Source organism: Neofelis nebulosa, chromosome 3 (genome assembly GCF_028018385.1).
Source record: "Neofelis nebulosa isolate mNeoNeb1 chromosome 3, mNeoNeb1.pri, whole genome shotgun sequence".
Lineage (NCBI taxonomy): Eukaryota > Metazoa > Chordata > Mammalia > Carnivora > Felidae > Neofelis > Neofelis nebulosa.
The window spans coordinates 7,836,656-7,980,834 of NC_080784.1; the positions used below are offsets into that span (position 1 = coordinate 7,836,656).

The 144,179-nt window shown below is 42.7% G+C and overlaps 3 protein-coding genes and 3 long non-coding RNA genes across 12 annotated transcripts; 5 read left to right on the forward strand and 1 right to left on the reverse strand.

The window, feature by feature from the left end:
• Positions 1-8,348: 8,348 nt before the first annotated feature.
• On the reverse strand, positions 8,349-40,240 carry LOC131506355 (zinc finger protein 705A-like). Of its 7 annotated transcripts, XM_058719897.1 has the most exons (9): positions 32,614-33,297; positions 32,275-32,345; positions 16,105-16,279; positions 14,253-14,289; positions 13,584-13,669; positions 11,639-11,765; positions 10,821-10,916; positions 10,273-10,355; positions 8,349-9,831 (listed from the first exon to the last, which is right to left on the reverse strand). In XM_058719897.1, exons 5-9 carry the CDS (start codon positions 13,593-13,595, stop codon positions 9,184-9,186), a joined length of 966 nt encoding a protein of 321 aa, XP_058575880.1. In that variant the 5' UTR covers positions 13,596-13,669; positions 14,253-14,289; positions 16,105-16,279; positions 32,275-32,345; positions 32,614-33,297; the 3' UTR covers positions 8,349-9,183. The 7 variants fall into 7 exon arrangements, with proteins under 7 accessions (XP_058575880.1, XP_058575876.1, XP_058575878.1 ...); XM_058719893.1 differs by lacking the exons at positions 14,253-14,289; positions 16,105-16,279 and adding an exon at positions 40,014-40,240 and having other exon boundaries at positions 32,614-32,895; XM_058719895.1 differs by lacking the exons at positions 14,253-14,289; positions 16,105-16,279 and adding an exon at positions 37,936-39,132 and having other exon boundaries at positions 32,614-32,895.
• On the forward strand, positions 9,760-13,869 carry LOC131506357 (uncharacterized). The gene is made up of 3 exons (XR_009258890.1): positions 9,760-9,852; positions 10,719-13,242; positions 13,284-13,869. It is a non-coding gene; the product is annotated as an uncharacterized LOC131506357 (long non-coding RNA).
• Positions 13,901-20,614, forward strand: LOC131506356 (uncharacterized). The gene is made up of 2 exons (XR_009258889.1): positions 13,901-15,998; positions 18,964-20,614. It is a non-coding gene; the product is annotated as an uncharacterized LOC131506356 (long non-coding RNA).
• Positions 40,241-57,112: 16,872 nt separating the features above from the next.
• Positions 57,113-57,783, forward strand: DEFB108B (defensin beta 108B). The gene is made up of 2 exons (XM_058719739.1): positions 57,113-57,197; positions 57,620-57,783. The coding sequence occupies exons 1-2, from the start codon at positions 57,113-57,115 to the stop codon at positions 57,781-57,783; spliced, it is 249 nt and encodes an 82-aa protein (XP_058575722.1).
• Positions 57,784-105,237: 47,454 nt separating this feature from the next.
• On the forward strand, positions 105,238-112,451 carry LOC131506052 (beta-defensin 130B-like). Its single transcript, XM_058719689.1, has 2 exons — positions 105,238-105,295; positions 112,270-112,451. Exons 1-2 carry the CDS (start codon positions 105,238-105,240, stop codon positions 112,449-112,451), a joined length of 240 nt encoding a protein of 79 aa, XP_058575672.1.
• A 15,710-nt stretch (positions 112,452-128,161) lies between these two features.
• On the forward strand, positions 128,162-136,755 carry LOC131506358 (uncharacterized). The gene is made up of 3 exons (XR_009258891.1): positions 128,162-128,321; positions 130,499-130,926; positions 134,890-136,755. It is a non-coding gene; the product is annotated as an uncharacterized LOC131506358 (long non-coding RNA).
• The last annotated feature ends 7,424 nt before the right edge of the window (positions 136,756-144,179 follow it).

Here is a 144,179-nt window from a genome sequence, read left to right on the forward strand (position 1 = left end):
TGGCAGGTTTCTTACAATGCAAACATGGTCTCGTCTCATAATAATTGTATTTCTAGATATTTATCCATCTGGACTGAAAACTTATACCCACACCATAACAGCACACCAATATTTATAGCAACTTTATCATGATGGCCCCAAACTGGAAGGAGCCGACACGTCCTTCAGTGGGTGAATATATAACCAAAACGTACAACCGTGAAATGGAATAGTATCCAGTGATGAAAAAACAATGAAGTATGAAGCCACATGAAGACATGGATGAAGGTTACATGCATATTTCTCAGTAGAAGAAGCCAGTCTGAAAAGGACACATACTGTATTATCTCTATGATCTTGGAGAAGATGCAAAACTATAGAAATGCTAAATAGATGAGTAGATTCCCGGGATCTGTGAAAGGAGAAGATTGAATAAGTGAAACATTCTAAATGACTCTTTAATGGTGGTTACCTGCCCCTATGCATTTGTCAAATCCCTTAAGATTTTACAGCAAAAATGGTGAATCTTAATGAGTTTAAATTTGAAAATAATCCTTTGGGAACTAGCTTAATCCCAAAATGGAATAAGAATGTTACAGAATGAATTTGCTAAAAAGTATGAAACAAAGAAACTGTAGGTGGAGGAAGGATGGGGCTGGCCTAAGTAACTTGGAATGAGTGGAATCTGTAAGACCAAAACCAAAAGGAATTGTTACATAAACAGTGTACTCAACTTGATAAAGTTCTTTCCCAGGGAGGTACTAGTTAACAATTCTGAAACCACTATACACATGAACTGGAATTTAACAATTAAAAAAGGATGGCGGATAGCAGGGGCCAGGTACCTCACTTTTAGGGTAGGAAGTTAGAGATAAGCATGGAAAGGAGGTTAGAATAATCCATGTTGGATACATCACTATGAACTAGTGCTTAGCTTAGCACAGATATAGATGACTTTCATAAACAATATTTATAGTTGGGTGTATATTCGTAGGTTAGCGCGTGCACACACACAGTTCCTTGCACTGTCCACTGAGAGGGTCAAGAAGCAATGGCACTCCGTAGCAACAAGCACATTTAGCTCTAGAACCTGGGTTTAATACTGGTCTCCAATAGGATGAACCAGGGCTCCTCAGAGAAATGGCTGATATTAGGACTGGGCAGGAAATGTACAGACAATCCTGAAGAACCTTGAGTTTCTAAAAAGGAAGTTAGTTAATAAAACAAAAAATAAAGATGAGGTTAAGCCAAAGGAAAACAAGAGCCGAATTAAAGATCTCCTAATGCCAAAGTTGAAATACTTTGGACAACAAAATAAAGTAGAATTGAATTCTGATTCAAAGTATAAAATCTGTAGATATGAATTGATGTGTATACATGAATGGGAAAGAATAGATAGTACTCATACCAAGAGCAAAAAAGTAACTGATTTATAACTTTGTTCTTCAAGGAGGTGGAACATAACTCCCCACTCCTTAAATGTGGGCTGTATACAGTGACTTCCTTCCAAAGAGTATGAATAGTAAGGATGGGAAAACAAGTAAATTCACAGTGGAGAAATCTGACAGCACTATTAAGTCATTTTGAAAGCATAGAGCCTTGATAAAGAAGTAATGAAAATGGCTATTTACCTCTGTTATCTTCCTCTCAATACCAAAAACCACAGACATTCTAATCATGGGGGGAAAAAATCAGATAAACCTGAATGGTAGTTCTAAAGACTGTCAAAGTCATCAAAAACCAAAATCTAAGAAAATGTCATAGCCAAGAGGATCCTAAGGAGACATGATGAATAAATATGATGTGGTATACTAGATGGGAGTCTGAACAGTAAAGATAAACCTACAGAAGTCGGAATGACGTATCGACTTTAGTTGGTGACATATTAATTCATAAATTGAGTCAAAAATGGCATAGTGGTACAAGATGATAAGAGAGGGAACTGGGTCTTAGGTATATGGGAAATATCTTTATATTTTTGCAAATTTTCTGTAAATTTATTCTGAATACAATCTATCCCAAAATTAAAAGTTTATTAAAAACTCCATTATAATTTTCTAACACTTACTTACATATTTGATTATTCCTACTATTAATAACTCGTAATTGACAGTGTACTAGTCATATTATCTATGTTTTTAATTTGGAAGAATTTTGACATAGATGGGTAAATAGAACTAATATATGATTGTGTATTGCATATGTTTTTTTGTGTGTGTGTGTGTGTGTGTGTGTGGTTCTGGTATAGTTGAGTTTATGTGTCTTACTCTCTAAAAATAGCTTTTCTAAGAGGGTCAGCATTCAGATTTTAAAATTCTCTGTCATATCTTGTCTCAACATTTCCAAAGGCTGATTTCAAGCACTTCTAATGGTGATTTGATTCATTGTAATTGGCTTCCTTACTCCAAAGGATTCTTGTTCTTCTGTGTTTCCAAGCACACTTTTAGCACAGTCAAATCTATCCAACTAAGAGAAACTTGTTAAGGTTTGTAAGAGTGTAAACAGAATGTAGCACCATGAAGATCTGATAGCTTTTCGTAGTGCTTACCCAAACAGGAGAGTTTTAAAAACATTTCATCTGAGTTTCGTAGATGGTGGTTTGCAGAGTAACAAAAAGTAAAAATGTCAGACTATTTTGTAAAAGCTTTCAGATGCTGTTATTTTTAGGGGGGAAAGAAATACCTCATAGTGTTATTGGAGGCCCAACCCTAGAAATGGTTGTAACTATAGTTGGCCTTACAAGCTACTATTAAGTTGTTATAGCTAACGTAGTTAATGATCACAAAAGATTTGCCTGTTATGTTTAACAAAATTCAAATGGAATTTCTAATGAGGAAATCACAGTAGGCCTCAAATACTGTTAAGAACATATGAAGCACGGGCACCTGGGTGACTCAGTCAGTTGAGTGTCCGACTTCAGCTCAGGTCATGATCTCAAAGTGCGTGGGTTGGAGCCCCGCCTCAGGCTCTGTGCTGCCAGCTCAGAGCCTGGAGCCTGCTTCCGATTCTGCCCCTCCTCCACTCACACTGTCTCTCTCTCTCTCTCTCTCTCTCTCTCTCTCTCTCTCAAAAATAAACATTAAAAAGATATTTAAAAAAAGGACACAGGAAGCAAAATGCATTTCATGCTTTTCCATTCTGCAACAGGAGTCATTCATTATGAACAATATACTAGATTATAAGGTATGTTCGCATAATCATAAAATATCAACAGTCAAAATAGTTTATTGACTTTACTGATATGAAAGAAAAGCTGGAAATGATCTTATTATGAAGAAGTTAATGAAAGATGATTTTGATATAAAAGCGTACCTGGCATGAGCCATGACAACAGAGCAACTCTGGCAAGTGTATGCAAGGGTGGAAGCTGTTACCACCCTGTCTCCCTACACCCCATGGTTATGGGAGATCTGTGCTCTGCTCAGCTCATTATTTGTATGCAAAATTTATTCTGTGCATTTAAGTAGGGTAGTCTTTTTAAATAGTGTACAAACAAAAGGTCCCCATTTTTTGTGTGTGAAATTGGTGAGCAGGTGGGATGTTCTCATGGGTTTGAAGACTACTTGACAAACACACAAGATGGGGGATCAAGCCAAATGCAGTCAGGGTGCTTCCTTCACAGATTAATGGCATCGATCAAATTAGTGACATGTATCAAATGTGTATGTTCAGAATACCATACTACAGTGATTAGTTGCATAGAAATTTATAATTAGCATAATGTGTTGCTTTAGCATGGTATTAGCATGGTATTTTGAACAATGTGGAGACATTGAAGAAAGCTTTCCAAGGAAACATCTCAATTTTTAAAAATATATATTCATGGAGTTCTTCTAGACCAGCCATGTTTGTAAATGCGTTACATGATTTAACTCATTCTGTTCTCAAAAGAGCCTATGAAATATTATCCACAATTAGTAAATGGTTAAATGATTTACTCAAAGCCCCACAGCTCCTAAATGGTAGACGTGGTCTTCAGACAATGTCTGGTTCTAAATCTGTTCCTGTAACCTCTGCCTTGTACTGCTGCTTCTCAAGCTAAGATCTGGATATAACACCCACCAGACTCTGAAGTCAGAAATAATTCTGTGTTCATCTCTGCATCCTGAGCTCTCAGACCAGTGCCTGGTATGTTTCATGTACACGGTTTTGATGAATAAATGAACACTCAAGGAGAATTCTCCAGAGAAGTGATACACTGAAATAAAACCTGTACTAGAGACATGAAAGCCAAGTATTGTGAAAGGTCTCAGGGTCCAGGACCTAACTTGGGCTGATAGAATTAAGACCGGTTTTATGAAGTGACATGTGAGCAGTGTTTGAAACGTATTAACCACAAGAATATTTGTGTAATGTGGAAAACAGCCTTGCCAAAGCTCTGAGTCTTGAATTGAGTTCTCCTGCTGGGTGTTAGTAAAATATACCAGGAGAAAACAATGTTAAGTTCCTCTGGGAGTTTGTATTCTACTTTTGGAAATGGAGGTAACTAAAGTATGGAGTAGGTTTAGGGTTCTACTAAATTTTTGTCCTGGGAAAACAAAAAACAAAAATCCAAAACTGCGGCAGCAGGGTATTTCCCATAATTCTTTCTTATAGGCCATAGATTAAGCTTTCCGCAGAGAAATGCATGCTAATAACTTTTTATGTTGTAGTGTGTCTAGAAAATAAAGGTAGGGGTATTTAAATATGTTATACCATGATGATGTGTGTTGTCTCTAAACACAAGGCAGTTAGTTGGGGTCTTCAGGAAGTAATAAAATGAAACTGAATCCTTGAGGATAAATTGTTGGTTATTCGGAATTTGGACACAACAGATAGCATTCCTTCTACATATTTACCTAATGTTAGTAAGATTTTTTAGAGAGTAGAGGTAAGTTAAAATCTTCAAATGCCAGGGGAAACAGAACTGGACTAGGAAAACAAAAATTGCAAAATTAAGTTGGAGAATGAGCTATTGATAGTTCAAATAATTGGGGGGATGCTTCATGAAGAACAAAAGCTATTTGATTTCAGTAAAACAGCAGTGTGATGTTCTAACTTGCCCACCTACTTTGCCACACTCCCCAGCTTTGTGGCAGCCGTGAGTGGCCCACGTTCCCGAAGCAGCCTTCTGGTGCCAGGGCAACGCAAACGTCGTTCTCAGGGAATCGTAGTTGTGCGTTTGGACCCGTCTGGGGGCTCCAGGAGGGACGGGCTCTCCTTTTGCGACGGCCTTAGAACTTTCTGGGGGCTGAAGGGCCCTCCTGGCTGGCAATGTCAAGAGCATCTCAATGAAATCTACTAGCTGCACTTGCAGGGATTGAGCACAGGGGCGGGAGGCAGGCAGACCAGGGAGCCCCTGAGGGAGGACGCTGGGAGATAAGCCTGCCGAGCGCCGAGGCATCTGAAGGCCACGCTGATGCCTGCGGTTGGACACGTGCTGGGAAAACGTGTGAGGGCACCACGCGAGTCCACCGTCAACACTGGAGCAGGTGCAGGGAAGGGTGGGACAGGGCCGACGTCCTGCCCAAGCCCTGGAGGAGAGCGCCTACAGAGTCAGTCTGCCGTGACTGGCGCTGCACCGGGGTGTTTTGGCTGCAGTTGTTGAAGGAGATCGGTCTCAAGTCACGAGGTGACCCCTGAGCTGACGGAACAGACTTCAGGGCCACACATGCCGAACAGCCGTTACAAAGAGTTGAGAAAATCACTGAACAAGCATAGTAACAACAGACCCTGGGACGGTAGGAGAATCTGATTTCTGAGGACAGCTTCTAATATTAAAAATATCCAGTATTCAGCATAAAATTATGAGTCATGTGAAGAAATCAGAAGGTATACCCCACCCTCGGGAAAAGAAGATCGGACAGATGCGGTCTCTGAGGAAGCATAGACCGTGCACGTGCTGGACAGAAGCTTCAGAACAGGTGTCTCCGTGAGGCTCAAAGGATTGAAGGAAACCAGAACGTCATTTCACCAAGTTGGGAGTTTCAATAACGAGACAGAAGTTATAGGACGGAATCAAATAGAAGTTCTGGAGCTGAAGAGCACAATTCCGAAGAGTACAATGACAAAAGGCTCCAACCCTGGATTTGAGCAGGCAAAAGAAATAACCAGTGAACACGAAGAAAAATCAGTTGAAATTATCACCTCATTTATAAATGAGCCAAAGATGGTCTCCGTATTTTTTATTTCTTTGCAGCAGACCAGGCCCATGAGCTTAAAAACCCACCAGTGCCAAACTCGCATTTTTACACCCAATTGTTGTAAACAGCTCGGATTAGCAGATTTTTAACCATTCAGAGCCTGCGTGCTGTGCATACTGACATTGCACCTGCTAGCCACTAGCCATAAAGGTAAACCGTGGACCGTCCAATCCTCTCAGCGCTGCTAGCCCCCGTAGATGTGACCCGGGGACTCCCTGTGTGCGAATGAGACTTCATCTGGACGCGAAGATGGCTCTTCCCCCACCCCGCCCAGAGCTCTGTTGCCAGCTTCCCCTTCTGGGTGGTGGCCCCACACGGTTTTCCTCTGGAATGAGTCAACTTGTGAGGGACTTCCCCTTACAGCAAGTTGTCAACGTGCCACCCAGACAAAGCTAGTTGTGTCACTCCATCACCTTGCAGTCATGGATTTTCCTTTATCTGCCCTGAAGTCCCTTGATCTCAGTACCGCGGCCCAGCACACTTCCATCCATAGGTCGGTGGAGATAAAGCCCCTCGGAACATGAGATCCTCTCAGAAGGGGGTGTGTGCATCAATCTTAGGGGTCCCAACTCTAGCACAGGCCCCACCCCCAGGAGGCACCAGGACGGATCCCTTCCTTCCTGGAGACACGCTGGGGCAGAGGGTGTGTGATTCCCAGCCAAGCCACCAGAAATGGTCTCAAATTTAGTTGGGGCTCAGGATTATAACTAAAATCAACTGTAGCATGGGGATAAGGTACATATTGTTATAAACAGATGAAATATAATACAACCTGTTTATATTTTTAAGAATGGTTATGAAATCTTTCAATATAAAAATAGGGCAGAGGGGTAAATTCACATCTCTGCTTATGCAATGTTCCTGGCAAATACAAAGTACCTATTACCTGTAATAACAACTTGGTGTATGTAGAACCGAGTTCTTAGTCTTTTCAGTAAGTCTGAAGATGAAAGCAGTAAGGTTAATTCTGCCTTAGAACTGATGAGTCACAGAAAGGTTCAGTAACAAGATCTCACTGGCTGTGACAGTGGAAATTAAAACCCATGAGGTTTGTCTCCAGGGTCTGAATTTCTAATCACTAATTTGTCCCCTTCATACCTCCCTGTGTCCCTGCCTGATCACAGACCTGCCTCTCCAGCCTGGGTGCCAAGATGTTGGACATTGACTGCTTATTGTCCTCGCACATGACTCACCCTGGCTGCAGGGTAAAATCACTGGTGGATAATTTTTAAAAATGATCTGGGGTGCCCAGGTGGCTCCACTGGTTGGGCGTCTGACTTTGGCTCAAGTCACGATCTCATGGTTTGTGAGTTTGAGCCCCGCATCAGGTTCTATTCTGACAGCCCGGAGCCTGGAGCCTGGAGCCTGCTTTGGATTCTGTGTCTCCCTCCCTCTCTCTCTGCTCTTCCCCTGCTCATGCTGCCTCTCTCCCTGTCTCTCAAAAAAAATTTTTTTAACGATCAGTTCCACCCAGAGATGTGCTCATTTAATTGGTCCCAGGCTAAGATTTTAGGATTGTGGCAGCTTGGGAAGAGAACATCCCCCCTTGAGGTTTAGGTCCAGTATTAGGGTTTGTTGAAGGGCAGAGCATTTCCAGGGCCTGGGACCAAAGCTGGGGAGACGGCCCCTGTGAGAACTTTCATTTTGTTTGGAGAAGAGTACGTTACATGTATGCCAAAGTCTTCTGTGATGTCTGACAGGTTGGGGGATTTTATGGTACTAGTTTTCTTTGCAGGACTGTTTGGGGGTACACGGCCAAAGCTCTGGAGCGCAGGTAGGCACATAACTCAGGACTCACTTGAGCAGATGTTAGGTATGGGTGTGGGTTGAACTCCTACCCCCAAAGAAGCTTTGTGGAAAAACTCCAAGGAATGTCATTGGTCTGGAAAGACCACTGCCTGTTTCCCTGGCCCCATGTGGTCACCTAGGGGCACAGGCAGGAGACAACCCTGCAGCTTACACTAATGTCCAGTAGGGTCCTGCCGGGCCAGGCCGAGTGTCCCTACTGTGTGCCACCAGAGGCAGCTGACGGTGACACGTTGGAAAGAGTGGACCTGATCTGTGTGAAAAAAACTGCTGGAGAAAGGGGGAGACATGGAGTCCTGCTGAGTCTCACCCACGTACCGAGGAGCGCAGGCTCGAGCCCCTGTTTACAACCGCGCAGAGAAAACTAGAACTTCACCAACATTAGATCTTTCAACAACAGGGTTTATTGTTTAAATATTTACAAGTAATAATCTATTGAAAAAATTTAATTTCTTACAAACTTCTGCATTCAGTATTCCGGATCACCTTACTATTCTGCACTTACATGCCACATTTTCCCCATGAATATTTTCTCAAAATCCTGAACTATTTGCTAAATTCTACGTCAAAAGTCTCTTTTAGAGGTTTTTGTCCCCCGACTTATTTTTCTGATGTGAAATCTAGCTGAAGTTACCTCCGCTTTGGTTTCACGACTGATGTCTCCTCAGGGTAAGAACTTTAACGTTGGCTAAGAAGGGAGTGACCACTGGATTCTCCTCTGCTGGTGACACTGCTCTGTAGGGTCTGTGTCCTCACATGCGCCACGGGGCTTCTCTGTGAGCCAAAGGGTTCCTGTAAGTCTTCACCGCGGTGTGACTTTTGGTGTTCCTCAAGAGCGTTCCTCCTCTTCCATCTGGGGCGAGCGTCTACTCAGACCTCATGAGCTTTCTTGGGCGCAGGCCTGGTGCCCGCTGAGCGGCGTGCACGGTGATTACCGACCTCGGGCTTCTCCCGTGCGGAGGTGCCGAGGCTGAGAGCCGTGGCTGCAAACCTGTCCCTTCCTCGCATTTACAGGGTGAGTGCGCTCGTGTCGCCTGTGGTCGGAGCACTGACCGAAGGTCTTGCCGCGTGGACGGCACACGGTGGATTTCTCCCAGAGAAGTTTGCGTGAGTCCGACGAATGAGACCGAACGACGTGCGAGTCCTGTGGCGCGTTTCAGTGTTAACTGCTGTGGTGGACGTGGCGCCCGCCTTCGTGACAGTCGTGCCACGCGGGTCATGTGAGGTCAGGACATTTGCCGAAGGCATTCCTAATTTTCTCTCCGTTGTGGGTGCCCTCGTGTCGTCTCAGGGCGGAACACTGACTGAAGGCTTTCCCACAGAGGTGGCACTCGTACGGTTTCTCCCCAGTGTGCGTTCTCTCGTGCCGTCTGAGGGCAGAGCATTTACTGAAGGCTTTCCCACACAGGTGGCATTCGTACGGTTGCTCCCCCGTGTGTGTTCTCTCGTGCTGTCTGAGGTTGGAGGACTGGCTGAAGGCTTTCCCACACAGGTGACACTCGTACGGTTTCTCTCCAGTGTGAGTCAGATTGTGTTTTCTAAGGTCAGAGCTTTGAATGAAGGCATTCCCACAGAGACGGCATTCGTAGGGCTTCTCTCCGGTGTGCGTCATCTCGTGTCTCCTCAGGCTGGAGCAATTGCTAAAGGCTTTCCCACACAGATGGCACTCACATGATCTACCTCTAGTGTGAAGGTGCTTGTGTTGATTAAGGTACGACTCACTAGCGGATTTTTGACACTGTTTACTGACACAGGGGGTCTTTTCTGTGGGAGTCAACAGACGCCGAGTCACCATGAAGCTGCGAGTGAAATCTTCTTCCAAGTCACTGCATTCAAAGGGATCCTCTGGTGAAGGAGACTTCTGCTTTGGGGAAAGAGGTGGAAGGTTGGTAAAGCTTTGCCTGTGTCCATACGTTCCCTTCTCTATAGGAATAGAAATCGTTCAGTGATGGTCTCCAATCAAAATTCAGTATTACTTGCATACACATGATAGGTTATTCCCCTGCATACATGAAGATTTTCCCTTTTGTAGCATCCCAACCGCAGAGCTTATTACCTGATTTTAGAGACCTTAACATGTTTCAAAGACTAGGCATATGATCAGTGTTTATGAACTTTTGATCAATGTTTAAAAACTTTTTCTTAAAGATCTCAGGTTTTGGATTTGAGCTCAGATTCATTAAACCTTTTGCTCAAAAACAAAAGGCTTAATCCCAATTTAATGTAAATTAGGCTATTGTGCTCAATTACTAACATCCTATTTCCAGGTCTTTGAGTGAGCTGGGTGACTACCCCTGGAACTCACCTCTGGTGTGACCGTAGATGTGTCCTTGCTGCTGATACGCTGTGGGGCTATCATGTCTTGTTCTTTAAGGGCACTTTCCCCACCTAAAACAATTGAAAAAAACACAAATATTTCGAATGGCATTAGGGGAATGAAAATGTTGAAAAGCACCAAGACCCATGGGATTAGGATGGGGGCAAATAAATCAAGGGATGGAATACTCCAGGAATACTAAGTAATTGGCAAGTGAAGATTTCAAATTGAATTATAAAAAAATTCTAAGGGAGAGAAGTTGGGTAGGCAGTGTGAGTTACTGCGTGAAAATTTAACTGTGATAAGTACATGAATATGCTCTCCCTAAAGCCAAAAAAAGACAGTGGCAGGAGGAAACATGAACCGTGCCTGTCACATGAGAGGAATAATGGTAACTGAAGAATTCTGCCCCAGTGTCCTTCCTCGCATTTTAGGAAGCATCCCTCACTGGACAAGACCTTCAGCCGGCATTTCCAGGAACATGCTCCCTACTGAGTAGGCACATCGCCTACTAAGCACAGGTCCCTGCGGCTCACCTGGACCCTGGCTTTGGAGAGATCCGCTTCCTTCAGCCCACAGCTCTTCTCCCTGCTCCAGCTGGAAAATCACATCTGACTGGCAATGTTGGTACCCTGGTCATTGAAAAAAGGTACATGGATTTTGAATTCTGTGCTGATAAAAGTCCTCTCCTTCCCCGAAGCTAGTAATTATCAAGTCCAGGACAGGCTACTGAGGAAGGACAAGGACAACACTGAAGTTCACCCCAGGCACAACTTGGATAGAAAAGAACACTGACATCCAGACAGTGTGTTCACAACAGTGAAGACCTCTGGATGCTGATGTCTGTGCCCAAAGCTCAAAGAACGCCAGTCAGTCAGTCTGCATTACACACTGAATATCTCCAGAGTGGGTTGAATATTATTTTCAAACAGACACCAATAAACATAAGCTCTACAAGAATAACCAAGTTCTATTGTTTTCATTAGTCTGCTTTCAACTCTTGCCACAGTGACTAGAGCAGAATAATTATTTAGAAAATGTTTAATCAGCTTATTTCTACATTCAGAAATACTGAGTTCCCAGTTTTCTTTGTGTTAGAGACTGAGTAGCAACAAAGACATTAAATTGTGGCTAAGATTACATTCTAGTGGGGTGACAAACTAGATGGAGCAAAATACAAAGAAATAACTTATTTTTCAAGGAAGGTCTATGAAAGATTCAGGGAAGAGTGTGGAGTGGGTATGTCGAAGCTATTCCAGATCCCTGTGGACGGACGGACTGACTACCTCCCGACCCACCCATCTGTATACGTATACATACGTACAGATACACACATACGTACTGGCAGACTCACCCAGGGAGACCAGATGACGTATGTTTTCCAGCATCACATCTCTGAACAGCTTTCGCTGGGATGCATCCAGTAGGGCCCACTCTTCCTGGGTGAAGTCTACAGCTACATCTTCAAATGTCACTGATTCCTGAAACATCATGGATATTCCGGTTTAGACCGAGCACTCCCAACAGGCATCCAGAGTAGGAGGGTTGAACTGACAGCTCTGAGGAAGGGGGTGGAGGCGCCGGGTGTGTCGAAAGATCAAACTGAACGTGGGGTTCCGTCAGCTCATTCTCACTACCGAATTGGCAGCTGCCTTTCAGATTCATCACAGAGATACATCCAGTCTGAAGCAATAAAACTTCTTTATAAGGGGGTATCACGTGAAGTGTGACATAATATTACCTGGAACTTTAAAAAAAACAACAACAACTGGTATTTCTAGGGGCTCCTGGCTGGCTCAGTCAGTAAAGCAGGTGACTCTTGACCTCTGGATTGTGAGTTCAAGCCCCACACTGGGTGTGAAGCCTACTTACAAAAGTAAATACATAAAATAAAGACAAAGTCTAAAATAAAAACTGGTAATGATGGTTTCTGATATGTGATTATAAAACTGGCACTTGAAAATTAATAACTAAAACTCACTTTCTGGTAATTTCAAGTAACTTGACCAACTCACTGTAAGGCAAACAATAACCGTGACTTGTCTCTTTAAACCATGACGCCATTCCCATAGGTAAACATTTAATAAACTGTTACAAGTACTGGAAGATCTGATAAACTAATGTATGGAAGTTCTTCCTATCTAAGTAAACGTGTATTAAATGTAAGCCATTTGCCTGTTACTCCTTACATTGTCCCAAGAACCTTGAAACCGTCTCTAGCATTCTTCAAAAATGAACAGGTTTCATAAATAACTTGGTAAAAATAGTGTCGTCTCGCTCATCTCTATGGGACGCAGATATTCATAATAAAGGACAAGGTCAGAAGGCTCAGCAGCAAAGCCAGGGACCTCTGAGACGGCTGTGCTGGGGGACAGTCCTGGCCTGACCGGTTCTGTGCCATGAGGACTCCCAATCCCAATCTTCTCTGGGACCTCAGACACCAGTTATCACCGTCTCCTATCTGGTCCTTCTGCTAAAGGATAACAGAAGTCTCTTGACTGGTTTTGGTTTATTTAATTCTTAAAAAGTTTCTGCAGGATCTTAAATTGTACTCTACTCCCTTGTCCTGAGTATATAGCCACAGTTATGGAAATAATACTCTCTATACACTAATTGCAGCTAAGAAATATTTTCTTAAAAGGTTAATTAATTACAGTAAGGCAAAATGTGTGACTGGGAACATGAATGATAGTGAAAAGTTAGTTCTCTTTTTAAGAAGTTTCCAAAAGTACAAATACACTCTATCAAAACTTTAAAACTGGACAGAATGAGTGACTCTTCATGCCTTTTCTGGCCTAAACTTTTCTCGTGCTCCTTTCACACCCAAAGACCCCAACCAGGACCTGTAACACTGGACTGTCAGAACCCACCTCCCTACTGGACTACAGTGTTGCCCTCCTGGCTCATCTCTTCATCACAACCCTTTACAAAGGACCATTATAGCCAACAGCGTGATTAGTGAGTGAATCATTTCCCGGTAAGGATATGAACTAAGTTAGAGAAAGGAATCCTTTCCCGGTAAGGATATGGACTAAGTTAGAGAAAGAAAACTTCTTTCTTCTTTTCTGTAAATACATAAGCTTAATGGAGGCGAGAGTAAACTAGTGTGAGGTGGAAAGGTTATTAGTTACTGAGGAGTTCCTGACCCATTAGAACCATCCCAGAGTCCTGGGGAAATTTCACTGGAGCTCGAATCCCTGAATACTTCCTGACTGCACCTGGAATATCTGTGCCAATGGGAAAATCCCGCCCGTCAGATGGCACAAGGGTATAAGAGGAAAGAGTTGATCCCCACTCACCAGTGGCTGCATTGTCAATAACCCAGGTGCAGGTGTCTTTCTCTGGGTCCTCGCTCACTGGCAGTCCAAGCACTAAGCAGGCAAAGCTGAGGACGGAGAAAGAAGCCATGAGATGCAGTCCTGCACATAATGTCCAGTCTAAACTGTCATGAAGCCCTAAACCTTCACCTGGATGTGACACTCCCCACCCAGCCCCACCAACCTGCAGCGCACTCTACAAGAAATGCAGAGGACTCGCCTCCTCTCCCGTGGTCTAAAGTTAAGAAGACTGACTACAGTTGCTAAAAAAACAAAAAAAACCAAAAAAAAAAAACAAACATACAAATATAGATGTCTCAGGATAAGACCACCGAAAGTATTGAGTGTATATGGCAATCGGCCCACGGCATCCAGAGTTCTTCAGTTCCCTCTGTGACTCCAGAGCGTGGGGATCCTGGACTTTGGCCACACGTCGAGTCTGATTTCCATCTGGAGGTAAATACTCGACTTTCTCAGATTTCCTTATTCTCCTACACAAGCAGTGGTTGTCCAGCATCCATGGCAACCTTCTGGAGCCACACTGCCTTTCTGCTCTCCCTCAACTCCACCTCTGCGATCTGCCCCTCCCAGATGTGGATGTCAAAAAACTAAGTTTGTTTTATGATAGGATTACTCAATTCAAGGACTTACTCCATTTGGAGAGATCAATGGCACTCATTCTGCTCCCCTGCATCAGAAAGGAGGAGTATAGGAGTCAGAGCGTTCCTGTTATGTACTGTCCCAACCCTCCAGGTCAAGGACACTTAGGTAACTTGGAATGGCTGGGGTTCAGGAGGATATCTAGCTACTCTTTGATTATTTTAGCTAAGTGGTAGCACAAGGCCTTGAAATCCGATTCTGTATGAATCTTCATTAGCTGCACTATCCTGCATCACACACACCACATACACGTATACGTACATGCACATTTACATATATACACAAATGTGTGTGAAAGACAGAGAAAGCCATTTATAAACTGTAAATTCTCCCCTAAAATACCAATAATAATTAAATGTATTTCATGGGAAAATGACGACAATGTGTCATAAGCAAAAATAGGATAACTCACCCATTTGTACCTGAGGTCCAGAAAAAGAGGGAAAAAAAGGAAATTTGTATCAAATGTGACTCTGGATATTTACATGATCCACTTATTTAATCCTCACAATAAACTGGTGATTTTAATTGATTTACTAATTTAACAAAAAACCCGAAGAGAAGAGGTTCAAAACACTTTCTGTATTTTAATCTTGTTCTGCCTGTCTCCCATGCTCAATCCTTAAGAATCACACCCCATGCCTGGGTTTAACCTGGAAAATCATGTCAGTTCTGACTTAATGAGAAGCCCTCCGCTGTTACTACAACGTCCTCTTCCTACTTTTTCAAGAAACACACCCCACACTCAGGTCTGTGTGCGCGGGAACCGACAGCAGGTGACTTCCGTGCACCTGCCTTTTCTGTGGCCAAATGTGACTCACGTGGCAAAGAAGCCGATCCCTGCCTAACACCAGCACCACCACTCCTAGGGCTTTTCCAACGTGTCTGGCATCTCTACCTTGGAGAAGTGAATCATTCTTCCACACTCCATAAATACTTCAAATCTGCAGGCTCTTCAATCTACACGTTCTCCCCTTTCAAAAGACATGATTCTTCCCTACTACAATACTGTGTTAGTTTGCTCAGGCTGCTGTAACACAGTACCACCAACCGAGGGGCTTAAACAACAGAAGTGTATTTTCTCATGAATCTGGCCGCTGCACGAGACCAAGGCCTCCCCACCCAGTGTGCTCACAGCTGTTCTCTCCCTGTGTCTCCACACTCTTGCTTGCCACACATCGGTGACATCAGTCCCTCTTCCTGCAAAGACACCAGTCAAACGGACTCTGAGCCCACCCCACTGACCTCATTTTCCCTTAGTTACCACTTGTGAGGCCCAATCTCCAAATACATTCTTAGGGTTGGGACTTCAACATTTGACTTTTGGGAACACAAAATTCAACCTATAACAGAGATGAATTTACATACAGTGACATTCTGCCTCAGTTTTCCCCACAAGTCCTACATTCATGTCCACTGGTTATTTTTTTCTATCAAATTGAAGTCCTGTTGCCTCTAAGTCCAGTGTGTCCAACTGAATTCCTTTCTCCTGTTTTGTTCAGAACTATATTATGAACTCTCCTTTCCCCAAAACATGTCCATCTCTCCACAATCACCTATCTCCTCATTGACGCTCATTATCTCTCTCGTAACTTGAAGCAAAAATCTCCTCTGGACGGATTTTCTCTCCAGCCCCTGGCCTTCCATCCTCCCTTCAGAGCCGAACCGGAAGTGCTGGTGTCCCTCACTCACGTCGTCCCCTCCCTCCGACTTACAAAGACCACCAATGATTACTTTGTAAGTACACGTTGTTAATATCACTGTCTCCATAAATAAATCCTTAGGTGGAAATGAGGAGGAGTTAAACCCTGACCTCCTTTTCCGAACATCTTGCTGCCGTTACCCGACACTTTAAGTCTCCTCTACAATCGGTCCTTCTCCCATGTCCTCTGCAAAGAATTCCTCAATCCTGTCAGAATGTCTCGAGACTTCACGTGAGCTCCTGCTCTCCTTTTATACCATGTCCTGGTAGGCTCACGCATTTCTTCAACTGCTCCACATTTTTTCTGTTGCTGTCCCTAAATTGAAAGTAACCAATTTCTTGTCTGGATTCCATTTCTGAATGATCACCTCTGCCTGCAAACGTACATACACCTAAAATGAAATATTTCCCAGGACAGTAACTCCACCGCTCGAAACATCAAATGTATTCCTCCTCTGTCTGAATCTTAGCTAATGGCTCCATCTGAGTGTTGGTATTGTAAATGCCTTCATCCATCCGACGAACACACTGCTATTATTTCTAAACTGGCCACTGGTGTCATTCTTCATTTCCACCTCCATCCACGAACGTCCTGCCCCATACTCCTCCTCCTCCAGTTTCAGTCTGCATCTCAATTATACAGAGACACTTTCACTAAACTCCAACCAGAGTAAGCCTCTCCCTTGCCCTCCGCCTTGACTTAAACAGAACTACTGCCCTTTCAGGTCCCTCATGAAATTTGTTGTTATATATTTACTTACTTATGCTGTCCTCTCGATGGTCTAAATGCGGAAAAACGCACCTATGAATGGTAGAGTTAGGCAAGTCCCCTCTGATCGTTACATCTGAATTATGAAAACAGAGAAATTCTATGCCCACAGTAAGGAAACCTCCCCCCAAATGCCTGTGGTCAGATAAACCATCATTTTCTGATTATAAATTCCTCTCTGAAATACAGGAGTCAGTCTTTTCTGGTATAAATTCTCTCCAATACTTCCCCAGACCCAAACAGATGGAAAAGCTAACAAAGCCAACTCTTTGAGGATGCAGCCACCACACAAAGACCCTCAGAGTTTCTTTCTAGTTCTAGACAGATCACTCTTTCGATGGTGATCCGTCTTTATAAGCAGTTGACAATGTCATCAGTAACGTAAACCAAAAGACATACCCTGGCCAGTCTGGATGACAGTCAATATAAATCTAATTGAGGCATGCCTTTTTTTTCTAATTAGGTAAATCATATAGATGCAGTTAAGGAAAAAAAGATGATGCTTTTTTTTGTTTCTAACAATACTTTTTAGACTCATGTTAGGTTCACTGCAAACTGAGCATAAGATACAGACAGTTCCCATATACCTCCTGTCCCCACAAAAGAACGGCCTTCCCCACTATCAATATACCACCAGAGTGCTACATTTGTCACAATTCATGAACCTACAGTGATACATCATTATCACCCAAAGTCCTTAGTTTTATACTAGCGTTCACGCTTGGTGTTGTAAATTCTACTGGTTTTGAAAAACATACAATGACATGTATCCACTGTTACAGTATCATCAGAAGATTTTCACTGGCCTAAAAATCCTGTACTCTGCCTATTCATCCCTGCCCACCACCCAATCCCTGGCCACCAATGATTGTTTTACTGTCTTCATAGTTTTACCTTTTCCAGAATGTCATATAGTTGGGATCATACAGTATGTCTTTTTCAGATTGGTTTCTTTTACTTAGTAACAGGCATTTAAACCTCCTCCATTTTCACTGGCTTAAAAGCTCATTTCTTTTTACCACTGAATAATTTCTACAGTTTGGCTATACTACGGTTATCCATCACCTACTGAAGGAAGGAACTTGGTTCCTTCCAAGTTTTGGCAATTACAAATAAAGCTGTTCTAAAACAACCACGTGTAGGTTTTTGTGTGGACCTACATATTCCAACTCATTTGGATAAACAAGAAACATGACTGCTGGATCACATGGTAAGAGTCTGTTTAGTTTTGTAAAAAAAAAAAACCTCCCACTATCTTCCAAAGCAGCTGTACCAGTTTGCATTCCTACCAGCAATGAAGGAGAGTTCCTGTTGCTGTGTATCTTTACCAGCATTTGGTGGTGTTGGTATTTTGGATTTTTCCCCTAGAATTCTAATGCCATGCAGTGGTACTCTCATTTTTATTTAATTTGTATTTCCCTAATGACATGATGTTGAACATACTTTCATATGCTTATTTTCTATCTTCTTTGGTGAGATGGCTGTTCAGATCTTTTGATCCCCCCCCCCTTTTTTAACGTTTATTTATTTTGAGAGAGAGAGAGAGAGACAGAGAGCAACTGGGGGGGAGGGTCAGAGAGAGAGACACAGAATCTGAAGCAGCTCCAGGATCTGAGCTGTCAGCATAGAGCCTGATATGGGACTCAAACTCAAGAGCCGCGAGAGCATGAACTGAGCTGAAATTGGATGCTTAACCGACTGAGCCACCCCACTTTTGCCAGTTTTTGAATGGAGTTGGTCATTTTCTTATTGTTGAGTTTTAGGAATATCTTATATTATGGTTAAGTCCTTTATCAGATATGTGTTTTGCAAATATTTTCTCCCAGTTTGTGGCTCTGTCTTCTCATTTTCTTCAGTATTGAAGCAGAAGTATTTAATCAAGTTCAACTTATCAGTTCTTTCATGGATCATGCCTTTGATGTTGTAGCCAAAATGTCATTGCCAAACTCAAGGTCACCTTGATTTTTTTCCTTTGGGAGTTGTATAGTCTTGTGTTTTATATTTAGATGTTATATATTTTGAGATAATTTTTTAGGAGTATAATGTCTGTGTCTAGATTTTTTTTTTTTTTTGGTATATGAATTTCAATTATTACCTGCCCTCTCACTGTTGAAAATGCTTTTTTTCTCCATTATATTTCTTTGTCAAATATCAGTTGACTGTATTTGTGTGGGTATACTTCTGGGCTCCCTGTTGTGTTTCACTGATATAGTTGTCTGTTTCACCAACAGATTATATAGTTTAATTCGTCATCCTTCTAAAGGTCTCAAAAGCAATCTTCATCCATCTTGTGGATTTGGGTTGTTACAGGCAACACTGGAGAGAAGCTAATGCGAGAGCTGTATGCTGCTCTTTATTTTCAAGAGGACTCGTCATGTGACATCTCTCAGGCTGTGAGCATCCTGGTGACTCCAGATAAATGAAACATTTGAGCTTAAAATATATATTTGGCTACCGAGTGTATATATTTTACTGTCAGGAAATAGAAAAACAAATCAGCATAGGTCTCTTCATCAGATTTAGTTGATTGATGCCTAACAACTGTAAAACCCTACAAGCTTCAAAGTATTAAGGCTTTCTAGAATAAATAACGTAGCTTCATTACTTATTTTACTATAAATAGGATGTGCTTTGTTTTTGAAAATAAGTTTCAAAGAAGTAGGACATATCTTAAGATACACGGAAATCTCGAGATCCAAAAGAACAGATTGTTTTTGAAGAAAAATCATTCAGTATACATTTTAAATACAAGCATTTGATTTAGAAAAAATTGTCATTTTCATCCTTGTCATCAGTATCACTGGCATTATCATCACCATCAAAAGCTAGTGTCCTAAGGCCAAAAGAACGTCGAACCAGGTCCTGCTGGAGCCAAACTGTTCAGAGGTCAAGGGCCAAGGCTCTGGTCTCAGCCCGCTGGGGCCCCAGCCAGGCTCCCCCACATGCTGGGTGATGGTTAAATTGAGATGGCCTTTACTCCCTCCTAGGACTATTGAGAGGTAAAAATGGGTTAATGAGTGTAACGTTTTCACACTGAGTCACTGCTGTAATTACTTGTATCGGGAGCAGCAAAGGCCAGCTGCAGCTAAGTAGGCAGGAGTACGTGGCGCGGAGGGTTTTGGATCCAAATGTGAACCACTCTCCACAGCTCCCTGAGCCCATGTTTTTACATCTGGCGTCTCCCACGTGTATTTGTCTTTTTTCATGGTCTTCCAGATAGACTGATCTTCTATAGACATAGAGCCCAGTAAATAACAGCAAACTGTTAACACAGAGGAAGCAGTAAAGAAACAAGCTACCTTATATTCCACAAAGTGCTGACAATGCCATGATAGCACTTTCTGAGCACAATTAAAAAAAATTAAATAGCCACAGTGCAGCAGTGAGGAAGACAATAGCCCAACATGAGCACCAAACTTATGGGGCTCCTGACTTAACACCAGTCACAGTCTTCCCTTTGGTCTGGGGTGGACACTGGGAGTCTGCATTTTGACAAGTACACCAGGGATCCTGATGTAGGAGTAGAACCCTGAAAATGTGACACAGTGGCCAATAAGCTAAAGACAGATTCTTAATACGGATTCAGGTCACCATAAGACACGGCCAGATTCATCACTCACTCATCCCTGGTTGAACTGAAATCATCTGCCTCACAGGCACTTGTCTCATTCATGGGCCACAGGCCAGCTGGCTTTACTGTCTCACCCGTGCACAGCCCTTTTACTAGAACTTCCTTCCCATCCCCCACTTGGCATTCTTGAACTTCCCCTTTAAGAATCTGATTACATATCATACCCCTTTGGGAGATGGGATCCCCTTCCCTGAACATTCAGTCTAATGTTGGTGCCAAACCTCCCCATTATCCCAGGAGGGCATTTAGGACACCTCCCTGCAACTGCCACCTTGACTGTCTTCTTCTCAGAGCTGTGTGAGCTGAAGACAGCAAAAACACTTGGCTTGGCTCATTATTGTCCCCGGGTCCCCATAAACTGTTTGGGATATGGAGAGAGATGATGCATGTTAAAAGTAGTGAGAGAACAATTCATATAAACAAAGCCTTCTGTTTTAGATCTATCAACACAGGACTAAACCTTAGTGCTTTGGCGGCACTATTCTCGCCTTCCGCCCTTCTACCAGAAACAACACTTTTAGCCTTCAAACGAAACGCAAAGGGATGGGACTAATTTATGGACGACGAAAGCTCCACTCCAGAGCGCAGGCTCAGGATCCTGGGGTTTTACGTCCCAGTGGGATAACCCCCCTCTGCGCTGATGGCAAGTCCTCTTTGGGGAATTTGTGGGGGTTTTTTCCTCCTCTAATTCACAGCTTGGTTTGCAAACTGACTTCAGTATCAACCTCCACAAGAAATAGCTGAAGAGACTTAAGGTCGAAGGTCTTCCTGGGATCCACAGGGCTGGCCCAGGGCTGGTGTCCAACTGGTCCTCAGAAAGTGGCTGGGAGATGGGGGGAGGTATCTCACTTAGGCACCGGCTGATGAATTATCTGCCGTCCATGTCTGTAGACAGTCCTGCCAGACTGCAGTATTAAACTGGAGACCCCCATATCCGTAGTCTGTGCAGGTGCCTGTGTGCATATGATGAGGCAGTTCTATCTGGGACAGCTGTAGAGCGAATGCTGGGTAAACAGCAGATTCTCCTAAGTGTTTTACCATGGAAATTCTTGGGCTTTGTTTTTAGATACAGAAAGATTTAAGTAAAATATTATTATATAGCGATGACTTTTCATCCAGAAAGCATTTGCTACGGACAAGTACATATAAATGCTTGAACATTCTCTAGAGAGCTCAATAAAAATACAACTTTTAAATTTGGTTTCGTAAAATTGTTTTAAAACATACATCAGCATTTATACTTTTCTTTTGTGCCTGTTATTTCTGTGAAAAGCAAATTTCCTTGATCAAATTAAGTAGATGTGAATTTTGTTCTTGCTATTATCTTATTTTCAATAAATAAAAATCACTGCGCCAATACTGCTGTTACGATAATACCTTAGGAGTTCAAAAATCTATTGTCTTAAGAAAATACAGAAAATGATGGAGTAAAATGGTGGAGGAGTGGGGAGGCCCTAAGCACACATCCTCCCTGGAACACAGCTAGATAAATATCAAATCATTCTGAACACCCAAGAAATCAATCATAACTCTCAGAGAACAAACCTGCACATCTAAAAACCAGAAAAATGACCCATGGAAGGAAGGAACTGCATAGAATTCGTGGGAGAAAAGAGCTGCAGGTGCTCCCCAGGGAAAGAAGCCCTGGTCTCAGTGGGAGTAGGGAGAGGAGGGAGAGGGAGAGAAAAAGAGGGGGGGGGCGTGTAAGAGGGAAAACATGCAAGGGACTGCTCAAGAAAATTTCTCCCCAAAACCTCAGACAAGGAAAAAGGACAGGGTTACAACACCACCAGTTTTCCAGAAACAGTGGAGCACACATTCCTAAGTTTCGGAGGTCTGTGACATTTCCAGATTCGCACCTGGGGAGCTGAGCAGTGGGACAGCAGAGCTGAGCCCCAACAGCAGGAGGCCTGAGGATCCCCAGGATCACATGGGGAGAAGCGGTTTGGCTGCTTGGAGTGCATCTGGGAGAGGTGATTCGGCCTCTCAATGGACACAGGACCCAGCAGGCAACATCCAAAACAAAGAAGCCAGGAGAGGTATGCAAACCCGGGCGCCAGCTGTGTGTTGTGATTTACAATAAATTTTGATCCACTGCATGATCCCGCGGCTGTCTTCTGTGACAAACTGGCACCACCAGCCGCAAGTCATCGTGACTGTCCCCAGAAGATCAGTGCAGGTCTGTGCTGTGGGGGGTCTCTGAAGTATGGGGTTTTGAAACACACCCGCACCTGATTTAAAACACAGCAGCGCTGCACTATTTGGCAGGTGGACAGGTTGGACACGGGGTGAAGGTGGGGATATGACAGAAACCAGGGACACAGGTGGCATCGCTGCGCGTCTGTGAGGGCTTACTGAAGAGGGGTGGTGTACACTTCCTGCTCCTGAGTTGAGAGAACAAGAGAATGGGGAGAAACCATTTTCTCCCGCACCCACCAGCTTGATCCATCTTGGTGAGCTAAACAGCGCCATCAAGTGGAGGACGGAGCTGCTACACCAAGTCCTGCCCCCACCCAGCACCCTGAAGACACATCTCCAGGAGAGCAATTGAACCTGAAAATCAGAGCAGCAGGCCCCTTCCCCAGAAGACCAGCAGAAACACCTAGCCCACACCAAGTCTACGAATCAGACTGGCGCAAAGCTTCAGCTCTAGAGGAAAAAAGATCTAGCATCCTTTGGGGTTTTTCTGTTTGTTTCTTTTTGTTTTTGTCTTTCTTTTTATTTTTTGATACAAAAAGAGCATTCTAATCTTATTTTTTATCATTTTTAAATTGTTTTATTTTGGATATATTTTTATTAGTTTTTCTTTTCTTTCTTCCTACCTTTTTCCTATCAAGATTCTTGTAACAAGCAGATCAGAACACACCTAGGATCTAACTTCATGTATTTTTTAGATTTTTTTTGTCTTCAATTTTTACTCTTTGTTTTATTTTGCTTTATTTTTCTTTCTCTCCAAAATGACAAGACAAGGAATTCACCTCAAAAGAAAGAACAGGAAGAAAGGACAGCCAGATATTTTAATCAATGCATATATAAGTAAATTGTCTGAACTAGAATTTAAAACAACAATTATAAGGATATTAGCTGTGCTTGAAAAAAGCATAGAAGACACTAGAGAATACCTTACTGCAGAGATAAAAGAACTAAAATCTAGTCATGCCAAAACTAAAAATGCTGTAACTGAGATGCAATCCCAAATGGAGGCCATAAAAATGAGCATAGACAAAGCAGAGGAGCAAATCAGTGATACAGAAGATAAAATTATGGAAAATAATGAAGCTGAAAAGAAGAGGGTAAAAAAGGTCATGGACCACAAAGGCAGATTTTGGGAACTGAGTGACTCATTAAAAATGTATTCGCGGGGCGCCTGGGTGGCGCAGTCGGTTAAGCGTCCGACTTCAGCCAGGTCACGATCTCGCGGTCCGTGAGTTCGAGCCCCGCGTCAGGCTCTGGGCTGATGGCTCAGAGCCTGGAGCCTGTTTCCGATTCTGTGTCTCTCTCTCTGCCCCTCCCCCGTTCATGCTCTGTCTCTCTCTGTCCCAAAAATAAATAAAAAACGTTGAAAAAAAAAAAATTAAAAAAAAAAAAAATGTATTCGCATCATAAGAGTCCCAGAAGATGAAGAGAGAGAAAGAAAGGTAGGAAGTTTCTTTGAACAAATTATAGCTGAAAACTTCCATAATCTGGGGAAGGACACAGATATCAAAATCCAAAAAGCACTGAGAACTCCCATTAGATTCAACAAAAGCCAATCGTCACCAAGTCATAAAAGTCAAGTCAAAAATCACAAACACAAAGATAAGAATCATGAAAGCAGCAAGGGAAAAAAAAAGTCCTTAGCCTACAAGGGAAGACAGATCAGATTTGCAGCATATCTGTCCACAAAAACATGGCAGGCCAGAAAGGAGTGGAAGGAAATGTTCAATGTACTGAATGGGGCAAATATGCAACCAAGAATTCTTTATTTGGTTAGGCTGTCATTCAAAATAGGAGGAGAGATAAAGAGTTTCCCAAACAAAAACTAAAGGAGTATGTGACCACTAAACTAGCCCTGCAAGAAATTTTAAAGGGAACTCTTTGGAGGGAAAAAGAAGGAAAAAAAAAAAAAAAAAAAAAAAAAAGACCAAAGCAACAAAGACTACAAAGGACCAGAGAACATCACCAGAAACACCAACTCTACAGGTAACACAATGGCACTAAATTCATACATTTCAGTAATCACTCTGAATGTAAATCAACTAAGTGCTCCCATCAAAAGACATAGGGTAGCAGAATGGGTAAAAAAAAAACAAACAAAAATAAGATCCCATCTTTATGCTGCCTACAAGAGACTAAAGACACCTGAAGATTGAAAGTGAGGGGATGGAGAACCATTTATCATGTTAATGGACATCAAAAGAAAGCCAGAGTAGCCATACTTCTTTTTTTTTTTAATTTTTTTTTTTTAACGTTTTATTTATTTTTGAGACAGAGAGAGACAGAGCATGAACAGGGGAGGGTCAGAGAGAGAGGGAGACACAGAATCTGAAACAGGCTCCAGGCTCTGAGCTGTCAGCACAGAGCCCGACGCGGGGCTCAAACCCACGGACCACGAGATCATGACCTGAGCCGAAGTTGGCCGCCCAACCGACTGAGCCACCCAGGCGCCCCGGAGTAGCCATACTTCTATTAGACAAACTAGATTTTAAAACAAAGACTGTAACAAGAAATGAAGAAAGGCATTGTATTATTATTAAGGAGTCTATCCATCAAGAAGATCTAACAGTTTGAGTGTTTAGGCCCCCAAATTGAGAGCACCCTAATATATAAATCAATTACTAACAAATATAAAGAAACTCATTGACAAAAAAAAATTAAAAAAATAAATTAAAAAAATTAAAAAAAAAAGAAACTCATTGACAATAATATAATAATAGAAGGAGACTTTAACACCCCACGTATGGCAATGGACAAATCTAAGCAGAAAATCAACAAAAAAACAATAGCTTTGAATGACACACTGGACCAGAAGGACTTAACAGATACATTCAAATCATTTCATCCTAAAGCAGAATACACCTTCTTTTCTCGTGCACATGGAACATGTTCACATGAAACATACTGGGTCACAAATCAGCCTTCAACAAGTACAAAAAGATCACAATCAAAGTATGCATATTTTCAGATCACAATGCTATGAAACTTGAAGTCAAACACAAGAAAAAATTTGGAAAGCCCTCAAATACATGGAGGTTAATAAAGAACATCCTACTAAAGAAAAAATGGGTTAACCAGGAAATTAAAGAAGAAATAAAAGAAAATACAAGGAAGCATGTGAAAATGAAAAGACAAGGGTCCAAAACCTTTGGGATGCAGCAAAAGGCAGTCCTAAGTGGGAAGTATATTGCAATTCAGGCCTATTTCAAGAAAAAAGGATCCAAATACACAACATAACCTTACATCTAAAGGACCTAGAAGAGGAAGAGCAAATAAAACCTAAAGCCATTAGAAGAAGGATAATAATAAAGATTAGAGCAGAAATAAACAATATAGGGAAAAAAACAAAAAAACAGAACACATCAATGAAACTAAATGCTGGTTCTTTGAAAGAATAAACAAAACTGAACCCCTTAGCCAGACTTATCAAAAAGAGAGAGGACCCAAATGAAAGAGGAGTGATCACAACCAACACCAGGGAGATACAAATAATCATGAGAATACTATAAAAAATTATATGCCAACTTGGCAATCTGGAAGAAATGGACAAATTCCTAGAAACTCACAAACTACCAAATTGAAACCGGAAGAAATAGAAAATTTGAACAGACCCATAACCAGCAAAGAAATTGAATCAGTAATCAAAAATCTTCCAACCACCAAGAGTCCTGGGCCAGACAGACGGCTTCCCAGGAGAATTCTACCAGACAATTTAAAGAATAGTTATACCTATTCTCAAACTGTTCCAAAAAACAGAAATAGAAGAAAACTTCCAAACTTAGTCTACAAAGCCAACATTACCTTGATTATAAAACCAAAGACCCCACTAAAAAGGAGAATTACAGGCCAATATCCCTGATGAACATGGATGCAAAATTCCTCAACAAGGTACTAGCAAAATAAATTCAACAGTATACTAATAGAATTATTCACCCATTGATCCCATTATCAATGGGATTTATTCTTGAGCTACAGGGCTGGTTCAATATTTGCAAATCAATCAACACGATATACTACATTTAAAAAAAAAAAAAGAACCATATGATCCTGTCAATGGATGCAGAAAAAGAATGGACAAAATATAGCATCAATTCTTGATAAAAACGCTCAACAGAGCAGGGACAGATGGAACATACCTGAATGTCATAAAGGCCATTTATGAATGACCCACTGCTAATATCATCCTCAGTGGGGAGAAAGTGAGAGAGCCTTTCCCCTATGCTGTGGAACAAGACAAGGATATCCACTCTCACCATTACTATTTAACATACTACTGGAAGTCTCAGCCTCAGCAATCAGACACCAAACCAAAAAAAACTGCATCTAAATCGGCAAGGAAGAAGTCAAGCTTTCACTATTTGCAGGCGACATGATACTCTATAGAGAAAACCCAAAACACTCCACCAAAAATTGCTAGAACTAATACATGAATTCAGCAAAGTCACAGGATATAAAATCAATGTTGTAAATATAAAATCTGTTGTATTTCTATACATCAATAATGAAGTAGCAGAAAAATAAATCAAGGAATTGATCCCATTTGCAACTGCACCAAAACCAGTAAGATACCTGGGAATAAACCTAATTAAAGAGGGAAAGATCCATACTCTGAAAACTGTAGAACACTCATGAAAGAAACTGAATAGGACACAAGTAAATGGAAAACCATTCCATGCTCACGGATTAGAAGAACAAACAGTGTCAAAATGTCCCCCCTATCCAAAGCAATCTACACATTTAATGCTAGCCCTATCAAAATACCACCAGAAGTTTTTGCAGAGATAGAACAAACAGTCCTAAAATTTGTATGGAACGACCAAAGACCCTGAATAGCAAAAGCAATCCTGAAAAAGAAAAACAAAACTGGAGGCATCACGATTTCAGATTTCAAGCTGTATTACAAAGCTGCAGTCATCAAAGTATTATGGTACTGGCACAACAACAGATATATAGATCAATGGAACAGAATAGAAAATCCAGAAATGGACCCACAACTGTACAGTCAACTCATCTTCGACAAAGCAGGAAAGAATATCCAATAGAAAAAAGCCTCTTCAACAAATGGTGTTGGGAAAACTGGATGGCAACATGCAGAACAATGAAACTGGACCAATTTCTTACACCACACACAAAAATAAATTCAAAATGGATGATAGATCTAAATGTGAGACAGGAAACTATCAAAATCCTAGAGGAGAACGCATGCAGCAAGTTCTCTGACCTGGGCCAGAGCAACTTCTTACTAGACACGTCACCAAAGGTAAGGGAAACAAAAGCAAAAATGGACTATTGGGACTTCATCAAGATAAAAACCTGCACAGCAAAGGAAACAATCAAAAAAACTAAAAAGCAGTCTACAGAATGGAAGAAGACATTTGCAAATGACACATCTGATAAAGGGTTAGTATCCAAAAATCTATAAAGAACTTACCAAATTCAACACCCAAAAAACAAGCCAGTAAATGGGAAGAAGACATATGAATAGATGCTTTTCTAAAGAAGACATCCAGATGGCTAACAGACACATGAAAAGATGTTCAACATCAGTTATCATCAGGGAAGTACAAATCAAAACCATGATTGGATACCCCCTCCCACCTGTCAGAAGAACCAACAAGTGTCGTTGGTGAGGATGTGGAGAAAGGGGAACCTTCGTGCACTGTTGGTGGGAATGCAAACTGGTGCAGCCACTCTGGAGAATAGTACTGAGGTTCCCTAACAAACTAAAAATAGAACTACCCTATGATCCAGCAATTGCACTCTTAGGTATTTACCCCAAGGATACAAAAATATGGATTCGAAAGGGTATATGCACCCCATTGGTTATAGCAGCACTACTGATAATAGCCAAAGTATGGAAAGGGCCCAAAGGTCCATTGACTGATGAATGGATAAAGACGAGGTGGTACATATATGCCATGGACTTTAACTCAGGCATCAAAAAGAATGAAATCTTGCCATTTGCAATGACGTGGGTGGAACTAGAACATATTATGGTAAGGGAAATAAGTCAATCAGTGAAAGACAAATACCGTATGATTTTGCTCATATGTGGAATTTAAGAAACAAAACACAGAACATATGTGGGGGGCTGGAGAAGAGAGAGAAACAAACCATAACAGACACCTAATGAGAGAGAACAAACAGATGGGTATTAAGCAGGGTGCTTGTGCTGAGCACTGGGTGTTACAGGTAAGTAATGAATCACTGAATTCTCCTGAAACCAATGTTGCACTATAAGTCAACTAAAGTTTAAATTAAAAAAAAAAATCAAGAACTGCCCTTACATATTCCAGATAATTCAAGTCACTTGGATCACTCTGTTGGATTACTAGATCAATTCTTCCTCATGTATACACTTTTCTAAATAAAATTTCTGGGGCAACTGACCTTTATTTGCCGTCTTGGGAAGCTTATCAGTAAGTAAATCTTAACTGGAGCTTTAATACACACCAGGCAAGAATCTGTGAACTTTAAATGTGCTGAATCAAACTCAAAAAATATTAAAGTGTTATGTTTCACATCATTATGAGGGAACTATGGCACAGGTGTGACAAAGCACATGGCAGAAACATGGTAATAAAAAAGGGTGCTGAATGTACCCTTAGGGAGTCTCACAGAATCAGCAGCTTTGGACTTAAATGACAGCCAGGTCCCCGTACTATTCCTACTTCATAGATGAAGTAAATGGATGCAAAGAGAAGCCAGCTTATCCAAGAAATGTCAACTATCCACTCAACTCATCACTTCCAGGCACATACTTCCAAGCTGCACTGGAAAGGCTTTGAGGTAGTCGAGTGCCCACTCAACTCTCTTTTCACTTTTGGCACTTTTATTACATTTCCCTTTGACAGCTCGTCCTTTTGAAATTCCTGGAGTTTGGAGTATATAAAAAGCCCCCTTCTGCTCTGACATGGTGCTGGAGCTCATCTTTCCTTTGAGATTAGGTAATGACATTGTCTGGGTTTAGGATATATTCTTCCTATTGTTGAGAGAAATAACTTGTAACTAAGTCCAGAAATAGATGGATTTGTCTTCCTTAGACCAGTCCATCCAGTAACCTCGCTTTTCTGAATTTAAAATGACCATAGTGTTGACTTACAGTTAAAATAGAAGTTTGATTTGGACTACCATCCACCCATCCCCAAACACCTTCTTTACGCATTAGGGAAATTTTAAGCTATGGAACATAGATATGTCCAAAGCAGCTTACATCCTTCACACCTAGTGACTGAAAGTTAAAATAACTTCTCGTAGAATGTCGTTAAGAGTTGAAGAGGCTGGACCACTTAAGCTTTGGATTTCTGCCCTGGGGCGTCAGCCTTGGCAGCATCCCAGAACTCCACCAAGATTTAACCAATGCCGGATCTATTTAACCCTCAAAGAGGAATGATACTAATACTGCAGAAAGAAAGTCATTCACAACCACGGTTTTCCCTTGGGTCCTGATTGTGTGGAATCATGGAACTTCGTTCATTCACCGTCACCGAGCTCCAACTACAGCAGCACTCAAGACCCTTGCAGCTCCTCCCTTTTCAAACAAATAGAACGATTGTGACAGTGTGACAGTTGTGACAGGGCTGGTTTCGTAAGGGAGTGGGCTCATGTTTCTGGACTCTATTCTTCCCAACTACAAAAAGCTAGGTCCATTCAAGAGGTCACTGGGTCAGAGGTAAGAGGAGCTACCCTACCTGGCTTCCTTAAAACATAAGCCACAGCATCCTAGTGAGATTGTTCTTCTCAAGTCCACCATTATACTCCTACCCTGGGGCAACAAAGGAGAGTTACTAATTTTCTTTTCTATATTCCTTCAATGCCTCTGGTAGTTATGCTTGATCTGGCATGGACTGGCTCCTAAGAGTTGCTTATAAAATATTCAGAGGTTTGGAAACTGGATGGAAAGCCTTTGTTAGCTTGAATTTTACCATGGTATACAAGGAAACCAGCAAATGGTATAAATCAGTGCTTTGTCTGTTTCAGAGAGTCAGTTAACTACTACTCTCCAGAGGCCACTGACCTGTATGTTTCCCTTTCCAACAAGACCACAGAATGTGGCTTCTTGCCTCCAAGGGCATCATCTTGAGAGAATACTACTTTCCTCCATCATGTGCCATATAAAATCTTGCATATTTTACTTAAAATTGGTAACATTACTTTAAAAGTAACATGCTTTTTACCATTCCTAAAACACATACTTTTTAAAAAGTGTTTAATACGAAAAATAAACATTTCAAAATCTTCAAAATTTCTATAACCCCCAAACCCACGTCCCCAAAGATAATCATGGTTAGCGCTGTGGTCCCTAGCCCAGACTCCATTCCAGGACCACTGATTCTCTTAAACTCAGTGATATCTTCTAGCCCTGCTCTGTACGAAGTCTATGGACAAGTCATGGAAGATCTAAGAAGCTAGCTGCCCAAATACATCATCAATATTGATCACATATTAGGTGACGGGTATTTACTTATAATCTTGCCATTTATTCAGACCCTATAAGTTTGCCATTATTATCTTCACTTTTCCTCTTAGAAAGCCAGCTTGCAGAGGATTCACAGGACCTGACAAAAACCATACAGCATATAATTTACTCAACTATTTGCTCATATTTATCTGGCTCAAAAGCCTATTGCCTGACCACAGTTTATGAGTTATGTCCTCACAGTTTCAAATGTCTCAGAAAAACAGCAACCCCAGATGGATAACCACTTGCAGGAAGAGAAAGGATAAAAAGGGCATATGGTTTGTAAGTAAGGGTGGTGAGAAATGGGACCGAGTCCTTTTGTGGCATCACTTCCACCCTTCGGGATAAGGTTGGGCTGGAACTAAAGGGGACCAGAGTAGCGCAGAACTTCCTCCGGAAAAGCCTTGGCATCCTCCCTTCTGACATGGGGCATGGACTTCCAGGAGCTTGAAGATTTGGGGTCTGGGCCTGAGGCCAACACAGATGTGTGAAGTAGAGGGCAAGGCTTCAGTGGTGGGAGGAATATTTGGCTCCAGCGGCTGCAGTGAATCCATCCTTTCTAGTTGAAACAATACTTGGCTTGTGAGACCATTCGCTCTCCTCCTACTGAGTTTCTAAAGCTTCTGAAGATACAGACTACTGCCTGTAGGAATCCATCTGCTGAGAAGTTCACCAGTTTTAGGTGGTAGAACCCATCAACCTCAGAGAGGGCCATCATGAGCCCCTTTCCTGACACTCAAGGAAATGTCCCCTACTCCCACGAAATGCAGAGCATTCAGCCTGGACGAGGTCACCACCTACCTGTCATGAAGACAGGAACAGGGTCCAGGCCAAAGTTGTGTTGGAAGAATAGTGAAGAGAAGTCACTTTCCTCAAAGATCCATGACTTGGACTTGGACATTTTAGAGTTGTGCAGTTCTAGACTTGTCAGGAATTGGGGAAGTTTGGTGACTGGGAGTTTCCTCAAGTATGCGACACGCAACTAGAGTTTAGTTCGGATTCTGTCTCCCCCTCTCTCTCTGTTCCTCCCCCACTTGCACACTGTCGGTCTCTCTCTCGAAAATAAATAAAGATTAAAAGAAAAAAGTGGAATGATTGATGTTCAGGGCTCTTGGACAGTATCAAAGCTCCACTGACCCATCATATATACAGCCTCTGGAGAGCCCAAGATGGGTTTTGTGTAAGAACTGCCATCCCAGCTGCCATCCACATAAAGCGGATCCCCTCAAGCATTTTCCCAGAGTCCATACATACCCTGTAAGGTGTCACATACAAGTCTCCATAGTGCAGAATGCTCCACTAGCATCTTCCAAAGCTTACCAACTCTGTAGAGGAAGAAAACTGGCATTCATCTCCAAGACTGACAAGAGCCCCAGTTTCACCCCGGTCCCTTACTGTCCTTCTCCATGGCTACGAGGCCAGAAAGTGGTTGGATATCCTGTTCCAACTGTGCCCCAAGCTTTTATTCCAATATTTTCCCTTTTAGGGCACTTGGACTGAGACTCTATACACTTCTGAGTACCTCTCTTGAGCTTCAAGGTACCTGCCCTTCAGAACAGTGGGAACACCCCTCCCCTGCACACTGGTCCACACCTGGAAATCTGAATCTCTTCTGTAATGCACAGAGATGAGAATGTCTTCAGCATCACACAGATAGGCAATGCCAAGGTGATTACCAAGCTTTGCTCTCTGCCCGTTGTATACATGTACTATGATGAAGAAATTGAATCTTTTGCCTTCTGGGGTAAGTTGAGGGGTCTGAGGAACTGGAGAAGTGTTTAAATTTCTGGGGAGGTGACAGCTGGATTCTGGGTACTGTATCCTCTTGTTTTCCTATGAGTCACCCAGTGGAGAGGACAGAGCTTTGATTCAGATCTGAAAGAGAAACTCTGTATTAACGCAAGCATCTGATAACTGGAGAAAGGTAGCCAATATCCAGGACACTTCACAATGCCCAAAAGATTCTCTATAAATACGGTTTACCAACTGAGTTATCCATAGCATATGCGAGAGTCCAAGGAGAGAGAAGGAAGATCTCAGGAAACTAGTAACGCACTGGCCGTGGGATTATGTTAGATTTTGCCTTCAAGACAAATTTAGATTGAAATGTAAAATTATGTTCTACCTTTAGAATTTTTATTCAAAGGAAATCTAGGGATATCCAGGGAATCCCTACACATATGAACAGGAAAGTCCTATGAGTAGGAAGGAAAATTTTACCTACGTATCACTGTGCTTTGTCTGTGTTTCCAAGTGGTAGGCATCAAAGGGGGACATGAATGAATGAGAACCATGAATAAAAAGCAGCTCAGTAGCTCATTATTTCTTATATTATGAAAACTCCCAACTAGGTCCCACAAACTTTCCAAATGTCCTGTGTTAAACAGTCATTATTTTGAGCCAGGAAGAGGTCCTCCTATAGCACAACCGCGACATTTATTTTTCTGCAAACTACCACCATGAATTCATTGGGTTTAAGAATTCAACTTCATAAAAATGACATGAAAAAAGTAACCAACACAGTAGCTATTAAAAAGAAAGAGGCAGGAGTAAAAAAGTAATTGAATATTAATATTCAAAGAATCCTGTGGCTTGGAGCAAAACATCTTTAGAAGCTATCCAATAATTTTAGTAATGGATAGACAACAAATCATTAGAAACCTTAAAAATAGGACTTCAAAGCAGAATTAGGATGAAAGAGATTACAAGACAAGGGAAGAAGGAAATGACTTGGCAAAACTCCAAAACTTTCAAAAATAAAATTAAAAAATCATTTAAAAGAGACTACATTGAGGGGCGCCTGGGTGGCTCAGTCAGTTAAGCGGCCGACTTCGGCTCAGGTCATGATTTCACGGTCTGTGAGTTCGAGCCCCGCGTCGGGCTCTGTGCTGACCGCTCAGAGCCTGGAGCCTGTTTCAGATTCTGTGTCTCCCTCTTTCTCTGACCCTCCCCCATTCATGCTCTGTCTCTGTCTCAAAAATAAATAAACGTTAAAAAAAATTAAAAAAATAAAATAAAATAAAAAATAAAACAGACTACATTGGGAGAGAAGAGAAAGGAACAGACACACTGCTGAAAAGTCACTCATTAATGTCATAGACAGGCTTAAAATGAGCAAAAGGTAAAAGGATTAAGTAAAAAATCACTGAAAGCTGTGAAATACAAGCCCACAACCTAGAAAACCCATGTTAGTGGTAAAGATAACAAATGAAATAATATGACAAAAAATAATTTTATGAATTATTTCAATAAAGAAGTATTAAAACATACAAAAAAGCAATTCGTGTGTGAAAATGCACTGTTTGGAAAAACATATATACAGCAATACAAAAGTGCCCCCGTCCCCATAGAGTCTGTAATTCATAGACGAAGAATGATTTGAGGATCATAGTAAAAACTCAAGTGAGGTATAAAAGGACGTTCACTGAACAAAATGGGGAACCAACTGTGACCTTTAACCTTATAACCAAGTAAATTCTTCCTCAACTATCATAAGAGATGGATTTAAGAAAGATTCGTGGACGGGAACAGCTGGGTGGCTCAGTCGGTTAAGCCTCCAACTCCGGATTTCGGCTCAGGTCATGATCTCGCAGTTCACAAGTTCAAGCCCCGGGTCAGGCTCTGTGCTGACAGCTCAGAGCCTGGAGCCTGCTTCGGATTCTGTGTCTCCCTCTCTGCCCTTCCCCTGCTCACACTCTGTCTCTCTCTGTCTCTCAAAAATGAATATAAATAAACAAACAAACAAACAAATAAACAAATAAATAAAATAGCTATATAAGCCAACTTTAGAACCAATAAAACCTATTTAGCAGTTCCAAGTTATCCATTCATTCACACAACACTATACTAACCAACTTCCCACCCAACCGGGAATAGTGACACGTCTTTGGTGACTTCAGGATGGTGATTACAGTTCAGCCCCTCCCTCGAGATCTCTTAAAGGGTCACTGGGAAGAAGGCCTTCTGCATCCTCAATATCACCTATTTTTTAGAGCACTGCTAACTAACCATTAAGACTTCCCAGTCCTTCCCAGGCTATCTGAACATAGCTGCTTAGGTCTGGGGTGCAACATTTGTTTTCTCCATTCCAAAACCAGGTTCTCCAACAGATGTGTCAAAAAAAATGACTGGTATCTATTCCCATTGACCTGTGTTTCTTTTTCTTTCCGAAGTGCAGTCTGAAAAAATGATATTATTAAGTGAGCTCCCTCAAATCCCAAGATCAGTGATGGGCCAAGCTATTCCAGGTGCTGGGGAGACGGCAGGTTACAGGTTAACCAAGAGAGTCTTGCCTTCTTGCCTCTAACCTTCTAGCAATACACAGATTGGAAAGCAAAGGCACAGAGTACAGGAAAATAGCTTTACATATGAAGAAGTATAAAACTAGAACAACTGTATCTTTCAAATTAATACTGTAAATGGAAAAACCTATCAGCTCATTTGATCACAAATCAAAATCCAACCTTTCATAATTTTTAACATCCAGTACATCCAAAGCTGTTCAGAAAAGGTGAAAATAGAATGAAATTTGTAATTATTCTAGAATTTCATATATGAAAGCATCACACTCCCAAAGAGAAGATCTCCCTTTCCAGTGCACAACGGTCCCTGAATACAAAGGGCTTGTGACAAGGATGGAGGAAAACCTCGCATTAAAAAAAAAAGGAACCTGCAATGTCCCTATACATATATAAACATACCAATGGAACAAACTAAAGCAATAATCACAGAAAATTTTATCTTAAATATTTAATTAATTAAAGATTAAATAAATGATATAAGCACCTACCTCAAGAAAAGAAATAAAATGAAAAAACTACTTGAGGAAACCCAAAAAAGGGAATAGGGAGAAGCAGAAATTACTTATAAGCCAAAAAAGTCCAGTAAAAACATAAGATGTAGAACAAGAAGTTCGGTGGAACTTGCTGTGCTGAAGGAAATGCTCTGTTATCTACATTATCCACACAGCAGCAATCAGATCCATGTCATTAAAGGGCACCTAAAATCTGGGGCGCCTGGGGGGACTCAGTCACGTAAGCATCCAACTCTGGCTCAGGTCATGACCTCACGGTTCGCGGGTTGGAGCCCCGCATTGGGGTCTGTGCTGACAGCTCAGAGCCTGGAGCCTGCTTCGGATTCTGTGTTTCCCTCTCTCTCTGCCCTTCCTTCACTCATGCTCTCAAAAGTAAATAAACTTTTGAAAAAATTTTAAAACTTAAAAAAAAAAAAAAACACCTGAAATCTGGCTAGCATTACTGAGGGTCTTAAGTTTAGTTACTTTAATTGTAATTAATCTAAATTTAATAAGCACATGTCACTAGTGGTTACTTTATTGGATAGCACAGCTCTAAAACCTTGGAGTAGGCAGTCAAAATAATGAAACAGATTAAAGAAAAAATGGAAAAGGGACACATATAGTCAAAAACAGGACATGAGAATGGGGACTGATTACTGCTAACAGTAAAATTCAGATTTAAGATGCTGCTTTGATACAACAAATGTCTAAAGACAGATACGATACAGGAGGGAACCAGACACCCTGGGATTCTATGGACACAAACTCCCTGGGGGAAATCTGGGCTTGAAGATAAGATGAAAATCTGCAAATATATTATGATGCAGCAAACATAAACTATGTTACTAGGGTGGAGGAGGAGAGTGTTAGGGGGCTTTCAAGAACATGTTACAAATTTATTAATTTATAATTAAAATGGGAAGCCAGCCTTATACTTTATCTTTTGGCTAATGGGAAAATAAATAAAATATTAATACAGAGCACAATGCAGTAAATACTTTCACTGCCATCTCATTCACAACTGAATTATACATTTAAGTGGAATCTCTATGTCTGCAGAGAAAATCTTTTGGCTGAAAATTTCTGCCTCTCACAATGAAATAATTCCAGTAGACAGCACAGTAAATATGCAACTGTATCTCAGGTCATTTTGGTCATTTCTCAAAAATACCTGGCAATCATGTTAGGTCTTGCATGTAAATTCCAACTCCCATGCAAAATAAATGCTATTTCAAAATTTAGCTATGAGAGATGAATTTCCATAGACTTGTCCTTCCTCTTTCATTCATCAGATGGTTGGTAACTTATTTCACAAATAAGGTAGGTAATTTTGGAGGTAGATGCTTTCAACTCTTCATCTTATTTTATTATTTTTTTAATGTTTATTTTTGAGGGGGGGGAGGGAGGGAGAGAGAGAGAGAGAGGGGGAGAGAGAGAGAGACAGACAGACAGACAGACAAAGACAGAGTGTGAGCTGGGGAGGGGGAGAGAGATAAGGAGACACAGAATCTGAAGCAGGCTCCAGGCTCTGACCTGTCAGTACAGAGCCCGACACGGGGCTTGAACCCACAAACCGCGAGATCATGACCTGAACCGAAGTTGGACACGTAACCAACTGAGCCGCACAGGTGCCCCTCAACTGTTAAATTGTAAAGTATTCCTGCACTCGTATCTGGTGTTTATGCCATCTTCTCCATAAAAGGTGAGGAATAACTTTTAATCTTAGCTAGGTTCTTTACCTCCAACTTTATGTTTGGGTCCTGTTATTTCCTGCCATATCATGAATTTTATGTTATTACTTATAATAACTTCCACTACTCCTCTCTATTTGATCCTCCCTTAAATGTTGCAGCATCTTCCTATCTTGATTGGATTAAAAATATTGAATTAAAAAAACAAAGCAGGGGCGCCTGGGTGGCTCATTGGTCAAGTGACCTCCTGATTTTGGCTCAGGTCATGATTTCACATGATTTGTCAGGTCAGGAATTAAAAAAGAACACATGAAAAACTTCTTTCTCAGCCAAGATCCGTCTTGAAAGTCACTCCCTCACTCCTGAGCGTGGCGATGGCTTTCGGGGCTTCGAAACAGCACGGCCCCTCCCTGCACTGCAGACACACACCCAGGAGAAGGCATTCACTCTGTGGCAAAGCCAGTCCTCCACTGCATGCTGAAATAACGGATTCAGCAGGATTACGCTCCTCCGTGAAGATCAACAGTCGGGCTTTTCTGCTCATTTCTTCAGAACACTCTCCTATCCCAGTGAAGCCCACACGGTCCGCGGCAGTGGTGAGTCTATGCACTGGCCTGACGGTCGCTTGAAGACAAAGACCCCAGTCTCTGCTAATACCTGCTGAGCACAGGGTCAGAGCTTCTCAAACTCTCCCCCATTCCAGGACCCGTAACTCCCCAAAGAGCACTCTAATTCCTTCTACAGGCTCCCTTCACAGAGCAAAGCACCTCCTTCTTCCTCCTCCTTGGAGAGATGCTTTTGTTCTCTATTTGGCTAAAAGAGCCTGGGTCCGGGGGCGCCTGGCTGGCTCAGTCGGTCGGGCGTCCAACTCGTGATTTCGGCTCAGGTCATGATCTCGAGGTTTGGAGGATGGAGCCCCGTGTGGGATCTGCACTGACAGCACGTGGAACCTGTTTGGGATTCTATCCCTCGCTCTCTGCCTCTCCCCTGTTCACAAGGGCTCATGTGCTATCTCACAATAAATAAACTTAAAAAAAGAAAAGACAAAAAAAAGCCTGGGCCCTTTCCCATCAAACTGCCCCGTGACTCCCTGCATGTGTACTGGGGCAGGTGAAGGGGTCGGTGGGAGAGGCCAGCAGAGCGGAACTCTCCTCACAGGAAAGACATGGCCTGGATGGGACAGTGGTAAGGCTTGCACTTCTCACCCCTACCCCTAAAATTTATAGATCACATATCATACACCTGAGCAAGAGCTACTTCTTTCATGGTTTTAATCACTATCTCAAATATATAATTCCTCTTTTCCAGAACATCAGATTAAACTACCAAAAAATAGGTAATTAAGAAGACCTAATTAGTAGCACTGAAAACCGTGGAAGAAGGTCAATAGAAGCAGCTGAGTAATTTATTCAATTATGAACAGATGGGCTATCTTTCAACAAAGTCCCACAACAATCCAACCCATTCTTGGTCATTTCCAGAGAAAGGACAAAGGAAATAGATACACACTTGACTGGGAACTAGTTCACAGCCCACTAGGTTAAAAGATCACATAAGAAGAAAGAGAAGATGTGGAATATTAGACTAATTGGTTAAACTAGGTTTTGACTGTTAATATAAAAAATTGCCAATATCCTTAATCAAGGGCACACTGAAATAGTGTACAATTATTTACTAAGCACCAAAGAATACTTTCAACATATAATAACAGACTATAAAACCATTAAGACCTCATCATCTGACTGACATATTTAAGAGAGAATATACATTGGGAATTAAAAACAAAATTCTAATGAATTTGGGATCTACCCTTCTTTTGCCCCCATTGCTACTGTTGCTCGACTCCTCTCCCTTCTGCTCTTTTCCATCTCTCTGCTGATCCTTTTTTTGCCACTTTCATTTATTCCACTGCTTCTAGCTCATGTCACGCTCTCACTCTTATTTGGTCTTTCAAAGCCCATCGGACCCACTTCCCTCTCCTCAATTTCACAACTGCTTTTTCTCATCACTCTCTTTGGCTGTAGCTCCCTGCTTCTCCCTGGTCTCTCTCTTTTCCCTATCCCCCGGCCCCACCTCCACATTCACAGGAACAGAATGAAGATGCCCCTGTCCAGAAGCACGCTTTGTGGTGGCTCATCGGGAATGTAAACAATACGTGACAGGCACAGCCAGCAGGATGGGACGGGACAGAACAAGGGGTGCCACAGGACAGGGGCGGGTGAAAGCCCCAGCAAGGGACTCAGGGCCTCCCTGAGGAACTGACTGTGGAGAGCCCAAGGACCAGCAGGGCCGGCCCCAGAAAGACGCGAGAAGGGAGAGAGGAACTCAGGAGGGGTCTGGGGTCTGTAGGATCCGGAGAGCAGGGCGTCGTGGTGCTGCCCCCTCGGTACCGCGAAGGGCGAGAATGCACCTCGCCAGTGGGGCCTTGACACGCGCGGGGGCCAGGGAGAGACGGTGAAAAGAACGGAGGCAGAAAAACGGGCGAAACGGCCTGGGAGCCAGTTTACCGGAAACAGACGCGGATCCAGTGCAGCAGCACAACGTCTCCCGACCAGGCCGGGCTCCCCGCGGGCGGGGCTGGCGGATGCGGGGACTGTCAAGTTAGCGAGGGCCCGGACTCCGGGTGTGGAGGCCGCAACACCCAGACCATCAACGTGCCAGCTGCAACTAGAAACGCTGAAACCCGCACCGGGAAAAGAGCCCTTCCGTCCGGGAAATCTGCATCCGGGTCGGCCGGAAACGGGGACCTCGGACGGGGCGGGGTCTGGAAGGAAGGGCTTGGGTGTGGCTTATGCAAGTCTCCGCCCCGCCCCCAGGGCGTTTCCGTCCTGCCAGTTCTTCCGCCGGGAGCTTGGGTCCCGGCGTTTGCCTCCAGGTGGCGGGGTGGCCTGTGGCGCCGGGCTGCCCACCCTACGCCACGTTAAATGACTCAGATACGCTAAGGTAAAAGCTTAGCGTTGGCGCGCCGGTAATACCGAATGCGGAGTTGTTTCCTTCGCAACAGCGTGAGAACGGCTTGAATAACCCTTCGTGCGTGCCAAAGTCCCGCGGACCGCGAGAGGCGCTCGGATTGCGGGGACACCCCTGCGGCGGCGTGGGCGGGGCAGGGGCGTCTGCGGCTCCGCCTATCAAATTGTGGTTTCCTTTCCGGTAGAACGAGTGTGAACGCCGAATTCACTTGTGCGAACCCAGGGGTTCAGCCGGACCACCGCGGAGGGTAGCTAACATTTCTAACATTTCTCCTCTCTGTTCGCGGGGAGGCAGAGGGACACACGGGCCCAGGATTGGGCCGTGAGGATGGTCGGCTGAGGCCCTCGTGTTACTGCGCAGGGCTTGAGGTTTATAAATTCACATACCTTTAAGACTGATGTGCAGGACATTCTGCAAGTTGCCGGAGTTAGTATTTCCTGAATCTGTTGTAATTTCACATTTTTCTTTATTCCGGAGGTACTACCCGAAAGAACCTTTTTAATTTTGAAAAATCAGGGTTTTTTTTAATCTGTGTTTTTTTCTGTCTCCCAATGTTTTGTGTCGAGTATGGGCAAGTATTAATTTTTCATTATTTCTGTATAGATCTCACTGAAATGTCTCTTTTTTGACAACACCAAAAAGCATAGTGAAACTGGATTTTCAGAGTTTAGTTGCCTCATTTATACCCTTAATAAATTCTAATGGAAAGTGTGTGAGTGAAAATCTTAATCTGTTTCCTTTGTAAATTCTGACGTTCATGCTAGAGGGAATTTGGCAAGACTAAATCCCAACTACTCAGGCTGCAGGATTTCTCAAAGATTATTTCCAGAGAAGAACCTTTCTGGTTTTCTCGTAACACCTATTTCTCTAGTTTTACATTTTTTTAATATTAAATATTTGGACTCAAATGGGTTTAAATTCTGGAAGATAACGTTCTCAGGCAGGGCAACAGTAAACACTGTGGAGTTCATATGGAGCGAGTTGGGGGAGCCCTACCCACGATCCCTCCTGGTCTCCAGGGCAGAGATTAATCTGAACTCACCTCACTCCTCTCATACCTGTGAGGAGCTGGGCACAGATTAAGAAGGGATCAAGGAATCCCGGTACATGAACCTCTCCCCCATTTAGTCTTTCTTTATCCCCCTCTCTCTTTACATGGAAGTCAAGTGATACAGTTCCACCAGTGTAAGCCATCCAGCCTCCAAGCCACCTCCTCCATCAAATCCTCTGTGTTCTGCTTTATACGGAGTGCTTTGGGAGGCCATAAATCGACTGAAGTGATTTTTCTTGGGTGCACATGTTGATGTGTATTATTTGGAAGCTCCTTATGAAAAGCTGAGCCCCTAAGATGGTGTCTTAGTAAAACAAGGTCTTCCCACACCTCTGAGTCTCTTTCCCTGGCTGGGAATTAGATCTGATGAAAGCTGAGGAGTGAAAAGAAGAAATGAGACTGAATTGAAGTATAATTTCTTCTATTTCTGTTTTCATTATTATTACAGTGAAAAACCATTTTCCAGGCATTCCTTAGAAACACTACCCTATGTAATCATAATGACTGTAGGATAGAATTTTGATGAGGGTCACTCTGATGGCCTGGTGGGTAGGTGGCCCCTCTAGACTGGAATGCATGCGTAGGGGTGCCTGTGCCCACATCATCCCAGGGATGATGATGCCTTCCCTTCTGGGGATGTCTCTGGTTCTAGTACATTTGCCCATCAAGTACCCTGAATGTCCTAACATCTGGGAGCCTCCAGCTGAGAGCAGAGACGTGCTATGAGTCAAAGTAGGGAGCTCCTGTGGAATGGAGCAGTTGTTCTGTTGGCTCTAGGGTGGTGGAATGAAGGAGCTTAAGCTTGGAGAATCTGATTCCCGCGTGGGGATGTGAGCACACAAGGGGGTGTAATGTGTGAAGTTTGAATATGGTGCCCCCCAGTGTTGAGACATTTGTTAGCCTTTTGTCCTGAGGTTCTGCTGAGGCCTTTGGAATGCTCAAATACCATTTGTCTCATTGCTTTCATGATGAAAATATGTTCATGTGTGGATGTGTATATTAATACTCTCAGCATGCCATGTTGAAAGTGAAGAAAACAACCCAGAGGTGGAAAGTGGGGGATGAAGAATGCAAACAGTAAGTTTGTGATGAAAATCCATGGGCTGCTGACTTGACATCCAGACTCAGTTACACATTTTAGAGGCCCCAGAGCTCTGTGTCCCGGGGGATCTCAAGTCATTTCCAGGGCAGGTCCTCATGCACAGGGCAACACAGACTCACCCACAGACACCAGGTTCTCGTCTTAAGTGCCATGTCTCTGTTCGGAGTCCTCAGAGAAGGGATCAGGATGCCCGCATACTCCTGAGGGAAGTTCACAGTCACTCTTTGAAGGAGCTCTCTTCCCGAGAAAGTATGAGTGCCTGCTCAGTCAGGGATCATTTCATTCTGGTATTTATGGAGGACGAAGGACTTTAGCCGATGGAGGAAAGAATGAAGGTTGGCTCTGGAATTGTCTTAAGAGTGTCAGGATTCCAGAGAGCATAGTCAAGTTTTATGGGTTCCTTTTAGGGTGTTTGCGTCTGTTCTCCTGGATGTGAGGCTCGGCTCACCCGAACACTGATGTCACATTGCAGTTCCTCATTAAATGCCTGCATATCTCCTCTGGTCAGGGTGGTCAGAGAGAGCTAGAGTCAGCATCGTTTGGTGTAGGGGTCGCTGAGGAGCACATTCTGATGGCTGAGTCTTCACCTGATTTGTGGACACTCAGTGATGCCCAGTGACATTGGCCATGCATGGGCACAGGACACTGACTGGCCTGTGCCCCTCACAGAACCAATCTCTGCCCCACCTGGCACATGTACGAGAAGAGTTTCCATCTGAAACCCTGCACGTGTGCCCAAGGTCTCCCTAGGAGAGCCCCATGCCCCAGTTCTGCTCTCTTCAGCAACCACATGGTTTTTCCACTAACTTGGGCTCTAGAACATTCAACCAGTGACATGGTACTATGGACTGAACTGTGTCCCTCTTCCCCAAACTCATTATGTTGAAGCCCTGCCCCCCAGTGTGATGAAGTTTACAGATGGGGTCTCTTGGAGGTAATTAGGGTTAGGTGAGGTCATGAGGGTGTTGGAGGAGGTCACTGAGAGGACATGATCCAGGCTGTAGAAAGCTCCTCGCCCCTTCCCCATCCTTGGAATGTATGTTCTGCCCACTGTGCCCATACCAGAAACCATTTCGAGGATGCAGCTTTGAGAGTGCAACATGCTGAGACCATCCAATGGTAAATGTGACTGAACCCCTTTAAGGCCTCTATACAAAGATCCTGGTGGCTGGTATTCAGACTGATTCATTTTGCAGCTTCCCAAGTCATGCCTTGCATGTAAGTTCCCTTTGCTTATTAAAACTGTAACCTACCGGGGCGCCTGGGTGGCGCAGTCGGTTAAGCGTCCGACTTCAGCCAGGTCACGATCTCACGCTCCGTGAGTTCGAGCCCCGCGTCAGGCTCTGGGCTGATGGCTCGGAGCCTGGAGCCTGTTTCCGATTCTGTGTCTCCCTCTCTCTCTGCCCCTCCCCCGTTCATGCTCTGTCTCTCTCTGTCCCAAAAATTAAAAAAAAAAAAAAAAAAAAAAAATGTTGAAAAAAAAAACTGTAACCTACCAATCTGGAGTGGTCTTCTCTTTTCTTCGGTCTTTCCCTGACCTCCATGTGTGGAGGCCAGCTTCAAATTTTACCCAGGAACTCCTGAGGTTGTGAACCAACAAACCAATGGAGGGTGGGACCATCATTTGGGTCCCTTCTACGAAGAGGAGGAAGGATAGGACTCTGGGAGGTATTTAGGTGTTCCTCTCATCCCTCCCTCCTCAATCCAACAGTCCCTTCCACAACACCTGAGGCTGGAGGCTGTCTCCTCTGTCACCCCTGGTCACTCTGCTCAGAGGCAGAGTTGACCAAAAGGTACCGCACGTGGATACACCAGGATATAGGGACAGCGTTCCTCAGAACTCTTTAAGATGTGAGGACTCTGACCATGAGGGGCTGGCTTCTCAGGAGGCTGGAATGAGGGAGCTGTTGTGAACCTGAGGCTCCACTGTTCATTGTCTAATCCCAGGAAGCCTGTTTGGAGGAACTGGCCTGGAACACAGCTGGACAGTGGAGGATGGGGCACAGTGCAGGCCTGGACAGTATTTAGGTGAGGTCTCCCAAGGAGAGCCTGGAGGTCAGGGGTTGGCATTTGGGCAAGTGTCCTCATGGTCTTTGGGACTAAATCCATTTCTGTTGAAGGGATACTGGAAAGTCTGTAAAGCCCCCCAAAATCATACTCCACTGAAGGTCTGGAAGGGGCTGGGACTCCATTTATTTGAGGGATTCTGCCAAGTCTGGATGGATGGGGATCTGGGCAGATCTCTCACCTGGTGCCTTGATGCTGAGTCTGGAGTCCTGGCCCAATTTATGTGCAGCAGGATGTGGGCTGGGATATGAGTTCATTTCAGGATACTTGGCTTGTTCCTGGGGACTGAGGAATGGCAGCCTGGGGAACATCCTGAGAGCCGACATCCGGCCTGCCGTCTGCTACCTTGACAATGAGGGAGGGGTCCTGGCTAAAGTATTTGGAACATGGCTGAGGGGGGGGGGTTCAGTGACATTCCTTACCTGTATTTTATTCTGTCCATGAGGTGAGGAAGTCAGTTCAGGTCATTTCAGGGGAGGCACCATAGGGCAGGGGATCTCATGCGGCCGACTTGTGAGAACAGCTTCTAGAACAGATTTCTTCCTTGTGCGCAGGCACATCCACCTTCTTGGATGCTGTAGGAGAAGATGCCATGTATACAATATATAGTAGGATTTCCTCTCAATCAAATTGAAAAGAAATGAACCAAATAAAAAGTCATGGAACATAAAACATTAAATTTAACAGTTAAAGAAATATGAACGATCATTTTGGTATGAAAAGCAAACAGCCTCAGTGCTGGTTGGGAAAACAGATATTGTAATATTAATTTGATACAGTTTCTCTACCAAGCTGGAAAATGTGAAAGTTCTTAATATTGTCTTTTGTTAACTAATTAGAAGCAAACTCTTGTATATACTGTTTTGGGGAATTGTACACAGTTAATGCTGTTTTGAAGGCAGTTTGATGACTAATGTGTTTTGATGGACAATTTGGAAAGATTTATCATAATTTATAAGATATTCTTATATGCAGGATTCTACCTTTTGGAGCCTGCTTAACTCACTTCCATATAATATAATTATGGGATCCAATCACATCTGATCGAATTCTCTGGAAAAAATATACAGTAATTGTTCACCATTTATAAGCATTGAAAAATGTTAATATATACGTGTGTAAACTTTTAACAACATATATTTTATGTAAGTAAAAACATTACATTTGTTATACACTTTCTTTTTTTAATGTTTATTTTTGAGAGAGAGCGTGCACAAGTGGAGGAGGTGCAGAGAAAAAGGGGGACAGAGGATCCAAAGCAGGATCTGTGCTGACAGCAGAGCACCCGATCTGGGGCTCAAAGTCACGAACCATGAGATCGTGACCTGAGTGGAAGTCGGACACTTAACTGACTGAGCCACCCAGGTGCCCCTGTTAATACGCTTTATGTTTCACTCTGCACCTTACCTTCTGACTCAAACAATTGTTCCTGAAAAATCTCCCTATGGGCCCATGTAGCTCTGGTTCATTAAGGCTCACCGAGGTTTACTATTTATTTGTGTAGATGCACTGGGTTTTTCTCTTCTAGCCCTTGTTAGCTGACATTGGTAAAGTTCCATGTCCCTTCCAATAGAATTGTAGCCATGGGTATTGCCGGGCAAATGTCGTTGTTTATGTGAACAGAAATTAAGGACCAGGATGCCCACACCATCACGCTCCGGCATTTTCGCACAGACTTCAATTCCAAGCATTACTGCTACCCTTAATGTCTGGCTGCTTGTCTCCTGATCCTCTCCAGCCTGGAAATCCCAGATGTCTGCATTCATGCATCTCAGTGTGTCGCAGGGGGCGAAACAGGCACGTGTGAGAGGTCCATGGGTTTCCTGAAGGACTCAGGAAATTCTGCAGTTTCCCTGGGAGGGCGGGTCGCCAAGCTGCCTTCGAGGGCATCACACACCTTTCCAGCTCTCCAACAGGGATCCAGAATATTTCCAGAGTGTCAAGTTGGGCCAAAAACACTGTTACTGGATCTCAGTTGTCAGAAATGTCAGATTCTGGACTCTAAGCTGATGCAGACAACTCTGAGGAAGCTCCTGGCCCCAACAGTTCACCATCTCCAGCCTTTTCAGGAGGACAAGAGTAGTTCCTACATCCACAAATGTAGGTGGAAAAGTCTAGTGGCCCTGGAGGGCCAGAAATGGCCTCCTTGGGTCACTGCAGCCAGGACAATGTGCCTGGTCCCTCAGGACACACCTCACAGCACAGGCACCTGCAGGGATGGTGGGTGTGTATGTGGGGGTGGGGGGAGCTCTCAGTAATCATCTTTGCTATTCATCTAATGAAAGGTGGCAGATAACGTTTCTGTGAGAAGTGGCAATTGGGACAACTTTATAAGATATTAATACCACGTAGCCTAGAACATAGGAAAAATTATTCCTGACTCATTTACATCTCCATAAAAACCTCCAATATTAAGGCAGAGGATCACTTGCTCCTTATTTTTAAATAAACCATTTACCTGCACTCTCTCTAACCACAAAGGTCTATGAATTCAAATATCATCTTTCTATAGAACACAAACACATTTTTGAATCCATTTAATCCCAAATTAAATGAATCCCAAATCTGACCAAGGCCAGGCAACGTGCACACACACCTGCAGTCCCAGATGCACACGCTTACCCCATATACCCACCAGATGAACCACAAAATGTGTGATCAACATGCCCGAAGCTATGTAGATGGCACAGCCCACTGCTCCTTGAGAACGCACCATTGAACTTATTTTGACAACCTGCCAAAAACTGAACTTACTTTGACAACACTAAATACCAGTAGGAAATGGGTGAAAAGAAAACCTACCCACGCATCAGGCAAATCCATTCCCAATGCAGTTCTTCCAGGTCCCTGAACAGGGGTCACATATTGCAAAAATGGAAACGCCCCCCCATCCATCATCAGCTGAGTTTCCACACATCACAACTGGCAAATCCTCAGACCCAGAAGTAAGACCCGCTCCTCTCCAGAAATCCTGCCGTGGAGACCTACAGCCCAATACCCAGTAAACACTTATGCATGCTGCATGCGATGTCCATGAACATGTGCAGAAAGACAGCGCCCCGCCTGCCTAGACAACCACAAGCCATGTCAAAATACGTCCTGTGTGTGAGCTCACCTGGAATATTGTCTCCGCTACCTGCGGGCACAACCACAAACCTTCTGTCTTCACCTCCTCACCCACGAGTAACTGTGTGTGTGCGCGCGTGCATATGCTCGTGTGTCAACACTTGGACAGAGATGACTGGGATACATCTGGAGACCTGTTATTCTTCTTGTTACCCCTGGAGCTCCTCCCGACACGGGACTTGCCAACGCGCATTGCCACCTGTACATACCTGCATGGTTGAGCAGGTGGTTTTCCCGTTCAGGAATTCCCGTGCTGTATTCGGGTAGTGAATCATGACAACATTGGAAGGCAGGGGGAATTCTGTTTTCCTGAGGTTGGATTCACGCTTTGGCCGGGATTGTTCTGGAGGAATTTCCACTGGTCCAAGGCACAGTCGTCTGGTTTCTGTTTCTTCCGCGTGCTCCTCCAACTCAAGAACTTGGACGCAGGAGTGTCCTTCAGGCAACAAAACTGTTCCTTTCTCTCTGGAATGGCAGTAGAGTTCTTTTCCTTCCTCTAGAGACTCCCCAGGTTTTCCTAAGTTCATTTCTGACTTCAAGGAGCCACCACTGTACACATTTGATTTGCACAAAGGCTGTCCTAGGACTGCATGAGCCTCTGGAAGTTTTCTAAGTACCCTCAGGTGTGTAAGGCTGGAGCTCCACTGCAAGTCTCAGAGAGGGCTATCTGCCCGTCTGAGCAACCTCAGAATTCTCTAAGTCCTCTAGGGAGGCTCCAGAACCATGGGTGCTGGCCTGTTTTGCCCCTGCTGGTGGAGAAGTACAGGATGATGCCCTCCCCAGGCTTTGGTGAATACTGGTATGGAGATACCTTCACCATAATGGGGCTGGGGAAAACCAGATGGCAGCAGGCTAGCCACGGGGGTGAGAGCTGATGGAGCGCTGGGGGCTTGATGCCCCTTGTAAGTAGACCTTCTGAGACCTGGAGGGGGCGATGTGGGGCTGGTACTGTTATGCCCAGAATTCGTGATCCCCACATACCGCCAGGGAGCCGAGTCCGATGTAAAAGCAAAAGAGCCTTTATTCGAGCTCGAGCTCAATCCCCTACCTGCACCAACGCAGCGGTGAGATACCGGGGAGAGAGAGCGAGTTTCAAAAGGACAAAGGTTTTATTGGGGCCTAGGGGCAGTTGGTGAGGTAAAGGCTGTGGCCTCAGCCGATTGGCTGGGGAAGGGTCCTGGGGGAAGGGTCCGAGTCCTGTTAGGCAGGTGAGGGGGGGTGTTACTCAAGGGGAGGAGGTGTGGTCAAGGTGAAGGACACAGAACAAGATGGAGTCCGCCGGCGTAGGCCCGCCCTTTCAGAACTGCTTTCTCACTGGAGCGCTGCCCCGCCGTCCATGTGGCAAAACTATGAAAGCCTCTGAGTGGCCTGTGGCAGGCAGGATCTGGACCAGTGTCCCTCATCAATGCCCGGCAGTAATGCGTCCCAGAGTGGTGCGCGAGGTCCCGCTTTCACGCGTGGCCTCATGTGGCTTGTTGCCTTTTCCCTGCTACTGCCCTTCTTTGCCCTCCCAGGATCACATTTCACGGTGCGGTCCTAGGACTCTGCCTCCAAACTACACCACAGGGCCCTATATCAATCAGTACGTTGTCAGATACTCAAAGAAATATATGCTCAATCTCCGTCTCTTTACGTTAACAATATCTTCATTGAAATGACTAATAATTGTGTCATTAGGATCATCCCTGTGATTGTTACTGTTACTCGCTCGCCATGTATTATTATGGTTATCATGGATCTTTTGTGTGACTGTTATGTAATGTTGTGTAAAGCTTCTTGGTTTGCGAAAGCTGTCCAGGCTACTGCAGATGATTAGAAGAGTAACCCGAAGACGTACATACACCCAGCACCTTGGGGCTCCTGTACTGTCTTGTCTGGTGCTAGTTCAAAGGATGGGCCCCCTGAAATATTCCACGCTCCTTCTGGATGCAAGGACCTGCCCATACCAGCAGGGGGGGACTTGGAAAGGACACCCTCGTCTTATCTTAGGCTCTGGAAAATATTAGACACATCGTCCACATGCCAGCAACTCTATATGCAGACCTGCAGCCCCTAGAGAAGGCTTCCTTGCATCAACTGGGCCACCTAAAATTTCTCTAAATAAACTCAGGTCCACAAGCCCCTTATGCCAGCAGGGATGGGTCGTGAACAGTTTCTGTTACCCAACTGAGATCCCAGGGGGAATCAGCTCAGGGCCCAGGAAACACCCCTTTGTAACTGGAACGGGCCCATGTGTTCACCAGAGCCTCCGAAAAAATTTTAAGACTGTTCAGGAGCCCATGGATCCACTGCCGCAGGCAAAGGATGCTCACAGAGTGCTTTCCAGAATTCCCGAGCTTCTGGAAATTTTCTAAGTCTCCTCAGGTGTCCAGGGATGGCTGGAGCTATACGAAAATGCACTGAGCAGGTGACTGGCCTGTTGGAGCAAACACAGAATCTCCTAGCAAAGCTGGGAACCACTGGTTTTGTCTGTCTCGCCGCTGCAGGTAGGGGAGAATGGAGGGTGACAACCCCTCCAGCAGCCTTTGGAGGAGATACAAGTACCCAGATGTCCCAGCCATGGAGGGCCACGGAAGAGCAGACAGCAGAAGGGCAGCCAGATGGTTTGGGACGACACAATGCTAGGGGCTTATTGTTTGTCAGAGTCCGTGCTTCTGGGCGCCATATGTAGGTCTGGAGCCCTGCCTTCTTGGGACGGGGCCCTGCCCCATCAGCCAGCTGTCTCATCTCCCCAAAGCTGCTGGGTCTTAGTTGGCCTGGATGCTCAGGGCTTGGGGTTCCTTTCGGGTTCCCCGTGTTTGCACACGCCTACTTCCAGCTGATTTTCTTCTCTTTCTGGCTGGTCACCTCTGCCTCCTAGGACTCCAAACTATCTCATGAGGCCCAGTATCTGTACCTACATTCACTAAGGGAAATCTCTTCTCTGTGTCTCAAGTCCATAGGTTTACTATTATTGTCAATATAGTCAATAGGTATGAGTGTCAGTATCACATGCTTATCATCATGATTGCTGATACGCATCGGTTTTTATTATGACCGATTATTATTGTTATTACCGATTATAATTGTGATTCTATCTTACAGCATGGCATATAGCTTCTCTATTCAGGAAGGGCATCTGGCTGCCAGACACGACTACAAGGGTCCCCTACAGACACACAGACACACAGCTGCCTCAATTGAGGTGTCACAAGGGCGCCCAAAGACCACCCAAGCTCCTGGAAGCATTTCTAGTCCCTTCAGTGGCCCCAGAAATCCTGTTACCACGCTGGAAGGCACAGGAAGGTCCACCTGCCTGCCTGAGTGACTTTGGGGTTTTCTAAGTCCTACCGGAAGCCCTCAGTGTCCTATAAGTTGACTACAAAATTATAACCCATGGGGCACCTGGGTGGCTCAGTCAGTTAAGCATCTGACTTCAGCTCAGATCATGATGTCATGGTTTGTGAGTTTGAGCCCCATGTCTACAATGACAGTGCAAAACCTGCTTGGGATTCTCCCTCTTTCCTCTCTCTCTGCCCCTCCTCCCTCTCAAAATAAATAAATAAACTTAAAAAATCATAATCAATAAGAAAAAATAGATGAATACTGTTACTAAGAAAATACTCGTAAGAATAATAATGATTAACAATGAAAATGAAATGATAATCAACATAATGATTATAATAACACCACCACTACTAATGACAAGAACAATAAACCTAAGGTAATGGGAGGTGAGAGTACAGACTCCCCTGTATGAATGGCAAGGGACCAGTTTCTGGCCTCATGGGATAGTTTGAGGCCAGAGTCCAAGGTCTGAACAAAGAAAAAAAATTAAGGCAGAAAGTAGCAGCAGAGGAAAAGAGAGAGCCGAGGAGAAGGATGTGAGTGAACTTGGGAGCTCCGTGCACAAAGCTCAGAGGGGTGTCCTGAGGAAAACAGAGGGACTTCAGTCCTGGGCCTGCCCATCACTGCACACCCACCGGGTTTCAGAAGTTCTGCCTTCTGGATGACGGGGCTGGGCTCCAAGCAGGGAAGGCAGGAGCCAGACCCACCCTCCGCACATAGAGGCCCCAACTATACCTACGTTAGGTCCCAGCATTGCCTCAGCTCTCGCTGCCTGGATGCCCTTCCAACAGCTCTTCCCCACAGAACCCTGGGGGACTTGTTTGGGGGAGGCCAGGCAGGGCAACTGCAGGGGGGCTGTGGGAAGGTGTCGTCAATGCTGTTCCTGGACCAGCAGGGGGCGACAGACCAACACAAGTAGTTCAAGGATGCCCTGACCTACTTCATGAAGGCCATCCTTGCTCAGGCCAGAGGGTCATCATCTCTGCACCTTCCAGGGCAGTAGCTGCATTTCCAAGACACCTGAAGGTACTTAGACTATTTCCAGAGGTTCAGAAAGGCCTAGGACACTCTTCAGGTGTGGCAATGGCAGTTTCTGTGCTCTGAGTGGACATCAAATTCTAAGGAGGCACATGCCAGTATAGACACCCTGTCCGTCCTTCCCAGGACAACAGGGCAGTTCCCAGGACCCTGAGTAGACTTAGAAGAAAATTTTGTGATAGATCTTCCTGGGTCATCGATGCCAGAACAAGAGGTGCTGGCATCGTGAGGGGACTTGCAAACTTTTAGGGGTTCAGCAGATCAAGAGTGCTCCCCCTGGACACCCTGTCTGCCTACAGAAGAGTCTTGGGAATGCCATGGATGTCATTCATGACTCATCCATGCCTGCAGGAGTGGATCCTGTGCCCCAGAGTTAGCTTAGAGCATTTAGTGCTGACTTGGATGTGACAAGGAGACAGGACAGCAAACGTGGTTGCTGGGTCCTCAGGGGTATTGCCACATTTTTCCAGAGGCTCTGGAAGTGCAAGGATACCCAGGCAGTGGAGTGAGAGTAGGGTTGCAGCTGGCATGTGCGCGTCTGAAATCATCTTCAGTAAATCATGCAGCCTTAATCAACAGTCAGCCTCTCTTCAGTGTTGCATAACCCCACAAAAATGACCCACAGTAAGAATGGTAATAATTAATAAAAAATAATGGTGAATAACAATCAGAACTATTATGATAATGAACAAAGTGACAGAAATACTAATGAATTTAGTAGTTACAGTAATATTAAACTAAGGAGGTAGCGATCATGGTACATCCTCCTCTACGTGAATGACGAGGCACACATATGGGGTGGGTTGGAGTCAGAGTCCTAAGACTGCACCACTCCCTGTGTTCCATGGTTGTACATGTGAGCCACAGGAGGGAGAGGGTAGCTGTCAGCAGGCATGCGTGAGCACAGAGACCCGTGCATGGACCTCTTCAGGAGAAGAATACTGAGCGGAGGGTGAAGGGCTCTGGTCCTGCACTGTTGTCAGTCGCAAAACCCAAACATGAGATTTATCCTAAGACAAGCGAACTTAGGATTTTCTGATATTGGAGCTACAAAGAAGCTTCGAGAATATTCAAGTTTACACCTTCCAATGAGTATTCCAGAATAAATTTCAGAGTAATTACCAGGGAGCCTTGTTCAAGCAGACTTCCAGGCTCCACCCCACCCTACCACACTGAAAATGTTGAGAGTGCATCTACACGTCCACATTAAACAGCAACTTTCCCTGTTAGTCGCACACACAATAATGATTAAGAGACCCCCGATGTGGATTCAACAGACCCAGATCTGTATGGGTGCTGTGGATATCCAAGGAAGACAATCTTCTGCCAACGTCCATACGCCTAGTCAGTAGCAGGTCTGGAGATCCAGCACCTCCATCCAGACCTTGTGTTTTCACGTTCAGTGGCATGTCACTGCCCCGCATTGTTCCATTTCATGAGGAGCGTTTGAAAGTAAATGACCATGTGATTCACGCTTCGAGGAGCAAAGTGTGATCCCCACAAGTAAGAAGCCCACACCTTCGTGGGGGAGGTACGCGTGTGTTCAGCAGACTAACACACGGGGTGGTAAGCACCGTCCCAGGAGCAGGGCACCAAGGGCATTCAGACCAGGAGCGAGCAAGGTGGTTATTATTAGGAAAGCCCGGGCAGCATTCACCGACAAAATGTCTAGTCACTAACTAACCCGACTGGTTTCTCCTTGTAACTTGATATAGATGGCTCTGTTCCTACACTTTGATCTGCCACCAAGGTGTTTGGAGCTTCTGTCCCCATTTAATAAGCTTTTCTGATCAAACGGTGCACCCACGTCCTGCTACTGAACTGAGTGTCCGACCGAACAAGGATGCCCAGTCTTCCCTTGAAGGCAATTGTGTATGCGTAGAACACCTGGGTCCATGAATATCCCTAATGAGGTACAGAAGGGTGCTTATCATCCAGACAAAGACATTCTGCCAGTGCTGGAGAGCCGCAGACGGAAGTCCTCTCTGCCTCTCGGAAATGAAGCCAAGCTTTCTCCTCTCTCCAGCCCTCCTCTTTACCGTTGTCTATGAGCCAAGTTCTACCAGGTAACAAAAGAAACTTTGCCGAAGTCTTGGTAAGAGTCGAGTGCCTGAGACCTTATGGGGATCCAGTACTTGGAGCAAAATCGCCGTCACCTGAACCCCGAGCAGCGGGCTCGCAGGAAACCGGAGGACCCCATGGCTGGGACCTGCAGCCACCTGACTCATCAGTCCCCACTAGCAGCTCTCAGTCAGATGAAGGGAAGTCAGGGTGCTTTAAGTGTCTGAAACCCTCTTTGCTCCACCACTGAAGATGGATTTAATTAGGCAAGTTTACCAGTATTTTCTAGATCCACATAACCCCCCAAATGGGGCATTCTTCTAATAATTGTTGGTTTCCAAGGTCCTCTACCTACCTGCAGCAAAAGTCCAGGGTATTCCAAGGTACCCTGGTGGGGCGTAAGAGCCCCACCAGAGCTGTATGGGCCCCGGCAGAGGGATGAGCAAGGGGGTCTCCTCGAAAGGCTCACTCTGATCTCAGAAATGTCCAATCCTTTGCTCCTTCTTGCTGCTGGTGTCCTGTGCTTGACTCTGTCCCTTGAGGTTCCACCCCAACCCCTAGTTTTTTCCCCCCTTTCCGATATCTAGTCTTATAAAGTTAAACTTAAACACAGGCATCAGCAACGACACCCCAGTGGAGTGTATCTTCCTGCATTCAGTGTGCAAACATGGATCACGGGTGTGAGGCACCCTGCACAGACATGTAATTGGATGGGCACTCCTTGCTTTCACCCAAGGAAGTGGCCAGATACCCAAAATGGATCACTAAATTCCCTAAAACTCGGGACCTGTAGCTCCAAGGAGGCACGAGCAACGTAGTGCTCTCCATCAAGTGGAATGTCTTGTCATCTGCTCCTGACAATTCGGGGCCTCGAGGATCGGGAAGGGATAGGAAAACAGGCACAGATAAGAGGAGCTGGGCCGTCCTCTTATTCGTCAGGGAACTGTTGACTCCTGCGTTTTATGTTGTTTGCAAAAGGATGCTTCCCAAAATTTCCACCAGAAAATATAATGGGAGGCACGCCTAGTCTCGGTGAATCCCGACTTCCCCAGCGAAGCCTGGGTTTTAAGGGACTGCTTACTGCGAACAGGTAGACAGTACTTTAGGTTGGTGGGGAGGGTACGGCTTATAAAGTGGCTGCAACTCGGTTCCAGGAGAGCTACTCTGGAGGAAGCAGCGGGGGCGAGATTTTGGGTGCGCAGAGGCTGGGGGTGGGAAGCCGGTCCAGTTTATCAGATACTGTCAGGCTCCCACAGTAGGGGAGGCCCTTACCAGGAAGCAGGCATGCCAAGGAAGATATGATGGCCCCTGATTCCCAAGAAGTCACAGGCCAGTCACTTTGGTGGCTGTATAGCCCAGGAGAGAGTCACCAAGCCCCAAAACAGAGCTGTGGCACAGGATGAAGGAGAGCTTCCCTAAGTGAGAGGTGGGAGAGGAATAAGACATGACAAAAGAGTGACAAAAGCCAAAGGCAACACAAGGTTGGAATGCTTCAGGACCTCCGCCCTGCAGAAGCAGGCTTTGGATGGAAAATCACGGCAGCAGTATGGTACTGGGAGTGTCTGAGGCTGTCTCTCCAGGGCTTTCATTGCATCTTGCCCTTAGTAATAATCTGTGTGTGTGCATGTGTGTGAAGTATATCCACCGTTCCACACGCACAAGGGTTTGGGCGTGAACAACAGTCTGGAATCATACCTCTGGGTCATACCTCCATCCCACTGTGAAGAGCTAATAAGTAAAAGCCTGGCTGAGCTCATTATGAATTAACTTGAAAATGTTTCTCTTATTTAAAGGGAAGAATAAGTATTCTTTTATTTATTTATTTTTAATGTTTATCTTTAAGACAGAGGGAGAGGCAGAGAGAGAGGGAGACACAGAATCTGAAGCAGGCTCCAAGCTCTGAGCTGTCAGCACAGAGCCCAACGTGGGGTGGGGCTCAAACTCACAAACTGCGAGATCATGACCTGAGCCACCCAGGCGCCCCAGAATAAGTATTCTTTTAAACGATGCAGAAGTATTTTCTTACCAAAACAAAAGAGCATTTATCCTTGTTACAATGAGCAGAGAAGCTATGTATGACAGGTGCAGATACCATAAAATCATTAACTGTCGTTGACAAGGTCTCAATGTTCTAGTCTATTGTTTGTACTTTATAGAGGAAAAGTCAAGGCTGTGAAAACTGAGGGCCTCAGCATAAGAGACTCTTAAAAACTGAGAACAAACTGAGGGTTGATGGGGGGTGGGAGGGCGGGGAAGGTGGGTGATGGGTATTGAGGAGGGCACCTTTTGGGATGAGCACTGGGTGTTGTATGGAAACCAATTTGACAATAAACTTCATATATGGAAAAAAAAAAGTGAGGGCCTCCCCCAGGCTGCAGGAGGGAGCTAACTGTCACTCAAGGCTTAGTCTTCACCTCCTCCCCGCCAGGGCTCCACTGTCCTGCCTCCTTTCTCGGACTCCCGGACCTGGTGACAGGTGAAGCCATATCCGAGGACATTAACTCAGGAGCACACAGAGCTGGGAACTTCAGCTTAAAATGTCCACGTGGCATTGCCACAGACCTGTCTGATTGGTACTTACTAAGCGGTCATCCTCACTAACCAGATGGGTTGCATGGAAGATAGGAAATGAAGTCTTACAGCTTCCAAATTTTGAAAACTAATTCTTTTTTCTTTTGTTTTCAGTCACTCAACCAAAAGAAAGGAAAGTAGTGTTGTGTTTAGAAAAGCAGAGGCAAACCCGTTTCCGATACCTGTGCTGGGTGCACTGGGATCTCTCCTGCTGCCCTCAGGGGTCGTTTGCAGCGGGACTGAAGCTTTTCCTTGGGAAGCCAGGAGAGGGGAGGGGGATACCGAGTGGAAGCATGAAGGGGAAATACAATGGGGCCGAGAACACAGCTCCACCTCTGTCCCGCTCCCGCCCTCACCCAATCATCGAGCTTGGCCAAGGTGCTTCTTTTTCCCTTGGCCTCATTTCCTCACCTGGAAGTTGACTAAGCAGACCAGATCCTCTTTTGTGCACATGGTGACTCTAGCTTCTGTTTTGAAAGCAAAAAGCTAGATATGACATTGTGCAATCTACAAGATTCACTAGCAAAGAACAATTTTAAAAAAGTAAGAAAAATGCCTTTGGGGTGCCTGGGTGGCATCCGGGCTTCAGCTCAGGTCATGATCTTGCAGTTTATGGGTTTGGGTCCCGAGCTGAGCTCTGTAGTAAAAGCTCGGAGCTTGGAGCCTGCTCGAATTCTGTGTCTCCCTATCTCTCTGCCCCCCTCCCCCTCTCTCAAAAAATAAATAAATAGTAAAAAAAAAAATTGTTTTTAATTCAGGGAGTCTTATAAATAGTTACAATAACCCTCCTTTCTGCACAGCCAGGGGCAAATTCAAGGAGATCTGTGAGCGCCCAAATGGCTCCTGCCAGGAATTTTGCCTTGAAAAAGAAGTCCACGCCGGGCAATGTTTAAATGGCCTAACATGCTGCCTGCCCATGGGGAATGAGCCCTTCATCGAGCCTACAACACCCAAGGAAAGATGAATTCTTTTTGAAGCTTTGTGTTTCTTTTGACACTTTATTCTCTCTTCTGTGCTCTCTCTCTCTCTCTCTCTTTCTGTCTTTTCACAGGGATTCTTATGGAGTCCTCAATAAATAATAAAGCAAAACTAGCAAGCACAAGACCAACTTCAAAAGTTCATCTTGTACATTTTCACTCCATTACTGTTTGGTCCCCATCTTTCTGTCGGGTGTGGACAAGCTTCTAGTTAAGTGACCAGGGTTGGGTGGGGGAGCTGTGATCATACCTATCTTTTGCCAGGCACTGCTGCCCCCGAACCCAGCATCTGGGGGTACCGCTCCCCTTCCCACTGGCAAAATGCGTTACCTCCTTCCATGCAGCCTCATGGCATCTCTTCCCTGACAAAGAGGCAACGTACAGGAAATTTTCCCAGACAGAGCAGCACCCAGATACAAGACAACCTCTTCTACATTCTTTCCAGAGGTAGCGCTCTGGCCTGTCCATGTGTTTCTGGCTGAGATCCATGGAATTTCTCAAGTTCCGACTTTCACTGGGCATGGCCATTCAGCTTTCCTTCCATCCTGTAAGCCACTGCATTGCTCCATCTGCCTGCTCTAACAAATTACCACAGATCTTTGTTTTGTTAAAGCAAAAACAATTCATTATCTGACAGCTCTGTTGGTCAGAATCTAACCAGAGATCCATGGACGTGGATCTCAAAGGGGTAAAATCAAGGTATCAGCAGGGCTGAGTTCCCTTCTGGAAGCTCTACGGCTCCCTTCCTCCATGGTTAGGGCAGCAATGGTGGAATGTTCCTGTGCATCATGGGCCATCGTGCTTCACCCATCTTTAAAGCCAACACCAGGCTTTAATCCTTCTCACATCCTAACACTCAAAACTAACCTTCAGCCTCTCTCTTCCCTTTTTTAAGGAGGCTTGTCATTAAATTGGGCCCACCTAGATAATTTAAGGTAATCTCCCTATTTTAAGATCAGCCGACTGGGATCTTCAGTTCCAACTTCCAGGGCAACCTCCTTTGCCATGTGAGGTGACATATTCACAGGTTCCAGGGATGGATGGATGAAGTCAATGTCATACACACACAGACACAATGGAATATTACTCGGCCACGAAAATAAGGGGATCCTGCCATTTATGACAACATGGATGGATCCTGATGGCATTACATACACTAAGCGAAATAATTCAGAAAGACACAGCAAGACAGATGCCATCTGAATTTACTTATATGTGTAATTCAAAGAAAAAAAAACACAACAAACTCATTGATATAGGGAAAGACTGGCAGTTGCCAGAGGCAGGGGTTGGGGGATGTGTGGTGAAATGGATGAAGGGGGTCAAAAGGTATGAACCCCCAGTTATAAAATAAATAAGCCCTCAGGGTGTCATGTACAGCACTCGACTATAGTTAATAATACTACACGTTTGGAAGTTGCTAAAAGAGTAAAACTTAAAAGTTCTCATCACAAGGAAACGTTTGTAACTGTGTGTGCTGACAGATGTTAATAAGACTTACTGTGGTGATCACTTCACAATACAGACATACATTGAATCATTATGTGGTACACCTGAAGCGAATATAATGTTATGTATCAATTATATCTCAATAAAAATTTTTCTTTTTCGGTTATCAGTAACATGAGAGGACATTCAGTAAGCATATCAAAGATCTGAATAAGATGACCACCAACTTAATCTAATTAATATTATTTAAAAACTTCACACAACCACAGAATAAACATTCTTTTTAAGTTTGTTTATTTAATTTTGGGAGACAGAGAAAGAGAGTGCATGTGAGTAGGGGAGGGGCAGAGACAGAGGGTGAGAGAATCCCAAGCAGGCTTTATGCCATCAGCACAAAGCCCGACATGGGACTCGATCTCACAAACCATGAGATCATGACTTGAGCCAAAATCAAGAGTTGGACACCCAACCAACTGAGCCACCCAGGTGCCCCAAACATTCTTTTTAAGTGTGCACTTACCAATATAAACCACAAAACAAGTCTTGATAAACAAAATTATCGAAATCATACAAAGTATGTTCTGCAACCCTAACAAAAGTAAAGTAGAAACCAATATTCAGTATTGGGGAAATTCCCATATATTTGGAAATTAAACAATGCACTCTGAATAAAAATGAGTAAGCATTTTGAACTGAGTAAAAAAGAAAGCACATCATATCAGAATGTGTGGAATAAAGCTAAATTAGCATTTTGAAATACATTGTAGTATCCATATGTTCACATTGCCAAAGAAGAGAAAATCTAAAATAAGAAAGACAGGAGAGTAATAAGGATAATAAGAAAAATTTATTAAACAGAAAATCAACAGAGAGCAAAGATGAAATCAAAAGCTGGTTCATTGGAAAGATCAATAAAATGTACAAACCCCTTATGTGCTGATCTGAGAGAAAGTCAAGGGAGAAACTAAACACAAATGACCAACATCAGTAATAAAAGAAAGGAACACATCTTGGATCAATAAGAAGGTCTTACTGGGCATAGCTTTATGTCATTAAATTCAACAACTTTGGTGGAAAAGGGTAAATTCCTTTAAAGAAACAAACTACCAAAACTTAAGAAAGAAGAAAAGGCAAAACCATATGGACAGAAAGATAAGTGGTGGTCAAGGGCTGGAGGTCTGAGCCGTTGACTGCACAAAGAGAGGAAGAAAGGTAAGGGAGCCATCCAATGCATGATTGTGATGCTGGTTACACGACTACATGCATTTTTCAAAACTCATAGAAATGTACACTGAATTTCAGGATGCCTGGCTGGCTCAGTCAGAAAAGCATGTGACTCTTGATCTCGGGGTCATGAGTTTGAGTCCCATGTTGAGTGCAGAGATTACTAAAAAAAAAATAAATAGGGGTACCTGAGTGTTTCAGTCAGTTAAGCATCCAAGCATGGCTCAGGTCATGATCTCACAGTTCATGACTTCGAGCCCCACATCAGGCTTTGTGCTGACAGTTTGGATCCTGGAGCCTGCTTTGGATTCTGTGTCTCCCTCTCTCTATGCCCCTTCCCCTGTTGCACTCTGTCTGTCTGTCTCTCTCTCTCAGAAAACAAAAATTAAAACAAATAAATAAACTTAAAAAAGAAAGAAATGTACACTAAATTTTAATGAATAAAATTTTACTGCGTATAAGGGATAGCCCAATAATTCTGACTTAAAATACAACAGAGCAAATATCATGTCTTCCTGTCTTAGAGTTTTGCTGTTCCCTTTACATAACTCTAATAACTTGTGCCTCCTTTTCATTAAGCAGCAGTGCCATGATAGGATTCATTTATAAGAATCTGTTTTATTTGTCCACCTAGAACATGGTCCTCCAGAGTAACCACAGCTTCTATCCCCATAACTTCCCTGGATTCTTGAGGCCTGGCTCAACTACAGGGGCAGACAACAACCCCGAGGAGGTCCAGTCATGCAGAGAACCCACCTCATTCTCTCTCACAGTCCAAAGTATAAAGCCCTGTGCACTGATAACGGGGTAGCAGACAAAGAATCCTGTGCGGCCCGGCTCCGGATACATTCACGTAACCTTCATTTCTTCCTAGGTTCTTTCAAAGTCAGCTGCACCTGATAACGTTAGAGCCAAGCCTCAGCCCTAAGAATTGGGCCAAACAGCCAGAGAAAAACAAACCTTGCATGAGGATTTAGATGTCATAAACCAGAAGTCCCGACAGGACAAGGTTTGGCCCCAGCACAGAACTGGCGATGTCTGGAGACACTGTAGTTCTGACCATTAGAAAGGCACTACTGGCATCTAATGGCCGGGGGCCAGGGATGATACTAAACACCCTACGGTGGACAGGGATGACCTTGAAGACAGAGAAATAAGAATTATCTGTCCCCAATGTCGACAGTGCTGAGGTTGAAAAACTGCTATAGGCTTTGAGGCAATGAGAAGAACCAGAAGAAGATCAATGTCTTGCCTCAAGAGCACGTCCTGGCCTCCCTAGGAGACCCCAGATCACCTGTAAGTAGGTATGAGGCGCCAACCCACTCCCACATCTATTCTTCTGAATTAAAGGCATAGCCTTTAATTCATGGGCACGCAGCATAGGAAAGAAATTTTTGGACACTGCAGCGTCATTATTAACATAGTTTTTCTTACAGACTGTTTGTCCCTTGCTTTCGCTTCTCCATTGTTTCCTAAGCCTACCAGATTCCTGGCCCAACCAGAATCAGGTCTGCTTGTCCAAGCGAATCTGATGAATTCACTCCCCGTTCCATGCTTAATCTTTTGTGTGATGCCGTGGAACTCTGTTTCCCTAGATGACTTAAAAATGCATCCAAGCAATTATAAATGAGTGTACAACATAATCACTTAAAACATCTGCACGTCAGAGGAAATTATCACTATTCAAAATGTGGAATGCTGTCTCTGCGGTGGCACCACTGTGTCCCAGAGTGCTCCGGTGACGCTGGGACAGCGGCTGGCAAACTGCGCCTCCCAGACTCCTTTGCTGACCTGCTTCCAGCTGAGTCGCAACAAACATCAGGCACTGGGGAGGGGGAGGAGGCTGGAGCCTGGAGAAGAGGGGAAGAGCTTCCTTAACCACTCAGCTGCAGTGTCCCCCTTGTTAGGGCACGGCCAGAGCCAACCTCGTCGTGCCCACACAGAGACACCAGCAACAGCTAGTTCCTGTCCCCTTTCCACAGGAAGAGAAGTCTCTTCTCAGGGCTCCAAGGATGCCCACGACATCTGGGCAGCATGTGCGTCCTCAGGAGCTGGAGAGCTGGGAGACCCCTCTGCAGGCTCCTGGTTCCTTCCATTTTGGTGTCCCCCTGCGGGGTAGCACCTGCCGCCTGCCATCATCTCTGGGTAACCTCAGCCCTCTCTTGAGCCCTTCTTTACCTGTGCAACCAATCTGGTTTTAAATTTGTTCAAAATACTAGTATATTCCAGTCACCTGAATCCCAGCTCCTGTAAGTCCTGCTGTCACGGCTACTACTTGGGCCCTTCTGTTGCTGCTGCTACTTTCTCGTCATCCTCTAAATCTGTCAGACAGGTCTAGGTGCCTAACGGATAAAGAGACAAAGCGTAATGGAGGCTGCATTTCATCACTGACAATCGATAGATCAAGTAGGTGAAAAATACATTAAGACTATAGAGGATCTAAAACAACAGTTTGTAAAGTAAAATCTAGAAAACATATGTTCAACTCTAAACATTATCAACGTGAGATATAATTTAATTTCTCTTTTCTTTTTTAAAGTTTATTTGCGTTGAGAGAGAGAGAGAGAGAGAGAGAGAGACAGCAAGCTGGGGAGGTGCAGCAGAGAGAGGGAGAGAGAGAGAGAATCCCACGCAGGCCCCACGCTGTCAGCGCAGAGCCCGATGTGGGGCTGGAACTCACAAACCGAGATCACGACCCGAACTGAAATCAACAGTGGTACACTCAACTGACTGAGCCAACGGGGCGCCCCTCAATTTCTCTTTCTACACAACATAAAGGAAAACTGACCCAAGATCCCCAATCATTCTAAGTGAAAATAGCACAGACAGGTACATTTGATCATCATGCAGTGTAACTGGAATTTAATAACGAAATGAACACTAAGGTAAGAAAGCATAAAATAATTAAAGAACATTCTTAATAACCAGAAAGGAAATGATAATGAAAATCTTCCTTATACTGGTTTACCTCGCAGAGAAGCCAACATTTCTACATACTATACGGGATTATGATGTAAAATAATGTAAAGTGTAAAATGTTATTCAACTGAATGTGATAACAATTCTGACGGTGACTGTGCTCTGCAGTGTATCCACTGAAACATAATTTTCGTGTTTCTTGCTTCTCCACTAGCAGAAGAGCATCACTAAAATCCTCTTCGATATCTACTTAAACATCCGTCAAGGGTTTTAGTACAATTTCAAGGACTTAAAACGGTCAATTTCCTCATTATTTAACATATGACACACTGGTAGGTCCATATATGTAACAGAACACAACAAAATCTTACAGGAATTGTGTTTCCTTCTACACCGCAATCAATATGTGCTGGGGTGTAAATGAAGAATAAAACAGTGCAGTAAAGGTACAGAACGAATGAAAATAATATTTAGCAAGATAAAAAATAAACAAGACAATGTTTTTAAATAGTCAGTGGCTCAGTGAGGTTTGGTGGTGGGAGAAGGGGGGTGAGACAGTAGTCATGGTTGGATTAAGGGAGGGGGAGTCGAGCAAAAGTGAAATGGCCACACTGGGAGGGAATCAGAAAATGTGTGAGATCCGCCAGGTTCAAATCCAAAAATGTGGTGGATTTGGCACTCATAGCTCTTGCTGGCTCAGAATCAGTTGGCCATAAGCGCTGATCTGTCTGAATCTCTGAATGAAGCAAAGAGAAGAAACAAAGAAGCAAAAGCTGTAAATGGGTATTTGTGTGCTTTCTTTCCCTGTGATTATATAGCTCCTGGTGACATGAAATGGACTTTGTAACTGACCACTGTCATTGTCTCTGCTCACCTCCTTATTATGGTTATTACCAATAGCAATGATTTTTTTTTTCAGCAAGATCTAAAATGTCTCTTACAGTTTTACCATGGAGTATTCATTGTTCTTCCTTCTTTCAGCAACAAACATAAAGTTGAAAAAGAAACAGCAATGCTTTTTTATCACAGGGAACACTCCTGAACCAATCATTTTTTCCTGATGGTATTTCTTTATTCTCTCTCTCTCCCATCCCATCGTGCTCTCTCTCTCTCTCTCTCTCTCTCTCTCTCTCTCACAAACACACACACACACACACACACACACACACACACACACACACTCAGATGCCTAATTGTACACAAGGTTGATAGGGTCATTTGCGTGGCGATTTTACATATTTTTATACGTCCCCCTCTTTAACGCGTGGCTGGAAAAGACCTAAAACACAACTGTGACACGTATGGCATCCTCACACCTGAACTCATGCCCTATGAAAGCATTTTTGCCAGAGGACAGATGCACTGTTGTATTATTAGCTGTCTATTGTCGCACAACATATTACCCCAAGCTTAGAAGCCTGAAAAAACAAGAATTTACTATGTAAACAATTTATGTGGTGAGGCTCAGGTGAGTGCCTCTGGCTCAAGGGCTCTGATGAGGCCCCCATGCACCCACAGTCCAGCTTTTGGCCCGGATTGGGGGTTCACCCGGAGGATGGACTGTGAGTGCATGGGAGGAATCTGCATCCAAGCTCACCTATGTCATTGTTGACAGGCCCCAGGTCTTCATTAGCTAATTGCTAGAGTCATCAGTCCCTTGCCACAAGGGTCTTTTCATAAGGCAGCTCAGAATATGGCAGCCGCTTTACTCAGAGCAACTGAATAAGCCAGAATAAGGGTTAGAGAGGGTGCCCAAGATGGAAAAAATGTAACCCAATCTGGAAAGTAATATCCCATCCATTCTGCGGTATCCTATTCCCATGTCCAGCCTCCTCTGAGGAAAGGAGACTGCACAAAGGCATGAAGAAAAGGAGGCACTGGGCACCATCAGAGGAGCTGAAAATCATAGTATCCAACAGAGTAGATTTTTATCTACAGAGTGCAATGTAGTTTAAAACAAAGTACAATTATCATAGTGATTATTCTGCCGAGATAGCAAAGGATACCTATACTGGGAGAAATTTCCTAAAATCTTCAGCTGTGATTGAATTTCAGTAGTGGAATTCCAAGCAATTTAATGTTTTTATGCTTTTCCGTGTTTTCTAGATTCAATTCCAGGTTTTAATTAGAATACAAATACTTAAATAAATACTAAAAATACTAAAAAGTTAAAAGGATATAACATATAAAAAGAGATTGGATTATGCTTTCAACATAACAGTGTTGCTATAAAGATGAAACACAAAGGTGATACAGAGCATGCTTCACGGAACTCTTTTGAAGCATGCTCCGTATCACCTTTGTTACGAAGCCTTTCTTGACATTCTCGTTACCCCTCCCCTCTCCTACCCTTTGGTAGAAACTAATACTATTGATTTATATAAAATAACCACCGTCTCTTCTGGGTTGTGTCCTTTACCTAGACTACTGCCCACACTCACTTAACTTTCCATCTCCCATTATCCGGTTGTGATGGATTTGGTGTAGCCCTGGGTTTTGCTGTACTGCCTGATGCATCACAGATACGTAAGGCATGATCGATGATTGTACATGCATGCATGCATGGAGCCTACTGGAGAACAGAGCTGACAATGAGGATGTCCTCAGTGTGTGGGAAATGGACAGTATGACCTTCTGCTTTCTCGTCCATGAGTTATCACCACCTTTGTGTACTTTGGCCCTGGAGATTTCCTGTGGGAGCCTGACTTATTCCCTTTTTGTTAGGCTCTACTAACCGAGAACAAACCACAGGCCCGGGAAGCATCATAAATAGCCATGGATCTGCCCGGCTCAGCAACCCCAGGCTCTAAGCATGTCGATGCCTCTTTTCTCCACTGGCCGTTCAGCCATGGGACTCCATGTGTTTCTCTTCACACTCCTCTTTTTGACACTCTTATCCCCAGGTAAGGCGGTGGCTAATTGCTCGGGTCTGCTATCTAGAAAGCTATCTGGCAGGTCAGACAAGATTCATAAACCTGATATCAACAGCTTTGTTAGTATGATTATAATGCGGTGAAATAGGAAAGAGACAATTCCTTTGCCTGATGCAGTCACATTCTGTTTATCCTTACTCTGTACTTAGGACGCCTTGGTGAGGCATGACAATTGATTCATAGACAGGCAGATCTAAAAGGATTGGATTTCAGAGGCATCTACCATTAGATCTACTCACGAGGTCAGAGGAAGAGAAGGATGGAATCCCATCGATGAGATCTAGTGCTAAGGGTGTTTCTTGGGGGAATCTGTCATGTAAGTATTTGGCTCCCAAAAGAATTCAGAGTCAAAATGAAGTAATGATCCACAGCTCTCATTATGGGAGAGGTATGCTCATAGTTGTAAAAGTAAGGTTAGGCTGATCTTATGTCTTTTTTTTTTTTTTCTCATCCAAAACAGACACTTTTGGAAAATAAAGTAAAGGGAGCACTGTTATAACTGTATCACAAGAGCAGACGGAAATTAGAACTATCCCAGCCAAACTGGCCACAGGGTCATTCTGCATAAATGGCATAGACCCAGAATAGGGTTTTAGAAAGAGGATTACTGTCCCCAGGGAAGGGTTACTGAGAAGACCGAATACTGGTCTGCCAAAGCATATATCTGCCAAAGCATATAGGTGCCAAAGCATATATCTGGTCCCCAAAATGAAGCAAGTAGGAGGAGCATGTCCTTTGGAGTGCTCATCCACAAGCTGTGTGGAAGAAATGGTTGAGCTGGGAAATGGAGACAGTAACACCAAAGGAGATGCTCTGCTATCATAAATCCTTAATGCTAAGATGGAAATTAAAAGTTATCAGGTTCAGGGGTGGCTGGGTGGCTCCGTCGGTTAAGGATCCAGCTTCAGCTCAGGTCATGATCTTGTGGTTCATGGGTTCAAGCCCTGTGTCAGTCTCTGTGCTGAGAGCTTGGAGCTTGGAGCCTGCTTCAGATTCTGTGTCTCCCTCCTCTCTGCCCCTCTGTCACTCGTGCTTGCTCTCTCTGTCTCTCTGTCTCTCTCTCAAAAATAAAACATTAAAAAAAATTTTTTTAGGTTATCAGGTTCAAACTCATCATTTTCAGATGAGATGACTGAGGTCCATAGAAATACTTCACAATTCTATAATTTAAGTATTCATACATGCATCTGAAAAGAATATGTCAGAGTTGCAGAGGATGATTATCAACTATGTGGAAAGAGTTTAAATAATTTGTATGTCATACAAGATGAGCTGCTATCAATTGGACCAAGCATGTTAAGAAAACACATATCAGGGGCACCTGGGTGGCTCAGTCAGTTAAGCGGCTGACTTCAGCTCAGGTCATGATCTCACGGTCTGTGAGTTCAAGCCCCGCGTCAGGCTCTGTGCTGACAGCTCAGAGCCTGGAGCCTGTTTCAGATTCTGTGTCTCCCTCTCTCTCTGACCCTCCCCCGTTCATGCTCTGTCTCTCTCTGTCTCAAAAATAAATAAATAAATGTTTAAAAAAAAAAAAAGAAAACACATACCAGACAAAATAATCAGTATGTTTGCACTTGGAAATACTTTCTTCTGACATTAAAGGAGAATTTGTTTAGGATATACTAACTGCCAGGCACTGTTCTAAATTTCATATTAGGTAGTAATATATCAAGTGGACTATCGTGTCCACTGAGGAACTACACTGTGACAAAAATAGGGACATATTTCCTGCTTTGATGGAGTTTCCAATGTTAATCTCCCATGTTGTCCACACGCTGCTCTTTTTATCCTTTGCTAAATTTGTTGACAACTCTAAGGATAGGCTGAATCAAGAAGAGTACATCCACGGGGCACCTGGGTGGCTCAGTCGGTTAAGCGCCTGAATTCTACTCAGGTCATGATCTCACAGTTTGTGAGTTTGAGCTCTGCATCAGGGTCTGTGCTTACAGCTCAGAGCCTGGTACCTGCTTCTGATTCTGTGTCTCATTCTCTCTCTGCTCTTCCTCCACTTGTGCTCTGTCTCTCAAAAATAAATAAAAATGTAAAAAAAATTACTACAAAATAAGTGAAAAGTTAAAGCATAGATGTTTCGGAACACGAGGTTAGACAGGAAGTGAATGAATTATTTTTGTGAGATTAGTCAAAGTACAAAAAAAGCCCACATTGATTTAACAAGAAATCACGATTGTATATGCTTGCAAATGAAAGATGATTTGCAAAGTGAATTTGAGGACTGCAGGGGGCTTCAGACACATGAATGGATATGAGTAAAGACACCAAGATGTGATGGTCACAGTGTATTACAGGTTCAGCACGCAGGGATGTTGAGGCAAAGTGACTGTGCCTGAAGGCTGGCAAAGAGAATCAGAGGCAGCCTACAGAGCGCCACGTGCTGGGGCAGGAGGGGCTTGCCATGTACTGTGTGGCTCTGATAATGGAATGGACAGACTCATTTACCCTTAGAAACATCTCTTTAAGAAATGAAGAAGATCAACAGGAAGGGGCAGCCTAAAAGGGAATGATCATGGGACTTTACCTGTAAGAGAATACAACTGAGCAATAACTCTGGATGAAGAGAAGGGACACGTGGAGGGAACGTGAAAGAGCTATCATTGATTATAGTTAATGAATAAATGAATGCTCTGTAATGATAATTCTTGGGTTCCTGGATAAAGTCAAAGGGTGTTTCTTTCTCCAGAAAGAAAATACAGTGAGGAGGATGTTTTCATGTGTCTTCATTTTTGAGGCTCAGACAAGGACAGAATGAGGACCAGATTCAACATCTTGAGTTTTAGGAACCTAGGCATCTTCCAGGTAGAAGCATATAACCTTGAAGACATGGGCCTGATATTCAGATGTGAAATCCCTGCATGAGTCATGTCACTGTTCTGTAATATGTGTCTAAATCTTCAGGAGTATGTGGTAATGCTTAGGGGAAGCCAGTAGCATGAAAAGAGAAGACAAAATAGAGAAGATAAGAAAATGGAAGTAAGGACATGAGAGAATAAGACAGAATCGGAGAAGAGAAAGGAAGAGAATACCATTGAAACAACCAGAAAAAACACCACACAGACTGAGCAAATGGAGAAAAGTTGCTAGGAGCCTGTCAGTGAATTTAAAATATTGAGCTGGTGAACATCAAACCATGTCAACTAACAGCAACACGACTTTCAAGAAATCACATGCCACCCGAAGATTTGGTAAAGCTGGAACTAAAATAAGGTCATCAAGGCTATTTTTACAAGTTTTTCCCAGCTTTCTTGAGGTATGATACACAAGTGTAGATTTATATATTTAAGGTGTACAGCATGAAGATTTATCCATATATTTTCAACACCATGGAGGAACCTGAGGACGTGATGCCAAATGACAGAAGTGAGACACAGAAAGACAAATGCTGCCCGATCTCACTTATATGTGGAATCTAAAAAGTTAAACTCATGGAAGCACTGAGTAGACTGGTGGTTCCCAAGAGCTGGGGGTGAAGGAAATGGGGAGGTCGTAAGTTTTCATGGAAATATACATATGTGGAAGCTGGGATGCTTTCACCATTTTCGTTGCCCACAAACATCAGTCCCCTGTTTGTGACAGTGTGCCAGTCTCTTTCTTCCCTTTGCTTACAGGTCTGGAGTCCTTCAGAGTAACCCAAAAACTAGTAATCTGAGTGTCAAATTGATTGGTAAGAAAATGAACTCTTATTTAGAAGAAAATGTGGCTCATGCTAGCAGTTCAATCAGGAATGAACTATATAGTCAAACGTACATGCTCAATAAATAATAATAAGTAAACACTGAATAAACAAGAAAAAGAGTGTGGATAGTTTTTTTTTTCTTATTTCACATAAGGCTAACAAGAGTTGTGATCCATCTTGTCATTTTCCAGTCCTTTAAAGAGAAGTATCTATAAAACTAATGAAGAAATTGAAGATAACCTGGAAACTGAGGATAGTTTATTCTTCTAAGAATAAATATAAGACCTTCTGGAGGTTCCTGAGAGAGTGTAAGACAAACATTCTAATAAATGGAGCCTATAAAAGGACTTTCAGCATTCCCACCATTTTTGTTTAGAAATCACCAAAAAACAACATGAGTGAGAAAAAGAATTGAAAATAGCATCTTCAAGTAAACTAGGATATAGATGGAATGTGAGAAAAAGAGGCATACGTCTCCATTTCTTATGAGGTTCCAGCAAAGAACACTTCTAGAAGGTAAGGGCACACCCTAAGAACAAACTCAAAAACATTCCTTAGCAAAACAAAAACAGAATTCACGGGCTATTAGTGAGAGCATCCCAGGGGCCAATAGTGGACTTGACAAACAGATAATTCAGATTAAACCAAGAATGGTGTAAAAAAGCTATATATATGCAATACATAATCTATAGGTGAATCTGGAAGGGTAAGAGAGACATTGTCTTGTGAATAACGTTATACTTGCTTATCTCTATTGGTCTGAATAAAAGTAAGAGTTAACACAAATTAATTCCTGGCACATAATGCCACACAAAGCTTTAGGTCTGGGAAAAACTCATCTCATTCAAAAACAGAAGTAATGAAAAGTGAACAGTACTGGAGTCTAAACATTTTTTTACATGATGAAAGATGAACAGGCAACAAAATTTTTAAATGCTTTAGACCCAGCAATCCATTCCCATGGGAATATATCATATATATATATATATATATATATATATATATATATATATATCATCTCTCTCTATATATATATGTATCATCTATATGAAAGCAGCATGTGTATAATGTTAATCATCACAACTTTATCTATAAAAACAAAAGATTGGAGATCCCATACCTGATTCCCATCAATCAAAACACAGCTAAATAGGTAATGGCCTGTCTATATACAGATGCTCATAATTATTATAAAGTACAATGACGAATCAATAAGACAAGAAAATGAATGAAGTAGAAGAACTAGAAATGAAAAACACTTGACTATTCTTATTTGCAGTTGACACAACAGTAATGACACACTTAACTATTGCAATCTTGATGGAAATTTCTTCTTTTTTTTTCTAGTTGCTGGCTATTATAAACAATCTTACTCTAAAAATTCTCTCACATATGTCTTGGTTTCCCTGGAGCACCATCTTAGGGATAGAATGGAATCTTATGATATGAATCCTCAGCTTTACTAGGTGAAAATATACTCTTCTCAAACTGGGGTGAACAAATTTAGAAACCCGTTAAGTGTTTGAAAGTGGTAGGAATTAAAAACAGTAGTAGAATTGAAATAGTTGACAACAAAAGTAAATAATTGGGAGGAGTTCAATGATGATGACAAAGCTGTAAAGTCATTGTATTGTTTAAGGGTAAATATTTTGATTAAATTTAGACTTTGCTATATTAAGACCATATATATACATACATATATATATATATATTTTTTTTTTTTTTAATTATTGAGAGGGACAGAGTGAGCAAGCAGGGGAGAGGGGCAGAGAGAGAGGGAGAGAGAGAGAATCTTAAGCAGGCTCCATGCTCATCTCACAAACGATGAGATCATGACCTGAGCTGAAATGATGAGTCAGTTGCTTAACTAACTGAGCCACCCAGGCACTCCAAGAATATAAGTTTTAATTCTATGAGAACTACTCTAAGAATGGGGACAAAGGCCTAATTTCCCAGCTAATAAAAAAATGTGATGCTTAAAAACAATCCAGTAGAGAAGAGAAATTGAGTGAGAGAAAAGGAACAGAGACTAGGCAAACAGAAAAGAAAGATGGCAGAAATAAACTCAAATATATCAGTGATGACACTAAAAGGCAAACAGGTTACTTTTCTATTTCAAATCGAAGATGGTCAGTGCTTATTTTAAAAATAAACTCAACTACATGGTACTAAACTAAAACAAAAAACAAACAAAAACACCTACAATGTAAGCATTCATAAAGGTTAGAAAGAAAAGGAGAGTGTTATGAGCTAAATTGTGTCCCTCCAAAAATGCATCTTTTAAGTTTTTTTTAAATGTTTATTTATGAGAGAGAGCCCCCACACGCAAGCAAGTGGGGGAGGGGCAGAGAGAGGGAGACACAGAACTGGAAGCAGACTCCAGGCTCCACAGGCTGTCTGCACAGAGCCCCAGATGAGGCTTGAACTCACAAACTGTGAGATCATGTCCTGAGCCAAAGTCGTATGCTTAACTGATTGAGCCACCCAAGAGACCCTGGTGTTTGTTTGTTTGTTTGTTTGTTTGTTTGTTTGTTTGTTTTGAGAGAGAGAAAGAGAGAGAGAGAGAGAACATGTGAGTGGGGAAGGGGCAGAGAGAGAGGGAGACAGAGAATCCCAAGCAGGCTCCACGCTGTCAGTGCAGAGCCCAACGCAGGGAATGATCCCATGAACCATGAGATCATGACCTGAGCCGAAAGCAAGAGTTGAACACTTAACCAACTGAGCCACCCAGGCACCCCTAAAAATGTGTATGTTAAATCCTAAGTCTTGGTACCTCAGAATGTGAGCATATTTGGAGACTGGGGTTTTAGAGTAGTGATTAAGTTAAAACGAAGTCATTACGGTGGGACCTAAGCCAATATGACCGGTGTCCTTAAAAGAGGAGGAAATTTGGACACAGGCACATACAGAAGGAACACAGTGTGAAGACATAATGAGAAGATGGCCATCTACAAACCAATGAGATGGAACCGATCCTTCCCTCGGGTTTCTCAGAAAGAATCTGAAAGCACTACATCCGACTACAGAATACACATTTTTCAGTTCAGCCAAAGAATTTATAAAAATGACCATACACTCAAACATAAAGCAAGCATCAAAATTTTTAAAAATCTAAATTATTAGCATATTAAATCACCATTATACATTTCTAACTTGCACGATGTTATATGTCAGTTTTATCTCAGGAAAGCTGGAAAAAAATAAAATAGTAAAATTTTGCAAAATTGGGGAACAACTTCTTTGAACCTAATTTGTTTAAGCCAGAAATCATTAACAAAAATATAAATACTTGGAAATGCAGAAATATACTTCTACAAAAAGCACGCATCAAAGGAAACATCAATATGAAAATTAGCAAGTAAATTACTCTGAAATAAGCTACATGAAGGTAAGTTAGAATTTAGAGAAACACATGAAAGAGACACAAATAGGTAAAAGAATCACCAAAACAAAAAGTTGGTGTTTTAAAGACTAATAATCTGGGGACACTGATCAAGAAAAAATGAGACATACTTAAAGTAACCACCTCAGGATCGAACAGGCTGAAATCACAGCAGATGCCCCAGACAGCCAGAGAAAAGGAAAGGGTAGGATGAATTTGCACACTGGGTCCCATTCCCTCTTGTGCATTTAGAAACCAATCCCTAGTGGCAATTCTTCCCTCATGTTCATATCATCAATTTTATTTCTGCTGGATTGTTACCGTTAGCATACAAGCATGCTGTTCTTTCTCCTATTAAAAAAAAAAACAACAAACTTTTTTTCCCCTCTTCTTCCAATTCCAGCTAGCACCCTCTTTCTTTGCTCCATTTGGTAGTAAAGCACCTCAAGATAGTCATCCACATTTTCCACCTCCAGTCCTTCTTCTCGAATCCCTAAGTATATTCTGAGCAGACATTCTCCCGACCCTCTCCCTGCTACTTGAGCTGTGCTTGCTGGTCACCAAGGGTCCCCACATTGCTGGATCTAACGGTCACCAACTGTTGTGACCTTACTTGGCCAATCATCAGCATTTAAAACAGATGGTCGCTCACTCCTTCATCATATACTTTCTTCAGTTGGCTTCCGGGGTAGTGCATTCACCTGATTCACAGCCTGCCTCCCTGGACCTGCCTCCTCCATTTCCTTAGCTACTCCCACCTCTTGTCCCAGTGTTCGCCATATTGGGGAGACCCAGCTCTCAGTTCCTGGGCCTCTTCTCTTCCCTCTCCCCATCTACTCCTTGGGGCTAGTCCCATCCTTTTAAATTCTCCTCTTGGACTTCTCTTCTCAACTCCAGACTTGTAACAAATATCCAATGGCATAATTTCTATCTCTGGTTTAATTTCAAAGGTACCATACCCAAATCTGAATTCCTGATTTCCCTCCATACAGTTTTCCCCCATTACAGGGTGCCGTAGCTGGCACTCCATGGACCTACTCTTGGCTCTGATGCATCCCCTCCACCCTCAGTAGGCCTCCACATGTGCACCTTAGGAGGTCCCCCTCAGGGCTCCTATGTCCAGCCTTGGACAGAAGCTGCTTCATACTCAGTGAAAGGTCAGAGTGTCTCCAGAATCTCCCTTGGCATCCCTGCCCTGCCACGCATCAGACTGCATTAGACTCTCTACTTGTGTACCTGTGAGGGAATTCTCTTACCTTCTACATCCTCTACAGTTTCACACAGCTGCTGCCTTGTACGAGGCAGGGCAAGACTTTGTCTCAGGGACAAAGTCTCTGCCTTAGGGTGAGACTTCACAGTTCTGCTCGGGTTCAAATTTCAGTAGCCCCTACGTGCCTGTCCCTCCAACAGGTCACAGACCTGTTGCTCTCCACCCAATTTTCTAAAAAACACTCAATGGAATGGCATGACAAAAGAGTGAGTCTGATGTATCTGGGACCCAGTGATACTATAATGCTACAAAAGCCCACACTCAGACCTTAAACATTTGTTTGAAGTTCAGTTGTTTCCTTTTTATCTCCTGAAGGGGCTGATTCCTCTTTCTGTGCATCCACACATAAAAACACATGTAGGCCCCCTCCCTTTTACTCCTTTTAATTTTTAATTTTTCCAGATTTACTGAGATGTCAATGACATATAACACTGTGTGAGTTTAAGATGAACAATGTGATGATTTGATACACGTTAATATTGTGAAACATTTACCACACACGGTAGGGTAATGTCCTTTATCTCACATAATTACCATTTTGTTGTTGTTCCCATGAGAACATTAAATCTCTACTCTCCTAACAACTTTCAAGTATACAATATAGAATTGTTAACTATAGTCACCATGCTGTATATTACATCCCCAGAACTTAATTCATCTTATAATTTAGAGTTTGTACACTTTGACCAAGATCTTCCCGTTTCCCCACCTCTCAGCCACAATTCCACAGTCTGTTTCTATGAGATTGATATTAGATTTCATATATAAGTTAGATCATACAGTATTTGTCCTTCTCTAATTTTACACAGCATAATGCCATCAAGGTCCATCCATGTTGTCATGAATGGCAGGATTTCTTTTTTGTCTGGCTGAATTATATTCGATATTTATATACACAACAGATTTCTCATCCATCATCCATCATCCATTGATGGGCTCTTAGATTGTTTCCATGTCTTGGCTATTGTGAATTGAATAATGCTTTGATCCACATAAGAATGCAGACATCTCTTCAAGACAGTAATTTCATCTCCTTCACTCAAAAGTGAGACTGCTGGATCGTATGGTAGTTCTCTAATTGTTTGAAGAGTGGTTACACCAATTTACATTCCCACCAACATGTACCAGTGTGCCATGTCTTCTCCACTTCCTCACCAGTGCTTACTATCTCTTGTCTTTTTGATGATAGCTATTCTAACAGGTATGAGGTGACATCTCATTGTGTTTTTGATTGGCATATCTCTGATGATGAGTGATGTTGAGCACATTTTCATGTACTTGCTGGCTATTTGGTAGTCTACTCTGGAAAGATGTCTATTCAGGTCCTCTGACATATTTTAATTGGATTACTTGAGGGGTTTCTTTTTTTGCTTTTGAGTTGTTATGTGCCTTCCTTATATATTTTGGATATTAATCCCTTATGAAATACATGATTCGCAAAAATTTTCTCACATTCTGTAGTCTGTCTTTTCATTTTGTTGAATATTTCTTTAGCAGTGTAGGAACTTTTCTGTTTGCTAATGTCCCACTTGTTTATGTTTGCTTTTGTGGCTTGTGCTTTTGGTGTCATCCAAATAACCACTGCCACGACCAAAGTCAAGGCAAATTTTTTCCTGTTTTCTTCTAGGACTTTTACAACTTTGGGTCTTACACTGAAGTCTTTAATCCATTTTGAGTTAATTATATAGATCATATATATATCATGTCATCTGCAAACAGAGACAATTTTACTTCTTCATTTCCAATTTGGACCCATTTTTTTTCTTTTTCTTGCCTGATTGCTCTAGCAAGGATTTCCAGTACTTATGTTGAATAGGAGTATTGACAGTGGAAACCCTTGCTTGTTTTCTGATCTAGAGGGAAAGACTTCAGACTTCTACCACTGAGTATGATGTTAGCTGTGGGTTTGTCATATTTGACCTTTATTATGTTTATGTATGTTACTTTTACACCCAATTCATTGAGTGTTTTTACATGAAAAGATATTGAGGGGCGCCTGGGTGGCGCCGTCGGTTAAGCGTCCGACTTCAGCCAGGTCACGATCTCGCGGTCCGTGAGTTCGAGCCCCGCGTCAGGCTCTGGGCTGATGGCTCGGAGCCTGGAGCCTGTTTCCGATTCTGTGTCTCCCTCTCTCTCTGCCCCTCCCCCGTTCATGCTCTGTCTCTCTCTGTCCCAAAAATGAATTAAAAAAAAAAAAAAAAAAAAAAAAACGTTGAAAAGATATTGAATTTTGTCAAATGCTTTTTCTTCACTTATTGAAATAATCAGATGATTTTTACCTTTCATTCTATTAATGGGGAATAGCACATTGATTGATTTGCATCAACTAAGCCATCCTTGCATCCCAAGGAAAAGTCATTCTTGATCATGGTATATGATCCTATTAATGTGCTGTTAAATTCAGTGTGTCTGTATTTTGTTAAGAATGTTTGTATCTATCTTCATCCAGAATATTGGTCTGCAGTTTTTTTTTTAATTTTTAATGTTTATTTATTTTTGAGAGAGAGACAGAGAGAGAGACAGAGCATGAGCAGGGAAGGGGCAGAGAGAAAGGGAGACACAGAATCTGAAGTAGGCTCCAGGCTCTGAGCTGTCAGCACAGAGCCCGATGCAGGGCTTGAACTCACAAACTGTCAGATCATGACCTGAGCCAAAGTCGGACACCCAACCGACTGAGCCACCCAGGCGCCCTTGGTCTGTAGTTTTCTTAAAGTGTCCTTATCTGGCTTTGTTGTCAGAATAATGCTGGCCTTGTCAATTGAGTTTGGGAGTGTCCCCTCCTTTTCAACTTTTCAAATCCAGGTCCGTAAGCTGCTGTGGGGCCCTTGACTGTTGGCGTGCATTTTCATGACTGCAGGATCTCACCATCAGCGGACACAGCAACGGAGGCCAAAAACAGGCATCGGACCAGAGGTGTGCAAATGCACAGCCTCAAAGTGCACACGTGGCATGGGGGTCAGTTGTGGGGGTCTACGCTAATGTCTTGCACTAGAGAAGCCACAGAGGCCTAGGCTGGATGCTGGTGCAGGTTCCCAGCTCTGGTGAGGGCAGGGCAGGGCAGGGCAGGGCAGGGGAAGGAGTAGGAAGGGACTCAGTGGCTGGCATCAGTGACCAAGGACCTCTGTGGGGTGAAAACCCGGTGAAACCTTCAGGGCTCTGTTTCTTCTGGCCGCTGGTTTCTTCTACAGCAAAAGTTGCTGGGCAGAGCAAGTCACTGGGGACAGCAGTCACCAGCTGCATGTGGTGGTTATGGTAGCCCCTGCTTTTCTCCTCTGTTCCTAGCCACCTCCACACATCATGGCTTTGCCAGTCTGGGTGGGGTAAAACTGAAACAGCTCCTTCAGGAGGCCCCCCAAAGACTAGGGAAGTTGTGGCTCACCTGCCTCTTCCCTTCCCTGATAGGGGGGCTCTTTCTAGATGGGGACATCCCCCTTGGGGCTGAGCATGCTGACCTTGGGGATGGGATGGCACAGGTAATCTGATGCCATTCTTTCCCTTCATGTACGTTATTCTCAGGGTTTTGTTTCGCTGTCTTGCTCTGTGGCTTCTTGAGTGCACAGCAGAGCTCTTCAGGGTGGTTTTTGCTCACAGATAGCTAATTGTTCATCTTCATGGGGGGACGGAGGCTGGGCTCTCCCACACCCCCACCGTGGTGATGTCACTCCCTCCCCTTTCAGTAGGGCCTTATCACTTTGGATTTTAGTTAATTAGCTTTCTCTGAGCACTCAGCTCTGGGCTGAGCTTTTAACAAACTATGATCTATGAATTATCCAGCTTGCTCTCTTTTTCAGGAAAAGAGCAATTCCTTTTGTAACGTTTTACATCCTAAACAGAAGTAGAAGTTCACTCCTGTCCTTTTTCAAACCTCATATGTTGGAGAGTATTATTATTACTGTCATCAATTTCATGGTATTTACTCGAATTCTACCTTGGCTCTGAGGCCACCTTCTGTCTGTGTTAAATTCTTTCTTCATAGTGTATGTCCTCTAGAACTTCCTTAGAGGTAGATATATTGGTGGTGAGTCATTTCAGTCTTTATGTGTGAATCTGTAAATGTTATCCTTATTTTGGAAAGAAAGCATGTCTGAGAACACAATTCCATCCCAGCAGGTATTTTCTCACAGTCCATCTTCTTTGACTTTCACTTTACTGCCATAGCTTATCATTTATTTTTTTTATTTTAATTTTTAATTTTAAGTTTTTATTTATTTACTTTGAAAGAAACAGAGTGAGTGTGAGCCTGGGAGGAGCAGAGAGAGAAAGAATCCCAAGCAGGCTCAGCAGAGTCAGCACAGAGCCTGATGTGGGATTCGAACCACAAACTGTGAGATCATGACCTGTGCCAAAATTAAGAGTCAGAGGCTTAATTTCATTTTAAGTGTTTTGTCCTTTTTTCCCCCAAAGTTTTTATGATCTACCATTTGTTTTGTTTTATAACTTAATGTGAATCTCTTTTATATTATCAATTAGGAGTGCTTTTTTATCTTGAATCTGTGGATTTGTATTTTTTCCATCATTTCCAGAGAATCTCTTTAAGACTTCCTCCTCTTATTCCTCTCTTGTCTCGGCTTTTAATTTAATAAATGTGAGACCTTGTGTATCAGTACTAAGTTCTGGGTAAATAAATCGGATGTATCTATTCATTCATTAATTCTCTTGTCACTTGTGTCTAATAATTGGTCATTAATACCTTCATTTATTTTTTCAAAAAAGGTTTTTTTTCACTTCTAGAAGTTTCTATTTTTCGAAACTGCCCACTTATTCTATCATCTATATTACCTCCTTGCTGCTTGTACAGCTTTGTGATAGTAGGTTTTATTTCTTTAAACAATGTGATACATAGATGTTTAATTATTCGTCACATTGGTCATGCCAATACTTTTAGTCCTCAAGGGCCCAAATATGTTGTTTATTTCATTCACTTTGCTCATGGTACCTTACCTTGCTGATCATGTCATGGTGAAGTCATTGGTTGTCCTTAGTCCACCAGTATCCTATGGATCTAAGTTGAGAATGTGTCTCTGTTACCATCCAAAGCTACCACCATGAAACCTCCTCCATGATCTTCTCAGTGCAGGAGCTGCAGGCTTAGCAAACTGCCACTGCTGCTATTCCAGGAGTAAGGACCGCTGTCAGCACTGCTGATAGTAATGACCTTCTAGAAACCCCACCCCAGCCAGCCAACCAGTGCAGAGCCCCACTGCTCAAGCTTCAGTTCGAAGACTTGTTTTTCCTGAAGGAGCGAGTAGTCTAGGACACTGGCCTACCACTTTCAAGAATAGAGGTGTTTCAGAGATACTATGATCCATTTGTTTCATGACGGCAGTCACTTGAGAATATCTAATTTGCAATTGTGACCAAAAGCCTAAATCGTTCTTTCAATCTCATCATATTTGTTCTGCATCTTCCAGGAACTTCTGTTTCTGATGTACTGATGGTACTCTGTGCCTTGGGGCACTCCTACAGATTCTTTCAAAATGCTACCCACATAATTCCAATAGCATCTGGGAAGGAATAGAAGGAGAGCAAAACCAGTATGCTCAAGTCATCACTGACCTCTTATCACTGATGGTGTTGTCCACAAATTTCAGAACTCTATTTGTAGCAGGATTCTCATGGGACACCAAGGCCTTTCCTTCCAGGAAGCAGCTTTATTCGTGCTAGCACAGGCTCAGTGGGCTAAGAATCAAAAGGCTGAGCCCCGAATGCAGCGGGGTGTAGCCTTTCATACAATTTCTACTTCTTTGTTTCCCGCACATGGTAACATACAGACACGCTATCTGATTGGGCGGTCTACGTCACAGGGTCGTGGGGAATGTCACATACAGACATACAGTCTGGATGGACACAGGCAAAGTTACTGAGTTGTGTCAGAGCTATGGATATGTGTATAGGAGTTGATTGGGCTACGTTGCCTTCCTTTGTTTTGAGAAGGCCTCCACCACATTCCTGAGGAAGGGGCTGTTCCCTTACCACATATTAATACACTATCAACAGTGGACATTCTTCTTTCCCTTCTGATTTTCATGGGACTAAGGCTAGTATTTTACTATGAAGTGCTATATGGATATTTTTTATGTTCAGATGAATTGAAATTTGGTTAAGGTAATATTCTCCTCTTCCTATTTTTAAAATAATGTTTATCAGAAATCAATGTTGATTTTCTTTTCAATTCTCTCCTTCCAAATACATATTTAAATTACTCGATCCACTGGGTATATTGTATATGTCATTCTGCTACAGTAAACAGGGACGTTATCACCAAATTTTAATCTAAAAATACTGTCTTACCATTCTTAGCTAGGAATGGCCTCAATAGGCAAATATAAATAAAAGTAATGTGACAACTGAAAAATTCTTATTTGATGGGATCTATTCATTATTGAATGGACCTTCAGTTACATCATGGGTGGGAAATCCTTGACACTATGCAAATTCTCAATACAGAGGTGAAACCAATTGGAGCTATTAACTGTCTTCTCCTACCTCTTCCTTAGGTGGCTTTTCTACTGGACAGTGATTTTGAAGATTGTACTGCCAGGTCATCAGCTCTACCATTAGAGAGTTCCCTATTAAATTAACTTGGCTCTAATGTGAGTCATCTGGAGAAAAGAATGGCCTGGACATGATGACAAATTTTCAGCTTTTTAGAGTCAACTGGTGTGTGTAGAATAGACGAGTACCACCACAGATCCACACGATCTGTTTTCCTGAAACTTCACCTTACCCCCGAGCTAAACAGATAGGAGAAAGAAGGAGATGGGAACGGTAAAGAAACAACATTTAAAATTCTTTTTAATGTTTATTTATTTTTGAGAGAGACAGGGACAGAGTGTTAGTGGGGGAGGAGCAGAGACAAAGGGAGACAGAATCCAGAGCAGGCTCCAGGCTCTGAGCTATCAGCACAGAGCCCGACGCGGGGCTTGAACTCACACACTGTGAGATCATAATCTGAGCTGAAGTCGGACACTTAACCGACTGAGCCACCCAGGTGCCCCAAGTAAAAAACAACATTTTAAAAGGAGAATGGGCATACAGATTCTTAAGGCAGCTGTTGCATCAGGTCCAGGAACCTGCAAGCTTACTCTGGCCTGTGAACCGCACATGATCTTCATTCTGTCTTATCTCATCTCATTTCTTACCAAACCTTTTTTTTTTTTCTATAGTGCTCCACCTACACAGGTCTTTCTGTTTTTCCAATACACTAAGGAAGGGACCTAGCTATTCTATATGCTTAACATGCCCTCACACGAATACGTGCTTGGCTTCTTCACACCCATCATTCAGACCTCAGTTCAAATGCAACATCCTCAGAAAGCCTCTCTCTGTCCGTTCCATTAACTGCATCCTCCAGACGATATCTGGTCAGTTACTGTATTATTTTGTTCTAAACACCGCTTTCCTAAATTAGCTTAGCAACCTAATTTTGCATGGTCAGATTTTATTCACTGAAGTTAAGTCCTGTAAGAATAAGAAACATTTCTTCCATTTTCACTGTTCTGTTGCTAGTGCAAAGAAAAATATCTGGTGACCAGAAGATGCTCAGCAAATATTTGTCGAAGATCCATATAAAGGAGCAACAACGAAGGAATCGGTGTGTTTAGAACATATATGTGAAAGGGAAATGAAATGGGGTCACTTATGTTAAGGGGTTTTAAAATGGAGCCGGGAGGCCCTTTAGGAGGTGGGCTGTATGCACGCCCTCACCTGCGGAGCCATAAACTTTTGATCTGGGCCAATCGCAAATATTCCACGGACTCAGCCAGAACACCTGGCTACAGAACGCGATTTTGCTTAGTGATGGCCTTAGCAACCAGCCATATTCAGTCAAGATCAGCTTTGCTGCCGCCAACACCAATCAAAAATTCTTTGTGAACGACGTATATAACACATTCCCTTTTTGCTTTGAGAACCTTTTTGCTCTAGGCGCACCTGGGTGGCTCAGTCAGTGGGGCGTCTGACTCTTGATTTCTGCTCAGGTCATGATCTCACAGTGTGTGGGTTTGAGCCCCACATCGAACTCTGTGCTGACAGTGCAGAGCCTGCTTCAGATTCTCTGTCTCCCTTTCTCTCTGCCCCTACCCCACTTGTGCACTCTCTTACGCTCTCTCTCTCAAAATAAATAAACATTAAAAAAATTAAAACAAAAAAAAAACCTTTTTGCTTTAAGAACTTTTGCTTCCTAGTAGGACACTCTCTGAGTTGCCACTCAAATCTGTGTACCCCAAACTGCAATTCTCTGATCCCATATAAACTCTCTTGCTTAATTTTTGCCTCCTCACAATTTTATGTTGACATGTATTTTTGCCCACCCCCTTGTTCCAGTTTGACATTTACCAAAGTTCTTACTGAAGCAAAAATTAGCAATGCCAGGAATTTATGAGAGAAGGAAGGAGGGGGTTGTTAACATTTGGGCTGTTGGGTAGAAAAGGACAGTGAAGGTGATGGGACAATTGAATAGGTCCTCTGTCCAGCTTCTTTTCTGCACACAGAACTGGTCCCGCCAGAATACGTCCACCCTCACACGTGACAGGGCTCAGGGTCTTACACTCCACTCGTGAACTAATTATTTCACTGCCTCTCTTCTTCTGCAGTAAGAAGTGGTATGGCTTCTGCTGAAAACCATTGTCTAAATCTGTCTGGCATTTGCAGAAGAGACATCTGCAAAATCACAGAGGATCAGATTGGAGCCTGTAAAAGAAGATGGAAGTGCTGTAGATCTTGGTGGATTCTGGTTCCAATTCCAACCCCACTTATCTATCCAGATTATCAAGCACCCCTTAAGCATAAATTGAAATGAAACTAGGGAAAGCATCAGAAGGAAAGTTTCTGCATCTAAAACATTGGAATATATACATAAACGCTTCCAGCTTTATTACCAATTCCTATTATCCCTTGTCAATAAAAACAAATAAATATGGGTTTCAAATCTCCAGATACTACTTCTTTGTGACTCATCTTCAGATTCACACAATCTCTTTAAAAGCGAGAAAGCCAGGGTTCCTGGGTGGCTCAGTTGGTTGAACGCCCAACTTCTGCTCAGGTCATGATCTCATGGTTCGTGGGTTCAAGCCCCTCATCGGGCTCTGTGCTGACAGCTCAGAACCTGGAGCCTGCTTCAGATTCTCTGTCTCTCTCTCTCTGCCCCTCCCCTGCTCATGCTCTCTCTCTCTCTCTCTCTCAAAAATAAACATAAATTTTTTTTTAAATTTTAAGTGAGAAAGCCCATTTATGTAACAAAAATGTTTTTTGAATTTGTCACAAAAGACCAAAAGGTTAACAAAACCTGAAGATACAGTTATACAAAATGTAATTAGACACACAGAGACTACAAAGAAAATGCACAGGCAAAATACAGAGGAAATACAGAAAATAACAGGGGTGGGAAGAGCTGTGGCTTGGGCTAAGGTGGAAAATTGGAATGGGGCAGGAGAAAATCATTTTGGGATAATACACAAGGATTTTCACTATATGGCAGATAATTGGAAGGAAATGAAAACAAGAAAGGAGAGAGAATGAGAGCTTGAAGATCAACAAAAATGTGTATTATGTACACTAAAAGGTAAAACTTCAACCAACAAAGAGACGTTTATGCTTCCCTCCTGTCAAGAAACATCATGATCATTTAGAGAGTCTCCAGCTATTACTCCTTAAGATAAATAACTCCTTTTCATAGGACCTAAACATTTTATTGTAAAAATATAGTGACCTCTTTTGAGAGTGTGCTGTCAGTATCCCTTTCTAAATAGACATTCTAATACTGCATAACTTTAAAAAAATTTTTTAAAATGTTTATTTTTTGAGAGAAAGACAGGGCATGAGTGGGGGAGGAGTAAAGAGAGAGGGAGACACAGAATCTGAAGCAGACTCCAGGCTCTGAGCTGTCAGCACACAGCCCAATGAGGGGCTCGAACTCAAGAGCTGTGAGAGCATCATCTGAGCTGAAGTCGGACGCTGAATTGACAGCCACCCAGGCACCCCCTGATGCTGCATAACTTCTGACTATAAATTCGTCTTCAGCTCGAGTGTCATGAGGTCTCACCTTCCTGTCCCGAGTGTCGGAAGACGTCAACCCAATTACATAACTCAAAGCAGATTCTCAGGAGGAGTTTTCCTTTTCACTCATGTAGAAAATTTTGATAACTAAATAGATATGGTTTGGTAGTAGGACCCCCCTTCTTTCTTCTTTAATGCAGTATTTATGAAGTCTTCTTTGGTTTTGTTTTTTCATTGGTGGAGTGTGGACGTTTTCTACAATCGTTTGGTATAGTCTTGACTCACATTATGGCCAACTTGACCTTAAAACATTGGAGACATAACACAGGTTATCTATTCACTGTGTAAACAGGGACAGACCCTGATTCTCTTTCTCTCTTCCTCTTTCCCTCCTCTCCACCATTCAGGGATGAACTGGATAAGCACCACACCTGAGTTGCATTTATTTTACAAAGACTAGGCCTTTTTGGGGGGTGATATGATAAACAGCCTCTCAGCCAAGTCAATATAATCCTATGTTACTTATCCATACCTAGACTCCACAAAATAGGGTGCACAATATTTGTTCCTCAACTAATTTCCTGTGAGTGTTCCACAGCCTAAGAGTTTAGAAGACACCCTTAATCTGACTTAATTCACTTAAAACAGTATGGCACCCATTATTTACACTTCGGAAGTGGCATGCTAGAGACGACCCAAACTACCTGTTATCCTGATTTATCCTAGAACCATTATATCTCATATAACTAAGGAAAAAACCCGAGAGACTTAATGAGATGGAATCTTAATGAGATGGAATCATAGTTTTGGGGGGAGAAGGATTACAAGAGAAAGATAAAACTCTTACAGATACACGGGAAAGAGTTCACAACCTTGTAAGAACAATAGGCTTTGGCCACATCACAACTGCCATCAATGCGAGATGATCAGACTCTGTAGTTCTGAGGAAAGAAACCTGGAGGCCGGTTCCAGAAAGCTGCTGGACAGACTGATATATTCGGCCCACCTTTCACCTAGTTCTCTCTTGCTGATGAAAGAATAATCTCCTAAGTCATGAATATCTCCCTATAAGTATCTTTTAATTAGTCGTGTACAGTAATAACATCTTCTGTCTCTTGGTACGTTTTAAATAATTTTAATCAAAACATTCTTCTGATATTAAACTTACACCAGGCCTCCACATCCTGTCTAAACCTTTCTGATTGTTGAACATGCCCCACCTGGCTTAGCAAGTCAATATGTTGACTAACTTCCATGAGACAGAGGGTGTGTGTATGTTGCATGTTTCCAACTACGTTCAGGCTCTAAATACTGGACTAGGAATACTGAACTATAAGGGATCATTATAAATAGTTCAGGAAGTATGACAGCAGCGCAAGAGGTCCCAGATCTTGTCTTTCCACAGAAACACTGATTGAAACATCAGCCATGGATGAAAATAGCTTTCTGAGAGCTCTGGAGCCCCAATGAGAGATTGTAGCATGCCACTGTTGTACAAAATGTGACAATAGCCATATGGAAAAGGGTAAGGAGAGTTATGCTTTACCTGTCACCTGTCGTCCCTGCTTCAAGGTGGCAGAGCTCAGCATGGAGAGAGATGCCCTCAGCCTCTGATTTCTCTCATAGGGGAGGTAGTTCAGTGAGCAACAGCTTCCCAGTGCTTTGGGGGCACTGCCTGACAGGTCCATTTATGTCTCGACCCACCCAGCATGCTGAGGGGATCTACACATCATCCAGGGGCACATGAGGACAAAGAGAAGTTGCAGGACTCACAGCCACCAACACATGGATCTCAATAACTAGCCTGCAGATCCCACTCTCCAGCCCATTCATGAACCCCAGCACCCAGCCTGAGTGCTCACACCGATGATGCCCTGTGTGCCCCCTCCCCGCCCCCCCCCCCCCCCAGCACATGGAGCTCACCAGCTGGTTGGACAATGTGGCATTAGTAAAAGGTGAATTAACTCTGAGACCTCTCCTTCAGGGAGGGAGGGAGAGTAGTGGAGCTGTGCCCAGCTCCTGACATGTCAGCACACTGCCTTAGGGAAAGGGGTGGGGATTCCCAACACCTGGCACAACACAGTAGGGTCAAGCTGAGAAAAATCTTGGCTCCACACTCTACCCTTCAGACCCACTGGGGCACAGAAGGTCCCACCTTCCAGACACACTAGGGCAAGGTTTGGGCCTCTAGGGCTCCAAGCATCCCTGCCCCCACGTCTCTGGGTGTCCCCACTTTCATGCCTCCTCCAGGCACAGCCCGTGCGAGGGCTCTCATGCATTGGTGTCACATGCCTACCGCCCCCGTGGGCTATAATGCACACTGCTTGCTCTACCAGTCTGGAGTCTTGGGGACAGCCATGCCCCCCATGGCTCCACTAAGCATCACCCTATTGAGGGATTCCTGTGGTGGCCCCACACTCGCAGTCGTTTTCTGCCTGAGGTCCGCAGCTCTCCAGGGCATCTCTGAAATCTAGGTGGAGGCAGCCATGCTCCCACAGCTTGGCGAGGCACAGTGCCCACCACACTGAGGCCTGTAGGGCACCTGGGTCTGCTGAGGAGCCAGGAGCTTGAGGACAGGGAGCAGAGCCTCCAATGTGAGGTGGCATCAGGCACCAGATGGCTCCTTAGAAATCATGCCACCCCCCAGGCCTGTGCACTCTGGGCCAGAGATGGGAGCTCAGTGCTGTGATCTCCGAAATGCCTTCAGGAGTGAATTTTCCATAGGACGGTGTCCTGCTTTCTGCGGAGATGCTGACTAATCAACCACGTCTTGAGGAATAGCTGGTAGCTTTTGCTGAGGTGGCCCATCCTTCCTAATCTTCTCTGGTCTGGCCACACCCATGTGTTCTCTTCCGAACCGGCTTTTGTTCACTCCTTTCAACGGGGTAGGCTGAGAGTTTCTAAATGTTTAGATTGTGCTTCCTCTCTGATTAACAATTCTGTCTTTCAGTCATTTCTCTCTTTGCATTTAATAGCAGCAGTGATGAGAAACCAGGCCACCCCTTCAACACTTTGCTTAGGTATTTCCTCAGCCAGTTATCCAATTTCATGACTCCTAAGTGTTGCCTGATGAGGGTGCCACAGACGCACCCCTCTCCCCACCAGGTGGGAAGTGTGTGATACTCCTCATGCTCTCCTGGCTGCCCAAGAACAAAGGAAAGGGGAAAAACAAATGGTTAACTCATAGAGATCAGAGTCCTGCAGGACCTGGGTCTCCATGTATTTACAAATATCTTGGTAAACCACAAGGAAAAGGCAATCTTATCAACAGCCTAATCTCCAGAAAACTACAGACTCCGATTCTTGGAGCCCCAACATCACCCCACCATAGTGATGTTGTAATAGGTCAACTTATAAGATATCAGAAAGTTTATTGTATATGAGTTCGGTTTAAACTCACCTTTCATGAATAATTGAGATAAAAGCTTATGTAGTTCCCTTTTAGGGTTATCAGAAATTACTAACTGCCCAATCTCGCTTCTGTAACTTCGCCTGTTTGCTAAATAGATAACTTAGGTGGCAAATGCTCCCCCACCCCATCTACCAAGATCTAGCCTAGGCAAGACCAACATGTAAAAAGTCACGAACTCACTGCCCCACGGTATCTTAGGTGTCTATGATCGGTCATTTTAAACCCTCTTAGGACAAAGAACTTTAAATTGATAGGTTCCCGCCAAAACTAACGTCTCTTGGTCACAATATAATTGGCTACCATGAAATGTTGTAAATTGTAATTGGTTAACTAGGAGTTCCGGAAGATGGCGGCGTAGGAGGACGCTGGGCTCACCGCGCGTCCTGCTGATCACTTAGATTCCACCTACACCTGCCTAAAGAACCCAGAAAACCGCCAGAGGATTAGCAGAACGGAGTCTCCGGAGCCGAGCGCCGACGAGAGGCCCACGGAAGAGGGGAGGAAGGGCGGCGAGGCGGTGCGCGCTCCACGGACTGGCGGGAGGGAGCCGGGGCGGAGGGGCGGCTCGCCGGCCAAGCAGAGCCCCCGAGTCGGGCTGGCAAAAGCGGAGGGGCCGGACGGACTGTGTTCCGACAGCAAGCGCGACTTAGCGTCTGGGAGGTCAGAAGTGAACAGCTCTGCTCAGAAAGCGGGAAGGCTGGAGGACAAAGGGAGGCAGAGCTGCTGAGCCCCCGGACGGCAGAGCTCAGCTTGGCGGGGAACAAAGGCGCTCGCCAGCGCCATCTCCCCCGCCCATCCCCCAGCCAAAATCCCAAAGAGAACCAGTTCCTGCCAGGGAACTTGCTCGCTCCGCGCAAACACCCAACTCTGTGCTTCTGCGGAGCCAAACCTCCGGCAGTGGATCTGACTCCCTCCCGCTGCCACAGGGCCCCTCCTGAAGTGGATCACCTAAGGAGAAGCGAGCTAAGCCTGCCCCTCCCGCCCCGTGCACCTTGCCTACCCACCCCAGCTAATACGCCAGATCCCCAGCACCACAAGCCTGGCAGTGTGCAAATAGCCTAGACGGGCCACGCCACCCCACAGTGAATCCCGCCCCTAGGAGAGGGGAAGAGAAGGCACACACCGGTCTGACTGTGGCCCCAGCGGTGGGCTGGGGGCAGACATCAGGTCGGACTGCGGCCCCGCCCACCAACTCCAGTTATACACCACAGCACGGGGGAAGTGCCCTGCAGGTCCTCACCACTCCAGGGACTCTCCAAAATGACCAAAAGGAAGAATTCCCCTCAGAAGAATCTCCAGGAAATAACAACAACTAATGAACTGATCAAAAAGGATTTAAATAATATAACAGAAAGTGAATTTAGAATAATAGTCATAAAATTAATCTCTGGGCTTGAAAACAGTATACAGGACAGCAGAGAATCTCTTGCCACAGAGATCAAGGGACTAAGGAACAGTCACGAGGAGCTGAAAAACGCTTTAAACGAAATGCAAAACAAAATGGAAACCACGACGGCTCGGATTGAAGAGGCAGAGGAGAGAATAGGTGAACTAGAAGATAAAGTTATGGAGAAAGAGGAAGCTGAAAGAAAGAGAGATAAAAAAATCCAGGAGTATGAGGGGAAAATTAGAGAACTAAGTGATACACTAAAAAGAAATAATATACGCATAATTGGTATCCCAGAGGAGGAAGAGAGAGGGAAAGGTGCTGAAGGGGTACTTGAAGAAATTATAGTTGAGAACTTCCCTGAACTGGGGAAGGAAAAAGGCACTGAAATCCAAGAGGCACAGAGAACTCCCTTCAGACGTAACTTGAATCGATCTTCTGCACGACATATCATAGTGAAACTGGCAAAATACAAGGATAAAGAGAAAATTCTGAAAGCAGCAAGGGATAAACGTGCCCTCACATATAAAGGGAGACCTATAAGACTCGTGACTGATCTCTCCTTTGAAACTTGGCAGGCCAGAAAGGCTTGGCACGATATCTTCAGTGTGCTAAACAGAAAAAATATGCAGCCGAGAATCCTTTATCCAGCAAGTCTGTCATTTAGAATAGAAGGAGAGATAAAGGTCTTCCCAAACAAACAAAAACTGAAGGAATTTGTCACCTTGAAACCAGCCCTACAAGAGATCCTAAGGGGGATCCTGTGAGACAAAGTACCAGAGACATCACTACAAGCATAAAACATACAGACATCACAATGACTCTAAACCCGTATCTTTCTATAATAACACTGAATGTAAATGGATTAAATGCGCCAACCAAAAGACATAGGGTATCAGAATGGATAAAAAAACAAGACCCATCTATTGGCTGTCTACAAGAGACTCATTTTAGATCTGAGGACACCTTTAGATTGAGAGTGAGGGGATGGAGAACTATTTATCATGCTACTGGAAGCCAAAAGAAAGCTGGAGTAGCCATACTTATATCAGACAAACTAGACTTTAAATTAAAGGCTGTAACAAGAGATGAAGAAGGGCATTATATAATAATTACAGGGTCTATTCATCAGGAAGACCTAACAATTATAAATGTCTATGCGCCGAATACCGGAGCCCCCAGATATATAAAACAATTACTCATAAACATAAGCAACCTTATTGATAAGAATGTGGTCATTGCAGGGGACTTTAACACCCCACTTACAGAAATGGATAGATCATCTAGACACACGGTCAATAAAGAAACAAGGGCCCTGAATGATACATTGGATCAGATGGACTTTACAGATATATTTAGAACTCTGCATCCCAAAGCAACAGAATATACTTTCTTCTCGAGTGCACATGGAACATTCTCCAAGATAGATCATATACTGGGTCACAAAACAGCCCTTCATAAGTTTACAAGAATTGAAATTATACCATGCATACTTTCAGACCACAATGCTATGAAGCTTGAAATCAACCACAGGAAAAAGTCTGGAAAACCTCCAAAAGCATGGAGGTTAAAGAACACCCTACTAACGAATGAGTGGGTCAACCAGGCAATTAGAGAAGAAATTAAAAAATATATGGAAACAAACAAAAATGAAAATACAACAATCCAAACGCTTTGGGACGCAGCAAAGGCAGTCCTGAGAGGAAAATACATTGCAATCCAGGCCTATCTCAAGAAAGAAGAAAAATCCCAAATACAAAATCTAACAGCACACCTAAAGGAAATAGAAGCAGAACAGCAAAGGCAGCCTAAACCCAGCAGAAGAAGAGAAATAATAAAGATCAGAGCAGAAATAAACAATATAGAATCTAAAAAAACTGTAGAGCAGATCAACGAAACCAAGAGTTGGTTTTTTGAAAAAATAAACAAAATTGACAAACCTCTAGCCAGGCTTCTCAAAAAGAAAAGGGAGATGACCCAAATAGATAAAATCATGAATGAAAATGGAATTATTACAACTAATCCCTCAGAGACACAAACAATTATCAGGGAATACTATGAAAAATTATATGCCAACAAATTGGACAACCTGGAAGAAATGGACAAATTCCTAAACACCCACACTCTTCCAAAACTCAATCAGGAGGAAATAGAAAGCTTGAACAGACCCATAACCAGCAAAGAAATTGAATCGGTTATCAAAAATCTCCCGGGGCGCCTGGGTGGCTCGGTCGGTTAAGCGTCCGACTTCAGCTCAGGTCACGATCTCGCGGTCCGTGAGTTTGAGCCCCGCGTCAGGCTCTGGGCTGATGGCTCAGAGCCTGGAGCCTGCTTCCGATTCTGTGTCTTCCTCTCTCTCTGCCCCTTCCCCGTGCATGCTCTGTCTCTCTCTGACTCAAAAATAAATAAACGTTAAAAAAATTAAAAAAAAAAAATCTCGGAGTTCTACCAGACGTTTAAAGCAGAGATAATACCTATCCTTCTCAAGCTATTCCAAGAAATAGAAAGGGAAGGAAAACTTCCAGACTCATTCTATGAAGCCAGTATTACTTTGATTCCTAAACCAGACAGAGACCCAGTAAAAAAAGAGAACTACAGGCCAATATCTCTGATGAATATGGATGCAAAAATTCTCAATAAGATACTAGCAAATCGAATTCAACGGCATATAAAAATAATTATTCACCATGATCAAATGGGATTCATTCCTGGGATACAGGGCTGGTTCAACATTCGCAAATCGATCAACGTGATACATCACATTAACAAAAAAAAAAGAGAAGAACCATATGATCCTGTCAATCGATGCAGAAAAGGCCTTTGACAAAATCCAGCACCCTTTCTTAATAAAAACCCTGGAGAAAGTTGGGATAGAAGGAACATACTTAAAGATCATAAAAGCCATTTATGAAAAGCCCACAGCTAACATCATCCTCAACGGGGAAAAACAGAGCTTTTTCCCTGAGATCAGGAACACGACAGGGATGCCCACTCTCACCGCTGTTGTTTAATATAGTGCTGGAAGTTCTAGCATCAGCAATCAGACAACAAAAGGAAATCAAAGGCATCAAAATTGGCAAAGATGAAGTCAAGCTTTCGCTTTTTGCAGATGACATGATATTATACATGGAAAATCCGATAGAGTCCACCAGAAGTCTGCTAGAACTGATACATGAATTCAGCAAAGTTGCAGGATACAAAATCAATGTACAGAAATCAGTTGCATTCTTATACACTAACAATGAAGCAACAGAAAGACAAATAAAGAAACTGATCCCATTCACAATTGCACCAAGAAGCATAAAATACCTAGGAATAAATCTAACCAAAGATGTAAAAGATCTGTATGCTGAAAACTATAGAAAGCTTATGCAGGTAATTGAAGAAGATATAAAGAAATGGAAAGACATTCCCTGCTCATGGATTGGAAGAATAAATATTGTCAAAATGTCAATACTACCCAAAGCTATCTACACATTCAATGCAATCCCAACCAAAATTGCACCAGCATTCTTCTCGAAACTAGAACAAGCAATCCTAAAATTCATATGGAACCACAAAAGGCCCCGAATAGCCAAAGTCATTTTGAAGAAGAAGACCAAAGCAGGAGGCATCACAATCCCAGACTTTAGCCTCTACTACAAAGCTGTCATCATCAAGACAGCATGGTATTGGCATAAAAACAGACACATAGACCAATGGAATAGAATAGAAACCCCAGAACTAGACCCACAAACATATGGCCAACTCATCTTTGACAAAGCAGGAAAGAACATCCAATGGAAAAAAGACAGTCTCTTTAACAAATGGTGCTGGGAGAACTGGACAGCAACATGCAGAAGGTTGAAACTAGACCACTTTCTCACACCATTCACAAAAATAAACTCAAAATGGATAAAGGACCTGAATGTGAGACAGGAAACCATCAAAACCTTAGAGGAGAAAGCAGGAAAAGACCTCTCTGACCTCAGCCGTAGCAATCTCTTACTCGGCACATCCCCAAAGGCAAGGGAATTAAAAGCAAAAGTGAATTACTGGGACCTTATGAAGATAAAAAGCTTCTGCACAGCAAAGGAAACAACCAACAAAACTAAAAGGCAACCAACGGAATGGGAAAAGATATTTGCAAATGACATATCAGAGAAAGGGCTAGTATCCAAAATCTATAAAGAGCTCATCAAACTCCACACCCGAAAAACAAATAACCCAGTGAAGAAATGGGCAGAAAACATGAATAGACACTTCTCTAAAGAAGACATCCGGATGGCCAACAGGCACATGAAAAGATGTTCAACGTCGCTCCTCATCAGGGAAATACAAATCAAAACCACACTCAGATACCACCTCACGCCAGTCAGAGTGGCCAAAATGAAGAAATCAGGAGACTATAGATGCTGGAGAGGATGTGGAGAGACGGGAACCCTCTTGCACTGTTGGTGGGAATGCAAATTGGTGCAGCCGCTCTGGAAAGCAGTGTGGAGGTTCCTCAGAAAATTAAAAATAGACCTACCCTATGACCCAGCAATAGCACTGCTAGGAATTTATCCAAGGGATACAGGAGTACTGACGCATAGGGGCACTTGTACCCCAATGTTTATAGCAGCACTCTCAACAATAGCCAAATGCTGGAAAGAGCCTAAATGTCCATCAATTGATGAATGGATAAAGAAATTGTGGTTTATATACACAATGGAATACTACGTGGCAATGAGAAAAAATGAAATATGGCCTTTTGTAGCAACGTGGATGGAACTGGAGACTGTGATGCTAAGTGAAATAAGCCATACGGAGAAAGACAGATACCATATGGTTTCACTCTTATGTGGATCCTGAGAAACGTAACAGAAACCCATGGGGGAGGGGAAGGAAAAAAAAAAAAAGAGGTTAGAGTGGGAGAGAGCCAAAGCATAAGAGACTGTTAAAAACTGAGAACAAACTGAGGGTTGATGGGGGGTGGGAGGGAGGGCAGGGTGGGTGATGGGTATTGAGGAGGGCACCTTTTGGGATGAGCACTGGGTGTTGTATGGAAACCAATTTGACAGTAAATTTCATATATTAAAAAATAAAAAAAAATTGGTTAAATAATGACGTATTCTCACTTGCTAAAATCCATATAAGCTCACTGCTACCTTTGTTTGGGGCCATTCTCTGCACTCTTCTCCTTAAGATTAGGAGATCAGGTTTGGCACGGCTGTGAATAAAATCTTGTCTCGCTTCTATTCGGTTTCTGGTGGTTTTTTGTTTTTTTGTTTTTTCGACAGCACCCTGTTTCAATGTGGGAACAAAGGCAGAAGGATATGGCAGATAGAACTAAATTTCCTTACACCTTGCAGCCCACTGACAAATACTTGAGGCAGGCAGAGAAAAACCAGAGAAAAACGCTTTTCCAGGAACTCCCTGTGTCTTAATGCAAATGCTTTGCTAGAGGGCAAACAACCCCAGTTTGACAAAACCTAGGCCACCAGTATCCTGGGAGTCTTCTCTAGCATATGAAAATCTCACTGGAAACTTCCCCTGGGCTTTACCTCCCAGACTCCATAGTATATAACTAGTCTCTCCTCATGGTCCCGGGCAGCTCTTTCTGCCCACGAGTCCTGTCCCTGTGCTTTCATAACATCACCTTTTTGCACCAAAGATGTCTTTGAGAATTCTTTCTTGGCCATTGACTCTGCACCCCACAAACCCCACTATCACCCAAAAACCTCATCACTGCCCTCTGCAAAACCCTGGAACATGAACACGACTCTGCCACATCCTTTGCCACGGATGGCCTTTCCTTTATTGTCCGATGACACGCTTCTCATTTCCGGTGGAGACCTCAAAGATGGCCTTCAGGGTGGGTCTCTGCTACCCTTCGGTCCAGGGCTCCTTGGTAACCTCTAAGAAGGCTGAGGCTCACGCTTCCACTTTGTTTTCTGACCTTCCATCTGCATCACCTTTAAAGGCCCTGTTCCTGGCAGTGTGGATGTTTTCAAAACTCCTGCAGCCCATTACCAGTTCCGAAGCCGATTCCACGCATTCAGGCGTGTGTCACGGCAGCACCTCCATTTCTTGGTATCTGTTTGCTGTCCTAATCTGCTTGGGCTGCTGCAACAAAATACCACAGCCATTCTGGCTTACAAATGACAGGGGTTTATTTCTCACAGTTCAGGAGACTAGAAATGCAAGATGGATTTGCCAGCATGGTCAAGGTCTGGTGTGATTCTCCTCTCCAGACTGCAGACTGCTGACGTCTGGCTGTATCCTGACACACGGAAGGGGGAAGCAGGCTCTCTGGGGATTCTTGAGATGGCACTCATCCCCTACGAGCCCCTGCCTTGTGACCTAACCACCCTCTAAAGGTCCCACCTCCTAAATATCATTGATGCGGAAATGTTGGGGTCCGGAGCCAAAAGCCAAGAAAGAATTCTTGAGATGTCTTCAGTGAAAAAAGGTGGTTTTCTTAAAGAAGCATGGGGATGATGATAAGGAAAAATTGTTATGAGATGGCCAACAGGACTGATAGGGGAATTCCAGTCCCCACCCGAAGACCGCCCCCACCCCCCCCACCCCCCACCGCCTCGTTCTGGGTTCTTCTTCCTGCCCCGCTTGCCACATGCACCAAATTACTAATGAGGAAATAACAGACTACAAATTGTCCCCTCTGTTTAAGCTCAGGACTCAGACCTCTGGAGAGCAATCGTCTCTGAGCCCTCCGGGGTGAAATAAACATCCTGCCTTCCACGATCTCCAAGTGCCACTTGGTTCTTCCGCCAGGTGATCCAGACCAGGTTCTGTAACAATGGAACCCATGGGCAGAAAGAGCCGCACTGGGGTTGTGAAGGGTGACTGATGGTATCCTTTCAAGTTGGGAGGGAGTTAGGGACAGCACAAGCCTCTAAGGAATTTGGGAAATAAGGTATCCAGGACCCTTTGGGGGGTAGCTATGGTTAGGAAAAGGTCATTTATTACTGGTTAGTAAACCCTCAGTCATGAGACCCTTCAGATGTCTATCAGTGGTTCATATGCTCTGGAGGATGTTTCGTAACATATATCTTCAGGAAGTAGAGATAAAGGAAGTTTCCAAAGGAATTTCTCTACGTTTAAAGTGGACCCCCAAGTGTGTGTTAAGGATAATGTTAAGCTAAGACTGCCTTTTGCCCTTAGTGTCAACATCAAGGCAACTGAGTTCCCAGAGGAAGCCTATTTCATGACTTATCAATAGGCTGTAAGCAGTAAGGAAATGTAATTGTTTTTTGTTTGCCTTTGTATCCCACATCATTATCACTTAGCATCATTAGGATTTCAACATATGAATTGGGGGGGGAATACAAATGTTCAGACTATAGCAGTATCACTGTCAAATTTCAATTGACCATATTTTTGTGGATCTATGTCTGTACTCTGTTCTGTCCTATTACCTATATGTCTATCCTGACATCAAACTATACTATCGCGGGGCACCTGGGAGGCTCAGTTGGGTGAGTGTCTGAATTCAGTTCAGGTCATGATCTCATGGCTGGTGAGTTTGATCCCCATGTCAGGCTCTGTGCTGACAACTCAGAGCCTGGAGCCTGCTTCAGATTCTGTGTCTCCCTGTCTCTCTGCCCCTCCCCTGCTCATGGTCTGTCTCTCTATTTTTCTCAAAATAAACATTAAAAAAATTAAAATAAAAGCTATACTATCTTGATATTATAGATATATAGTAAGTTTTAAAAGTAGTATAAGTCTTCTAATATTCCTTTTCTTTTTCAAAGATTTGGCCACTGTATACATTTTCATTTCAGTAAAAAAATTTATATTCAGCTTATCAATTTCTTAAAAAAGTAAGATCATGCTGGGAGTTTGGTTGGCATTATATTGTATATATAGATCAATTTGGGGAGAATTGAAATCTTGGCCATAAATGGTCTTCTATTCCATGAACACTGTATGCCCTACCATTCATTTAGAATTCCTCACTTTAATCTTTTGTAGTTTTCAGGATACAAATCTTGCATACATAGTTTTAGATTTATCCCTAATTATTTCATGTTTGTTGAAACTATTGTAAATTTTGGAGGCGTTTTGTTTTGTTTCAGTTTTCAGTTGTCCATTGCTTGCATAAGTAAATACAAGTGACTCATATACTGTTTCCTGCAAATTTACTAAACCCGCTAACTATTCTAGTAGCTCTTCAGTGTGCTTTGAGATTTTCTACTTAGAAAGTGACACACCATCCCCTGTGAATAAGATAGTTTATTTCTTTGTTTCTAATCTGTATAAATGTTATTTTTCTTACTTTATTACACTATATAAGACCTCCAGACATAGGATTGTTGCTTTAAGTTTTTCATAGATATTGTTAACAGGTTGGTAAATCCCTATTTATTTACTATTTTGTTGAGGTTTTAATCATAAGTGGATGTTGATATTGTCAACTGTTAGTGCTGTCAACTGTATATGTGGAGACGATCAAACATTTTCTCTTTTCTGTCTCCTGATATGTGGAAGTATATTAATTTTTGAATGTTGTACCAATCTTGTATTCCTAGAAAATACCCCATTTGGTTATATTATATTATCCTCTTGATACGCTAATGGGTTAAATTTGCTAAAATTTTATAAATAACACTTGCATTAATGAGAGATAGTATTCTATTTTAAATTTTATTTTCTTGCAAAGACTCTGTCTTGTTTGGGATTAATATACCATGGCCTCAAAAAATAAAACAAAACAAGACAAAATTAGTTGGTCAGTTTTATCTCATCTAATTTTTGCAAAATTGGTATTATTTATTCTTTCAATGCTTGAAAGAATACACTTAACGATGACACCATTTGGTCTTGAATTTCTTTGCTGAAATGCTTTAAATTGCACATTAGATTTCTTTAATAAATATAGGACTGCTCGTGTTAACTATGACTTCTTATGTAAGCTTGGTAGTTTAAGTATTTCAAGAAATTTGTCTATTTTAAATAAGGTACAGGTTTCCTCCCACTATCTAAAAAGAGAGCATTCCTATGAAATCTTTCATAAGCTAAAGTGGCATAAAGTAAAGAATAGCTCCTTTTTTGCCAAAAATCACATTATAGGGGTGCCTGGGTGGCTCAGTCGGTTAAGCGTCCGACTTTGGCTCAGGTCATGATCTCATGGTCCGTGAGTTCGAGCCCGCATTGGGCTCTGTGCTGACAACTCAGAGCCTGGAGCCTGTTTCAGATTCTGTGTCTCCTTCTCTCTCTGACCCTCCCCTATTCATGCTCTGTCTCTGTCTCGAAAATAAATAAACATTAAAAAAATTTTTAAAAATCACATTATAGTACTTTCCTTTTATGAAAAACCTACATTAGTACATGAATGCCTTTTTTTTGGTAAAAGTGAAAATCCTCTTCAGATTTCTTTTGGTTAGTCAAATGGTTAATAATGTATAATAGACTTTAAACTAAAAATGGTTTAAAAAGACAAAGAAAGTCATTATATAATGATAAATGGGTCAGTTTGTCAAAAATATATAAAAATTATAAATATTTAAGCACTCAATATCAAAGCACCAAAATACATATAGCAAGAACTAATCGAACTAAAAGGAGAAATAAACAGCAAGACAATAGCTTTGGAGCTTTGATATCCTACTCTTAACAATGGATAGATCATCCACACAGAGAATCAATATGGAAATGGTGGATTTGAACAATATTATAGACCACTTGGACCTAACAGACATAAATAGAACATTCTGACAATAGCAGAATACACATTCTTCTCGGATGCACATGGAACATTTACTGGCATACCATTTTTTAGGCCACAAAACAAGTAAGAACTGGCAAGTTCAAGAAGACTGAAAACATACCAACAACCTTCTCTGACCACAATGGTATAAAACAAGAAATCAGTAATAGGAGGAAAACTGATGAATACAGAACAATTAAACAATACTGTCCTGAAAAGTCAAGGATCAAAGAAGAAATTAAAGGGAAAATAAAAAAATATCTTGATAAAAACAAAATGGAAACACAACACAAGAAAACTTATGGAATGTGGCAAAAGCACACATTCCTTCTCAGAAGGAAGTTCATAGCAATAAACAAGAAAGAACTCACATAACAATCTAACTTCATGCCTTGAGGAACTAAAAAAAGAACAACAAACTAAGCCCAAAGTTAGCAGAAGGAAGGAAACAATAAAGTTTAGACCATAGACAAATGAAACAGAGAACAGGAAAATAATAGAAAAGATTAACCAAACTGAGGGTTGCTTCTTTGAAAAGATAAACAGAATTGACAAAGCTTTAGCAAGATTAAATGAGGGAAAAAGAGAGAGAATCCATCAACAAAATTATAAATTAAAGAGAAGACATTACAACTGGAAACAGAAATAAAAAGAATCATAGAGGCTACTATGACAACTATAATCTAAAAAACTGGACAACCTAGAAGAAACAAATAAATTCTTAGAAACATATAACCTACCAAGGCTGAATCAGGAAGAAATATAAAATCTTAACAAAGTAATTACTAGTAAGGACATTGAATCAGTAATCAAATGAAGAAAACCCATAACCAGTTGACTTTACCGGTGAATTTTACCAAACATTTAAAGGTGAATTAATGATAATCCTTCCTATTCTCTTCCAAAAAATTGAAGAGGAGGGAATATTCCCAAACTCAGCATTACTGATATCAAAGCCAGAAATGAACACTACAACAAAAGAAGACTCTAGGACAATATTCCTGATGAAGATAGATGCAAACATTTTTAAGAAATACTAGCAAATTGAATTCAGCAGAACATTAAAAGGATCATCCATCATGGTCACATGGGATCTTTCCCTGGGATGCAGGCATGGTTCATGATATGCAAATTAATAGATGTAATACCACAAGTTAATAGATGAATGAAAGGTAAAAATCATATGATCATCTCAATAGATGAAAAAGTATTTGTCAAAATTTTATATCCATTCATGACAAAAAAAAAACCTCTTAACAAATTAGGTATATAGAGAAAGTACCTCAACATAATAAAGGCAATATATGACATACCCACAGCCAACATCATATGCAATGATGAAAGGTTGCTAGCTTCCCCCATAAGATCAGGAACAAGACAAGGGTGTCCACTTTCTCCACTCATATTCAACATAGTACTGGAAGCCCTAGCCACAGCAATCAGGCAAGAAAAAAATAGAAGACAGTCAGAATTGGAAAGGAACAAGTAAAATTATTTCTATTTGCAGATGACATGATTATATATACAGAAAATTCTGAAGGCTCTGCCAAAAAACTGTTTGTTCTATTTAACAAATTCAGTAAAGTTGGAGGATACAAAGTCAACATTAAAAAGTCAGTAGCATTTCCATGCACCAACAAAAAATTATCTGAAAAAGAAAATGATTCTATTTACAACAGCATCAAAACCAAAAAAAAATTGAAAACTTTTGGCATAAAAAATAGACACAGAGGGGTGCCCAGGGGGCTTAGTCAGTTAAGCGCCCAACTTCAGCTCAGGTCATGATCTCACGGTTTATGAGTTTGAGCCCCACATCATGCTTTCTGCTGTCAGTGCAGAGCCTGGTTCAGATCCTCTATCCTCCTCTCTCTCATCCCCCCAACCTCATTTTCTCTCCCCCCCCAAAAATAAATAAACATTAAAACATATTTTTAAAAAATAGACAAGAGACCCAATGGAAGAGAATAGAGAGTCCAGAAATAAACCCCTGCATATAAAGTCAACCAATATTTGAGAAGGAAGCCAAGAACACTCAGGGGGGAAATGATAGTCTCTTCAACAAATAGTGTTGGGAAAACTGGACAGCCACATGGAGAACAATGAAATTAGACACCTATCTTCCCACTCAAAAATTAACTCAAAATGGATTAAAGACTTAAAACAATACGAGACGCTGTGAAATTCCTGAAAGAAGACATAGACGAAAGCTCCTTGAGGTTTGTCTTGGCAGTGACTTTTTTGGATGTGACGCCAAAAGTACAAGCAACAAAAGCAAAAATCAATGAGTGGAACCACATGAAACTACAAAGCTCTTCACAGCAAAAGAAATAATCAACACAATGAAAAGGCAACCTACGGAATGGGAGGAAATATTTGTAAACCACCTGTCAGATAAGGGGTTAATAAGCATCCATATAAATATATGTAAAGAACTCATTCAACTCAATAACAAAAAAATAAGCAATTGAACTGAAACCATGGACATAGGAACTGAACAGACATTTTTCCAAAGAAGACATATAAATGGCCAGCAGGTACCTGAAAAGATTCTCAGCATCACTAATCATCAGGAAATGCAAATCAAAACCACAATGAGATATCATCTGTGACAATGGCTGTCATCAAGAAGACAAGAGGGGCATCTGGGTGGCTCAGTGGTTTAAGCGTCATCTCTGGATTTTTGGCTCAGGTCATAATCTCATGGTTCATCAGTTAGAGCTGCACATGGGGCACCATGCTGATGGCATGGAGCCTGTTTGGGATTCTCTCTCCCTCTATGTCCCTCCCCTGCTCATGTCCTCTCTCTCTCTCTCAAAATAAATAAATAAACAAACAAGAGATAACTAGCATTGGCCAAGATGTGGAGAAAAAGGGGAGCACTTGTGCACTGCTGGCAGAATGCAAAATGGTTCAGCTGCTATGGAAACTGTGGAGGTTCCTCAAAAAATTAAAAATAGAAACAACATATGATCCAGTAATCCCACTTCTGGGTGTATATCCAAAGGAAATGAAGAGACATCTCCACTCCCATGTTTATTGCAGCATTTTTCATAACAGCCAAGATACAGAAGTAACCTGCATGTCCATCAGCAGTAAACAGATAGAGAAACTGTGACATATATACATTGTATGTATAATACACATACATGGAATATTATTCGGTCATGAGAAAAATGAAAATCCTGCCATTTGTGGGGTGACGGGGTGGCTTAGTAGAGTCTCTGATTCTTGATTTTGGCTCAGGGCATAATCTCATGGTTCATGAGATTGAGCTCTGTGACAGGCTCTGCACTGGCAGGGTGGAACCTGCCTGGTATTCTCTGTCTCCCGCTGTCACTACCTCTTCCCTGCTTGAACTCTCTCTCTCTCTTTCTTTCTCAAAAATAAATAAAGATTAAAAAAAAAGAGAGAGAGAGAGAAAAAAAGAGAGAGAGAGAGAGGCGTCTGGGTGGCTCAGTCAGTTAAGCGTCTGACTTTCAGCTCAGGTCGTAATCTCACAATCTGTGAGTCTGAGCCCCATGTCAGGCTCTGTGCTGACAGCTCAGAGCCTGGAGCCTGCTTCAGATTCTGTGTCTCCCTCTCTCTCTGCCCTTCCCCTGCTCATGCTCTGTCTCTTTGTCTCTCTCAAAAATAAATGAACATTAAAAAAATGAAAAAATATAAATAAATAAATAAATAAATAAATGTGGGGATAAGCTTAGGAATACCCTGGGTTTCCACCAATGGGTTAACAAGGCATAAAGAAATACAAAGTCATAAAATGCTCACACTCGAGTTTGGGTAAACCAGATTGGCACTCCAAGTATAGGGGGGTGCAAAGACAGCCCAAGAATAGGGAGGCACAAAAGTGCCAGGAACAGGGAGATGCAAAGGCACCCCAAAATACATAGGGAGAGGCAAAGACCTGAAATAGAAACGGCGCAAAGGTGCCCAATACATAGGTATATGAAATAAACAAGTTTAGATGTTCAGGGTGGAAGCATCCTCAATTCAGTACTATGGCAGAAAAGCTGCTTTCACAGGAGGATAGGGCCAGGTTAGGTAAATGGGTGAATTGGACTATGGACCCTGTGCTGCAAGCGAAGCAGCCCAGAGCAGAGATGGTTAACAAAAGAAAAGGTGCCTTGGTAACCCTGAGGTTATTCCTCTGTCTCATCCCCTAGGCTAGCTAAGTTAAACAGACATGGCACCTCCTGTCTACCGTTAACAACCATCTACCCATCTGCCTGGTGCCCAGATTTTGTTTTATATTGACCCAAACCCCAAACACTGCATATCTTCAAAACCCCCCTTTTCCCTCACATCCCCAAACTAATGTTCTTAGTTACTTTATCTCTTTGTACACACCCATCACATGTGTAAGCCTTCTGATCTGAATAAATATGGGGCAAGGACCCTTATTCGGGGCTCTTGTCTTTTCCCGGACATTAGCCATCTTTTGCTTTAATCCTGCATCTGCTCTTTTGCTGGCCAAAAGAAAACTTTAGACTTAGAGTCTATGACAAACGAATGAATGAATGAATGAATAAGCTGAACTCATAAAAACAGAGACTATAATGGTGGTTACCAGGGGCTGAAGGCTGGGGTAAGTGAGGAGATGTTATTTAAGGGTACAAACTTAACAACTAGTAAGTATGTTTTGGAGATTTAAAGCACAGGTTAGTGATTATAGTCAGTTATACTGTATTACAAACTTCAAAGTTACTAAGAGACTAGATATTAACTGTTCTCACCACAAGAAAGATGATAATTGTATTACCTGATGGAAGTATTATCTAACACTATAGTGGCAATCATATCGCAACATACAAATGCATTGAATCAACTCACTGTACATCTTCAAATGAGGCATGTTAAATGTCAATTATTAAAAATAAATAACACATTAACAACAAACATGAAAATGATCAAAAGTAGCCAAAATAGAAGACATAAAAGTAAATAAAATATTTCTCAAAAAAGCTGATCTCACATATGAAAGTTTACAAATGAAAACATAAATGAATTCACACACATGTATCATTAAGCCATTGATCAGTAGGTAAATTAGCTTTAGATGATTTGGTTTTAGGTCATTTGATTCTTAGCCAAAGGCATGTTCTCATATTTTCAGTATTTTGTTTCTACATGGTGAGGCAGGATGAGAGGTTAGGAGGTCTCTGGAAACTATGCATATAATCTTTTGACAATAAATGGTTATCAAAGAAATAGTGTGCTCTTTATGTTTGATTTTTAACTCTTCTGATCTCACCATCCTTGTCACATGGAGCTGTTATACAAAGGATTAATAATAGAGGAGAAAATGTTAGTTTTCAGTGCGATCTAAGCCTACTTACCTTCCAGATACTATTAAGAATATCTTACATATGTGACACTAGTCTCTCCTTTCAGGAGTAACTTAAAAATACAGCTTCCTCTTTTTATTAATCTATTTTGAGAGAGACAGAGAGAGAGAGAGACAGAGAGACAGAGAGAGAGAGAGAGACAGAGAGAGAAAGCAAGAGAGAGAGAGAGAGTAGAATAGGGGCAGAGAGAGAAGGAGAATCCCAAGCAGGCTCTGCACTATCAGCACAGAGCCCAACACAGGAATTAAACCCACAAACCATGAGATCATGACCTGAGCTGAAGTCAAGAGTCAGAGGCGCAACCAACTGAGCCACCCAAGTACCCACTTCTTTTTTATTTTTAAATGATCCTTAGGCAATTCTCTTATCCTTATTGTGGAAAAGAGTGTACTGTAGACGAGTTCCCTTGCAAGTCAGACTACTTCTGGTAATAAAGACTTTATACTCATGTGACCTTCCTTTTGGCCCCCTTCAAAAGACAATTGGCCAGAGGGACCGACCTCTGGGGAGTTTGAGAGCCCATAGAAAAAGTAGAGGGTTAACCATCTGGTTTCCTACCATTAGGTTAATTTGTCACCAAATTTAGAGACTCCAGGGTTTGGAAATATTCCAATGGAAGCTGTTTTATTTTCTCACTTGTTAAGCTTCACTGACCACAAGGAACCTTAGTCCCCCAGAAGTAAATAAAAGGCCCTGTGTCCCACTATCCCTGATCATTCACCTTTCTGCCGGGCATTCTGCCATGAGACTCCATTCTCTTCTTTCTGTTCTCCTCCTCTTTGTGACTATAATACCAAAAGGTAAGATGGTGAATAACTGTTGGTATCTTAGGAGGTCTACTGGGATGCTCCATTATATTGTGGCCATTTTAACTCAGACCCTAATGCACAGCCTTAGGAATTCAGAAGCCCATCATGATCATCTCCTTTAGAACTGATGAAGCCAACACTACAAAGTAGAATGACGATTTCCATCAACAGAAAATGGGATCCAAGAGGTTCATGGTTAGAACGTGCAGCTCAAATAAAGATAGAGGTGAAGAAGCTATGACATGTGACTTAAGCCTTAGCAAACAAATCAAGTAGCCTTTACCAGGGTCCCAATCTCCATAAAGGAGAGTACAAATGACTGCTGGTTTAAACTTGGTTAATGAATGGAAGTGATGTGGAGTCTATTGGAGAAGTTAGGTCCCTAAGACAGAGCTCCACAAAAAAAAATGACTGCACCAAGTTATTAAAAACAAACAAACAAACAAACAAGCAAACAAACAAAAATAGGGAGCAGAGGAATTTGGAAAAAGCATAAACAGTGGAATAAAACATCAATGGCAAAATTTTAAGCATAAGGCAAAATATGAAGAAAGCATTTTAAGAATATGAATTATATCCTTAGAACCCATGATTCAGAAGTTTGAATATTAAAATGTAGAATCAAAGGAAAAGGGGGAATGTAGTCATCTTCAGTCTGGTTCAACCAGATCCTTGTAAGAACTGATAAAATTCCTTTGCCTACTGTTAATGACAGGATGTCCACAACTCTCAAAATTATGTCTGTGGTCATTGAACACAGATCAGGTCTGGATAACTCTCTTTATTTGTTGGTTCATCTCTAAGATTCTTTATAATCAACAATACTCATTTGTTTGACCTTCACCTACTCTGTGGATATGTTGGGATTCACCTGACATACAGCTGTCTCCAAATGAGGGAGTTTATGTAATTCTCATCTGGTTCTCAATTCTCTCAGAAGAAGACACAGCTTTAGGGAGACACACTTGTAGTGACATCTAATGTAAAATCTCACAATGATCATGGATTAAAATCAGAAGGCAATTTAATGGCTAATTCTTTAATTTTACAGATAACAGAATCTGTTTCCACATAAAGAATATGATTTTACTGAGGTCACACAGGCGGTGGCAACATGGCACCTAGAACCATCTTTAACCTGGGTCAGTGTTGTTTCCATCAATCTACAGGTTTGGATAGCCTATAAAATAGTAACCCTGATTTCTGTCAGGCTTTTTACCTCAAAATCTCCTCACTAAATACTGAGGAGCCTAATGAGATTCCTATGTTTCCTCTTTTGGAAGACATAATGTCTGTGAAACATCTTATTTTACTTACCTCCAAATTCTTTCCTTCAGTGTCTGAGGTAGGCGTGTCAAATGGGATAAATGTTGTGGCACTATTATTGGACTATTAATGGTAGTCTTTAGATTTTCCTGATCTGTGTTCCTTAAAATTTGATAAATGGCTATAAGTTCTCAGATAGCAGAAAGCATTTGGCACCAGAGAATTACGCCTGCATGGTTGATAAGTGAACAGGTTTTGCTCATGCTTGTTCTCCCCTACCTGAGCTAAATTCAGTTCATCATAAATCACTGTCTCCTCCCAAAGTCATAGCCTATGTTATGAGCTGGATCTTTTTTTTAAAAAGGTTAATGAGAGATAGATCTCCTTGAAGTAGAGTTTAGCCAAAACCTTCCATTCTAGTGGAAAAAGGGATATGGCAAGGGCGGGAAGCAAATTGAGAAAAAGCTTGTCCTAGACCAAAGGCAAGAAATAACTTATGGGAAAACAGGATTCCAGGAAATCTAGGCCTAACATTTAGAGTAGGTAAGAAAGTAATGACAAGACTGGAGACCCACAAATACAATAGTACATCCAAAAGCAAGGCAGTCATAGATACTACAGAGTCAAAAAAAAGTAGACCGCAGTCAACAGGTGTTAGAAGGAATAGGAGAGTGAAAATGTGTGTGGGGTCAAAGAATACCTTATTGCATTCAATGGTAACAAATATTTATTGAGCACCTCTTACTATACAAACACTGTGCATTTCAAAAACACAGGATATAGTGGGAAACAAAGGAAAGTTTCTTCCCATGATATAAAAGACAGATATTTGTCAAATGATTACACAAATTAATATATAATTATAAACGTTAATAAGGACAATAGAGACGAACAGAGTATTACAAGTGCCTATAACATGTGGTCATTGTCTTGTTTGCAATGTCAGAGACTGCCTTGAGGCATGCCCAAAGTAGAAAGAGAAGTGTTAGTTAAGCAGTCAACACCTCTGGTAAAGAAAGAAGCCAGTGCAATGTCCCTGATGTAGAAGAACACATAGCATGCCCAAGGAACCGCAAGAAGGCTGCTGTACGAGAGCCCTGGTTTATACTACAAAATGTGCCAGGCATTGCATGGAATTACGTGCAAGTGAAAGTTGGCACAAACACTAAGTTTGTAGGAGGGCATTTTAAGAACAAGGAAGGCAAGACAATCAGATGTTATACATGGGTAACAGAAATTACTGGTATCTAAATCACATGGGGGTTCACAATTTATGCACCCAGAGTGGGCTTATCTATGGGTTCTCAGCAGCCTGCAAGCCTGAAAAGTCCCTTGACAAACTTTTCCTTTGTTTCACCATTTCAATGTCCTGCCCTCAGTGTCTCTCTTCCTGGTTCCACTGCAGAAGGAGTTCTGAGTTAATAGCAGCTTCCCTCTTTTCTAATCTTGGGAGAATCCTCTTTTGAGGTAAACACAATGAATTAAGCCTGAGAAACCACCAGCAACTGTGTGAAAATAGAGAAAATGTATAAAAAACAATCATAAGGAATCAGAAAATCAAAATTCCTAACTTTTCCATCTTACACTTGCTGTGATCTAATGGTAAATAAGCCTACTCTAGCTCTATGGGGATTCTCTAGGTCATGATCTTCCTTGGACTTGAGAACTTGTACTGTCCCAAATTCTTCCATCCTTTGTGCCTCCATCTTTAATTTGAATAAGGCCCCTCTGGAGTCTTCCCAAAGCAAGTTCTTACTCGAGGCACCAAGATCTGCACTCCTTAAGGTAGGATTCTAAAGTGTAAGACAAATCTAGCAAAAGTGGTGAGGAAAGTGCATCACTGAAGGTGTGAGGGACTCAGAATTTACAGACAGAAACCATCGGGGCCAATGATAATAGATGTGGGTCTGGTTGAGAGGGCACACAACAGACCCTACTTCAACACTAATCTCAGTGATAAGCCTGGAGGACACTGTGCTAAGGGAAATAAAGCAAACAAGACAAATACTGCATGATTCCACTTATATGAGGTATCTAAAATAGTCCAGCTTCTAGAAATAGAGAGTAGAACAGTGGTTGCCAGAAACCAGGGGAAGGGAGAAGCATGGAGTTGCTTTCAGTGGGTGCAAAGTTTCAGCGATACAAGATGAATAAGTTCTGGAGACAAACGGTACACCACTGTGCCTGTCGTAACAACACTGCATTGTGCACTTACAAATTTAAGAGGGTAGGCCGTTAGGGTTCTTACCACAATTTGAAAAAAGGAAAGGTGAAGGATAGGAGGGTATTTGGAGTTGGGGGCAGAGGTGGGGGTGGAGTCGGGGGCAGAGTCAGCCTCCCCACAAACATGACAAGAATCCTTCAGAGGTATGCCTTTCAGGACATGTTCTTCCTGCAGATCACCTCTCCTTGTGTCTCCCAAATCACTTATGCCAAGCAGACGGATGAGACAAAGATTCCATAAGTCTGCAGAGGAGGGAGTAACTTTCAAATGGCCAGGTCTCTTGTGAACAGAGGATACTGAAGTTGCATGGGAAGGTCACGATACTTTACTTTTGCAGTTGAGCTGTTCTTAGCCACATTATGAAATAAGGCCTAGAACCCTCTTTTGGTCAAAGAAAAAGAATTTCTTTGTTAGTTGGCTAGATGTTGCCTCTTGGTACCAGTGGTTAATTGCCAAACTGTTTGATCAGTTTAATAATATCACATTCTTCAAAATCCTAATTTTGATCCCCACTGTGACCCTTGAGGATCTGGAATCTATTGGGTGTCTAAAATAGATCTCATAATCTTAGAAATTCAGTGAATACTAAATAACTTTTACTCACAAATTTTCTTTTGAGGAGAATTGAGTACTGAGGTCATGAAGAATTTTATTGATGGCATTTACAAACAAAAATCAAATTAAAAAAGTCACTGTCTTCATGAAGGAAATTTCTCCAAAGAAACTACATAATCCAAACAAGAAAATGTTGGGTTTGTCAACCTACAGTCCAATGAATGTTAAATAATCACTGCTTGAGCATATCTTCATATGACTCTGAAAAAGAATCCATGACATCCTATAAAAGAATATATACATATTTTATATATATGTATGTAAATTACACACACACACACACATACACACACACATATTCTTGAGAGTAGGGACATAAAGAGGTTAGAATGACATAACTGTTAAATTGATTCATTAGCCCCCTGAGAATTAAGAAAATTATAGAATTCTTCTTATACTGACTCTGGAGAATAACATAATATATTTTTTTAAACGTTTATTTATTTTTGAGACAGAGAGAGACAGAGCATGAACGGGGGAAGGGCAGAGAGAGAGGGAGACACAGAACCGGAAACAGGCTCCAGGCTCTGAGCTATCAACCCAGAGCCCGACGCGGGGCTTGAACTCACGGACCGTGAGATCGCGACCTGAGCCGAAGTCGGACGCTCAACCGACTGAGCCACCCAGGTGCCCCAAGAATAACATAATATTTAACCAGCACGTTGGACAGGAGCAGAAGAAAGCTTGAACTCTATTTTACCTACAGAAAAGAAAACTACCCATCTATTTCTTAATGGATAAAGTTCCAGGAAGAGCCCACCCCATTGAAACCCTGTCCCCCATCACCAGAAGAAAGAGAACAGCTAATGACTCAATGTGTTTTCAGGCTGAGAAAATCATGTCCTTTTTGAGGTTAGAAGTACGTTCCATTCTGTGGTCTTTTCTTTTAGTGCAATTATGAGTTTTCCCCATTTCATCCATGGAAATTTATGTTGTAATACCATATGAATACCATATCTACATTTTCTTTACTCAACAGCAATTATTAAACATGTATCTCTCCTCTCACTACATGTGATATAACCATCTGAACATATTAATATCATATAAATTCTGAAATCTACTAGATCATTCTCCTCTATTGCCCTATTGTTCCAATAAGTGAAAATAAGTGTCGATATCTAGGGAGAAATTCCCTTCTTTATGAGCCAGGTAATTTACTATTATCTTCTTGACTTGAAGTAGTGCCTAGCAACAAATGTATGTCAGTCATTGCTGGAAGGGAGACTATAACTCTTTGGTTTCCTGTTCAGATGACACTTTCTGAAGTTAAGCTTCATGTTTAGTGGAGGGCACATCACTGGGAGGATGAATTGCTCTGATCCTTTTGATTCAAGCAAGAGGCATCTGCCAAGAAGAGAGACCAATACTACCCTACACCACACACTATGTCGGGAAGTTGAACTTTCCAGCATAATGGGTGCCAAGACTACCCTACTGCTCCTCACTGTGGCCTTCCCCATTCCAAGAACTCTAGACTTTAGCTTCTTTAGAAGACCTGAAAATGTCCCTACAGGTGACATTAAGCACACGAATAAATTTATTGCGGGAGAGACTAGTAGCCATCTATAGGACTGATGCACAGCTGAGCACAAGCCTTTGCTCAGTGTAGATGAGGCAGCCAAGCCAGTGCCTCGCACAGCTACCTGGTGGGAACTTAGGTTCTCTCCCTGAAAGACAGACACTTCATCCTCCAGAACTGGCAAAGCAGGCACAGCGCTACAAGATTTTGCCCAACTCCCCAGCCTGAGGACAGGATGTGTCACGAGCTGGCACCAGACAGGATCCTGTGGCAAAGGTACAACTGTCTCACACAGGTTCTGAAAATTCAGTTGTGTTGGTTTATTTGGCTATTATCTTTCTTCAGAATGGAGAAACCAAAAAGGAGGTAAAACTCTTAGTTAAGAGGTAGAAGTGAGGCAGCAAAGGAGCCAGTTAAGGTTAATATGTTACAGGTTGGTAAAGACAACATGTGGGTTGACAGGATGGTTCAGGGACTAGTGACTATTAATGAACATGAACGGTGTGTCTTTTATGTAACATCCACCAGGTGCACAGGGGAAAGAAGGAACCCTAGTTGTGCCTGAAAGGCTACAGGAAGGATCTAAGACTAAAGGAAGTTACTCTCTTGAAGCACGTACTTAGTCACATACTTCTCAGTGGCCAACTGAATTAGGAAAACATATATTTAAGGAAAAATACATTTCAGCTTTCGAGAGAAATTCTCTTCATGTATCTACAGATAAGGGGCACTGAGCAACGTAGAAAATGTGTTTCTTCCATAGCTCTGTAGTGGGGGAATTAGGGAAGGTGGATGCTGTAGGACTGGTAAACTCTCTATAAAAGGCGCTGGAGGTGAGAACACATTCCAGAGGACAGGGATGTTGTAAGCCTGGATGGGGTGGTCAGCACAGATGTGGAGATTGAGAGATGCATACTTCCTCTGAAATCGTACTTTTAGTGAAGATATTATTGGCATTGGGGCAGGACAATTCATGAGGTGGGAAATCCAATTGCCTTGTACTTGACCCACTAAATACCAAGGATGCCTTCCTAGTCATGGTGACACCAACAAATGGATCCATCTCAAAATGCACTGCCCCCTATGAGGACAACTCTCTCAAGCTTCTAGAAATCAGCCTACCCACACCAGGATATGTATAGCCCTGCACTTGAAGCCCTCCTCCCCCCAAAGGACACTACGCTTTTGCCGAAGGGCCTGGGCTTTTCCTATAGGTAATATCATCTCTTCTATCCTCAGGCCGTCCTCTGTAAATGTATTGCTTTATGTGGAACACGATAATTTGATGGTGGTTTAATCTGATGCTGATTTAATGATATCCAATCTCTTTCTGTGCAGCAAGGCCTGGCATGATCTCGGGGAAGAAACAGTGTGTTCTTCTGAAAGGGGTGTGCAGAGATGGAGGGTGCACCTCCACAAATGATACCATTGATGAATGCAATGATGAGAAAAAGTGTTGTAGAAAGTGGTGGATATTATATCCCTACGCAACACCGGCTCCCAAAGCAAAATCTCCTTAGTACGAACAAACTGTAAGCCCTTCGAACTCCAGAACACAGGGATGAGTTTTGTAGCTCCCTATTTAACCTGCTTGTTTATCTCCCTTGACTGGAAGTAAATGTCCTAAATCCACATGTACTCCTTCCTGGGGAACTTCTTCTTGATGTACATGCAAGCCTCTCAGGAGCTATAAGACCAAACTTCATGATAGAGGAATCTCATACCCCAAAGCTATTTATAGAACATTTCTTAAGAATGATAAAGATAGGGGCGCCTGGGTGGCTCAGTTGGTTAAGCATCCGTCTTCAGCTCAGGTCATGATCTCATGGTTCGTGAGTTTGACCCCTGCGTCCGGCTCTGTGCTGACAGCTCAGAGCCTGGAGCCTTCTTCGGATTCTGTGTCTCCCTCTCTCTCTGCCCCTCCCTTGTCCCCGTCTCTCTCTCTCTCTCTCTCTCTCTTTCTCTCTCAAAAATAAATATTTAAACAATTATTAAAAAAAGAAAGATAAAGTTAAGAAATTTAAATATGTAAAATAGTAAGGATACGAAATAGCAGGCAGGTAGTGTTTGATTATCTCAAGTGGATTATCAACCTTCCTCACACCACCTGATTCTGTACAAATACCATCTCATTACTGATAGAGACCTCCCTGAGTGATGGGGAGGAAGGTGTCCTAACCACGTGATCTTGCTGGCACTGCCTCCGGGAATTAGGCACACTGTGCCAGCCAAGGCAATAGGGAACTGAGGCTGGCCTCCCCAGCCTGGCCAGACAGCACTGGTGGAGTGGCACAGGACAACTGCTCCCAGCCAGTAGGCTGTCTGCTCAGAGGAGCTGAGAATCCAGCGGGCCCTGATAGTTCTTTCCAGATTTCAACATCAGATAATTCCACCTTCCGGCTGGAATAACTCCCACCATAGTAACAATTCTGGATGATTTCTACTTTATGGCTAAGCAAACTAAAGGGCAAGGGACCAGGAATGTTACATGACATGAGTTCCACAAAGACGGAAACAATTACCCCACAAATAATTTTCAAGGCTTTCATTTCTGTTTTTTTATACATTAAAATTTTTTTTAATGTTTATTCATTTCTGAGAGACAGAGCGTGAATGGGGGAGGGGCAGAGAGAGAGGGAGACACAGAATCTGAAGTGGGCTCCAGGCTCTGAGCTGTTAGCACAGAGCCCCACATGGGGCTCAAACTCACAAACCGTGAGAAAATGACCTGAGCCCACGCCATCCATGGGTAAGTCATCCATGCAGCCCTTACATTTTTTAACGTTTATTTATTTTGAGAGAGAGAGAGAGAGAGCACAAACAGAGAGAAAGGGAGAAAAAGAACCCCAACCAGGCCCCTCACTGACAGTGCATGGCCTGACATGGAGCTCAAACTCACATACCTTGAGACCATGATCTGAGCCAAGATCAAGTGTCAGACACATAACTGACTGAGCCATCCAGGCTCTGAAGACTTTTCGTTTCTTGACCATAAAGCCTATGGACAATCAGAGGAAGGTGGGTTATCCCTCTTAATATTCATTAGGATTTTTTCTATTATTCACATGGATATCAGTTGTCCACAGACCATAAATGTGTTGCATACAAAAGCCACCTTCCTCCCTGTCTGTGTGGTCAGGATACCACACTTCAGTCTCCTAACACCCTGTGTCTATGAGGGAAGATTCTGGAGTCAGGCATACTTAATTTAAACTGTGGTTCCCTTGCTTATCAGTCACATGACTCTGAACTATTTATTTAACCTTCATTTGCCTTAAAATTCTTCTTCAATAAATGAGCAAAATAAACACTTTAACTTCTGGGCTCGTGTTAAGGACTGAATGAGATCGAGGACAAACCGCATGTGGGACACACAGGGTGAAACCCAACGGAATCCAGCCACTAGTGGTTTCTCTTGTTACTAAAACACTGGAGGGGAAAGAAACCATCATGTGTAGTCAGACAGTCATGTTAGTATATTATTATATGAGACAGAGTTTACTAATTTAAAATGAATAAAATGCCACAAAATACATTCAATATTGAAAGAATATACATGGCGGGGGAGGGTGGGGGGGCATGATCTTACAGCTCTTGGGAGTTCAAGCTCCTCACTGGGGTCTGTGCTGACACCATGGAGCCTACCTGGGATTCTCTCTGCCTCTCTCTCTCAAAACAATTAATTTTTAAAAAATTTAAAAAAAGAATATATGGGAAAACAGATTTCTTTGACATTTCAGGAGAAACTATATGCGAAAAGTTATAGTTTATATTATAATTACCATTACTTTCTGATAGTCAAAGCTTTATTTGTTTAACAAATATGTCTGTTTACTCCTATGCAAACTGAAATTAAATAAGTAAATCAGAGAAAAAAATTAAAAGAAAGTTTCACCATGACTGATAACGAAGCTGAAATACACACATTTCATTAGCATTAGACAATCCTTTCTAATGACATCACCGATTAAAATAAGTAACAATACCAAGGGGGAGGGAGTGAGATGACAAAGGAATCTAGAATTTTATTTTATTAATGGTGTGAAGGATGGTTAGCTTCTCTGATAAATGGTTTTTCCCAAAGCCTCAGTTCTCTGTTCTTTCTGGTTTTTAGATCACATAAAGAATTCAAAGGTTTCTTTTCAGCTCTTTATTATTACTTAAAATGCCTATTACATAGGCATATACGTGCCTATGCACACAGTAACGCTTGGTTTCACACCTGGAAACACATACAAAATACAATTTGAAATTATTAGCCATAGAAAAATGCAATAAGCCATTACTGAAGCCAGTATATGATGTCAACAGTGTACTGACTGGAACATTAATGAAACTTCAGAGTGTCTCTTCTCCTTTGATTCAGAAGGACTCACAGGAACAGCCTATGCCCTTTGTCTCGGTTAGACCCAGTTGAGGCATCATTTGAAATGTGTGAGCAGGGACGTAGCATCACAACTGGATCCCACTCACAGTTCTAGCCAGATGCACCAGCAGAGTAGGAAGTGATCTCCATCAGTCATTTCAGAGAGAACATATTAAAATTTCATTAAAATTCAAATATGTTTTCTGGAAGGGGTAATAATGATGGGCAATTATCCTTCACTAATATGCTTGTATATTTGATGCTAGTAGTTAGCTACTCCATTATTTCATAAGCGTTGGAAACAGCATTAAAGAATATCAGTAAAATATTAAAGAACATCAGTGAATTAAATCAGAAAGCCTTGAGTCTACACTCTAGGGCAGCAGTGTCCACCAGAACTTCCGATGAGGATGGGAATTCTCTATTTCTGCATTGTCCACTAGCCACATGTGGTTATAGAGCATTTGAAAAGTGGCCAGTGACTGAGAAGATGACTTTTTATGTTAGTAAATCTTAAACAGCCACATGTGGCTAGTGACTCACATCACACAGCTTTAGAGCACTGAACTGGTGCACGGTGATACCTGGGCTCTGGACCATACTGAAGTCTGCCTGCACTCAAATCTCAACTCCATTCCTACCAGTTGTGTGACGTGGGTAGGTTATATGACCCTTTGGTGCCTCAGTATCCTATTCTGGAAAAATGAGGACAATGATGGCATTTACTTCATTACTTGTTAGGAGGATCACATAAATTTACATATAAAAAGCCCTTAGCCGAGTTGTCGCATTAATCATGAGGGCAATGCTCACCCATCCTGGGTGTTGGGGGGTGGGTGGGTGGTGAGAAAAGAAAGTGGAGGGGCATTGGAGACCCCGGGGCATCTAGTTCCTTTCCAGTTTCATCCTAGAACTAGCCTTCCAATCCCTGAAACAGTTACATTATTTTTTTTATGAGTTCAAAGAGCTCTATCTGCAAGGTACCAGGAACGAAAATTGAGGACATGGCTTTCCACAACTAAAGTTACACTGGAGAGATATGTTCTTACACACTGAGGAAAAGTTTTAGATTTAAAAGAATCACAAGCCAAAATTTGTCAGCTCCCTCAAGAATCATCTGGAGACACTGTATTCCTAAGCTGCTTATATGACACCTGTGGGAAGAGAATGAAAGGAGTAAGTTTTAGGAGCTCCCCTGAAATAAGGGAATGTACAAAAGAAAAGGAACCAGTGTTGGCTGAAAGGACACAATCTCAAGGGCAGACTCAATCCCATGTGGGAGCAAACTGGAAAATCTCTGACTGAAATGAACTCATTTTCTCAGCCTAGTCTTCTCCACAGAGAATACACTACTACAGATTAGAAATTCGGTTGTGTTGACAGGACTCCTATTCTAAACTCTGAGTAACCTGGGGGGAAAAGAGGGCCTATAAATCTTTCCTCTTCATAGTGAATCCGTTTTATGATCATGTTTTCTTCTCGGCCAGACCTGCCATCAAGCCACTCAGAAGACAGAAATTTGGGGGGGGGGGCGGAACCAAAGAAGAGACTCAAAATTCATTTGGATAAGGGGGTGTCTTCTAGGGGTGTGAAGGTTTGTGCGTGTTTGTGTGTCAGTGTTGGTGCCTAGGGGTGTGGGACAGGGCATCTCAGGTAAGGAGAGAAAGGGGAGTTTGGAAAGGTTTAGTCACACTAAAAGGCTGAGAGTGAAGTACAACTTTGGTGAAATATTAGAACAACTGGCAATAACAATGCAATGAGCTACCTTTTCCAGGGAGGGGCAGAGAGAGGGGGAGAGAGAGAATCCCCAGAAGCCTCCACACTGTCAGCGCAGAGCCTGACGCAGGGCTCGGTTCCATGAAATGTGAGATCATGACCTGAGTGGAGTCGGATGCTTAACTGACTGAGGTGCCCAGGCACCTCAACATAACTTTTAAATAACCACCTTGACGACTAAATGTATATGTGTGCCTACTGGGCACTGAACAGCCTCTTCAAATCTCAGACACAGATTTCCTGCTCCACATTGAGCAGCTCTGTCACTGAAAGGAACCTCGGCCAGGTCTGATGTTGACACTATGAAGCACTTTGAACTAGCCATTCTTGCAGTGTCCAACAAACACTCAGCTTCTACCTTTCCACTGAATTGCTTAAATATTTCATGGTGCCCTTGGAACTGCCTGGGGAGCACGGGGATACCTCGTCACGCAGCTTGTGAACCACTACTGCTGTTGTTTTTTAAATGTCTTCCCTTTGCTCCAGATTATGACCATCCTGAGGACAGGAACTGTGTTTTATTTGCCGCTTGTCTATGCTGATTGCCACACTGCGGGTTGTTAAAAATTGTTGAATCAATGGATGGTATGGGCTGAGCAGACAAGCGGCCATAATTTTTGGGTTTTACTGTTACAATAGATGACCCATGAAAACTTGCCTATTGCACTTCACTAATGACCCAGAGAAGGCCGTCACTGACTTGATGCAGAACAAGGAGGCTGAAAAGTGACACATTAGGAATGTGGACCAAGCCAGAAAAGGGAGTTTCTTAGTGCCTGGCCAGAGAGGAAACAATGACCACTGGAGACAGAATCATAGGGTTACTGCCTACCAGGCTTGGCCTGCACACCAAGAGAACATTCTCTGATCCCGTAAGGATCATACACTCGGTGGCAGAAAGGACTTCATCAGCAACACCAAACGTTCTGCTCAGAGTGATACTCCTCCCAAAAGCTGAGTGGGATATGCCGGGATCCCTCAGCCCAGGAGCTAGTTTCTTTCTAGGTGCCGAGAGTTCTGGAGAACTGTCTTCATGGTCGATCACATTCAGTCTACTGTTCAACACTGTTTAATGTTTTAAACAGCATTTCTTGAGTTATTTTCTGACAAATATCACTGCTCTAAGAGATGTAAATAAATATGCTGTGATACACATTTGAGAGCCAGAGGACAGCAAAATCCAGCTCTTGAGAGAGTCACAATAAAAATCAGCCATTAGAAGACTAGAACTAATTCAGGACTTCTCATAGTTTCTGATATATTCTTATATATATTAAATATGTATAATAAAATTACTATGATAAATTATTGTTGAATGCTTAATAGGTGTCAAGTTTGGAAAACTGTTTCTGTAAAAGGTCAGATAGTAAATATTTTAGGATTTGCCAGCCACATACAGGCTCTGTTGTGTATCTTTCTTTGTTTTTTGTGTGCTTGTTTATTTGACATGAAAAAACAAATCTTAAATCTCTCAGGTTTAAAGTAGGTTTTTGGCTCCTGAGAAAATTCAACAGCAAACAATAACAATTTTCTTTTTAAAATTTCTTTATTTTTTTCATCACAAAAATTTTTTTAATGTTTATTTATTTTTGAGAGAGAGAGAGGGAGACAGAGCATGAGCAGAGGAGGGGCAGAGAGAGAGGGAGACACAGAATCTGAAGCAGGTTCCAGGCTCTGAGCTGTCAGCACAGAACCTGACACTGGGCTTGAACTCATGAACCCTAAGTTCATGACCTGAGTTGAAGTCGGATGCTTAACTGACTGAGCCACCCAGGCGCCCCAAACAATACCAGTTTTCTACTTATGTGGAACTTTCTCACATTCTTGTGGGAGAGAAAGACATTAAGCTAATGACCAACTAATGTATATACATATACACATATACACACACATATACACACATGTACACATACATATGTATATACGTATACACAACATGCACACACACACACACGCATACACAATTTGAGCTGACAAGAGTGGAGGGGTGTGACTTTACAGCCCCTGGCAGGAAAGGGGTTCTGAAAAGCTGTTGTGAGTGAGCCCTGCAGGACAGGAGGGTTGAGCTGCGCAAGTGTCTAGGGAAGAACATGAGTGGTCCTGGGGTGCTTACATGTTTAAAGACTGAAAAGAAGCTGATGCGGCTGGGATAGAGATGGTGAGGGGCTGAGTGGGAAACAGAGAGCTCAGCAGGGGAAAAGTGAAATCAGGCTTCACAGAACATAGTCAGAGCTCTGCATTTTATTCTGACAGTCACGGGAAACGTGGGGGTGGATTTCGGCAGCACGGGACTCGCCCAACTGTGCTCAAAGAAGACCACTCTTGCCTCAGGTGAGGAACAGACTGAGGGTGGTGAAATGGAACTGAATCAGAGAGACAACAGAAGCTGGCGACAGTGCAATGGGGGTGGAAATGGACTGGATTTATAATATATTCTGGAGCTCAAGAAGCGACGTTTTCCAAGTGATTGGAAGTGACCGGAAGAACTGTCGAGGCTGACTCTCAGGTCCTTTGGCCAGAGCAATGCATCCTCCAGGGGGATGGAGATGACGTGGGCGAAACTGGCCTGCAGGTGGGCAACCCCGTGTCAGGTGAGTTTAGCTCCAGATGTGTAATGACACACAACTGGGAAAATCAGGTGGGTCAACAGGTACTCAGGGTTGCAATTGCGGTGAGGTCAGCGTTGAGATACACATTTGGGAAACAGCACTTACTTAAAGACAGGGCACTGACAGATTCCTTCAGAGTCAGTAGAGACTAAATTCTGAGGCACTGCCCTGTGGAAGGGTCAGGAAGAGAAAGAGGAGAATTAGCTTACTGAGAAAAAAGAAAACTAGAGTGTGCTGAAAGCCAAGAAAGAAGTTTCAGAAAAGAAGCAGTGACTCTAGAATGTCTTTTTTTAATTTCCCTAAGAAACACCTGTTACCACCAAGTTATAAGTTGTCATCACTTGCTAAGGCTGCTGTAACAGAGTACCACACACTCAGTGACCTCAGCAACAGAACTGTACTGCCTTCCAGTTCCGGAGACTAGAAGTCCAAGATCAAGGTGTCTGCAAGGATGCTTCCTTCTGAGGCCGTGAGGGAAAATGTGTTCTAGGTATCTCTCTCAGCTCTGGGAGGTCTGCTGGCATCTCTGGTGTTCTTGGCTTGGGGAAGCATCACCCCATCTTTGCCTTCCCATCATCAGGCGTTCTTCTGTGTGTGTGTGTGTGTGTGTGTGTGTGTGTGTGTCTGTGCAAATGTCTTCTCTTTAGACATATGCTGGTCATACTGGAATAGACACCCACCCTGTGACCTCTGTTAACTACTTACAGCTGCAATGACCCTATTTCCAAATAAAGTCGCGTTCTAAAGTATCGGAGGTAAGCACCTTGACATGTGAATTTTGGAAAGATTCAATCTATAACCCTACTTCTACATGTAATATGATTTGGGAATAGCTGGTTTGTGCATATTTAATAAAGCCAACGCTTGGAAAATATAGGATTAAAAACGTTTGCCATGATATTATAATTAAAAATTTTTTTTTTTTTTTAAATTTTTTTTTTAACGTTTTTTATTTATTTTTGGGACAGAGAGAGACAGAGCATGAACGGGGGAGGGGCAGAGAGAGAGGGAGACACAGAATCGGAAACAGGCTCCAGGCTCCGAGCCATCAGCCCAGAGCCTGACGCGGGGCTCGAACTCACGGACCGCGAGATCGTGACCTGGCTGAAGTCGGACGCTTAACCGACTGCGCCACCCAGGCGCCCCTAAAGCCATCATTTTCTTATAGTAAGTATTAAAAGAACTAGGAAGTTTCAAGGGCACCTGGGTGGCTCAGTTGGTTAAGCGCCTGACTTTGGCTCAGGTCACGATCTCACGGTTCATGGGTTGGAGTCCCACGTTGGGCTCTGTGCTGACAGCTCGGAGCCTGGAGTCTGCTTCAGATTCTGTGTCTCCCTCTCTCTCTGTCCCTCCCCTGTTTGCACTCTCTCTCTTTCTCCCTCCCCCGCCCTCTCTTAAGAATAATTTTTAAAGAAATAGGAAGTTTCAAAAATATTTATTGTACTTTGTAGACAGATGGATTTGAGGGGTAAATGAGAATCATGTTGTTCTTCCCATGCTTACCTGGATCTAATTTCAGTCTCCTGAGAATGCTTCTAGTTAAAATCATATGAGCTCTTCCCAGGATCCCCGACTGGGAAAAAAACCCTCACCCTGTTTCTATCTGAACTGTTTCTTAGTCCCTCACATCTGTGATTTTATTGAAAACCACCCAAAATCATTGGTGGAGCAAACAGGTGAGGGAAAAAACATAATAAACAAAGAATGAGATGAATAATTCTAGCTAAGTATGACAGAAAACCTACCGTATGGAAGGCAGTGTTCTAAGTGCTTTCTATGATTTAACTTTTTCTTTTTTCCTTCCAAAGACTCTATGTGGTAGACACTATGCTCATTTCACAGATGAGAAAATGGAGAAAAAGATTGTAGAGTTATGTGGCCATGCTGGGCTTCAAATCCAGGTTCCTAAGGACTGCCACCCTGACTTAGGAGTACAGGGAAATGCTGTTGATATCCCAGCCTGGAGATGGGTCAGAGAAGGCAGTCACAGCTCAAAGCGGAAACCTCAGACAAGACTCTTGGCTTCCTGGGGCGCCTGGGTGGCACAGTCGGTTAAGCGTCCGACTTCAGCCAGGTCACGATCTCGCGGTCCGTGAGTTCGAGCCCCGCGTCAGGCTCTGGGCTGATGGCTCAGAGCCTGGAGCCTGTTTCTGATTCTGTGTCTCCCTCTCTCTCTGCCCCTCCCCCGTTCATGCTCTGTCTCTCTCTGTCCCAAAAATAAATAAAAAATGTTGAAAAAAAAAAAAATTAAAAAAAAAAAAAAAAAAAGACTCTTGGCTTCCTAATCTCCATGGGCTCCTGTGCAGCAGAGCACTATGTATCTTAAGTTTTCTAGGAACTCAACGAGCTTTCTCTAACAGCTTTTGCCAGAAGACCACCACCCAATTGCTAATAAAATGTTTGGTAAGAAAAAGTATAATTTAATTGCAACATGCCCAACATTTCACTTGAAACCCTTAAGCTCCTAGACAACAACATGTTTTGTTTCCCCAAGCATTGTGATCATTTAACAGATAAACTACTAGTTCTGAGAAAGAGCAAACAGAAAATCAAATCACATCTAGGGTGTTTTTTTGTTTGTTTTGTTTTCTTTTTTTCTTTTTTTAGTACAGCCGGATTTATTTCATTGTTCCAAGGCATGTCACTAAATGCCCAAGATATTCCCTAAGAGACTTCCATTTAAATTGCTTGATTTTTAAAATGTTTGTTTTTTTTGAGAGCGAGAGACACAGGGAGGTGGGGGGCGGGGGAGAGATTGAGAGAGAGAGAGAGAGAGAGAGAGAGAGAGAGAATCTCAAGCAGGCTCCACGATTGCACAGAGCCCGACATGGGGCTCAATCCCACGACCCTAGGATCATGAGTCGAAATCAAGAGTCAGTTGCTCAACCAACCGAGCCACCATGGCACTCCTAAATTGCTTGATTTTTTAAACAAATATAACCCACCCAAACTGTGAAGGAGTCACAGATCCCACCATTTAGTGTATTTACTCTATGGAGCCTGAGGAATTTTGAGATTAACTGAGCAGTTTGCAGTTGTTGGGTAGGGGGTGAGGGTAAGCAGGAAGACTATTAAACTACAAATAAAAAGGTTTAACATATTTTTCAAAATTCCTGAGCATTAGAATGTAGGATTTCATACTCTGATGAATGGGATTAAAATGGTCTATAGAGTAGCTTGGAAATGAGTGAGCTGGAGTTTTTCACAGTGGAGTAGGCAGTTCTGATTCCACCCTCCTTCAGGGTAGAAAAGTCCCATAAACTCATCTCTATCTCCAGAGCATTGACACCAGGTAGAAACTGTGTATAGTAATTAAAATAAAGAGAAACAATTTTCAAAGTCTGAGCAAGGATCAAGCTGCAATAAAAATCACCAATGCTTGAAACACTCAAGTGCTAATGGGAGAATTTGCTTTTAATTCCCAGTTTAAGTGGGAATGCTGCCTAATAAGGAACAGATGAATGTTTTAATATTGCTAAGGGCTGACAAGAGGTTATACTCCAAAGTATTCCATAGTCTTCCTTCATGACTGTCACTCTTTACTTCCCCTCTGGCCCCAAATTCCTCAGTTTCACCCTCAGTAACCTTCCTATACACTCATCACGGCCCCACACCCCACCCTAATCCTTGTTCTCCTTCCCCAGAGTTGCTCAGTTATCCTAAGAAAAGGCTGAAAGCTGGGATCACATTGCCTGCAGGCCTAAGGAATCGGGTGGTCCATCATTACTAATCTAAATAAATATTCTGAGGAAACTGATTAGTCGCCTCTGATGATGCTTCTCCGTATGAGTGCTACCCATGCTCATAACCCACTATGGCATCTTAGGTGTCCAGGTGGGTTTTGAGGGTGGGACAAAGATAGGATTGTCAGATCTAGCATATAAAAATGTAGGGTGCCCAGTTAAAATGGATTTTTTTTTTCAACGTTTTTTATTTATTTTTGGGACAGAGAGAGACAGAGCATGAACGGGGGAGGGGCAGAGAGAGAGAGGGAGACACAGAGTCGGAAACAGGCTCCAGGCTCCGAGCCATCGGCCCAGAGCCTGACGCGGGGCTCAAACTCACGGACCGCGAGATCGTGACCTGGCTGAAGTCGGACGCTTAACCGACTGCGCCACCCAGGCGCCCCTAAAATGGATTTTAGATGAATAATAAATAATTTTAGCATAAAAATTATACTATATATGTCTTATGCGATATTTAGGACATAGTTACACTAAAAAAATTATTCATCATTTTTCTGAAATTCAAACTTAACTGTGTGTCCTTTGTTTTATCTGGCAAAGAGTGGGTGTCTTTCAGTGCTTTTCAATTCCCCAAACAGACACAACTACCTGTTTTGCCAGCTCTTGTTGCTGGGGGTACAAGTCAGTGAAATGGTTTAATTAGAAAATTTTGTAGCATACAAAACTCAGAAAGTACCTTTCTTCCTTAATAAATATGTGCATCAAGTCAACTGAATGGCCTTTTGGGAAGAAAAGCCTCGTTCATGGTACTAAAAGTAGTCCCTGGACCAGCATCCACATCAGCATACCGGGGTGCTTATTAGAGAGGCAGAAGTTTTCATGGTTCCATGAAATTTTAAGGTTGTTTATTTCTATTTCTGTGGAAAATCCCATTGGCACTTTGATAGGGATTGCAATGAATCTATAGTTGGCTCTAAGTGGTATGAACGTGTTAACAATATTCTGAACAATCCATGAACATGGAACATCTTTCCATTTATTTGCATCTTCAGTTTCTTTCACTATGTCCCATAGATTTCAGTGCACAGGTCTTTCGCTTCTTTGGGTAATTTAGGCCTATTTATTTTATTCTTTTCTAAGCTATTGTAAATGGAATTGTTTTCCTAACTTTTCTGTCAGATAGTTCATTATTAGTGTATAGAAACGTGACTAATTTTTGTATTTTGATTTTACACCCTACAACTTTACTGTTGATTTGCTAATTACTGTTTGCTTTGTTCAAACTGAATGAGTAAAACTGATTTACCACTTACCAACAAGTTTGGTGTATTTGAAAACTGAAATAATTAGAATGTTATGGGAGTTGTGTGGGAATATAAAGAGATAACAAAGGAACAGAATTTTAAGAATTTGGGGGTGCCTGGGTAGCTCAGTCAGTCAAGTGACTGACTCTTGATTTTGGCTCAGGTCATGGTCTCAGGGTCATGGGATTGAGCCCTGTGTCAGGCTCTGCACTGAGCATGGAGCCTGCTTGGGATTCTCTCTCCCCCTCTGTCTCTGCCCCTTCCTTCCTGTGCTTTCTCTCTTTCTCAAAACAAATTAATAAACATTAAAAAATAATTTTAAAAATTCAAAAATGGCCAAAGTAATAGGTAAATTGTATACAAAGATAAAGTTGTATTTTGCAATCACTTAAAAAGGACACACTCTTCAACAAGTGATGTTTAAACAGCTAGCTAACCATTTCCAGTACACCAAAACAAAATCCAACCAATCACACTTAGATGGCGAGTTAAGCTATAGAATTAAAACTCTAAAATTACTTGAAGAAAATGTGAACAATTAACCATATAATCAATAAGAAAGGATTCTAAGGGCTTCAGAAGAAGGCTTTTCAGAATACTCAGTCCACGATACTGATGATTGAAATAGAAATAGATGCCCTCTTTTTTCAGAGCCTATAATTTTAATTTGTACAAACTATATTTGGTTCTGTTTTTCAAATAAGTCTTAAAAAAAGTTGTAACATCCTCATCAAAAAAAGGCACCGTTTAAAACTGTTTATCTAGTATTATCTAGTATTGACTGTTTATCTAGTATCGAATCTTATTAATAGTATTTAATACTAAGCCAGTATGATCTAGTTTATCTAGTATTTATCTAGTATTTGCACTTATTCAAGTCATGTTCTCATTGGGCTCCACTTAGAATGTATGTCAAGCAGTGGCAGTTCAGTGACCAAATCGAAAAGTCATAAAACATCCTTATCGTTAGAATTTAAGGTTGTAATTTATGAACTATATTAGTTTCATAGTAATGCTACACTCAGTTACCATAAACAAGGTGGTTTAAAACAAAAAACGTATGATCTTAGAGTTCTGTAGGTTAGAAGTCCAACATGGGTCTCACTGGACTAATAATCAAGATGTTGCTAGAACCACATTCCTTCTGGAGGTTCAAGGGGAGAATCTGTCCTTGCCTTCTGCTTCTGAATATTACTGGCATTTGTTGTCTTCTGGCTCCCTCCTTACATCTTTCAAGCCAGCAATGGAAGATCCAGTCCTTCTCACATTGCAACTTTCTGACCTTCCTCCCTAGTTACATCTCCCTCTGACTCTCTTTTGCCTCCATCCCATTTTCCGCTTATAAGGACCCTTGTCATTACACTGGGCCCATCCGGATAATCCAGGATAATCCCCCTATTTTAAGGTCATCTAATTATCAACTTTAGTTCCATCTGAAACTTTAATTCCCCTTTCCTTGTAACCAAACATTTCCACAAGTTCCACAAAGTAAGGCACGAACATCTTCTGGGGGTCATTATTCTGCCCATCATCAGAGCCCTGATTTATACCCTCACTTTACAAAAGAAATGGACGCCCAGGGTGATTGTGCACTCGGATTACACATGTTAACACAAAGGCTTTTGATCTCTAGCTCATTAATTAACATCTTTATTGGCATTCCAGTGATCTGCTATTGTGGTAGGTACTGTCAGAATATAAAATACTTAAATAAATCACAGTCCCTGACCTCAGAGGACTTATAAGCAACGTGTTCATGAAGCATGGAGTAGGGAGAAGAAAGAAGGAATTCTAAGCCAAAGAACATTTGTTACATCTTCACTTGACAACCAAGTAGGAGAGAAAAAAATGCAACCATTACTACTGTAATTAACAGTATAAGAGCAAACCAGCAAATGATGATTGTAGAAATATAGCACAATCATAAATTCTGGTGGCATGCTTATGTAGTTATTAAGAGCAATGTGTTCAGGCCTTAGAGCTCATTTCAACTTTTGACTGAGACTTTGAAATCAAGTAGTTATATGAAGTCTCAGTTTCCTCTTCAATAAAATTTGAGTAATACCTATTTCGATAGGCTTTGCATGAAGAGTATGTATAAAGCTTAGAACATAATGTGCCTCCTATTAAGTGTCCAATAATTGCAGGAGTTATTATCATTAAAAGTTGTAATTCAAGGAAGATTATACACCATAGAAACTCACCTCTGAGCTTATACTATAAAAAGAAAGTTTAAGAGAGTGAATAATTTCTAAAGTATCTTGATAACCTAAATTCACTTACATACAGAGAACCCAGCTGTGGCTTTAATTGCCTGATATTTACATCAATTCGATTAAAGACTCTGGAAATAAAAAAAGCATTTAGTTTTTCCTGAATGTCCACATCTATAAAAGAAAATGATAAGAATGATTTTATCAAGGAGAAGTAGATCTTTCCAGATGCTGATGGAGAACATCCTGACATATAGAATGGCCCTTGCTAGCAGATCGTATTAATAGAATAGAATCCTAAAAATGGAATATCTCCAAGTAATTTCCTATCCAAACATTAACCAAGCTCACATTTGATCCCAGAGTTTGTGTGTGTATATATGTGTCTATCAAGAAATAAAGTTTTGTAATAAATAATAAACAGAAAATTAGAATTTTGTGCCTACTGTTACTTTAACTTTTTCTTCCTGAAGGTTTATATTTGTAGAATTATTGCTCACATTTCATATACTATTCCTCACAAAACTATGCAGTGCAAGGATTTCATAGTACACTGTCAAGAAAATGATGTTAAGAGAATCAAGGAAATTGCTTGGTGTTGGTATGTTGGCTCTTTTCCCCACTGACATTTTTGTATAGTATTGCACTGCCTTGTTCTAAACACACTAGCATAGAACGTTTGCTATGTGGGTCAAAAACAATCTGCTTTCTTTGCATCCTATTCGAAAATGAAGCTGGCAAATTAAAAGACTCACTTGGGATAAGGCAGCTTTAAAATTATTGTCTAGGGGTGCCTGGGTGGCTCAGTCAGTTAAACGTCCAACTTAGGCTCAGGTCATGACCTCACGGTTCGTGGGTTCAAGCCCCGCAACAGGCTCTGTGCTGACAGCATGCAGCCTGCTTTGGATTCTGTGTTTCCTTTGCCCCTCCCGAGCTTGCGTGCGCATGCGTGAACTCTCTCTCTCTCTCTCTCTCTCTCTCTCTCTCTCTCTCTCTCTCTGTCTCTGTGTCTCTCTCAAAAATAAATAAACATTAAAAATAAAAATAAAAATAAAATAAAATAAAATAAAATAAAATAAAATAAAATAAATATTGCCTAATTCAAGACAAGTATGTTTTCAGTATTGTGGCAGGCAAAACAATGCCCTCCCACCCAGAGATGTCCATGCTCTAATCCCCCAAACCTGTGCATATGTTAGGTGGGATTAAGGTTGCTAAATCAGCTGACCTTAAAATAGAGAAATTATCTCAGATTATTCAGGTGGGCCCCAAATAGTGACAACAGTCTATTTAAGAAGCAGGAGGCAGGAGAGTCCAGAGGACTGGTCAGAATGATCCAGTGTAAGCAAGATTGGACCCTTTCATTGCCAGCTTAGAAGACAGAGAAAGGGAGCCGTGAGCCAAGGAAAGTGGGTGACCTCCAGAAGGTGGAAAAGGTAAGGAAATGGATATTGCTCCAGAAGAAATGCAGCCCTGGTGATGTCTTGATTGTAGCCCAGGAGAACTCACGTTGGGCTTCTAACCTACAGAGAACTCTTAGACAACAGATTCATGTTGCTGTTAAGCCACTAAATTTGTGGCAATCTGTTGTGGCAACCATAGAAAACCAACACAAATATGAAACGACCAGCTCTGCTGTATTACGGTGGACCCGAGAGATGGGGAGACTCGATCCCGTTTGTCCAAGTCTTTCAGTGAACATTCATTTTCTGACTGGGGCTGGCAGATAAAATACAGGACGTCCAATGAAATATAAATGTCAATTATACAATGAATATACTGTTTTGGTATAAGAATGGGCAATATTTGGTACATACCTATATGAAAAATTATCCATCCTATCTGAAGTTCAAATTTAACTGGGTGTCCTGTATTTTTATTTGCTAAATCTGGCCACCTTATTTCTAATCCAGATATGGGGAAAATTCCAGGAGTTACCGCTGGTCATCAGAACTGCTCCCTACCAACCATGCTGAAACCCACTTCTTTTTAAAAAAAATTTTTTTTAATGTTTATTTATTTTTGAGACAGAGAGAGAGAGAGAGAGAGAGAGAGAGAGAGAGAGAGAGAGAGCATGAATGGGGATGGAGCAGACAGACTCTAGGCTCTGAGCTGTCAGCACAGAGCCCGATGTGGGGCTTGAACCCATGAACCCTGAGATCATGACCCAAGCCAAAGTCGGACACTTAACCGACTGAGCCACCCAGGCGCCCCTGAAACCCACTTCTTAAGTATTCTCCCCCTATATTTTGGGTCTAAGTTATCATGCACTGCCTGTCTTTCTCTACGATAATAGGGTTGCCTGGTGTCCATCTCTAGACATGGTATTATCGTCATGAATTGCAGATAAAGGTCAGCAGATTTTTTGCTAAATGTGACAGTCCTATAATCATCCGGAGTTTCATGTGCATTGTCCTCCTTGGATTTCACCCAAGTGTGATTTCTCCTCTGCCAAAATGCCGTGGTGACTATCCAAGCACTACTTAGAGAGCGATATTCAGGCTCTGACCCTGGGCGTAAATGTATTCCCTCTGCTTGTTTTAAATAATCTCATTTCCACAGCAGCTGTTGATTCTGCTTTGCTGAACTGTTCAGCAGATTGTGCAGGAATGCCATTAAATGTGAACAAATTAGCAGGCCTTCTCCCACAGCACTTTCATCCAGCTGTTAACTTACATTTTGGAAATCATGACTCATGCATAACTGTACATTTAGCAATCTAACATTTTCCAAAAGAATTACATAGCTCCTTTCAATGGGTTCTTACATTGCCGATGAACAGGTAAGAGCAGTGCATCTGTCTCTAGGTCAGAAAGTATATTGTGGTGCAACTTCTATTCTCATAGTATTGCAGCTGCTGGTTGGAATAACTTGTTCCTCATTCAGCAGGGTAAGGTGAGGAAGGTGGGATGCTAATTCTAGATAAGATTTAGGGGTATAATTGTAAATTTATGTGAAACCAAAATCTTTCCATTAATATACTTGGGTTTCACTCCACAAATTGTGTTTTTTTTAATGATAGAAGATTTTCAATATAAATTCTTGTTATTTGTAACAAAATTATTTATTTATTTATTTATTTATTTTTTTAACGTTTATTTATTTTTGAGACAGAGACAGAGCATGAACGGGGGAGGGTCAGAGAGAGGGAGACACAGAATCTGAAACAGGCTCCAGGCTCTGAGCTGTCAGCACAGAGCCCGACGCGGGGCTCGAACTCACAGATCATGAGATCATGACCTGAGCCAAAGTCGGCCGCTTAACCGACTGAGCCACCCAGGTGCCCCACAAAAGTATTTTTTAAAGATTCACGTTCCCAACCATGAATGATGTCCGTTCTAGTCATTGAAGTTTTGAATGATACCAGTTTTGTTGCCCTTTTAGAGATTTGGGAAAGAATATACACAAATCTGGACAAAATTTTCATTCGGCACATGTACAACGTTTCACTGTATCGCCTAAGTAAGAGGTATCATTACACAGTACAATTATAATCCTCACTGTCTTTTCCTTTTGGATAAATGGCAAATTGCGGAAGTTCTGATACTATGGTAAAAGATAAAGCTCTTGAAAATGTAGAACCTCTTCAAAGTTATTTTACTTTGAAATACAGGTAAAGAAACCAAGACCCCAAGAAGATAAAGATCTTGCCTAAGGACTTAAGGCGGGTGATAAAATACAAAATCCAAATGGAAACAATGCAGGTTGTACCACAAGAGCAGAACCGTAAAAGGTGGAGAAATGAGGGTAGAAACGGCAATACCATCAGGATAATGTTATTGTGACTGATCCTAGCTATGAATTCCTGCCCGGGTTCTTCATAAAGAGAACACCATGCAACGTACAAGCAAAAACATCCTACAGATTCCAGACAAGAACCTGATCCAAAACCCAGATCTCCTGACTTTCTACCATGCTGTGTAGAGATGCTGGCTCCCCATTCTTCCCGGCACGAGTGAACTGTAGATTCCCTATGACATCTTCATTTTCTTCTACCCTTCAGTGGGCTGGAAGGCCAAGTCTCTCTGATTATAACTCAAGGTAACTTTATTATCTGCGGGTTGTTTTTTTTAATTAAATGTTCATCTAGACTAAGAGCTCCAGAGGGATGAGTTTCAAGGATACAGTATAATTAGAGGTTAATTGTTTTTGATGAATGAATTAAAGAATACTGTCCTAAGGGCGCCTGGGTAGCTCAGTCAGTTAAGGGTCCACCTCTTGATTTCTGCTCAAGTCACGATCTCATAGTTCCTGAGTCTGAGCCCCTTATCGGGCTCCATGCTGACAGTGCAGAGCCTGCTTGGGATTCCGTCTCCCTCCCTCTCTCTCTGACCCTCCCCTGTGGGCAAGCACACTCTCTCTCTCTTTCAAAATAAATAAATAAACTTAAAAAAAAAAAAAAAAGAATACTGCCCCAGCTTTAGTATATATATAGACAGAAAGATCTATGCTGTCAGGCCAATCTCAATTTTGTACATGGATACTTATGAAAAGCCACCGCTATTTGGCAAATGTACTCATGAGGTTCTGGTAAGCATTAAATTTTTAGGGAAAAGGGAAGCTGTGTTAATAGCAGCTTGTAAACTTCCATGAGGCCACTTTCTCTGGCTTCCTTGACGCTGCTCAGAACGGGTCCTGAACACTGCACCAACAGCCTGAATATCTACATGCCATATATCCCGGTACGAATTGGGTACGGCAGGAAGTACTTCGTTACAAAATGTAAATAAAGTGCTTCTTTATTTTTATCATCAGTAAGCAATTTTGAATACAAACGTTAAATACTTAAAAAGACACGGTTTCTTCCAGGGCCAATTTACTAGCTGAAATAAAAAAATCAGTGTCTCCCATGAGGCAGAGTTTTCCTTTGCTGTTTCATGAAGTTTTTCTGGCTCTGCTTTGTACCAAGGAGAACTCCGTTAATTTACATTCTTTATACACGGAGTAAAAAGCAGTAGTGTTCATGGTCACTGTTTATTTCTTTCTTTATTTTGCGATAGAGAAGGGGGGGGGTGTAGAGAGAGAAGGAGGGAGAGAATCCCAAGCAGGCTCCGCACTGTCAGCACGGAGCCCAGCGTGGGACTCGAACCCACAAACCATGAGATCATGACCTGGGCCAAAATCAAGAGTCAGATACTTAACTGACTGAGCCACCCAGGTACCCTTAAATTTTATACTCTTAAGAACATCCCTTGTATGCATCATATCAGAAGGTAGGTGATTTATTTATTATCTATAGTCTTTTATCATTTTTTTCATTTGGATAAACTTCAAATATCCACAAAAGTAGAGGGAACAGGACCATGAAATCCCACATATCCATCATCGCCTGACAACGCCCAGCCACTGTCAGCCCCTGTTATCTCAGCTATGATTTCCTTTCCCCGACACAACTATTGTGAAGCAGGTATCAGAGATCACATTATTGGTAAACATTTCAGTATGTATTTCTAAAAGGCAAGAACCCTTTGGTTAAGCCCCACTGCCATTGTCATCACATTCCAACACCTAGCAGCAACCCTTCCCACCACCACATGGTCTTGGAAATGATTTTTACTGGTTCTTTGTTCAGGGCTTTGGACAAACATTCTCTACCAGCCAGTTTGGTTCCAGGTGACGTGTGGCACATTGGGACATTTTATTAATTTGTTCATGGCGATTATGCATTCAGTGCCCAATATATGTTGGGGAGAGTTGGGGGTCCTTGGGACACGTGAGTAAGTAAAACAGACACAGCCCCTGCCTTGTTTGAGCTCGTACTGTAGGAGGATGAGACAGGACATAATTAATAAGAATAATGAAAGTGAACATGCACATTTGATAAAAGGTGTCAAGCGCTTTGGGGGGGAAGAAAAGACGACAGCTGGGTAAGAGTTATTTGGAAATCCTGAGCAGGGTCGCGGTTTTAAGAAGGGAATTGGGAGGAGGCCTGACTGGGCGGGTGTTCTGTGAGCAAGGCTGTAAAGGTGAGAAGAGAATTAACCACATAAGTATCCAGAGGACAAGTGTCTCAATCAGAAGCTGCTGACTGAAGTCTCTAGGATGGTATAAGCCTGGCATGTTCCGGAAACAACAAGAAGGCCCCAAAATATAATATTACTTCATTAAAATAAGTGAAGACCCGAGTAAAAGAAAGTAGCTGCAAGAAAGCATAAAGAGAACAAACACAACATTCCGCTCCATGACCGTGATGAGCTCTACGTAGGAAATGGCCCTGATTTGACCACAACAGCTCCCCCATGCTCCTCAGTGGTTATATGTCCCCAAACAGAGAGATCCCACAACCAGGGCCTCATGTGCACAGGACGAGACAGACAATCACGAGAGAGATAATCACGAAGGTCACAGATAATCACGATGGCCCCATTCCCTGTCCCATAGGTGGGTTAGGCATGGAATGGCGGCCAATGAGTCCAACCAATGAGACCTGCATGGAAGCATGGTAAGGGCTTCCCTTAATGGTTTCCTCCAATAATAAAAGGACACATGGAATGAGAAGCATTCTGATCATATCCCTTCCAATGGAAATATCAAAATGGTGACACTCTCACACACTGCTGGTCGAGGTATAAATTGTTTCATTTTGCCAAGAGAATACGACTAATCATTTTCATCATGAATACTATCAGAGCTAAATTCTATCTCTTACTACATATCAGGCACTGTGCAACGTGTCTTGCAATGTCTCATTTATTCTTTAAAACAACCCTACGAATTAGATATTATTTTCTTGAGAAATGAGGAAAATAAGCCTTAAGGTAGTTAAATGCTTTTCTCAGTTTCACGTAGGCAGTACACTAGAAGAGGTTGTGAAATTCACAATGAAAGTATTCTAAGGAAGTGATAAAAATAGACATAAAGGTACACACACAAAGATATGTGCCAATTGTTTGGTATAATGTGAAATTTTAAGAGACAGAACATACAAATCCCCACAGCACCGAGGAACCGTTTAACTAAATCAGGCTACATCTGAATAGAGGGCTGGGTAAGGCTTGGAGAAAAGATACCGGAGCAACATTACATTCAGGAAAATATTCTTTTTTTTTCTTTTTTTCTTCCTCCTTCCCTTCCTTCCTCCTTCTCTTCCTCCCTCCCTTCCTTCTTTCCCTTCCTTCCTTCTTCCTTTCCTCCTTCCCTCCTGTCCTTCCTTCCTTCCCTCCTTCCTCCTTTCCTTCCTTCCTTCCTTCCTTCCTTCCTTCCTTCCTTCCTTCCTTCCTTCCTTCCTCCTTTACTTCCTTTCTTCCTTCCACCCTGCCTCCCTTCCTCCTTCTTCCTTCCTTCCTTCCTTCCTTCCTTCCTTCCTTCCTTCCTCCTTTCCTTCCTTCCTTCCTTCCTTCCTTCCTTCCTTCCTTCCTTCCTTCCTTCTTACCTTCCTTCCTCCCTCCCTCCCTTCCTTCCTCCCTCCCTCATTTCCTCCCTTCTTTCCTTCCTTCCTTCCTTCCTCCCTCCTTTCCTCCCTTCCTTTCTCCCTTCCTTCCCTCCTTCCTTCCTTCCATCCTTCCTTCCTCCTTCCCTTCCACCCTCCCTCCCTTCCTTCCCTTTCTCCCTTCCTTCCTTCCTTCTTTCCTTCCACCCTCCCTCCCTTCTTCCTTTCCTTCCTTCTTTCCTTCCTTCCTCCTTCCCTTCCTTCCTCCCTCCCTCCTTTCCTTCCTTCCTTCATTCCTTCTTTCCCCTCCTTCCTCCTTTCCTTCCTCCTTTCCTTCCTTCCTCCATTCCTTCCTTCCTTCCCTCCTTCCTCCTTTCCTCCCTTCCTTCCTTCCTCCCTCCCTCCTTCCCTCCCTTCCTTCATTCCTTCCTTCCTTCCCTCCTTCCTCCTTTCCTCCCTCCCTTCTTTCCTTCCTTCCTTCCTCCTTCCCTTCCACCCTCCCTCCCTCCCTTCCTTCCTCCTTTCTTTCCTTCCTTCCTCCCTCCCTCCCTCCCTCCCTGCCTCTTTCCCTCCCTCCCCTCCTTGAAGCACTATCCCACCAGACAGCCATCCCCAGATGAAGGCTGTCACAACAGTGGACCCCAGGGGAGCCAGAGCTGGAGCAGGCCCACCATCCCCACCTCTGGGTGAACAGTCCAAAGCACTGCATCCCTCCTGGCACCATCCTCCATCTGCAAGTTCTCCTATAGTTTCTTGGGGAGACGTCAGCCCCAACCCCTCAGCAGCACCGAATCCCTCTTCCAATATGGGTCGGCACTGATATTTCACGGCTGACCGTGAGGAAATAAGTTGGCCAAAGACCACACTGGCATGGAGTGAGAATTCCAGGGAGAGCAGAGAGGATAAGCTAGTCCTGAAGGCCTCCCCACGTGGGCATCCAGGCTGGAGGCTCAGGCCAACAAAGCTTTCCTGGGAATCCCTCCCACACCAGGCCGAAAGGCGACTGAAGGCACAGTCTCTTGGGCCCCCTTCCAAAAGACTAACAGCCCGATGCCACACCTACACCACCCCCAGAAGCCCAGCTGGGAGGGACAGAGGGAGGCAGAGAGGAAGGAAGACAGTGTGTCAAACATCAGAGAAGTTTCAGGAAGCAAAGAGCCTAATCATGTCCTTAATTAAAGTGCAGCTCCTGAAAAGTCTCCTCTGAAATTGGACCAGCTCAATTACCGTCTTGTCCTGACAACCCCCCTCCACCTTTCCTGGACCTCTTGCTCTATAGCCTCTCAAAAGTCCAGCCTTCTCCAAAGTGAGAGCCCATGGAGGCATCTGCTGAAGACAAAGGAAAAACTGGCATCTTGACTTGAAAACACTTGAAAGTCTCAGCCTGTGCACCAAATACACAAATTCTGGACCCCCACCTCCATTCCCTACTGTGGTTGCTTCCTCTGTGGAGATCGGCAACTCTGAGCATCACTAGGAAGAGAGCGGGGCCACACTGGGGACAGCTGTGCCTGTAGAGACCTTGACAACTGACTTCAATGCCCAACTTCCACGGGAGGTGAAGTGTTTGCCAAAATGCACCCGGCTAGCTCTCCACTAGTCTTACGAGGGGGAAGCCAGCTCTGTGGGTAATCTCACAGAGTATTTACATCTGCTCTTAGAATAAAGGATAAACTCTGATCTTCTAAAAATCGTTGCTTGCTTGTGCAGCATTTGATTTATACCTTTAATCATGTTTTACTTCATATACTTAATCATGTTTTACTGACTTGCTGTGGGTCTTCTCAAGGCACAGCAACTGGATGGGAGGCAGAGTGTCTGGGTGGGGCCCCAGCATTGGGGTGTCCAGGCCCGGACGTGAACGCTCATAGAGGAGACCCAGGAGTTCACTCCATTGGGCTAATGCCCAAGAACAAGTAAAATGCCACAAGCAAGCAAAGGTGTTTCGTTTTAAGAGGCAAGTTCATATAGAGTCTTGACTTTTTGACTCAGCCCAGGACAGCCTTTGGGGACAGAGGTGCAGTAAGGTCCGTGGACTGAGACAGTGCTGTGGGTATTTTCACCCTGGTTCTCAGCCCAGGGTCCTATAGTTGGTTGAGCCATCAATGCCTGCAAGAGACAGGGGCAGAGTCCACAGGTCCCAGGGGCTGGGAGCAGGGAAGCCCAGGCTATTGGGTTGTCTGTGTGGACCTGCTTTGAAAGGGCAGAGATGGGTATTAATAGGGGGTCAGCTGTCCCCGGTCCTTCCCACTATGCATCCCAGTTTGTGGTGGGAAGTAGGTGAGTAGGGAGAAACCCTATGCGATTCTCAGTCTTAATCAGAGACCTGTTTGACAACGGTGCCTCGTCTTTTTGCTTTAAACCTCAGGGTTACTTCTCTGAAACACCTGCATAAAAATTAAGTCATACATGAAGAGTATGACTAATTATACACGTGTAATATATAACCATATCTAAATGTATAGTGTAAACAAAATGACATGTTTGTAGAATTATAAAATGTTTACAATTATATAAAGTATTGATAATTATATACAATTTATATAAAATTTGCTATAATTACATCAAATCTGTAAGTTTGATATAGAAATATATCTGTGGATGATATCCTACATTAAAATGATACAAATGTTATATAAAACTATAAATATATGTTGTACCTGTTAAATGTACATGTATGTACGATATATGTACACATGTATATAAATATGTGATAACATATAAACAGCATATATAAATCTATATGTGGTGATGGATGTTAATTAGATTGATAATAAATATAAAATATATTCATGTGTATTCTATATACACTTTATACATTATAGCATAGTGTACCTTTTTATAAATTATAAATTTAAATATAATTTAATGCTAATAATTATGTATTATGTGTATACATAATTATATATTTTTATATGTGTACATTATATACTTACGCTATTATGTAACATATCATTATATTTTGGGTATTTATATATTAATGTACACAGTGTGTATATGAGGTGTGCATATACTATAAGTGTATAAAGTTCTATATACTGTGCCCAAATACATTGGAGAATACTGTCATACGTATGTGTACAGCCAGCGCTCCACGCTTGTAGATAATATGTACCCTGGACTCTGTCCACGAGGCGCCACCAGGTGGTCCTGGCAGCTGCAGAGGGTCGTCGTGGACGGGGTCTTCCCCCAGAGCTGCACCCCGCCAGGCCAGGGCCGCTCCCCGCCACCCCGCACAGGCAGCGCCCCCCCCCCTGCACCTGCACCCCCAGGACACGCAGGGTGGTGGACGCTGACCCCCGTGGCCCCGTCTACCTGACGCGGCGCCCTGCCCTCTGCCCCCGCAGCCCCGACGACACCCGCCCGGGGTCCCCGAGGTGAGTCAACGCTGCAAGGCACCCCCACCCCCCTACCCCACCCCCGCCGCGTCCTCGAGAGCTGCAGGGGCGCGGGCGGCGAGGGCCTACCTGGAGTGCTGGCAGCTCCACGCCACGTCCCCCGCCGCGCGTCCTCCGTCCTGCGTCCTCCCGGGCCTCGCCCCTCGTCGGGGAGCAGCTGGGCGCTGACCTCGGGCTGACCCCGGGCTGACCCCGGGCTGACCTGGGGTCAGGAGGCGGGGCTGGCCCAGGGCCCAGGCTGTGGCTCCCCCGCCCCCGTTCTGCCCCTCAGATGGCCCCAGCTTCTGGGGGGGAGGGGGGGCCTCGAGGACGGAGAGAAGCCCCCCTGCAGCCTGCTGAGGGGGTCCCGGGCTCACCGGCCCCGCGCAGGCTGGTCCTGGGGACCCCCGGAATCCCCCCGCCTCCCCCCGCCTCACGCAGGTGCCAGGCGTCTCAGAGCGGCCTTGCGACGGCGCCACCCTGCGGCTGTCCCCGGGGCCGCACCTGCCACACCTGGCGGCCGGGACCCTCCCGCCGGAACCCACGAGGCCTGCCCAGAGCAGTGTGACTGTAGCAACTGAAAGACAGCACTTGTCAAAAAAAAAAAAAAAAAAAAAAAAGACTGGGTGACTTAAACAGCAAATTTTTATTCCTCAATTCTGAGCCTGGAAGCGGGGAAATCCAAGATGAAAGCGGGGCAGATCCTGTGTCTGGTAAGAGCCCACTTCTTGGTTTGCAGCCGCATCTCCTGGATGCATCTTCACAGGCGGGAGAGGAGCGAGCTAGCTCGCTGGCCTCTTGCAAAAGCCCCAGTGCCGTTCCTGGGGGCCCCACCCTCGTGTCCTCATCACCCCAAAGGCCCCGCCTCCAAGTAACACCGCGTTGGGGATTCGATTTCAAGGCATTAATTTAGGGAGGAGGGAAACACAAACAGTGAGTCCATAGCAGTGCCAAAGAAATAACACTGTGAATGTCTGCATTTAGGCACTGAGAGGAGGGAGGCTGTCGTCTGAGAGGGTGTAGCATATGCAGTAGTCTGGTGTCTCACCGTGGAGGAGAGAGGAGTGGAGCACATGAGCCGGACGCAGCCACCAGGGCAGAGGCAGGGAGGATGGGCGGGCCGTTGCCGTGAGAACTAGGAGGCCGTCGAGGACTTATAGGAGCGAAGGGTTCTGTTAGTACCACAAGGCCGACTTCAAGATGTAATCAAAAGCTTAGGCTGGCCTTTCAAGACCTTGAGTGGTAGGTAAACACAAGAAAGGAAAGGATGCGTCGCTCCCTGACTCCGAGAACACCCACAGAGCCGTCTTTAAGGCATGATGGCAGTAGTCCCGACACGAATTGAACTAAGTGTGCTCTACAAGCTGCCTCTGTGTTTTCTCCTCCCTTGGAATCTGGCTTCTGCCTTCAGGGCACTAATGGGACTCTCTGGAAAAGGTGTTTCTTTTTATTTCTATGCCTGAGCTCTATGGAGTCATTTGAGCTACCTTTATACCCCAGATGGCCCTCTGGATTCTATGGACTAAAATCAGGCACATTTTCCAAGCAATATTTACCAAGCCAAATCTATCACTGACGGCAGAGAAATTATTTTCAGAATTTTTTTTTTATCTTGCTTTTGAATACAGGCTAAAGCCAGAGAAGCTCCGATAATAATGTGATTTACGTTCTATTAGGATATAGCCTATATGTATCATTCGAGAGGTAACACGATTACTCTCTGATATGAAAGCTACTATTATAAGTGGAGGCAGAGGACAGAGAAAACTAGAATAGGTTTTCTTGCCTCATTTTGAAGGAAAAAATATTAATTTCTATAATTCAGTAGTCCCTTATTTTTGAAACCAGATGCATCAAGATTTACAAAAGCTGTATTTTATGAGGATCGATATATTATATTTTGTGAGCTATTAGTCTGATGGTGGTGATGGATACTTTCACATTAACAGTATTGTGAGGGCACTCTAAAATTCTCACACAGATACTAGGGTAATTCTGGCCGACCCATAACTTAGGGAGGGAAGGCTCTAGCCCATGATGGGAGCTGTGCTCTGCTTTCCTGGGAGCTCTGACTCACATGTAGCCTTGACCATCTACCACTAAGAACTCCTCCTGCTTCCTGCTTCCTTTCACCTGAACCACTCTCAATTGTAGCTCTCCTAAATCATAGACTCCCTGTCAGCCTCTACCTATCAGGATACTAGGTGGGATATATACAATGGATTATTAGCAACATTCCTGAAACTGTATCAAATTTTGTGCATAATTGCCCTGTAAAATTCCCCCCATTGTTGTCACTTGATTCTTGACCCTGCAGTACTCTCCCCCTAAAATAGTGCACTTATAAAGCGTCTTGTAACACCTTTTGAAACACTAGTTAAAATTATTAAGCCACAGCTGATTGAGGGAACGCCCCTCCCCTCCCTATGCGTACGTAGAAATCATGTAAAAAAAAAAATAACACCTAAAACTCAATACATGTCCTAGTTAAAAAGAAAAGAGAATTTTCTGAGTGTCAAAAGTGAAGAGAGAATTTTAAATCTGAGAACTGACGCTACGTTATTAAGAGCATACACATTTAAGATTGGTAGCTCTCCCTGTTGAACTGGTCCTTTCACTATTGTAAAATGTCCTTGGTTTTTCCTTGGTAAAACTATTTGCTTAAAATTGACTATGATGTTTAAATGGTCACACCAGATTTCTTTTGTTGAGGTTTCTGCCGTCTGTCATGTTTGATCAGGTTACGTTCAATTTATCTGTGTCCTTACATGGTAAGCGTGTCTTCAAAAATGGCATGTAATTGGGTCTTGCTGTTCTGTTTTCTTTTTAATCCAGCCTGAAAATCTATCCTTTTATTTAGTATACAGTCTGTGTGTAGTCAACTTAGTTTCTGATATAATTAGAGTTAACTCTACTGCCTTTCTCTTTGTTCTTTTATTCCCCTTTCTTGCCTTCATTTGCATTACTCAAGTATTTTCTTTGTTGCTCTATTTGATATGCTCTATTAGCGTTTATGAGAACATATATGTTATTATTTTAGTGATTATGCATCCATGACTCATTAGAACCTACCTTAAATTAGAATTTTATCAACCTTCCTTAAAATACAATACGCACCACATTTGGCTCTCTTTATTCTTCTGCCTTTTCCTTTGCTATTGTTCTATTTTTAACTACATCTCATAAAACCACAAGCATAGTTTTCAGCATAGGGATGACTGTTTCTCTGAGTGGTCTTGATGTTTCCCCAGTTTCCCACCCCAGTGTCCTTCATCTGTGACTACAGTCTCGTACTCTCCTTTGCAAGCATTTTGCTTCCACCTAAGTAATTTACATTAGTATTTCATACAGTGCTGTTCTGATGAAAACAAATGCTCTCAGCTTCTGTCGACCTGGAGAAATACTCTTTATTCTGCCCTTATTTTTGAAAGGTATTTTGTTGAATGAAGCCTTTTAGGTTGAGGAATTTTCCAAGACCAGTAGCCTGTGGTTTCCCCATTTCCGCTGTTTGGTGTAAAGGCGGCGGAAAGTCTTACCCCCCTCCCTTGACGTTATTATGCCCCCTTCACCTCTGGCGTTCAGCAGTCTGACTATGTATGATATGCCTGGATGTGTTTTCTTCGTTGTTATCCTGCCAAGAGTATGCTGAAATCCTTCAACCTGTGTGTTTGGGGAACTTGAGGGAAATCTTGGAAAACTTCCATAACTGGAGGAAAATTTTGTGAAAATTCATGCCACTTTCTTTCCAATATTGTCTCTGTTCCAGTTTCTCTGTCCCTCCTGCTGTCACTCCAATTACAGTTAGATGATGTGACAGTTCTGCCTGTCTGTTTTACCCTGTAGTACTTCAGAAGGAAAAAAAATAACCACTGCAAGTTTTGATTTATATCTAAAGGAAGTGACCCCTCTTTCATAGTGTAGTATCTTACAGCATAGCATACATTAGAAGACATTTCTGTAAATGAGGCACGATCAATCCAACACTTATTCAGACCATTGGGAAAAACAATACTACAAAGTCATGCATTTAGCAATACGATCTTGCGGGGCAACTGTGTGGCTCAGTCCGTTGGGCGCCCGACTCTTGGTTTCCACTCAGGTCATGATCCCAGTATTGTGGAATCCAGCCCTGCGTTGCCTTCTGAGTTCACTATGGAGCCTGCTTAAGATTCTCTTCCTCCTCTCTCTCTCCCTCTCCCCACTCCCTCACTCATGCTCTCTCTCTAATAAAAAAAAAAAAAAAAAAAAAAAAAAAAAAACAAAGAAAGAAACACAGTCTTGCTGTATGATTCCTTCGGAGTCAGATGTGGAGGTGAAATTTCCAGTGTCTAATTTTGTCATTCTGAATGTAACATGCACATTAGAGGACCCACAGGCCACAGTTGTGTCTGATGTGGTTGCCTTTATAGCTGAGAAATCGCTAGTTTTTTGGGTGTTTCCTTCCCCCCTGTCTCACAAGCCTGACCTCATATGAGGGGCAGCAATTTTACTGTTTTGTTTCAAACTCAGGGAATGAGGCCAGCATCTGTGCTGCTCTGGAGAGACACCATTACCTACTGCTCCAGAAGTTTCCTTCATGCAACTCCGCCCTTCCCAGGGCCTGTTACTTCACGTACACTGCCCTGTTCTCTACTCCTGCTTTCCTCCAGCAACACTGTTGCACGTGTTCAGGAAAGCGAGAAATTCTTTCCCTCTGCAGCGGTCATCAGCACTTCTCCAGCGTGTGGTCTCACTCTTCAAACTGACTGAGCTTTGTGGGTTAAATATATCGATGCCAACCATATTAAAAATTAAAGCTGAAATTTTGCTGAAAATATGTATTTATTAGTTAATTAAGGGGGCGCCAGGGTGGCTCGGTCAGTTAAGCATCCGACTTCAGCTCAGGTCATGATCTCACGGTTCATGAGTTCGAGTCCCACCTCGGGCTCTGTGCTGACAGCTCGGAGCCTGGAGCCTGCTGCGATTCTGTGTCTGCCTTGCTCTCTGCCCCTCCCCCACTTGCTCGCTCGCTCTCTCTCAGAAATAAATAAGCATGAAAAAAATTTTTTTTAATTTTTAAAATTTTTGATGAACCTGTTGTATGTTAGCAAAAGTAACACTTTTATGAAAAATATACTTTCCAAAATTAGGAAAAATGGGACAAGAGTGGCATTGTTGTATATTTTAGCAAAAATCTTCAATGCCTGGCTTAATAGAAGAGAGTGGGCTTCTCAGAATATGCTTTGGCATTCAGGTCTCCTGCGAGTTTACATGTGTGTTACCACTGAAAGTTCATGGAAGAAAAATCCCAAAGGGCCAATAAACGTATGAAAAATGTCCAGTCTCCACACTTATCAGAGAAATATCAATTTAATCCATAATTAGATACCAACTTATTTCTGTCAGATTGGCAAAAGTTAAAAACTCTAACAACCCAAGAATGTGGAGAAAAGAATTCTTATCTGTTGTTGGGGCTTTTAATAAATAAAATAGCTACTAAATTGGAATATTCTCACCACCTAATCACAGAAGAATGCTCTTGGCTTTGCATCTTAAAGTAACGATTGCTGGGGCGCCTGGGTGGCTCAGTCGGTTAAACATCTGACTTTGGCTCAGGTCATGATCTCACAGTTCATGGGTTCGAGTGCCGCATTGGGCTCTGTGCTGACAGTGCAGAGCCTGCTTCAGATCCTCTGTCCCCCTCTCTGCCCCTTTCCTGCTCATACTCCCTCTCTCTCTCTCAAAAATAAACATTAAAAATATTAAAGTAGCCATTGCACATGTGCACAAGGGGACATGTGAACCAGTGCTCATTGTAACATTGTTCATAAGAGAAAAAATTGGAAACCTAACCCTTTTTAAATAAAAGAATGGAAAATTATATCACGATATACTTATATAGGTATTATGAACATTAGAACAATATTATATGAAATATTCTAACCATGGTACATTACGTACCAATTAATAGGACGAGTAGGGGCACCTGGATGGCTCAGTCAGTGGAGTGTCCAGCTCTTGGTTTTGGCTCATGTCGTGAGCCCAGGGTCATAGGGTTTGAGCCCGGTGTCAGGCTCCGTGCTGAGCTGTGGAGCCTGCTTGGGATTTTCTCTTTCTCTCCCTGTGCCCCTCTCCCCTGCTTGCACTGTCTCTCTCTAAAAGGAAAAAAAGAAAAAAAAAATAGGAAGAACAAAAGCTTTACAGCAACCTGAGTAACAACATTTATGGGTAATTCCATAAAGCTATGTGTTAATATGGCTATAACTTTAAAACAATGTCGATGGATAAACACAAACTATACAAACTTATATACTGTGTGAAAAATACATGAATATGTATTAAGTATCTATTCGAACATTAATGTGTGTAGGAATGCTGCAATTCTGTTTATGGTAGGAGTTAATTCTAAGGAGAGAAGGAGAGGAGAGGGATTCATTCTGATTAAGACAAAAGAAAGAGATCTCCTCAACTGGTGTATTATTTTTTTTTTAATGATAAATATCACACATTATGCTTTGACAAATCTGGATGATGAGGGTATGTGTGTTTGTGTGTGTGTGTGTGCGTGT

Bases quoted from the DNA above. Each gene is read 5' to 3' on its own strand.
- DEFB108B (XM_058719739.1), top strand. From the start codon at position 57,113: ATGAAGGGGAAATACAATGGGGCCGAGAACACAGCTCCACCTCTGTCC. The intron at 57,198-57,619 runs GTGCTTCTTTTT...CTTTCTGCACAG, and splicing joins AATCATCGAGCTTGGCCAAG to CCAGGGGCAAATTCAAGGAG.
- LOC131506052 (XM_058719689.1), top strand. From the start codon at position 105,238: ATGAGACTCCATTCTCTTCTTTCTGTTCTCCTCCTCTTTGTGACTATA. The intron at 105,296-112,269 runs GTAAGATGGTGA...CTTTCTGTGCAG, and splicing joins TGTGACTATAATACCAAAAG to CAAGGCCTGGCATGATCTCG.
- LOC131506355 (XM_058719893.1), bottom strand. The intron at 10,917-11,638 runs GTGAGTCTGCCA...TTCAATGACCAG, and splicing joins ACGTCATCTGGTCTCCCTGG to GGTACCAACATTGCCAGTCA. The intron at 10,356-10,820 runs GTGAGCCGCAGG...CAATTGTTTTAG, and splicing joins TCTCCAAAGCCAGGGTCCAG to GTGGGGAAAGTGCCCTTAAA.